Below are 140,470 nucleotides of genomic sequence, written 5' to 3'. Positions count from 1 at the left end.
CTCCTTTCTCAGGATGTTGATGCTGCCTACATGAACAAGGTTGAACTGCAAGCCAAGACAGACAGTCTGACGGATGAGATCAACTTCCTGAGAGTTCTCTACGATGCAGTAAGTTACTCCCATCTCTCTTTCTCTGTCTCTCTAGCTCTATCTGTCTCTGCCTTTCTCTCTGTCCTCCCTCTTCCAATCTGCCCCATTCACTTTCTCTCCCTGTGCACAGTGAGAGTGTGGCGTTGGTAACATCTGTAATGCTCACATCCAAAGCTGATGTTGCCTCTCTGTACTGTAGGAACTGTCTCAGATGCAAACTCACATCTCAGACACATCTGTGGTCCTCTCCATGGACAACAACCGCAGCCTGGATCTGGACAGCATCATTGCTGAGGTCAAGGCCCAATATGAAGAGATTGCTCAGAGGAGCCGTGCTGAAGCAGAGTCATGGTACCAGACGAAAGTGAGTATTTAGCGGGAGCCTGATGAAGAAAAACTGGGACAAAATGAATTCCATAAGACGCTAATTTCCTCAGAGGTTAGAGGTCTACTAAGTAGAAACTGGGATCTCGTAAGAGAAAATGACCCTTGCACTTCCTTTGTATAGTGAAGCTGTAGTCCACAGACAAAAAGTACACAAAGAAGAGGCAAAGTTGCCGTAAATGGGGTCCATAGTCCCTGAGCTTGAGCTCTTCTGGGAATATAGAACCTCATGAGGTCCCACAGAACACTTTCAGTTCCCAAGAGAACTATGTAGTCCATGCTCTCCCACAGCTTCTCCTTAGGAAAAGTCATTGCACCAAGGATAACGCAATCCACTTAGATGTGAATTAGGTTTTGCTGGTAAAAACTCAATACATCTTCTATTTTCAATTGATCTTCAGTACGAGGAGCTGCAGGTCACAGCAGGCAGACACGGGGACGACCTGCGCAACACCAAGCAGGAGATCGCTGAGATCAACCGCATGATCCAGAGGCTGAGATCTGAGATCGACCACGTCAAGAAGCAGGTAGAACAGACCAAAAGCATCACAGGATGCTTCCTTCATGTTCTGTGCTCTAGTCTCCTGCTCACTGGGAGTGAAGATCTCGGGCTTGCCGGGTGGTGGTGATGCATGCCTTTAATCCTAGCACTTGGGAGGTAGAGGAATGTGGATCTCTATTAGTTCGAGGCCCGCCTGGTCTATAAGAACTACTTCCAGGACACCTTGGGCTGTTACACAGAAAAACCTTGTCTTGAAAAAGAAACAAACAAACAAACAAAAAAAAAACGAATGAACAAACCAAGAAGATCATGGGATCACCCTCTCAAAAGAACCACAGTACAAGTTTGTTTTTCTTTCTTTCTCTGCCCAGTGTGCCAACCTTCAGACTGCCATTGCTGAAGCTGAGCAGCGTGGGGAGAATGCCCTCAAGGATGCCAGGGGCAAGTTGGAAGGGCTGGAGGATGCCCTGCAGAAGGCCAAGCAGGACATGGCCAGGCTGCTGAAGGAGTACCAGGAGCTCATGAATGTCAAGCTGGCCCTTGATGTGGAGATCGCCACCTACAGGAAGCTGCTGGAAGGAGAGGAGTGCAGGTGAGTGCTCCCCCTCCTCCATGATGCCAGGCATGAGCACAGCATGAGGGAGCATTTGCTGTGGCCACAATGGCTCCTTTCAGGGACCACTCTACCAGGGATTCTCTGTGACCTGTCCCCACACTGAGGGTTCACGAGGACTGAGGTCATGGCTCCTTAGGTCTCACCTTCTCATCTGCTCTCTTCCTATTCTAGGCTGAATGGTGAAGGCGTTGGACCCGTCAACATCTGTAAGTACACTGCTTGCCGCCTCCCCTTCCCCTGCCTTGTGCCTGACTCTCTGGACAGAGCAGGTTCACAGTGTCCGCTGTCCCCTGTGTTCTCTTCACAGCTGTGGTGCAGTCCACCATGTCCAGCGGCTATGGCAGTGCAGGTGGTGCCAGCAGCAGCTTGGGCCTGGGAGGAGGCAGCAGCTACTCCTACGGCAGCAGCCATGGCCTTGGAGGTGGCTTCAGTTCTGGCAGTGGCAGAGGCCTCAGTGGTGGCCTGAGCTCCTCTGGTGGCAGCTCTTCCACCATCAAGTACACCACCACCTCCTCCAGCAGGAAGAGCTACCGGCACTGAAGTCCCTGTCACTGAGCTTGTCTGCTTCCCAGATGCTCTCAGAGCCCCGTGCTCAGGTGCTGTCCCTGCTGCCTTCCTCCCTCTGCTCTCCGGCCTGGGCTAGGAAGCTCAGGCCTTGTTGCTCCCCTCTGACTCTTCCCTCAGGTCCCCAATACTCATCTTCTCATTGTCATGCTCTGACATCACATCACGAATCACCCACATTTGGTGCTGCAAGCTGTAGTTAGGTTTCCAGACTCTGCCTCCTGACTCTGTCTTGAGGCTGCCTGAGAAAGGGTCTCTCTGCCCCTTTCCTTCTGTAAATTGTTGTCTGGGTCCTACTACTAAACAGGAGCTTCCCTTTAGCTTCCAGTGGCCTGAGAAAACCCCAACTTCTCTGTCATGAACCTCCCTGGCAGTTACTGTGATCACACACGTCAATAGTCCTGTGATGTACGGAGTCTGTGCTCATGTGATGTTTCTCTGTTCTTTGCTTTCTTGTAATAAAGCTAAATAAAGCATGTTTATAACATAATGGCTTCTCCCACATGTATTTTTTTTTTATCACATTCTTTTCTACGTAGACACTGCAACTTTGTTAGCTAAGACACGCCAATCATTCTTATTGTTTGGGGATCTCATGTGAGCATAGAGTGTTATTTGAGAGAATCTACTCCTCATTTCCATCTCACCCATTCCTCCTCTATCCCTTCCCAGTTTCCCTCTTCATCTTCTTGGGCTGCCTCTTGCTCTCTTTGTTTTCCCCAAGGAGTTCACTCTGTGTTGCCTGGATGCAGGGTAATTAGAGTCTATGGACATGACACCTTTCAGGGGCCACATTCCTAAGAAAATTACCCTTTCTCATTGTAGTCATCAAAATCCAAAACCTCTCAGCAAGGTGGGGCTTTTCAGTGAGCTCTTCTTTGTCTGTGCTATGCTTTTCACTGGCTCCACCTGCGCGAGTTTTCTGCATGCAGTCTCAGCCACTGGGATGTGTTCTGTACAAAGGTCCTGTCTTGTCCACCAAACACTCTTTCACTGCTAATATTCACTACCCCTGGCTCCTACAATCTTCCCTTCCTGTTCTGCAAAGATCCCTGAGCCATGGCCTGTGTGGAGGTTTGATTCATCTGTCCATTTAGAGCTGAACATTTTGCGGTTTCTGATCTCTGCCTGATAATCAGTTGTGGTGTCTCTGTTAATCATCATCTAATGTAAAAAGAACTTTTTGATTCAGGTTGAAATATACACTAATAATTGGTATAAATACGTGAACATAATGGATATCTTATTACTATGTGCAATTAACAGAATATCTATATTAGTTTCTTCCCCTTGGGCCTAAGACTAAGGCACCTGGTTTGAGCCCATTTAAGCACCAGGAATGAGTTCTGACTTGTGGAATGAGCCTTAGATGCAATCAGATCGTGGATGGTTATTCCCTTAACATTAGTGCCACTATTGCCCCATTCACCAGCTCATCCTTACTGTAGCTCACAGGGCTAACAGCAGAGTAAGGCTGTTGAATACTTTCCCTTGCTATAGAGTAGAACTTTCTAGCGCTATGAAAGCTATCCAGTAGGGATAAAGTTTCTGGATCCATGCAAGTTTGATTCCCCAGCAATTTAGGATTCTGTGTGGTTACCTTCACATAGTATTACCATCAAGTTCTGAAGGATAGCCAAGAGCAGAGTATGAATCTATAATATTTCAGAGGGCACACTGACCAACAGTTTAAAAAAACAAACCAAATCTTGCACTAATACTCCTATCTGATAGCCTGTGGAGTTGGAGTGAGACATTGTCCCCTGTTATAGAGTGTACCGTTTAACTCCTTTTATATGTGCGTATGAATGTATTTCGGGAGGCTTTAACAATCGAAGACTTCTATATGGCATTTTCAAGATCTTTACTGTTGATTGTCTCTTCCCATAGGACTCCTGTTTCCTACCTCACATCCCCTGCCCCCTTAACCCTTCCTGTTCCATTACTCTTCTTTCCCAATCCACCATGTGACCTGTATTCTGTCCCTGATTTGTTTGAAATCCTTCGGTGTCTCCTCTCTGCCTTTCTTTATTCTATGCTAACTCAAATTTCAATATCTACAACCAAGGATTCATCTCTAGGAGAGGGACAGGTTGCAGCTCTCTTTCTGGGTAGGGGTTACCTCACAAAAAGTCTGCTACAAAGTCCTCAATGTCAGAATATATTATTTAGATTAAAGTAACAAAATTCTAGAAATCACTAATTATCAATATGGAACCTTATGAAAGAAATAGAGTCACCAAGACACATGCTTCAAAGGAGAAGTTTACTGCAGCTTAGAAACATCTGTGAAGAAGTGTTAGGGCTTAAAGTACTGGATTTATCCTCAAGGTATACATGAATGAAGAACATGGAGTCTTGCAAAAGAGATGACAGGATCCTGACAAGTTTGGCCAACAGGAAATCCAATCCAAGAAAAGTAGAAAACAGCCCAGGGCTCCATCCCTGGCTCCCCAGGTAGGAGCAGCCAAACTCATAAGCACAAGGGAAGCCAGGTAGCCATGGAAAAACTGACTGGCAGATTTAAACAAAGGAGAAGCCCATGGTTCTCACAAGCCTTAACCCATCAAGGGATCTGGTGTAAGAGTCACTCCTCTGCGTGCCAGGCTGGCTTTGAAGAAATCCCCTTTGCCAGCTGTACTAGCTGGTTCTGTGTGTCAACTTGACACAAGCTAGAGTCATCAGAGAAGAAAGAGCCTCAGTTGAGAAAATGCCTCCATGAGATCCAGCCATGAGGCTCATTGTTAATTATTGATTGATGGGGTGGGTCCAGTTAAGGTGCTGCCCTCCTTGGAAAATTGCATCCCACCCTTGTAAGAATGGTTGTCATCCAGCAAGGCTCCTTTGTTGAAAGCAACATCTGTACCACTTCAGAGGATAAGGAGAAGTCGAGTTGATTCCTACATGGAACCTTCACCCAAATGTTCTAGCATCTTTGGGATAGAAGGGTTCCACAAACTACCAAAAGGCAAATGCAAGCACAAAGCCAACTACAAATGCTTTGATCTACAAGATATGCTAGGGCATTGGTGTCACAAAGTTTCTGGGAGTAACCAGCCTTGTCTGATATGATTTAAGTTCCACTCCAAGACATAGAACCCAGACCCAACATTGCTTTGGTGACCAAGAACCAGACTAGACTGCCCAAGGACCTATGGTAAAACCAAATACTACTGTTATGGAAACAAACATAGTAACGACATGACTCCAATGGCATTCTGCTAAACTCATAGATCAGCGCCTTGCTCAGCCATCATCAGAGAAGCTTTTTCCTGCAGCAGATGGGAGAAGATACAGAGACCCACAGCTGGACACAAACTGAGAGACCTTGAAACACTCAGCCCTAAATGGTGTGTCTCCATCAAATGTCTCCCTTAGGGCTCAAGGAACCCTGTGGGAAAGGAGGCAAAAAGAATGTAAGAGCCTGAGGCGAGAGAGGACATCAGGAAAGCAAGGCCCTGTAACACAGCAGGAGCACAGCTCATGCGAACTCACAGAGACTGAAGCACAAGCACAGAGCCGACACGGGTCTGCACCAGGTCCTCTGCATCTGTGCTACGGCTTCCAGTTTAGTCGTTGTGTGGGATTCCTGAGTGTGAGGACAAGTAGGTCTCTGATTCTTGTGCCTGTTCTTGGGAACTGTTGTAGGAGCAAGGGGCCCCTTTGTTCGGTCCACCCGGCTAGCTTATACCCGAAATAATCACACAGAAATTGTATTAATTAAATCACTGTCTGGCCCATTATTATTAGCCTCTTATTGGCTAACTCTTACATCTTGATTAACCCATTTCTATTAAATCTGTGTATCATCACGTGATTGTGACTTACTGGCAAGATTCTAACCTACATCCATCTCATGATGTCTACCACACTACCCTTCTTCCCTGTGTTTAGTTCAGTCTACTCCACCTATCTAAGTTCTGCTCTATCAAAAGGCCAAGGCAGTTTCTTTATTAAACCGATGAAAGCAACACATAGACAGTAGGGAACATTTTCTTCTGTTTGCTTGTCTTGTCCAACTCTGATGTGTTAGTTTTTGCTTTAAAGTATTATATTTTATTTTGTTAGTTTTTAAAAAGAATAAAAACTGCAATGATTAATGGGGGAAAAATGGTTGTCAGCAAGAAAATAAACACCAGAGCCAGCATTCTCTGCCAGTACATGCCTGACCAAGTGACCTTTGCCTGTAAGGGAACAGGCCCAAGCCAGCGACCTTCACCAGAGCAGGTCTGAGCCAGAGACCTCCACAGGAGCAGATATGACAAAGAGAGGGAGCAACCTCCAAGGGAACAGGCCTGATGCTGAACCAGATCGGAGACAGTAACTTCTGAAAGAGCAGGTCCAAGACAGGGACACCTGCAGGACAAGATACAAGCCAGTGACCTTCACCAGAGCAAGCCTGAGCCACCAACTTCTGCCAAAGCAGGCCCGAGAGAGCAAGTGACCTTTGCAGGACAGGCCCAAGCTAGCAACCTCCACAGGAGCAAGTAGATGTAGCAACCCCCGAGAGAGCATGCTTCAACTAGTGACCTCTGTGGGCCTGGGCCCAGGCCAGTGACCTCTGTGGCAGCAGGACAGAGTGAGCAACTTCTGAAGGAACAGGGCTGAGCGAGCAACCTCCACAAGACCAGGCACATCCATGGGATCAGGCTCAAGTTAGTGACCTCCTGAGGAGCAGGCCTGAGCCAATGACTTCTGCTGGAGTAGGCTCCAACAAGTGACCTCCACAAGACCAGGCTCAAGCCATCAACCTCTGCCAGAGCACATATGAGCCAGTGACCTCCATTGGAGCAGGCCCTAGCCATCAACCTCTGCCAGAACAGGCATCAACCATCTACTATGTAACAAAATAGACTTCAAACTAAAATCAATCAAAAGAGTCAAAGAATGAGATTTCATATTACTCACAGGAAAAAAAATCCATCAAGAGGAAAGCTCAGTACTGAACATCTATTCCCTAAATACAAGGGTACCTTCATTTATAAAAGAAACACTACTAAAGATTAAATCACAATTAAACCCTACTTACTAATAATAGGAGACTTCAACACTGCACTCAAACCACTGGACAGGTCTGCCAGATAGAATTAACAGAAAAAAAAGGGAACTAACAGATATCATGACTCAAATGGACTAAACAGACATCTATAAAATGTTCCAGGGATGTGTGGGTAGGAAACAGGAGTATTATGGGAAGAAACAACCATCAGTAAAGATCATGAAAATGCCATAAGGAGCCTTCCATTGTTAAAGCTTTGTAAATACATCCATACACACATATAAAAAAGTTTAAACAGTACACTCTATAACAAGGGGACAATGTTTCACTCTGGCTCCACAGGCTATCAGACAGAAGTACAAGTGTAAGGTATGGCTTATTTTTTTTAAACTGTTGGTCAGTGTGCCCTCTGAAATATTATAGATTCATACTTTGCTCTTGGCTATCCTTCAGAACTTGATGGTAATACTATGTGAAGATAACCACACAGAATCCTAAAACACTGGGAAATCGAGCTTCCATGGATCCAGAAACTTTATCCCTACTGAATAGCTTTCATAGAACTAGAAAGTTCTAGTCTATGACAAGGGAAAGTATTCAACAGCCTTACCCTGCTGTTAGCCCTGTGAGCAACAGTAAGGATGAGCTGGCCAATGGGGCAATAGTGGCACTAATGTTAAGGGAATAACCATCCACGATCTGATTGCATCTAAGGCTCATTCCACAAGTCAGAACTCATTCCTGGTGCTTAAATGGACTCAAACCAGGTGCCTTAGTCTTAGCCCCCAGGAGAGGAACTAATATAGTTATTTTGTTAAATAAACACAGAAATATGCTGTTCATTAGTTTACATCTTTATACAAATTATTTGTGTATATCTCACTAATCCGAAACAAAAAAGTGTCTTTTTACATTAGATGATGATTAACAGAGACACCACAACTGATCATTGGGCAGAGATAGAAGACCATGAAATGTTCAGCTCTAAATGGACAGATGAATCACACCTCCACACAGGCCACAACTCAGAGATCATTGCACAACAGATTGTAGGAGCCAGGGGTAGTGAATATTTCCAGTGAAAGAGTGTTTGGTGGACATGACAGAACCTTTGTACACAACACATCACAGTTTCTGTGACTACATGCAGAAAACGCACAGGATAGGGAAAAGCTCGCTAATAGTGACATCTTTCTGAGAGGTTTTGGATTTTGATGACTACAATGAGAAAGGGTAATTTTCTTAGGAATGTGGCCCCTGAAAGGTGTCATGTCCATAGACTCTAATTACCCTGCATCCAGGCAACACAGAGTGAACTCCTTGGGGAAAACAAAGAGAGCAAGAGGCAGCCCAAGAAGATGAAGAGGGAAACTGGGAAGGGATAGAGGAGGAATGGGTGAGATGGAAATGAGGAGTAGATTCTCTCAAATAACACTCTATGTTCACATGAGATCCCCAAACAATAAGAATGATTGACGTGTCTTAGCTAACAAAGTTGCAGTGTCTCCGTAGAAAAGAATGTGATAAAAAAAAAAATACATGTGGGAGAAGCCATTATGTTATAAACATGCTTTATTTAGCTTTATTACAAGAAAGCAAAGAACAGAGAAACATCACATGAGCACAGACTCCGTACATCACAGGACTATTGACGTGTGTGATCACAGTAACTGCCAGGGAGGTTCATGACAGAGAAGTTGGGGTTTTCTCAGGCCACTGGAAGCTAAAGGGAAGCTCCTGTTTAGTAGTAGGACCCAGACAACGATTTACAGAAGGAAAGGGGCAGAGAGACCCTTTCTCAGGCAGCCTCAAGACAGAGTCAGGAGGCAGAGTCTGGAAACCTAACTACAGCTTGCAGCACCAAATGTGGGTGATTCGTGATGTGATGTCAGAGCATGACAATGAGAAGATGAGTATTGGGGACCTGAGGGAAGAGTCAGAGGGGAGCAACAAGGCCTGAGCTTCCTAGCCCAGGCCGGAGAGCAGAGGGAGGAAGGCAGCAGGGACAGCACCTGAGCACGGGGCTCTGAGAGCATCTGGGGAGCAGACAAGCTCAGTGACAGGGACTTCAGTGCCGGTAGCTCTTCCTGCTGGAGGAGGTGGTGGTGTACTTGATGGTGGAAGAGCTGCCACCAGAGGAGCTCAGGCCACCACTGAGGCCTCTGCCACTGCCAGAACTGAAGCCACCTCCAAGGCCATGGCTGCTGCCGTAGGAGTAGCTGCTGCCTCCTCCCAGGCCCAAGCTGCTGCTGGCACCACCTGCACTGCCATAGCCGCTGGACATGGTGGACTGCACCACAGCTGTGAAGAGAACACAGGGGACAGCGGACACTGTGAACCTGCTCTGTCCAGAGAGTCAGGCACAAGGCAGGGGAAGGGGAGGCGGCAAGCAGTGTACTTACAGATGTTGACGGGTCCAACGCCTTCACCATTCAGCCTAGAATAGGAAGAGAGCAGATGAGAAGGTGAGACCTAAGGAGCCATGACCTCAGTCCTCGTGAACCCTCAGTGTGGGGACAGGTCACAGAGAATCCCTGGTAGAGTGGTCCCTGAAAGGAGCCATTGTGGCCACAGCAAATGCTCCCTCATGCTGTGCTCATGCCTGGCATCATGGAGGAGGGGGAGCACTCACCTGCACTCCTCTCCTTCCAGCAGCTTCCTGTAGGTGGCGATCTCCACATCAAGGGCCAGCTTGACATTCATGAGCTCCTGGTACTCCTTCAGCAGCCTGGCCATGTCCTGCTTGGCCTTCTGCAGGGCATCCTCCAGCCCTTCCAACTTGCCCCTGGCATCCTTGAGGGCATTCTCCCCACGCTGCTCAGCTTCAGCAATGGCAGTCTGAAGGTTGGCACACTGGGCAGAGAAAGAAAGAAAAACAAACTTGTACTGTGGTTCTTTTGAGAGGGTGATCCCATGATCTTCTTGGTTTGTTCATTCGTTTTTTTTTTGTTTGTTTGTTTGTTTCTTTTTCAAGACAAGGTTTTTCTGTGTAACAGCCCAAGGTGTCCTGGAAGTAGTTCTTATAGACCAGGCGGGCCTCGAACTAATAGAGATCCACATTCCTCTACCTCCCAAGTGCTAGGATTAAAGGCATGCATCACCACCACCCGGCAAGCCCGAGATCTTCACTCCCAGTGAGCAGGAGACTAGAGCACAGAACATGAAGGAAGCATCCTGTGATGCTTTTGGTCTGTTCTACCTGCTTCTTGACGTGGTCGATCTCAGATCTCAGCCTCTGGATCATGCGGTTGATCTCAGCGATCTCCTGCTTGGTGTTGCGCAGGTCGTCCCCGTGTCTGCCTGCTGTGACCTGCAGCTCCTCGTACTGAAGATCAATTGAAAATAGAAGATGTATTGAGTTTTTACCAGCAAAACCTAATTCACATCTAAGTGGATTGCGTTATCCTTGGTGCAATGACTTTTCCTAAGGAGAAGCTGTGGGAGAGCATGGACTACATAGTTCTCTTGGGAACTGAAAGTGTTCTGTGAGACCGCATGAGGTCCTATATTCCCAGAAGAGCTCAAGCTCAGGGACTATGGACACCATTTATGGCAACTTTCCCTCTTCTTCTGTGTTCTTTTGATCTGTTGACTACAGTTTCACTGTATAACTCAAGTGCAAGGTCCATTTTCTCTTACGAGATCCCAGTTTCTTCTTAGTAGACCTCTAACCTCCGAGGAAATTAGAGTCTTATGGAATCATTGGGTCCCAGTTTTTCTTCATCAGGCTCCCCCTAAATACTCACTTTCATCTGGTACCACGACTCTGCTTCAGCACGGCTCCTCTGAGCAATCTCTTCATATTGAGCCTTGACCTCAGCAATGATGCTGTCCAGATCCAGGCTGCGGTTGTTGTCCATGGAGAGGACCACAGATGTGTCTGAGATGTGAGTTTGCATCTGAGACAGTTCCTACAGAACAGAGAGGCAACATCAGCTTTGGATGTGAGCATTACAGATGTTACCAACGCCACACTCTCACTGTGCACAGGGAGAAAAAGTAAATGGGGCAGATTGGAAGAGGGAGGACAGGGAGAATGACAGAGACAGATAGAGCTAGAGAGACAGAGAAAGAGAGATGGGAGTAACTTACTGCATCGTAGAGAACTCTCAGGAAGTTGATCTCATCCGTCAGACTGTCTGTCTTGGCTTGCAGTTCAACCTTGTTCATGTAGGCAGCATCAACATCCTGAGAAAGGAGTCAACAACATGGAATTGGGTTATTTCTCCTGCACAGCAATGTCTGCTCTGTCTCCCTGGCAACCATGCTCTGCAATAAACCAGACATGCAAAACCATGCCTCTCCATCAGCAGAGAATTTCCTTGGCTGAGAAACTCAGTCAGCTCACCTTCTTCAGGGTCACAAATTCATTCTCTGCTGCTGTGCGCTTGTTGATTTCGTCTTCATATCTACAAGAGGGAGAGTGCCGCACATTGTAGTCAGCAGGTAGATGGCCTCAAAGGCAGCCTGTGACCCAGCCCCCGTTTCTATAAACGCAATATAACCAAATCACACCACTGATGAATATTTTGGGTGATTGAATGTTTTATTCCTTTTTTTTCTCCCTAGGCTCCTATTGCCCTCCATGGTGTTTGACTTAGGCTGTTTGACAATACTTTCTCGTTTCACTATTTTAATTCTTGGAGTCCATGTCTAGGTTTGGGTCTTTATTACCATGAACTCGAGTTCCTTTTTTAACTCACTTGTTCTTGTAGTCCTCCACAGTCTCCTGCATGCTCCTCAGCTCTGCGTCCAGGCGGCCCCTCTCCCCAGTGATGCTGTCCAGCTGCCTCCTGAGGTTGCTGATGTACTGCTCAAACAAAGGCTCCAGATTCTGCCTCACGGTCTTGGTGCCCTGCTCCTGGAGCAGGGCCCACTTGGTGTCCAGGACCTTGTTCTGCTGCTCCAGGAAGCGCACCTGGAGGCACCAAGTGAGAGAAGTTTGAATTTCATTCTGCTCAGATCCCTTCACAAGTGTGACTCCTGTCTCATGCTGTCTGCCTCAACCCGTTCAGTAGAGTCCCTGGCCCTGGGCCTCACAGGCACAATCCAGAGCAGAGCTCCCAACACCATCCCTCTGAGGAAGGCAGGGCTCTCAGGCAGGGCACAGGCAGCCTAGCTGGAGTGTGGCGCAGTTTAGTGGGGCCATGATGGTTCCAAACTGCCCTGTAGAGACTCCTGCCTCAGTTCTGGCCTCTGTGATGTGAGGCCTGAGCTCATCTCAGTGCACTGGAATCAGACACCCTGATGGGGCAACCTATTAGGAGAGGAACTGATTGCCAGCTGCTAGTCTAACTACAAAGGAGACAAAGTCAGGACAGAGTCACCTAGAGACAATGGCAGTGATTGAGCAAAGCCTAGAGCATCTTCCCTCCACTGCTGTCTTTGGCATTCACTCCGGATTCCACTCCCGCTTATCTGCCCTGGACAGAACCATGTCTCACCTTGTCGATGAAGGAGGCAAACTTGTTGTTGAGGGTCTTGATCTGCTCGCGCTCCTCAGTCCTCACCCGCTGGATGGTGGGGTCGACTTCTAAGTTCAGAGGAGTGAGGAGGCTCTGGTTGACGGTGACCTCTTGGATGCCTCCAGGGGGGCACACGGGGAAACCAGCACCCCCATAGCCACCACCAAAACCAGCTCCACCACCGAAGCCAAAGCCACTACCAGCTCCACCACCGAAACCAAAGCCACTGCCGGCTCCTCCTCCAAAGCCGAAGCCTCCTCCAACTCGGCTGCCATAGCCTCCACCAATGCCACAGCTGCCCCCTCCGATGGAGATCCTCTTGGAGCTCCCCACACCATAGAGGCTTCTGCTGCCAAAGCCAGCTCCTCCACAAACAGCCCCAGAGCCACCGCTACCCCGGGAGCGGCACACAGACACACTGCTGAAGCCAGAGCGGTTCAGCCCAGGCAATCTGGCTGAGCCAGCACTGAAGCCACGGTGGCTGGTTTGACTTCTGATGGTGGTTTTGGTAGACATGGTTCCTGGAGTTAGAAGTCTGTGAAGTGGAGAGTACAGGGCAGAGCTGAGCGGATGAGCGTGATGGGCTCTGGGCAGCTGCTTATATATAGTGTGGATGGGCTGGGCTCGGTCCCGAAGGTGAGCTTGTATAGTGGGAAGGGCAGGGCTTTACCCGCAGTGAGGTCACACCTAAATCATTCAAAGATGTTATGAAATATCGAGCTTGCATTTTTGCCTTCCTTTAGTCAGGGAAAATATTCCAGCCTCTCGTTTTGACTTCATCTGAGTACAGTAAATCGGTTCTTCATTCATTGTGTCTCAGTTAGTCACCGACTCCATGTGTCTGCAGGTCCTGCTGAATGTGCTGACAGCCCTCCTCCCTGGCTGCTCCTGATCCTACGGGGACACCTGAAACCAACTCATGTCTTATGGCAACAGAAAGATCGTCAGTGACTTTCAGGGATTAGGATTATGAACTATAACCTGCTGTCCTTTCGAATCTATTTCAAACAGAGAAAAGTCATCCTCATTTTTGTTCCAATGTCAAAATAAAATAAAATAAGTTCACAGCCAGGCTTATGGCTTTATTATTGCTTTCTTGTTTCCCTCAATTCACCTACCATCCCTCTATTTGATAGCAGATATCAAAAAATATTATTTCTTCAGTAATTAATTCAATATTATATCCAAAGTTCGGTCTTTTGTACAATTGGAGGAAATGATCATATGTCATATATATGTCTGTTAGTATATATTATTATATTATTCAAGAATCTGTAAAGATGTCTCCTGATGAATGGCTCTTGCTCCTCCTGTTGAGGACCTGACTTTATGCCCCAGCATCCACACGGTGGGACACAACCATTCATAGCCATCCATAACTCAGGCCCAGGGTTATGCCATCTTCTGACCTCTGAGGGCACCAGACACATGTGTTGCACGTACTTACATTCAAGAAAATAGTCCTATTCAAAAATAAGACAAATATAACACAGAAATAATTGATTTTACTAATATTTTTTCTTGTATATTTTCTAGCTATTTTGCTTATTCAAATTTGTAAATATGTTTAACTCATGTTTTCTATATGTAAGGATATTAAATAGTTTAAAAGAATTCATAATTATCCCATATTTTTCCTCCTAATAACTTAAAAAGAATGTGCATTGGCATTTTGCCTGAAGGGATGTCTGTGAAGCCCTTGTGTGCCTGTTTCCCCTGGAGGTCAGAAAAGTGATTCAGGCCCCTAGAACTAGAGCTACCAGAAGGTTGTGAGCTGTGAGACACCATGTGTGAACTGGGACTTGAACCCAAGTCCCTGAACTTGATTATTTCTTGATGTTTTGTTATGTGATTTCTTCTTTTTATCATAGAGCTAAGAGATGTGCTGCTAAGACCTCTCCAACTTTTTATTTAGGTACTTAGTTCTATGAACTTGCCTCTTAGAACTGCCTTCTGAGAAATTGCCATTCCGATTTCCAAAGCGGCTATACAAGTTTGCACTCCCACCAGCAACAGAAGAGTGTTCCACTAATCCCACATCCTATCCAACAGAAGCTGTCATTAGTGCTTTTATCTTAGCAATTCTGACATATATAAATGGAGTCTCAGAGTTGTTTTGATTTGTATTTCTCTGATGGCTAAGAATACTGAGCATTTCCTTAGGTGTCTTTCAGCCATTTGAGATTCCTCTGTTGAGAGTTCTCTGTTTAGGTCTGTACTCCTTTTTTATTGGATTATTTCTTCTTTTGATGCTATGTTTCTTGGATTCTTTGTCTACTTTGGAGATTAGCCCTCTGTCCAATGTGGAGTTGGTGAAGGTCTTTTTCCATTCTGCAGTCTGTCATTTTGTCTTGTTGACCGTGTCCTTTGCTTTACTGAAGCGTCTTATTTTCAGGAGGTTCCATTTATTAATTGTTGCTCTCAGTGTCTGTGCTTGGGGTTATATTTAGGAAGTGGTCTTCTTTGCCAATGTGTTTAAGTGTCCTTCCCACTTTCTCTTCTATGAGGTTCAGTAATGTTAGTTTTATGTTGATGTCTTTGATCCGTTTGGACTTGAGTTTTGTGCATGGTGATAGATATGATCTATTTTCATTCTTCTACATGCTGACATCCAGTTATGCCAGGGCTGTTTGTCAAATATGCTTTCTTTTTCCTTTTATATTTTTTACTTCTTTGTCAAAATAAGGTGTTTGTCGCTGTGTGGATTAATATCCAGGTCTTTAATTCAGTTCAATTAGTCATCCTGTCTGTTTTTATACCAATACAAGGCTGTTCTCAGTACTGTATCTCTGCAATAGAGCTTGAAGTCAGGGATTATGACGCCTTCAGAAGTTCCTTTATTGTACAGGATAGCCTGGGTTTTGGATAGCCTGGGTTTATTGTTTTTCTGTATGAAGTTGAGTGTTGTCCTTTTGAGGTCTGTGAAGAATTTTGCTGGGATATTGATGGGAAGTGCATTGAATCTATAGATTGCTTTTGATAAGATTGCCATTGTTACTATATTAATTCTACCTACCCAAGTGCATAGGAGTTCTTTCCATTTTCTGGTGTCTCCTTCTATTTCTTTCTTCAAGAATTAACGATATTATTATACAATTCTTCCAACTGTTTGTTTAGAGTTACTCCAAGATATTTTAAGTTATTTGTGTCTATTGTGAAGAGTGATGTTTCTCTGATTTCTTTCTAAGCACATTTATTATCTGTTTAAAAGAGGGATATTGATTTTTTTTGTATGAATCTTGTATCCTGATACATTTTTTAAAGTGTTTATGAGTTGTAGAGGTTCCTTGGTAGAATTTTTGGGGTCACTTTTGTAAACTATCATATCATCAACAAATAGTGAGTTTGACTTCTTTTCTACGATTTGTATCCCCTTGTTCTCCTTTCGTAGTCTTATTGCTCTAGCTAGGACCTCAAGAACTATATTGAACAGATATGGAGAGTGGGCAACCTTGTCTTGTTCCTGATTTCAGTGGGATCCCTTTGAGTTTCTCTCTATTTTGTTTGATGTTGGCTGTTGGCTTGCTGTATATTGCCTTTATTATGTTTAGGTATGTTCCTTGTATCAGAGATCTCTCCAAGACCTTTATCATGAAGGGATATTGTATTTCATCAAAGGCTTTTTCAGCATCTAGTGAGATGATCATGTGGGTTATTTTCAGCTTGTTTATATGGTGGATTACATTGACAGATTTTTGTATGTTAAACTATCCCTGCATCTATGTAATGAAGCCTACTTGGTCATGGTGGTTGATTTTTCTATGTGTTCTTGGTTTCGGTTTGCCAGTATTTTAGCAGCAATGTTCTTAAGTGAGACTGGTCTGTAATTCTCTTTCTTAGTAGTGTCTCTGTGTGGTTTGGATATCAGGGTAATTATAGCCTCATAAAAAGAGTTTGGCCATGTTTCTTCTGTTTCTATTGTGAGGAACAATTTGAGGAGAGTTGGTATTCTTCTTTGAAAATCTTGTAGAGGGCTGGAGAGATGGCTCAGTGGTTAAGAGCATTGCCTGCTCTTCCAAAGGTCCTGAGTTCAATTCCCAGCAACCACACGGTGGCTCACAACCATCTGTAATAAGGTCTGATGCCCTCTTCTGGCCTGCAGGCATACACACAGATAGACTATTGTATACATAATAAATAATAAATAAATATTAAAAAAAAAGAAAATCTTGTAGAATTCTGAGATGAAACAACTGGTCCTGGGATTTTTTTGCTTAGGAAACTTTTGATGACTGTTTGGTGTGGTAAGTCCTTCTATATATGTGTTGCTTTTGTTGGTTAATGGATAAAGAAGCTTTTTGGGCCTATGACAGGGCAGAATAGAGCAAGGCAGGAGTTCCAAGCAGAGATAGAGGAGAAAAGAAAGTGGAGTCAGAGATAAGTCACGTAGCTGTCAAAGGAGAAATATGCCTGCCCCAGAACCTTATTGGTAAACCACAAGCTTCTTGGTAAAATACAAAATAATAGTAATGTGTTAACTTAAGATGTAAGAGCTAGTTAATAAGAATCATGAGCTAATAGGCTGAGCAGTGCTTTAATCAATAGAGTTTCTGTGTGATTATTTCGAGTCTGTATCTCCAGGAAACAAACATGCAACCTCCGTCTACAGAATGGGCTCAACATGAGGCAATTATATCCACATAAAACCTGAGAGAGCTTAAAAAGGAATTCTAGACACAAAAGAACAGAGTTTATAGTACCTGCGTTTTTTTCAGATGGGCTCTATTTGCTAGCAGTGAGCAGGAGCACAACAGCTCCTCTAAGAGATGACTTCCTAAACAGGCTAGGCTCCCGCAAAGCCAGTTCATGCAGTAGGATCGAAACCTAGTGCTATTGTCCTTGGCTTCTCATCAGCCTTCATTGTCCACCATGTTCAGAGAGTCCAGTTTTATCCCATGCTTATTCAGTCCCAGTCCAGCTGGCCTTGGTGAGCTCCCAATAGATCAGCCCCACTGTCACAGTGGGTGGGTGCACCCCTCGCGGTCCTGACTTCCTTGTTCATGTTCTCCCTCCTTCAGCTCACCTTCCTGGACCTGGATGGAGGGGGGAGGACCTTGAACTTCCCACAGGGCAGGGAATCCGTACTGCTCTTCAGACTAGAGAGGGAGGGGGAATGGAGTAGGGGGAGGGGAAGAGGAGTGGGGAAAGGGGGAGAGGAATGGGGGGAAGGGGAGTGTGGGGAGAGGGGAGAGGAGTGGGAGGAGGGGGAGGGAAATGGGAGGCAGGGAGGAGGCAGAAATTTTTTTTCAATAAATAAATAAATAAACAAATAAATAAAAGTGTTTATTAGCTGTAGGAGTTTCCCAGAAAAATTTTTAGGGCCAGTTATGTGTACTATTATATCATCTGTAAATAAAGATACTTTCACTTCTTCCTTTCCAATTAAAAAAAAAAAGAGAGAGATGACTTCCTGACTCAGCATTGGCAGTGAAGATTGTGTGGCTTCTTAGGGGAGGGCTTCCTGGCTTGTGTTAGTTGTACAAAAAGCCCTGGCTCTTTCAGGAGCACTTAAATGGAGTCTGTGAGCAGTGTGTTACAAATTTCTTAGTGATGACATAGACTGGCTATGACCCTGGAGCTGGGGCAGTATGCATAACTCTCAGAGGCAGTGAACATGCCTCTGCCATGTTGTACTGGGTGGAGCCAACAGGCAGGACCATGGAGTTGGTTCTAGCCATTCCCATGTAACATTTAAAAGAAAAAAAAACACTTCTGGTCAGAATATAATTACAGATATGCATGCAATAAAGACATATTCTGATAAAAAAAAAAGACCTCTAGATGTGTCTGTGTTAGATAAATGTATGTAGGCTTAGCAGAGAGAGAAGAAAAAGAGTGTAGATGGTTATAATATGAAAGAGTACAGATAGTCATAGATTAAATGAGTAAGATAATAAAATAAATATTAAACTTGTAGAAGAGGTAATAGAGTAAGAAAAATAAGCCATGTAAAGATGGAATATACACAGAGAGTCTGGATTATTTATATTATTGTGTTTTCTTTGAATTTTTTACAATGAAGGAGCTAAGTACAGAGAGACATTTCATTGTATGGGCTGCTAAGCTAAACTAGCGTGTATACTTTAAAGGTATCTTGACTTCAGAATTTATGTCTAAGGATATGATTGCTTTGGAAAAGAGGACCTACTTTTGTTTCCACAGAGGACGAGAACCTGTGGATTTCTCCCAGACTAATGTGGTTTGATGAACCAAGACCCCCCTAAAATGTCTCCATGAACCCCCAAAATACTTTGCCCAACAAAAAGCAAGAAGCAGTTTGGAGATAACTCAGCCCAAATTCCAAAATATTGTTAATAAATGTCTGTTTTTATTTAAAGGGGGCTATAATATAGAGATGAATACTTTGCATTGGTACGGATCTTGGTCAATTGATACAAATTTAAGGTCAATTTTGTTATATGTATATTTCTACTCTTGGTTAAGGTATTGTGTTTGTGCAGCTCATTAAAAATATAATGTATACTTTATTTATTTATTTTTTTTGAGACAGGGTTTCTCTGTAGCTTTTTGGTTCCTGTCCGGGAACTAGCTCTTGTAGTCCAGGCTGGCCTCAAACTCACAGAGATTCGCCTGCCTCTGCCTCCCGAGTGCTGGGATTAAAGGCGAGTGCCAGCACCGCCCGGCTATAATGTATACTTTAAAATACAGTTTAATAGATAGTCATCTATAGTAGTCAAGCTTGTAGTCATGTTAGTTAGGTTTTCTAGATGTACAGAGATGCATTTCAGATGGATAGGCATTTTTCAAAGCTTTTAAAGACTTTCAGAATATGGCAATTACAATGTTTTAAGAACTTAGGACTCATCATGACAATTGGACACATCTGTTCCTGGAAGCACCAATCTACTTCAAGAGAGTGATAGACATTGAAGAGGCTCTTTGTGGAGTTTGCTAGCCATTTGAGCAAAACATTGCTCTCGCCTGGACTGCTTGATGGTATGTTGTATGAACTGGACATTTAGGACCCAAAGAAAAATGACTGCTAAGCTTGCCTAAAGGTGAGACAGTCCTTCAGAGTTCCTGCTTCATGAAAGAATCTGCCAGACATTTTTCAGGACACAGAAGAAAGTGACTGACAAACTGCCAATATAGGCAGAGTTGTCTTTGAAATTTCCTGATTCATGGAAAAATCTTCCACATACTGTGGGCCTATGGGCTTAAGATGGATGCCCTAATGTTACAGAAGAACTTTGGGTGACTGACAAGGGAGCAAGATATCTCTATCAATTCTAGAGTTTTTGAAGTTACTTAGAATTCACTTCCCTGTTTAGTTAGGTAATATTATATCTTTCTGGAGTCTTTGATGCAGTTGAATAGTAGATAGTTATAATTACAGTTTTCCTTAATTGTGATAAAAGATAAAGTAGACATAAATATTATAACTGTAATTCTTACTTGTACCTGCTTTGTATATGTAATTTTACTGTGTTGAAGTTAAAACCTTCCCTTTTAATTGGACAGAAAAGGGGAAATGGTCTGTATATGTTTTGCTGTTATTGGTTAATGAATAAAGAAGCTGCTTGGGCCTATGACAGAGCAGAATAGAACAAGGCAGGAATTCCTAGCAGAGATAGAGGAGAAAAGAAGACAGAGTCAGACACCATATAGCTGTCAAAGGAGATAGAAACCCAGGAACCTTACTGGTAAACCACGACCCTCATAGTAAATATAACATAATAGGAATTGGTTAATTTAAATGTATGAGTTAGTTAATAAGAAGCCTAAGCTAACAGGCTATGCAGTGTTTTAATTAACATAATTTCTGTGTGATTATTTGTGTCTGAGCTGCCAGGAAACAAAAGAGCTTTGCCTGCCTAAAACTGTTTCTATTTCTTTAGCAGTTATAGGTCTGTTTAATTTGTTTATCTGGTCTTGATTTAATTTTGGTAGGTGATATTTATCCAGAAAATTGTCCATTTCCTTTAAGTTTTCCATTTTTGTAAAGTACAGGTTTTCAAAGTATGACTTGATAATTCTCTGTGTCTGTTGTGATGTCCCCCTTTTCATTTCTGATTTGGCTAATTTGGATATTCTGTGTGTGTGTGTGTGTGTGTGTGTGTGTTTTCTGGTTAGATTGGATAAAGGTTTGTCTATTTTGCTGATTTTCTCAAAGAACCAACTCTTTGTCTCATTGGGTTTTTTTTTTTTTGTATTGTTTTCTTTGTTTCTATTTTGTTGATTTCAGCTCTCAATTTGATTATTTCCCATCATCTAGTCCTTCTGGGTGAGTTTGCTTCTTTTTGTTCTAGAGTTTTCAAGTGTTCTGTTAAGTTACAAGTGTGGGGGATTTTTTCCAACTTCTTTATGTAAGCATTTAGTGCTATGACTTTTCCTCTTAACACTGCTTTCATTGTGTCCCATAAATTTGGGTATGTTGTGTGGTCATTTTTATTGAATTTTAGGAAGTCTTAATTTCTTCCGTATTTCTTCATTGATCCATTGATGATTCATGTGAACATTGTTTAATTTCCATGTGTTTGTGGGATTTTTGAAATTAGTATTGCTGCTAAATTCTCATTTTGAGCAATGGTGATCCGATAAGATACACGGGGTTGTTCTTTTTTTTTTTTTTTTTGTATCTGTTGATGTCATGACATCTGTTAGTCCCCTTTTTTCTGTTAATTTTCTGTCTGGCAGACCTGTCAGGGGTTTGAGTGTAGTGTTGAAGTCTCCTACTATTAATGTGTAGGGTTTAATTGTGATTTAAGCTTTAGTAGTGTTTCTTTTATATATGAAGGTACCCTTGTATTTGGGGAATAGAAGTTCAGTACTGAGATTTCCTCTTGATGGATTTTTCCTGTGAGTAATATGGAATCTCATTCTTTGTCTCTTTTGATTGATTTTAGTTTGAAGTCTATTTTGTTACATAGTAGGATAGCCATACCTGCTTAGGTCTATTTGATTAGAAAATTTTTTTCCAACCCTTTACACTGAGGCGATGTCTGTCTTTGAGGTTGAGGTGTGTTTCTTGTATGCAGCAGAAGGATGGATTGTGTTTTCATATCCAATCTGTTAGCCTGTGTCTTTTTATAAATGAGTTGGGTCCAATTATGTTAAGGCATATTAAGGACCAGTGATTGCCGTCTCCTGTTAATTTAGTTTTCATTGTTGGTGATGTTAATTTGTGCATTTTTCTCTTCTTCGAAATTTGCTGCTATGAGCCATCAATTGTCTGTGTTTTTGTTGATGTATCCAGCTTCCTTGTATTGGAGTTTTCCTTCTAGTACTTTGTGTAGGGCTGGGGTTTTGGCTAGGCATTGATTAAGTCTTGTTCTGTCATGGAATATCTTGCATTGTCCATCTATGGTGATTGAAAGTCTTGCTGGGTATAGTAGTCTGGGCTGGCATCCATAGTCTCTTACCGTCTGTATAACACTTGACCAGGACCTTCTGGTTTTCATTCTTTCAATTGAGAAGTCAGGTGTAATTCTGATAAATATGCCTTTAAATGTTACTTGGCCTTTTTCCTTGCAGTTCTTATATTCTTTCTTTATTTTGTATGCTTAGCATTTTGATTATTATGTGGAAGGGAACTTTTCTTTTTGATCCAGTCCATTTTTGTGTTCTGTAAGCTTCTTATATTTTCTTACATGGCAATTTCTCAGAAGACAGTTCTAAGAGGCAAGTTCATAGAACTAAGTGCCTAAATAAAAAATTGGAGAGATCTTAGCAGCATATCCCATAGCTCTAGGACAGAAAGAAGAAATCACACAACAAAACATCAAGAAATAATCAAGTTCAAGGCTGAAATCAATAAAATACTAACAAACAATGCAAAGAGTCAATGATATGAAGAGCTGGTTCTTTGAGAAAATGAAAATCATTCACATACTCTTATCCAAATTGACTAGGAGGCAGAGTGACTCTCTAGACTCAGAAAACTAACCATGAAAAGGCTGACAACAGACATGGAGGAAATCCAGAGAATCTAAAGACATACCAAACTCCTCTACTCTACCCATTTGGAAAATCTAAAAGAAACTGAGAATATTCTCAAGACATACTACTCACATAATTCAATTAAAATATCATGAACCATTTAAATAGACCCATAAACCCAGTAAGATAGAAGCAGTCATTAAAAGTCTCCCAATCAAACCAAAGCCCAGATGCTTACGGTTTGGGAGCAGCATTCTAACAGACTTTCAATGAGAAGTTAATGCCAATGTTCCTTAAATTACTCCCTAAAATAGAAACAGAAGAAACATTACCCAATTCATTTTCAAGGCTACAGTTACCTTGATACACAAACATCATGAAAACCCAACAAAAGAGGGGAATTAATGGCCAATTCCCTTATGAACATAGATGGAAAAATTCTCAGAAAGTGCTTGTTCGTTTAGTTGAAAAACACATCAAAGATATCGTCCATCATGGTCAGCCAGGCTTCATCATAGACATGCAGAGCTGGTTCAATACATGTAAATGGATTAATAAAATCTACCATATAAACAAACTGAAATATAAAAGTCATGTGATCACATCATTTGAGGCAGAGAAGACATTTGACCCCTTCAAAATAAAAGTCCTGGAGATTTAATGAACACAGGAAACACACCTGAACATAATAAAGGCAGTTTACATCAAGATCATAGCCAACATCGACTTAAATGCAGAGAAAACCAAAGCATTTCTACTAAGGCCAGGAACATGACAAGGGTGTCCACCCTCTCCAGATATTCAGTATAGAACCTCAGCTAGAGCAAATAGACAGCTGAAGGAGACCAATGGGGTATAGATTGGAAAGGAAGAAGTTAGAGGAGCTGCATTTGAAGATAGTATGACAGTACACATGAGTGACCATGAAAGTCCACCTGGAAACTCCTTCAGATGACGCACACTCTCAGCAGACAGCTGGATACAAGATTAACTCACAGATCATAACATTCCTAGGTACAAATGACAAACTGAGAAAAAAATCAGAAAAACAATATACCTCAAAATAGCCTCAAGTAATACAAAATACATAAAGCACTAACCCACTAAGTAAAAGGCTCGTATGCTAAGATGTTTAAAGTATTGAAGAAAACAGGATGATGGAGAGATCTCCTATGCTCATGGGACGGTACCATTGATAAAGTGAGAGAGGCCATCTACCCAAGACAATCTACAGACTCGATGCAATCCCACCAATAGCCCAACACAATTCTTCACAGATTGTGACAGGAAAACTTTCAGCTTCATATGGAACTAGGAAAAACCCAGGATAGTTAAAACAATCCTGAAAAAAAAAAAAAAACACAAGAGCTGCGGCAGGAAAGAGCACCACTGGCGGACTCGAGCAGATCTCGTTGAGATTCCTGGTTTGAGTGACACCAGTTTACAGAAGATGGGGCAGACGGTGCCTGGTAAAGGCAGTGCCAGGGGCAATCAAGGAGAAAAGCAGCAGCTGAAACACTAAGCAGGACATTAGTCTGGATTCCTTAACAAACACGTGATTAGGAGAGGGGCCACAGTGATGGCTCAGCAGTAAAGAGCGCTGTCTGCTCTTGTGGAGGACCTGGGTTCAAGTCCTGGCTCTTACATGGTGGCTCACAGCTCACAACCTTCTGGGGACTGACTCACTCTTCTGGGCTCCAGGGGAAACAGGCACACAAGGGGTTCACAGACATTCCTTCAGGCAAAACACCAATGCAAGTTCCTTTTTAAGTTACCATGAGAAGAAATATTATGGAATAATTATAAATTCTGTTAAACTATTTAAGATCTATGACATATATGAAACAAGAATTAAATGTATTTACAAATTTGAACAATCAAAATATTTAAGAATTGTACTAACATGTGTAATAGAAAGTCAATAATTTATGTTTTTATATTTATCTTATTTTATGTAAAGGACTATTTTCAGGAATGCAACTACATGTAATACATGTGAGTCTGATGCCTTCAGGTTCAGAGGACGACATGGGATTCCCTGAAACTGGAGTTATGGATGGTTGTGACACACCATGCATATTCTGGGAATATGTCATGTCCTCTGCAGGATCAACAAGTGCTAATGCACCAGTGAGCTATCATTACAGTCCCTTGAAGAAATTTTAATGTAAATATATATGTGCATATTTACTTAAGACATATAATCATTTTCTACATATGTACAAAAACATATATTTACATATAATATTGAATTAATTACCGAAGAAATCGTATATTTTTGCAATCTGCTGTCAAATATAGTGTTGATAGGTGAACTGCGGGAAACAAGAAAACCATAAGCCTTGCTGTGAGCTGTTTGTCATAGAGCTGGTGACAGAAGAGTGTGATGAATATGTGGCTGACTTTTCTCTGTTTGAAATGGGATCTAAAGGATAACAGGTTATAGTTCATAGTCCTAATCCCTGAAAGTCAGTGACAATCATTCTCTTGGCATAAATCTTGTTCTGATGGTATAAGATGATAGTTGGTCTCCAGAATCCCCGTGGGATCAGGAGCAGCCAGGGAGGAGGGCTGTCAGCACATTCAGCAAGACCTGCAGACACATGGAGTCGGTGACTAACTGAGACACAGTGAATGAAGAACCGAGTTACTGTACTCAGATGAAATCAAAACGAGAGGCTGGAATATTTTCCCTGAATAAAAGAAGCCAAAAGTGCAACCTCAGTATTTCATAACATCATTGGATAATGTAGGTGTAACCTCACTGTGTGTCAATTCCTTACCTTCCCAGTCTGCAACATGACCTTTAGGACTGATCCCAGTTCATCTATACTAAACATAAACAGCTGCCGAGAGCCTACCCCACTCCTCTGCTCAGCTCTGCCCTGTATTCTCTGCACTTCACAGACTTCTCATCTCCAGGAACCATGTCTACCAAAACCACCATCAGGAGTCAAACCAGCCACCAAGGCTTCAGTGCCAGCTCAGCCAGAGTGCCTGGGCTCAACCGCTCTGGCTCAGCAATGTGTCTCAGACCATATGTGGAGGCACTGGCTTTGGCAGCATGAGCCTCTATGGTGTGGGGAGATCCAAGTGGATCTCCATTGGAGGGGGCAGCTGTGACAGATCACCTGCTGTGCCCCTGCCTCACTCTGCCCCCATCTCCAAGGGACTGAGCACATCCTAGCAGAATGCTGTGCTCCATTTCCCTCTCCTGTGGCCTCCCCATCCCCTCCACTGAGCAGATCCTAGTAGAACTCTCTGCTCCATTTCCCCCTCCTGTGGACCCCCATCCCCTCCAGGACATCTCTGTTTCTAAGTATCAGTGCCCAATACCTAGAAACACATTTTCTTGGAATCCCAAGTGGTGTCACCTAGAAGGACCCCAGAAGAACTGCCTAAAAGGCAACACACAGCCACCATGTCCTCCTAAGGTCCAGAGAGGGTGACAGAAACCAAAGAGCAATACACCCTACCAACAAAAGTAAGACAAGATATCATTATCTAGAATTACAATCATCCCAAACCAAGATGCCTAGATGCTAGCACAAAAGCTCAATCCATAACAGCCATGACAATATGTCTCCACTAGAGCTCAGGAATCCTACCCCAGTAGGTCCTGAGAACTGAAACATAGCTGAAGCACAAGACAAATATCTTAAAATAGTTTTGTGGATATGATAGAAGTCCTTAAAGAGGACATGACTCAATCCCTTATAGAAATCTATAGAAACACAAACAAACAGGAGAAGGAGATCAATAAGACAGCTCAAGACCTAAAGGGGAAAATAGAATCAATGAAGAAAACTCAAACTGAGTAAATCTGGAAATAAAAAATTTTGGAAATCAGAAGTAACCTCAGAGGCAAGCCTCACCAACAGAATACAAAGATGGAAGAGAGAATCTCAGGCATTAAAGACATGATAGAAGAAACAGATATCTTGATAAAAGAAAATGTTAAATCTTAAAATATCCTGGTACAAAACATTCCAGAAATCTGGGACACTATGAAAAGATCAAATCTGTGAATAATTGTCATAGAGGTAGGAGAATATGCCCAGGTCAAAGGCACAGAAAATATTTTAACAGGACTGAACCAGCAACCTGGGCCAGAGCAGGCCTCAGACAATGAATTCCACAAGAGCACAAGTAGATCCATACCAGGGTCATTTGTGGAAGCAGGATAGGGCCAGGAACCTAGGCCAGAGCAGGCCTGAGGAGATGAGCTCCATGGGAGCAGGACTGAACCAGCTATCTAGGCAAGAGTGGGCCTGAGAAAGTGAACTCCAGGGGATCAGGAGCAGATCCAGACCAGGGACATTGGCAGACCAAGACTGAGCTAGCAACCTGGGCCAGAGCAGACCTGAGACAGTGAACTCCACAGAAACAGCTACAGGGGAGAAACCGCTGAGCGAGTGAGACAGAGACAGAGACCACTGTGGTCCGGATGTGAATCTGGAACCTTCACGGGAGTAGACCTAAGCCAGAACTCCTGTGGGTCTGGGCATGAGTCAAGGACCTCCAAGGAACTAGACCTGAGCCAGGACCTCTGCCAGACTGGATGTGAATCTGGGACCTTCAAGGGAGTAGACCTAAGCCAGGAGTCCTGTGGGTCTGGGCGTATGTCTAGAACCTCCCAGGAACTAGGCCTGAGCCTAGAAGGCAACAACAAAAAGCCGACAAACTCATGGAAACTGAACAGTCAACTACTGAACCACACCTGGGTCAAGGAAGAAATTAAGAAAGAAATTAAAGTCTTCCTTGAATTTAATGAAAATAAAGAGACAACATACTCAAACCTATGGGGCACGATGAAAGCTGTGCTCAGAGGAAAGTTCACAGCACTAAGTGCCCACTTAAAGAAAACGGAGAAAGCATACATTGGGGACTTAACAGCACACCTGAAAGCTCTAGAAAAAAAAGAAGCAGAAGCACCCAGGAGGAGTAGAAGACTGGAAATAATCAAACTGAGGGCGGAAATCAACAAAATAGAAACACAGAAAACAGTCCAAAGAATCAATGAAACAAAAAGTTGGTTCTTAGAGAAAATCAACAAAATTGACAAACCCCTTTCCAAACTAATTAAACGTCAGAGAGAGAACACGCAAATAAATAAGATCAGACACAGAGGAAATTCAGAGAATCATTAGATCTTACTACAAAAGCCTGTATGCCACAAAACTGGAAAATGCAAAAGAAATGGACATTTTTTTAGGTAAGTACCATATACCAAAGCTAAACCAAGAACAGGTGAACGATCTAAATAGACCGGTTAGTCGCGAAGAATTAGAAATGGTTATCAAAAATCTCCCTTCCAAAAAAAGCCCAGGACCAGATGGTTTCAATGCAGAATTCTACCAGACCTTCCAAGAAGAGCTAATACCTATACTTCTTAATGTATTTCACAATATAGAAACAGAAGAGTCATTGCCAAATTCCTTTTATGAAGCTACAGTTACCCTGATACCAAAACCACACAAAGACCCAACCAAGAAAGAGAATTACAGGCCTATCTCACTCATGAACATCGATGCAAAAATCCTCAATAAAATACTGGCAAACCGAATCCAAGAACACATCAGAAAAATTATCCATTATGATCAAGTAGGCTTCATCCCAGAGATGCAGGGCTGGTTCAACATACGCAAATCTATCAATGTAATCCCCCATATAAATAAACTGAAAGAAAAAAACCATATGATGATTTCATTAGATGCTGAAAAAGCATTCAACAAAATTCAACACCCCTTTATGATGAAGGTCTTGGAGAGATTAGGGATAAAAGGATCATACTTAAATATAATAAAAGCTATTTACAGCAAGCCGACAGCCAACATTAAATTAAACGGAGAAAAACTCAAAGCCATCCCACTAAAATCAGGAACACGACAAGGATGCCCACTCTCTCCATACCTCTTCAATATAGTGCTTGAAGTTTTAGCAATAGCGATAAGACAACATAAGGGGATCAAGGGGATTCATATTGGAAAGGAAGAAGTTAAGCTTTCATTATTTGCAGATGATATGATAGTATACATAAGCGACCCCAAAAACTCTACCAAAGAACTCCTACAGCTGATAAACACCTTTGGGAATGTGGCAGGATACAAGATCAACTCCAAAAAATCAGTTGCCTTCCTATACACAAAGGATAAGGAAGCAGAGAGGGAAATCAGAGAAGCATCACCTTTCATGATAGCCACAAATAGCATAAAATATCTTGGGGTAACTCTAACCAAGGAAGTGAAATATCTATTTGACAAGAACTTTAAGTCTTTGAAGAAAGAAATCGATGAGGACACCAGAAAATGGAAGGATCTCCCTTGCTCTTGGATTGGGAGGATCAACATAGTAAAACTGGCAATTCTACCAAAAGCAATCTATAGATTCAACGCAATCCCCATCAAAATCCCATCAAAATTCTTCACAGATATGGAAAAGACAATAATCAACTTTATATGGAAAAACAAAAAACCCAGGATAGCCAAAACAATCTTATACAATAAAGGATTGTCTGGGGGCATTACCATCCCTGACTTCAAACTCTATTACAGAGCTACAGTATTGAAAACAGCTTGGTATTGGTATAGAAACAGAGAAGTCGACCAATGGAATCGAATAGAGGACCCTAGCTTTAACCCACAAACCTATGAACACCTGATTTTTGATAAAGGAGCTAAAAGTATTCAATGGAAGAAAGAAAGCATCTTTAACAAATGGTGCCAGCAAAACTGGATGTCAGCCTGTAGAAGAATGAAAATAGATCCATATCTATCATCATGCTCAAAACTCAAGTCCAAATGGATTAAAGACCTCAATATCAGTCCGAACACACTGAACCTGATAGAAGAGAAAGTGGGAAGTACTCTACAACACATGGGCACAGGAGACCACTTCCTACGTACAACCCCAGCAGCACAGAAATTAAGGGCATCATTGAATAAATGGGACCTCCTGAGACTGAGAAGCTTCTGTAAAGCAAAGGACACTGTCACTAAGACAAAAAGGCAACCCACTGACTGGGAGAAGATCTTCACCAACCCCGCAACAGACAATGGTCTGATCTCCAAAATATATAGAGAACTCAAGAAAGTAGACCGTAAAGGGCTAATCAACCCAATTAAAAAATGGGGCACTGAGCTGAACAGAGAATTCTCAACAGAAGAAGTTCGAATGGCCAAAAGACATTTAAGGTCATGCTCAACTTCCTTAGCGATCAGGGAAATGCAAATCAAGACAACTTTAAGATACCATCTTACACCTGTCAGAATGGCTAAAATAAAAAGCCCCAATGATAGCCTTTGCTGGAGAGGTTGTGGAGAAAGGGGTACACTCATCCATTGCTGGTGGGAATGCAAACTTGTGCAATCACTTTGGAAAACAGTGTGGCGGTTTCTCAGGAATTTCGGGATCCACCTACCCCTGGACCCAGCAATACCACTCTTGGGAATATACCCAAGAAATGCCCTATCATACAACAAAAGTATATGCTCAACTATGTTCATAGCAGCATTGTTTGTAATAGCCAGAACCTGGAAACAACCTAGATGCCCTTCAATGGAAGAATGGATGAAGAAAGTATGGAATATATACATATTAGAGTACTACTCAGCAGTAAAAAACAATGACTTCCTGAATTTTGCAGGCAAATGGACGGAAATAGAAAACACTATCCTGAGTGAGGTGAGCCAGACCCAAAAAGAGGAACATGGGATGTACTCACTCATATTTGGTTTCTAGCCATGAATAGGGGACGTTGAGCCTATTATGCGTGGTCCTAGAGAAGCTAATTAAGAAGGTGAACCCAAAGAAAAACATTTAGGCGATGAAAGGAGACAGAGACAAAGACCCACATTGGAACACCGGACTGAAATCTCAAGGTCCAAATCATGAGCAGGAGACAGAGCACGAGCAAGGAACTTAGGACCGCGAGGGGTGCACCCACACACTGAGACAATGGGGATGTTCTATCAGGAAATCACCAAGGCCAGCTGGCCTGGGTCTGAAAAAGCATGGGATAAAACCGGACTTGCTGAACATAATGGACAATGAGGACTACTGAGAACTCAAGAACAATGGCAATGGGTTTTTGATCCTACTGCACACACTGGCTTTGTGGGAGCCTAGACAGTTTGGATACTCACCTTACTAGACCTGGATGGAGGTGGGTGGTCCTTGGACTTCCCACAGGGCAGGGAACCCGGATTACTCTTAGGGATGATGAGGGAGGGGGACTTGATGGGGGAGGGGGAGGGAAATGGGAGGTGGTGGCAGGGAGAAGGCAGAAATCTTTAATAAATAAATAAACAATAAAAAGAAAAAAAAGAAGTTCAACTCAAAAGCACAGAAAATATATTTAACAAAATTATAGAAGAAAACTTTCCCAACCTAAAGAAAGATATGTCTGTGAAGATACAAGAAGCTTACAGGACACCAAATAGACTGGATCAAAAAAAAAAAAAGTCCCCTCACCACATAATAGTCAAAACATTAATCACACAGAGAAAAGAAAGAATATTAAGAGCTGCAAAGGAAAAAAGCCAAGTAACATATAAAGGCAGACATATCAGAATTTCACCTGACTTTTCATTGGAGACAATAAAAGCCAGAAGGTCGAGGTCAAGCATTATGCAGACATTAAGAGACCACAGATGCCAGCACAGAATACTATACTCAGTAAAACTTTCAGTCACCACAGAAGGACAGAACAAGATATTCATGGAATCACGACAAAACCAGATTTAATCAATACCTAGCCACAAACCCAGCCCTACACAGAATACTAGAAGGAAAACTCCAACCCAAGGAAGTTGACTACCTCAACAAAAACACAGACAATTGATGGTCTCATAGCAGCAAATCCCAAAGAATAAAAAATGCACAAATTAACAGCACCAACAATGAAAACTAAATTAACAGGAGATAGCAATCACTGGTCATTAATATCCCTTAATATATATAAATGGACTCAACTCACCTATAAAAAGGCACAGGCTAACAGATTGGATATGAAAACAGAATCCATCCTGCTTCTGCATACAAGAAACACACCTCAACCTCAAAGACAGACATCATCTCAGAGTAAAGGGTTGGGGAAAATATTCCAATCAAATGGACCTAAGAAACAAGCTGGTGTAGCTCTCCTAATATCTAAAAAATAGACTTCAAACTAAAATGAATCAAAAGAGACAAAGAATGAGATTTCATATTAGTTACAGGAAAAATCCAGCAAGAGAAAATCTCAATACTGAACATCTATGCCCCAAATATAAGGGCACCTTCATATGTAAAAGATATACTTCTCTAAAGCTTAAATCATATATTAAACCCCATACACTAATAGTGGGAGACTTCAACAGTATACTCTCACCACTGGACAGGTCAGTTAGACAAAAATAAACAGAGAAATAAGGGAAATAACAGATGTTATAACTCAAATGGACTTAACAGACATCTATAGAATATTCCATTCAAACATAAAAGAATATACCTTCTTCTCAGCACCTCATGGAACCGTCTCAAAAATTGACCACATACTCAGTAACAGAAACAAACCTCACCAAAGACAAAAACATTGGAATAACCCCATGTATCTTATCAGATCACCATGGTTTAAAACTAGAAGTCAACAGCAATACTAATTCCAGAAAGCCCACAAAGACATGGAAATTACACAGTGTCCACCTAAATCATCAATAGGTCAAGGAAGCAATAAAGGGAGAAATTAAAGACTTTCTAAAATTCAAGGAAAATGACCACACAACATACCCAAATTTATGGGACACAATGAAAGCAGTGTTAAGAGGAAAGTTCATAGAACAAAATGCCTACATAAAGAAGCTGGAAAAAAATCTCACACTAGTGAATTAACTGAACATTTGAAAACTTTAGAACAAAGAGAAGCAAACTCATCCAAGAGAACAAGAAGGCAGAAAATAATCAAATTGAGAGCTGAAATCAGCAAAAAGAAACAAAGAAAACAATACAAAGAATCAATGAGACAAAGAGCTGCTTCTTTGAGAAAATCAACAAAATAGACAAACCTTTATCCAAACTAACCAAAAGGCAGAGAAAGAAAATCCAAATTAGCAAAATGAGAAATGAAAAGGGGGACATAACAACAGACACAGAGGAAATCCAGAGAATCATCAGGTCATATTTTGAAAACCTGTGCTTCACAAAATTGGGAAACTTAAAGGAAATGGACAACTTTCTGGATAAATATCACTTACCAAAATTAATTCAAGACCAGAAAAGCAAATTAAATAGATCTATAACTGCTGAAGAAATAGAAACAGTCATTAAAAGTCTCCCAACCAAGAAAAACTTAGGACCAGATGGTTTCAGCTCAGAATTCTACAAGATTTTCAAAGAAGAACTAATACCAGTACTCCTCAAATTATTCCACACAATAGAAACAGAAGAAACATTGCCAAACTCTTTTTATAAGGCTACAATTACCTGATACCCAAACCACAGAAAGACATTACTAAGAAAGAGAATTACAGATCAATCTCACTCATGAACATTGATGCAAAAATACTAAATAAAATATGGCGAATCAAATTCAAGAACACATTAAAAACATCATCCGCCATGATTAGGTCAGCTTCATCCCAGAGACATAGGGATGGTTCAACATACAAAAATCTGTCAACATAATCCACCAAATAAGCAAACTGAAAAACAAAAACCACTTGATTATCTCATTAAATGCTGAAAAAGCTTTTGACACAATACAACATCCCTTCATGATAAAGGTCTTGGAGAGAGCTCTGATACAAGGAACATACCTAAACATAATAAAGGCAATATACAGCAAGCCAACAGCCAACATCAAACTAAATGAAGAGAAATTCCCAGCAATTCTACTGAAATTGGGAACAAGACCAGGTTGTCCACTTTCTCGATATTTGTTCAATATAGTTCTTGAGGTCCTAGCTAAAGATATGACTACAAAAGGAGATCAAGGGGATACAAATCGAAAAAGAAGAAGTCAAACTCACTATTTGTTGATGATATGATAATTTACATAAGTGACCCCAAAAATTCTACCAAGGAACTTCTACAACTCATTAACATTTTCAGTAATGTAGGAGGATACAAGATTAACTCAAAAAAAAAAAAATCAGTAGCCCTCCTGTACACAGATGATAAATGAGCTGAAAAAGGAATCAGAGAAACATAACCTTTCACAATAGCAACAAATAGCATAAAATATCTCAGAGTAACTCTAACCAAACAAGTGAAAAACTTGTATGACAAGAACTTCAAATCTTTAAGAAGACACCAGAAAGTGAAAAGATCTCACATGCTCTTGGGTAGGTAGAATTAACATAGTAACAATGGCAATCTTATCAAAACCCAATCTACAAATTCAATGCAATGCCCATAAAAATCCCAGCAAAATTCTTCATAGATCTCGAAAGAACAATAATCAACTTCATATGAAAAAGAAAAAAACCCAGGATAGCCCTAACAATCCTGTACAATAAAACAACTTCTGGAGGCATCAAAATCCCTGACTTCAAACTCTACTACAGGGCTACAGTACTGAAAAAAAGCCTGGTATTGGCATAAAAACAGACAGGAGGACCAATGAAACCGAATCAAAGACCTGGATATTAATCCACATACCTTCGAACACCTGATTTTTGCCAAAGAAGCAAAAAATATAAAATGAAAAAGAAAGAATATCTGACAAACCATCTTGGCATAACTGGATGTCAGCATATAGAAGAATGAAAATAGATTCATATCTATCACCATGCATAAAACTCAAGTCTAAATGGATCAAAGACCTCAACGTAAAGCCAGCCACACTGAACCTCATAGAAGAGAAAATGGGAAATACACTTGAATGCATTAGCACAGGAGACCACTTCCTAAATATAACCCCAGCATCACAGACACTCAGAGAAACAATTAATAAATAAATTGAACCTCCTGAAACTGAAAAGCTTCTGTAAAGCAAAGGACAACAACAAGACAAAACGACAGCCTACAGAATGGGAAAAGATCTCCACTAACCCCACATCAGACAGAGGTCTGAGTTTCATAATATACAAAGAACTCAAGAAATTGGTCATCAAAAGAACAAATAATCCAATAAAAAAAAATGGAGTACAGACCTAAACAGAGAACTCTCAACAGAGGAATCTAAAATGGCTGAAAGACACTTAAGGAAATGTTCAACGTCCTTAGTCATCATAGAAATGCAAATCAAAACAATTCTGAAATTCCATCTTCCACCTGAAAGAATGGCCAAGATCAAAAACACTGATAACAAATTATGTTGGAGAGGTTGTGTGGTAAAGGGAACACTTCTGCATTGCTGGTGGGAATGCAAGCTGGTACAACCCCTTTGGATGTCAGTGTGGCGATTTCTCAGAAAATTAGGAAACAACCTTCCTTAAAACCCAGTAATACCACTTTTGGGTATATAGCCAAAGGATACTCAATTGTGCCACAAGGACATGTGCTCAACTATGTTCATAGCAGCTTTGTTTGTCATAGACAGAACCTGGAAACAACCTAAATGCCCCTTGACCAAAGAATGAATAAGGAAAATGTGGTACATTTACACAATGGAGTACTACACAGCAGAAAAAATAATGACATCTTGAATTTTGCAGGAAAATGGATGGAGCTAGAAAACATCATTTTGAGTGAGATAACACAGACACAGGAAGACAATTATCACATGTACTCAGTCATAAGTGGTTTTTAAACATAAAACAAAGACAACCAGCCCACAAATCATAATCCCAGAGAACCTAGACAACAATGAGGACCCTAAGAGAGACTTACATAGATCTACTCTACATTGGTAATAGAAAAAGACAAGATCTCCTGAGTAAATTGGGAGCATGGGGACCTTGGGAGAGGGTTGAAGTGGAGGGAAGAGGCAGGGAGGAAAGAAGAGAAAAATGTAGAGCTCAATAAAAATCAGTTAAAAAAAGAAAAAAGAAAAAAAGAAAGAAAATATTTCAACAAATTCATAGAAAGAAATTTATCTAATCTGAAGAAGAAGATGTCTTCTGCAAGAAGTATACAGAACACCAAATAGAGTGGATCAGAAACTATTCTTCACAGATAATAATCAAAACACTAAACGTACAGAACAAAGAAAGAATATTAAAAGCTGCAAGGAAAAGTAACATATAAAGGCAGATCTATCATAGTTACACCTGCCTTTTCAAAGGAGACTCTAAAGCCATTAGGGCCTGGAAAGAGGTTCTATACCTCTAAGAGACCACAGGTGTCAGCACAGACTATTATATCCAGTAAATCACAACAGATGGACAAAGCAGGATACTTCATGATGAAACCAAATTAAAGCAATATCTATATACAAATCCAGCCCTACAGAAGGCACTAGAAGGCACACTCCAATCTAAAGAAGTTAAGTATATCCCAGAAAACACAAGGAATAAATAATCTCAGACCAGCAAACTGAAAGAGGGGAAACATACACACTCACACATACACAAACATACACATGCACACACACACACATTCTACAACTAACACACACAGATAAATAACATGAATAAAAAACTACTGTTTATTGATAACTCTGAACATCAATGGTTTCAATTCCCCAATATAAAGACACAGAATGAGTGTAAAAACAGGCTGTATCCAGCCCGCCTTTAATCCCAGCACTCGGGAGGCAGAGGCAGGCGAATCTCTGTGAGTTCGAGGCCAGCCTGGTCTACAAGAGCTAGTTCCAGGACAGGAACCAAAAGCTACGGAAAAACCCTGTCTCGAAAATCAAAAACAAACAAACAAACAAAAAAAACAAAAAAACAGGCTGTATCCTTCTGGCGCATCTAATAAACCTACTTTAACATCAAGGACAGGCTCCAAAAGTCACAACGATATCCTGTTTCAAAAAAACAATTAAAAAATAGTAATAATAATAATAAGGGTATTGGAAAACTCTATCATTTCTGTTTTATATTTACCTTATTCATGAATAGAACTATTTTCATTAATGTAAGTGTATGTAACACGTGTGTATCTGGTGCCCTCAGAAGTCAGAAGAAGACATGGGATTCCCTGGAACTGAAGTTATGGATAGCTGTGGCCAACCATGGGGATGTAGGGATCTAAACTCTGGGGCTCTGTAAGAGCAACAAGTGTTCTTCACAAGTCAGCCATCTTTACAGTCCCTTGAACAATTTTTAATGTAAATATATATGTATGGATATTAAGACATACAGTCATTTTCTACATACATACAAAACAGCCTGTCTTTAGAGTAATGATGAATTACTTATGAAGAAATCCTATGTTTCCTGAGATCTACCTTCAGATATCATAGAGATTGCTCAGAGGAGTCGTGCTGAAGCCGAGTCTTCGTACCAGACGAAAGTGAGTATTTAGGTGGAGCCTGATGAAGAAAAACTGGACCCACAATGAATTCCATAAGTCTCGGACATCATTGGAGGTTAGATATCTACTAGGAAGGAACTGGGCTCCTGTAATAGCAGATGGGCCTTGACTTGCATTAAAGAATGAAGTTGTAGTCCGAGGATCAAAGGAACCCGGATGTAGAAGGAAAGTTGTCGTACTGGGAATACAGGTCCTCATGAGATCGCAGAACACTTAGTCCCAAGAGATCGATGTAGCCCACATCCTCCTAGACCTTCTCCTGAGGAAAAGTTACTACGGCAATTATAGTGCAGGCCAGTTAGAAGTGAATTTGCCTTTGAATGTAAATCTTAATATAAATGTTCTCCCTTCAGTTGACCCTCAGCACAAGGAGCTGCAGGTCACAGCAGATAGACAAGAGGCTGATCTGCACAGCACCAAGCTGGTCCCAGTCGCATGATTCCGAGGCTGAAATCTGAGATCAACCACGTCAAAAGCTGGTATGAAAGACAGAAAAGTCAGAGGTTGTCGTCCATTATTTTCTGTCCTCTAGACTCTTGCTCACTAGGAGAAAAGATCTTCTGTTCACCCTCTCGAGAGAACCACCATGCAAGTTTGTTTTTCTTTCTTTCTCTGCCCAGTGTGCCAACCTTCAGACTGCCATTGCTGAAGCTGAGCAGCGTGGCGAGATGGCCCTCAAGGATGCCAGGGGCAAGCTGGAAGGGCTGGAGGACGCCCTGCAGAAGGCCAAGCAGGACATGGCCAGGCTGCTGAAGGAGTACCAGGAGCTCATGAATGTCAAGCTGGCCCTTGATGTGGAGATCGCCACCTACAGGAAGCTGCTGGAAGGAGAGGAGTGCAGGTGAGTGCTCCCCCTCCTCCATGATGCCAGGCATGAGCACAGCATGAGGGAGCATTTGCTGTGGTCACAATGGCTCCTTTCAGGGACCACTCTACCAGGGATTCTCTGTGACCTGTCCCCACACTGAGGGTTCACGGGGACTGAGGTCATGGCTCCCTAGGTCTCACCTTCTCATCTGCTCTCTTCCTATTCTAGGCTGAATGGTGAAGGCGTTGGACCCGTCAACATCTGTAAGTACACTGCTTGCCGCCTCCCCTTCCCCTGCCTTGTGCCTGACTCTCTGGACAGAGCAGGCTCACAGTGTCCGCTGTCCCCTGTGTCCTCTTCACAGCTGTGGTGCAGTCCACCATGTCCAGCGGCTATGGCAGTGCAGGTGGTGCCAGCAGCAGCTTGGGCCTGGGAGGAGGCAGCAGCTACTCCTACGGCAGCAGCCATGGCCTTGGAGGTGGCTTCAGTTCTGGCAGTGGCAGAGGCCTCAGTGGTGGCCTGAGCTCCTCTGGTGGCAGCTCTTCCACCATCAAGTACACCACCACCTCCTCCAGCAGGAAGAGCTACCGGCACTGAAGTCCCTGTCACTGAGCTTGTCTGCTCCCCAGGCGCTCTGGCAGAGCCCTGTGTGTGCTCAGGTGCTGTCCCTGCTGCCTTCCTCCTCTGCTCTCCGGCTACGGCTGAGAGCTGTGCCATCGTTGCTTCCCTACACACGTTTCCAAGCCCTTTTCTTCTTCAGGATGCCAACCTCTGACTTCACATCGTGATCCACTGAATCTTGTCACTCGCTGTGTCACTGAACCAGCAGATGTACGCTTCTGAACTCTACCTTCAAACTACGTAAGACAACAGAATGATTTATGCCCCTTTCATGTTGGCAATCACTTCCTGGGTTCTGATTTTTGTGAATCTCCATGGCAGAAGCTGGTGATTAACCCGGTGATGTACAGAATCTAACCATGTGATTTTTTTCTCAGCTCTTTGGTTTCTTGTAACTCCTAAATAAAGCAGATTTAGAAAATGCTGTATGACACTAAAGTTTCTTCTGCTTTTTCAAGTGATACAGTTTCTTTTAATGAAAATGGAAACCCTAAGGTTTTCATTCTCTGCCTCTGTGGAAGGTCTGGAAACCTGCATTAAGGCATCCTGACGCTCAGCCTCCTTTCCCTGCGTGTTCCCTCTCCCTCCACATCCAGCAGAGCTGGAGGAGTTTGACCTGCCATATTTGATGTAGTTCTCATATGTTATCCGTACCATATTAATTATGGGACTTTTGCAGATACCAAAATCACACGTGCTTTTGGATTCTTGTGTAAAATGTCACGGTGCTTGCATACAGTCTTTCCACGTCTTCCAGAAGCTGGGCTTCGTCCCTGGACTTCATCTAATACCTCAGTGTGTGGTGGCTTGAGATGGACGGGCAGATGAGATCTGCACCTCTTCATAGGTTTTATATAAAAAACATCCCTTCCACTGGTGCTTGATTTTACACATGTGAACCTGTATGTATGGACTGCTCGAACTAGGCAAACAATATGGCCTTGTTTCCTGTGTCTATGTGTCTCTCTGCACCTAACCTCACTCAAAATATCTGCTGGAGAAATGGATCCCCGCCTAATTAAAGCAAAAGCTGTGTGTGTGTGTGTGTGTGTGTGTGTGTGTGTGTGTGTGTGTGTGAAGGAGAGAGACTGTGCACATGTATGTATGAATGCGTCTGAGTGTGTGTGTCTGTGTGTATGTGTGTGTGTGTGTTTCCTCACCCAGAATCAAACCCTTTCTTTCCTGGAGTGATTATCTCTGCTGTGTCTGAGAGATCCATTTTATCTGTACGTAGCACTCAAGATTTTTTCCTTCCTTTTAACCCTTTAGCTGTCAGAGAAACCAAAGTAATCTAGACCTCTAAACTACAATATTTTGATCCATTTTATTTGATTATTTTATGTAAAGTAATTCTGAATCCTGGCATATAGCTATCCTCATGTGTACACTCCTAATCATCCCCCTACCCAAATGTCACCTCCCCTTTTAACATGAGCGCCGCCCCACTTTCTTCCCCAGTATCAGGCATGCCGTGGCTGATACAATCCCACACACCCCACATGTGATTCTATGTTCAAAAGGAACAATGGAAAGGATAATAACTCACAACGTGCATGTATAGATGTACATCTTATTGCATATGTGAACCTAGATAGAGTTAAAATCTTTTTATTTATTTATTTATTTATTTTATTCTTTTTTAATTAAAATTTCCACCTTCTCCCCGTTTCCCATTTCCCTCCCCTCCTCCCAAATATTGCCTCCTCCCCCCAGTCCCCTCCCCCTATCCCCACTCCTCTTCTCCTCCCCCCACACCATTCCCCCTCCCTCTCGATACTGAAGAGCAGTCCAAATTCTCTGCCCTGCGGGAAGACAAAGGTCTTCTATCTATGTCCAGGAAGGTGAGCCTCTAAACAGGCTAAGCACCCACAAAGCCAGTTCATGTATTAGGATCGAAACCTAGTGCCATTGTCCTTGGCTTAAAATCTTAATATACTTTAAAATCTATGGTATCATAAAGTAAAATTTTGAGTCTATATGTCAATGCATTTGACAAGTTTGGCGAAATGTAACCAGACCACAAAAGCTGCAAAATAGTAAGACACGGAGAAATGGTCAGGGTAGCCATGCACCAACTACGAGCAGTCAAACCTAGGAGATGTGTTCGTTGCCTAAATATGCCAACATGAACAGATGAAACGGCACCAGCCACAACCTCTAGGAAACAGACACACAAGGAGTCTGTTTAAGCCCATATTGTTCTAACAATGCGAGTAGATAGAGTTACTTGAAAAAAGGAAAACCATAATTAATACCTCTTATAAGCATTACACAAAAGGGGTCAACACAAGTGGACTAAATAGAGAGCTGTGGCATATACAAAAGATTCTACATCATGAGTAACCAGGGTCCATTCCAATGAGTAAGACGAGTTCAACATTCAAAATCAATCACTAGAATAGAGTATCTTAAAATGCCAAATAAGAAGCCATATCAGCAATGCAGAAGAGGTACAGACCACACAGCCCAACACCCTTACAAGTTAAAGTAAATAAAAAGTTTCACTGCACACAGAGTAGAGGGCAAGTTCCTGAACTTGAAGAAAATGCAACAAAAGTCTCAACTTCTCCATGGAGTACTTGGCCATAAGTGGGGCACACATGTCATCACCTCCTCTCCCTCCAAGTCTCAGAGAGCATCGCAGAAGAGGGGAAAGAAAGACTCATGGGGAGGAGTAGAACAAAATGGTGTCCTCTAGACATGACAGGACACTACCCGTGTGGACTTACAGCGGCTGTGGTTAGCTGCTACCTGCCTGAGAGCGAGCCAGTCAGCATTCAAGCATGGATGAGAGGGTGTGTCCGGCGCTCCCATCGGGAGCCGAGGAACTATTGACAATTGTGCTGGGGCTCGAACTCAAGCCCTCGTGCCTGTGACTGAGCCATTCTCCAGAAGCCTCCTTTCAGTGATTTAAAAGTCTGAGGTGCGGAGCCCGGCGGTGGTGGCGCACACCTTTAATCCCAGCACTCGGGAGGCAGAGGCAGGCGGATCTCTGTGAGTTCGAGGCCAGCCTGGTCTAGAAGAGCTAGTTCCAGGACAGGAACCAAAAGCTATGGAGAAACCCTGTCTCAAAAAAAAAAAAAAAAAAAAAGTCTGAGGTGGAGAGAGTCGGTTTTCTTTAAGGATGTGCCCTGACAGGTCAACCATGTTCCAGTGGGGGCCTGACACCCGTGTGTATATGGGAAACACAAATTACACTTTGTGGGTGAGAGAAGGGGAGAGAAAGAGACACTGTGCAGTGGGGGAGGAGGAGTCAAGGGTAAATGTGATCAAAACACATTATAGACAGGTATGAAATCCCCAATGAATTCAGTTAAACATGATTTTTCAGAGTCTCTTTCTCAACCTGGAGCTCACCAAGCTGGATGTCTAATGCATGTTCTGTAGCGCGAGGCTTGTATGCAAACGCTGAACGTCAAACTCAAGCCCTCAAGACTGTAACAAGCTCTTTAATGATTGAACCATCACCCCCAGAACCTTCTCCCCACAATGATTTGTAAGTTTGAGACAACGCACAAGGGAATGCACCATGAGATAAAATAATCCAACTGTATTCCACATCTCACTGAAGCGGGAAGGAGAGCGTGACGGACCCTGGAATGAGTGAGACTACAGGAAAGGTTCTCTGTGAGCACTGCATGGCCCTATGGGGACACGGCTTGAGAATTCTGAACACACTGTACACGTGTTTGAGTCAGTAACTAACAGAGAAACCGTTTATCTACCCCATCAGAGGGAAGGTGTGCTAGGAGGAGAGAGGGCTCAATGCTTTATTAAATATTTGGTGGGAGTAATTTTGGAGGCTGACAAGTAACAATATCTATACCTACCAAGCTGGAGACCCAGAACAGCCAGTATTTACTTTAATCAGATAAAACAATGCCCCGTCAATGGTAGTCAGGCAAAGGGAATGCCCTCTGACTCAGCCTCTTTGTTCTGGTAGTTCCTTCAATTAATTTGATCAGACCTATTCTCATTATTGAGGGCAGTTTGCTTCACTCTACCATTGCAGAGTTAATCTCAAAGAAATACATTTGTGGTCACACCCAGATATCTGGGTACCTAAGTTGGCACAGAGAATTAATCATTATAATGTGGATTGTGAAACAGGACATTTAAGCAAATGGGTGACACCACTCTGCGCTACATTTCTCAAGATTCTCTGTAGGTGAGCACAGGAGAGGTCGGAAGGACCATGACACTAATGATGTGGAGTTGCTCAGCACATGCAAGGCCCTGTCCTAATTCTCCAGCACTACAAAAACAAATGAACACCATATGTACAAATGAATGTCATATGTACAAATGAACACCGTATGTACAAACGAATACCATATGTACAAGTGAACACCATATATATAAATGAATGGCTTATTTATAAATGGATGGCATATATAAATGAATGCCATATATATAAATGAATTATATATATGTATATATTTTTATATATAGTTCCCTTTCAGTTACCTGACAGGGTCTAGAGACTGTGATTAGCATCATTGAATGTATCTAGTGTCTAGATCTTTATTCTTAGTGCTATGGCCTAATATCATTATGAGCCTCATGTGTCAATGTGAAGGGACCACAGAGTGCCCAGATACTTGATTGAATATTATTCTGGGTATTTCCATGAGGATGTTTACGATGAGGTTTACATTTGGAGAGGAGGCTGAGCAAAGCCCATTGCCCCCACACTGTTAGTGGCCTTCATTCATTCCATCAGCAGAAGACTGGAGTAGAGTGAGCAGAGGGGTTGACCCTGCTCTGAGTAAGAGGGAGCTTTCCTATCAAGGCCTTTAAACTGGATTCTGGGTCTTCCTGGCTAAGCAGAGGCATCTGACCTCCAGACTTTCTTAGCTTCATAATTAGGCAAGACAGTTAGGTACAGTGAAAGTCTTCATGCACGACTGTTCCACTGGTCCTGTGTTTCTGAAGATCCCTGACTGATACAACCAGGAGAAAAAGCCCCTCAGAGAAATGGCTGGTTGGGGGAAGGCTCTAAGTGCATCTGGCCATGACAGGAAGTAAGGAAGAAATAAAACCTGTCAGCCCTAAAACCCGCTCACGGTGACCAGAGGCCCCAGTGACTAAATTAGAATGATTTAAGCCATTTGTCAGATAAATAACTATCTCAGATTATGACCCAAAGTACAAAGGAAGTGCTCATGAGCCCACATAATAACACACAAAACAGATAAAGAAAGAAATCGGACACAAGATCGGGAACTTTTACATAAAGGCATTGCAGACAGTTTGTGCAAGTATTCCCCGCTCAGCTAGGCAGAGTGCAGCGCCTCCCAGGTGTAGGCTGGGATGAAGAACTTCTTGCCAAAGGTGCGGTGTGGGAAGGAGGTGAAGGGGCATTTTACAGCGAGACATTGGGGAGCTGCCTTAGCCAGGTGACTCAGCGCTCCATCCACAGGGACGTGACCTATTGACACTATCACATTATCAGAGGAAGCCTCAGCTCTGGGTCTCCTCCAAGAATCTCCGAACCCCTGCTGAAACCACCATTTCAAAGAACAATTCAAATATTCTATAGAACACAGGGCCACTGCTCCCCAAAACTATTAAGGCCATCAAAGCATCAAAAACCTGACAAGCTGTCTCTGGAAAGAAGAGACAAGGGACAGATGATGGAATCGTGCTAGAGTACCCTGCATCCAGCAAAGGCCAAACACTAAGGACATGAAGTAAGGACTCCTTGAGAGCATATTTATATTTGCTCATAACTGTAATGAATGAGATGTCAATGTGAAGTCTATTGATGCAAAGGGAGCTGGGTTTGACTACATAGCATCCCTCTGTGCTGGCTTCATGGCTTTCTGTAACTATAACCGATTCCAAATTAAGGTTTTAAAAAGACAAAACAGCTCAGATGATACCTCAGAGTGGCTTCTGCATTTTTAACCAGCACTAACTTTATAAGCAGACTTACAAAACGACCATACAAGAAAGGGAGGCATGCTGAAGGGAGAGAAGAGAGCAGGGGAGGAGGGACGAACGGACAGATAGACGGAAAGGGGAGAAGGAGAGGGTGCACATGAAAATATCAATTATCTCAAGTTGGCATAAGCCCAACCCACTTGTAAGATTTTAAAATTTGTGTTCCTTCAAAATTAGTTTTTGTGACAAGGTCTCGCTATATAGCCTATTAGCTTAGAACTCACTCTGTAGACCAGGTTTACCTCTAATTCCCAGAGCTTCTACTTCCTGAGCACTGGCGGGTATTAAAGGTGTGTGCCACCGTGCCTGGCTCTTCTTAAATTTTTAATGTAAAATATATATTAAAAAGGTGTAAGAGGCCAGGGTTGGTGGCTCATGTGTATAATCCCAGCACGTAAGAGGCTAAGGCAGGGAAATTGCCACAAGTTCAAGGTCAGTTTCATCTACAGAATGGGGACCTGTCTTTTTTTTTTTTAATGTTTTTAAGTAGAGAAGGATATTAGAAATGGTTTCCAGGCCATGCTTTAATTGTAGACCATCTGAGATGAAACTGGTTACCCTTTCTGCTGCCCAGGAGAAAGGACTCTGGGATCAGTCTCTGACTTTAAGGCCCATTGAGAGGAAGCATTGTACCCCATCCCTCCACCCAATGAGGACTGCAGGAGAAGAAAAAGTCCTTTGCCAATGGCACAGACATGTGAGGTCCCATAGGGTGCTTGGTGGCGAGGCTGGTTGGTATTCCTTTGCCCTCCAAAGGAGGCTAGCCAATCCTCTTCTCTAGCATTCAGACCAGAAGCGACAATGAAGGAGTTTCAGTGACACGCTGAAGCCTAAGGACTTTGTGCTAAAGGACGTACTGCAGTCCACTTGACCGTAGTCTCCTGAGACCCGGCACAGAGGCTGTGGACCCCAGCCACAGTGTCTAAACCCAAGGGTGCCACTGCATGCGGGCCCAGACCAGAGGTGGAGCGCGGAGCAACAGGGTCAGAGAAGGGAATAGTTACTGAGAGCAGGCTGTTCCTGGGCCCAGGAGACTACCCTGGAGATTCCTTGGGATATAACTCAGCCTTGCAGCTGGCCTTGAGAAGAGCTGGCATGGAGCTGGAGAGATGGTGCAGCTGGTCGGAATACTTACTGCTCCTTCAGGGGACCCAAGTTTGAATCCTAACACCTTAATATATTGGGCAGCTCACAACTGTCTGTAGCTCCAGCTCCAGGGAATCTGAAACCTCTGGCCTTCTAAGGCACACACACACATGCACACACACACACATGCACACACACACATGCACACACACATGCACACACACATGCACACACACATGCACGCACACATGCACACACACACATGCACGCACACACACATGCACGCACACACAGACGTAGACACTTTTTAGAAGAAAGAGGAGGAAGAAGAAGAAGGAAGCAAGGAGAGAGTTGGAGTCAGGAAGTGGGACGAAGGCTGTAGCATCTGTCTCCAGATGTGGCCCCTGCAGAGGCAGTCATTGGTCATCCCCTTCTCATCCTCATAGCTCTCAGCTTCTCACCTCCACATCTGCAGCCTCTTTGGCAACAGGGTTCAGCTTAAGCCTAAGCCACGCCTGCCGGTGCTTCTCTAGCAGTTTGCTCATTAGTCGTCCTGGGAAAGCACACGGCCTATTCCTGGAGGAGGGTATTGGCGGGTGCCAGGAAGCAGCCTTGCCCCTGCGCCTCTGTGCACATTGTGGGTGCTTCCAGTCGGACTCACTGTGAAGCTGATGGAGGTTTCAACTGTTCTCGGGGAAAGCTGTCGAGCTGCTGAGACCCCAAACCTGGATGGGGCTCTGCTGGCATCAGAAAGCCAGGCTAAGAAAACCAGGACTTAAATTGTTCCTGATGGTCATCATGTTTTGCCCAAGAAAGTTTTACATGACCCTGATTCTAAATACACATAAAACACATAACACAAGTCAAACATTTGATACCAAGTCTTATAGAAATCTATTTACTCACATGTCCCTCTCACTCTCTTCAACGGGAGTCCCAGAGCTTGGCCTGGTGCTTGGTTGTCGATCGCTGCATCTGCTTCCAGTAGGTATGGGATGAGGGCTCTATGCTGACAGTTAGGATGTTCACCCGTCTGGTTACAGGGGAAGGCCGAAACAATTCTGTGGCATACACATTTTTTTTACCATTTATTAAAGACAAACCAAATTGGTGTACTGAGACAAATGCACTCGTTTACTTGGACATGAACGAAATTGTGACTGGTTTATTTATATATAAAATGGCAGAAGGGTGTATAGGGACTTCATGAAATTGTTAGAGATTCTGTCCTAATCTCAAACCAAATATAATTGAATTTTCTTAACAGAATTTAAGCCAGTAACTCAAACACCAACTTTTAAAATCAGATATTTACAATATAATCCAAAGATATACTAATTTGATACTCCAATGTTGAAGGATGGTGGTCGGAAAGGGCTCAAGTCTCTCATTTTCTTAAGAGCAGAAAACTTTGTAGTCATGGTAAAACACTGACATCTATAACAAACAGTAGTCTGGAATCTGAGGTTGCTTCAGGCAGGCCTATTGGTGCTATATGGTGGCATTCCTGATAAAAATGCACGAGCTGTGCATGTGTGTGTGTGTGTGTCCAGAGTCAAGACTGCACTGAAGCCACATGATTCAACACTGAGTACTGCCAGAAATGCCCAGGATTCTTAATGCCTTTGAATTTTGAGTTAATTTTCAGTCAGTACATACCGACCCTTTCACTGTTGCCAAATATCTCATAATTCCCAAATGCAGTTACATGACCACAAATAGGTCATGGTTTAGAGAGTTGTGATCTAGAGGGTGGAATTCCTCTAGAGGATCAGAATGGCACAGAGAAGAGTTTGAATGGCAGCTCCCTCAGCCTCAGTATGTGCCAGCTTTGCAGTATGGAAGCCAGACCCACTGAGAACCTGGCACACAGATGTGTCCCTGCCTCTGCTCTATACAGGACCACTGTCTCTCCTCCAGGAGAACAAGGATCCAGACATCAGATGGACCCTCTGCTGGTGCAGAACAGCAAGCTGGCGCGGCTGTACCAGCACTCCCCTGCTGCAGGAGAAGGACAGGAAAGCAGTCAAAACTGCATCAGCACTCCCCTGCTGCAGGAGCAGAACAGTAAGCTGTCGAGGCTGCATTAGCAGTTCCCTGCTGCAGGAACAGGACAGGAAGCTGTCAAGGGTGCAGTCACACTCCCCAAAAGACACAAAGGACAGATTGACTTGCATCTGAGGACCTTGCAGGATGTGGTAGGAGACTACAGAAAGGAGTGAGCCAAAGAAAAGAATGGCCACATCTCAAACCTCACCTCAGAATGACTGGGACCTGGGTTGAGAAATGGGCACTAATTCTTGGCAAATAAATCACAAATTGTTACCAAAAGGCAAAACAAACAAACAAAAAGCAGAAGACCAGAAGGAGTTATGGGGGTTCTAAGAGAGTTTTGGGTTGTTTTTTAGTGAACTAGTCAGTAATGATTTCACACTTTTGTGAAAGAAGTGACAAGGACTGTATACATACATACATACATACATATATAGTGTATATATGTTTGTGTATATATAATTATATAATTTATGGAAAGTGTCATCTGCTTATCTACTTGCTGGTTCAATCTGCTGCGCCCTTCTTTTTGTAAATATGAAGATGGAATGATGATGTCACTCAGAGGGAACCAAGCTGAGCTGAGTCCTGATATCAGACCAGGGTGCACAGTGAGCCAAGAGCTACTGAGGAATCCCAGACCCATCCCCTGAGCTGCAGAAGAATTCTGACATCATTGGGAGTTAGAAATGCTCTGAAAAGAAGCCTGGGTCCTCTCGCAGCAAATTGCCCTGCACTTGGGAGAGAGACTCTCCCCTAAGCAGCCAAGAACCCAGAGGCAGGAAGAAAAGTGCAACAGATAAGAACATAGACACAATTGCTTAACTCTCTCTCTCTCTCTCTCTCTCTCTCTCTCTCTCTCTCTCTCTCCCCAGCACATTTTTTCATTTACTGAAAATAGATTTTTTTCACACATAATATGTTCTGATTACAGTTTCCCCTCCCTCAACTCCAACTGCCCCCTCCTCCACTCGCCTGTCTTCCCTTTCTGTCACTGATTGGAAAACAAACAGGGTTCTATGATATTATAATAAAATATAACAAGATAAAAGACAAACTATCACATAGGAGTTGGACAAGACACATAACAGAAGGAAAAGAGTCCAAGTGAAGCCTCAAAATCAGAAACCCACTCATTCACACACACAGAAAAGACAGAGAAACACTGGAAGCTGTAATAAACACACCGAGGACCAGGGCCGACTTTAATCATCTCTCAACACTGACTTTCCGGATACAGTACAGACACGTTCTAAGAGAGTTACCCAATCTGTTATCTCCTAATTAAGAATATTAAGAATCCAAAACACCAAATTGCCTAAGTCTTGAGGAGGAACCATAGGTTAGTGTATACTAGATTCAGAAGTGAAAACATCCACAGGTAAAATCCACATATTGTCTCTCTTGTGGACCACAGCATGAACCTCTGCCGTCACAGAAAACAGACACAGGGAGGACCTGTACACCATCAGGAAAGGGAGTTCTGAGAACACACATGACACAGGAGATGAGATCTGAGATCAAACAGGTCAAGAAGCAACATGTTGGGGCAATATGGACGGAAATACCGCTTGTCCTAAGCATGTATCTACAACTGACTCAGAAATACTTGCTGGCAGGGAAGAAGCACTGGGGAGGAGAGGCCATGCGATCCCCACACTTAGGGAAGAGAGATCCAACAGAATCAATGGACCCATCACCCAACAGAGCCAACTCCAGCTGCTCAGAGCTGTTTGATCGTAAGGCTGAACTTCATGACAGGAGAACCAGGGACTGCGGTTTCACACGGTAACAGACTGGAAAAGAAGAACTAAGCCAGAACCGATGGAGATTCCAGGGGAAATGGGATCAAAGCAGGAGTAGAGAAATAAAGAACACAAGGTTGTGAGGGTGTCTGCAAGGGAAGAAGGCACGGGCCTGGCAGTCTTCTGAGTGCCCTTCGCTCTCAATACGGGCATGTTAAGGTATAGGAAAGTGCAGAACCCACGAGTGATCATCAGAAACAGTCCTTGGGGACTAGGGAGACAGCACAGCGGACAGCGAATGTGTCGCGTAAGAGTGAGGACTTGAATTTAAACCCCAGAATTCATGGGAAGCTGGGCACAGCGGCACACATTTGTAATCTCAGTGCTACTGTGCCCAGATTCCCGCGAGTTCTAGGGAAGAAGGAACTGGAAGGTCTGGAGGACGCCCTGCAGAAGGCCAAGCAGGACATGGCCAGGCTGCTGAAGGAGTACCAGGAGCTCATGAATGTCAAGCTGGCCCTTGATGTGGAGATCGCCACCTACAGGAAGCTGCTGGAAGGAGAGGAGTGCAGGTGAGTGCTCCCCCTCCTCCATGATGCCAGGCATGAGCACAGCATGAGGGAGCATTTACTGTGGTCACAATGGCTCCTTTCAGGGACCACTCTACCAGGGATTCTCTGTGACCTGTCCCCACACTGAGGGTTCACGGGGACTGAGGTCATGGCTCCCTAGGTCTCACCTTTCTCCCCCTGTCACTGTCTCTCATGCCCCTTTTCTAGAAATGCACACACAGGCATGGGATGGGGATGGGGATATCTTACCAATCCAGCCAAGCTGTCAACGAAGACCAATAATCACACTGCACACCTTCCTTCACTGGTAACCCAGCCTTGGTGAAATACCAGCACTGGATTCTCCTGGGCTTTTTTTGTACATTACACACACACGTGCATGCACACACTCGCACACATGCACGAGCACACAAGCACGTATGCACACGCACAGAGAGACACACCCCTTTCTATGTGTCCTAACCTTGCAGGAAGAAAATGACAGCACTAGCTGATGGCCCGTTCTGGTAGCCGTGAGTTGTTTTAAAATATGTTGTATTTACTCTGCTTATAGGTAGGTTGTTCGAAGGGAAAACAGGCCAAAGGCAAATAGGTCACAATATGAATGGTGGTGAGTTCTCGGGAGTGGAAGACGAGACGCCTGCGACTTTGCTTCTTGTGCTCTGCTGCTCTGAGAGGTGAAGAGCCTCCCCCCCTCCCCCCCCCCCCCCGTCCCGATGGAGTACCACTTCTGTGGTCTGCCAAAATCACTGCTGTTTCTCCTTGGTTCCGTTGAGCGCTCTGATCTCACCGTCGGTAGCGGTAGCGCCAGAGCTGTACGTGCATCGCCAGCCTCCGTGTTCACTTACAGCACTTCCAGGCTGTTTGCCGCCGACGCTGTTGTTCATCCCTAGGTTTAGCATCGCTTCTGTGTTGTGAGATACAGCTGTTTTCACGTCCAAGGCAGTCCATAGGGAAAAGTACTGATTTCCGTGCCTTGGTCTTGTGCTCAATTCCGCTAAATGAGAGTGAAAAACCAAGCTTTAAAACAGCACATAGGAAGTTCAGGATGTTGGGGTTGGCTGCTGCCGAATCTATGCTGGAATTCACCCCACAGGGAGGCTTGGTCTCACCACTCTGTTACCTCCCGCTCTGACCATGGACAGGACCTGCCTTTTCCCTCCAGCCTTCTACACCTTGCTTGCCCTCTGGGGGAGATACAGCTGTCCCAGAATACTAAGAGAGGAATTAGGGATCAGGTTCCTCACCTGAGACACCATGCTGGATGATGATGTCAACTGGTGACAAATACACCTACACTGAGGGCAAAGGCTAAGCAATGCTTACTCTATAGCTTGGTAATTCCAGCCTGTGCTGGGGGAAAATGAATGGGAGCTTTTCTCAGGCTTTCTGTACTACCACTCTCTCCCTCTTCAGCTCTGGGCTCTAGCCAAGCTTTATTTTCTATCCATCATTTTCCAAGAGTCCTTTTGTGCCTCTGAAACCATGTTCCCCTGCTCTGAGGCTTCTTTATTCTTTGGAGATGAGGAGTAGAACATGTCTGTCATCGGCTTCTGCTGCCAAATTATTTTGCTTCTAAAAATCTTTAAAACCTCATTATTTGCTTTTCTGTACCTTTGGATGTTTAGTGGTCCAGAGGTCACTTATAGACATAGATATGGCTGTCTGTGGCACGGCAAAATTCTGGACATTGAAGAACAGCCTAAACTAAGATCGGCACATTAAATGTTGACTTTAGTTGACTTTTGTACCTATCTTTGAAAAATTCTAACCTATGAAATCCAGAATGATGGACATACACACACACAGGCACGCGCGCGCGCACACACACACCATCGCCACTGCTGCCACCACACTGCAGAGACCGAGAGCAAGAGGCAAGGGGGCAGAAAAGGGTGTAAGTGTGTGCAGTTGTCAGGCTCAACTTCAGAGAGGCAAAATGAGTACTTGCGTCTTTAAGGGGATATACCGAAAATACCACTTTCACAATGTCATCTGGACAGAGAACATAGGTGTTTATCTTGTAGAAATGAGAAGTGGGACAAACAAAAAATAAAACAAACAGCGAAAGCCCACTCCCATCCATTGCAGAGTCGCATTTCCTTAGTCATTCCAGAAATCTCTGCAACCTCTCGAAGAGTCTCTCCCCAGTTAGTGCTAGAACACAGAAGCCCATTGAAAGTTCAGTGAATCCTTCCTTAAAGGAGTCCCTGATTGGTTGCCATAGCAACAGCAAAGCAACACACGGGGGGGGGGGGCTGTCACAAGTACCTTCCCCCTTCTTCACACCTGCTATTTCCCAACCCATTCGTCATTTTTCATGAGTCTTTGAGCTCACTCGAGGTTGCTCAACTCTTGCTTAATAAGGTGGTGCTGGGTGAGTGAGAGGCACTCTCGGCTGTGTCCTTTAAGGGACATCTGTCTCTTGTTAGTCTGGTGGGAGCACAGCCCAGTAGGCAAGGGCAGGAATCCCACAGAGAGCACGAGAGCCTTGCCCACAGACCACCTGCCATTTCTCCTTTTTCCATGAAGGAAAGAGCCCAGTGTCCAAGAGGCTCAGATGCAGAGTGCTCTGCTCAGGGATGTTTCCCCACCGAGTCCAGCGCATGTCTGCTTCACACCCCGGAGCTGCATGCCAGTCACTTACCCCGATTGCATATCAAGAAAGCTGACTAACTGAAAGGGCCTTCAGTCAAGCTCCTCTTCAAAGACACTAATTCCGCTGCCGTGCTGAGTCACAGACTAACCTATCCCTCTGCATCTGGGCTTTTGAGTTCGCACCCTCTAAAGGCAGAACAGAGAGAGGTTCCCCTTCTCCAGGTGCCTTCAGTCGATCATTACCAGCATAGCGGCTCCCAGTGTTCCAACACCATTGCTCTCATTGTCTTCATGATCAGTGTTGCTGATTTGGTGCCAGCAGCTCACCTGGGTATCGTGCCATCTGAAGGGGAGAGCAATTCCTAGCACAATTCTGAGAGTTTCATGAGACAAACCTTTCTGGAGAACAAAGCACAGCCCCATACCCAGAGGCGCTCAGGTGGGCAATACCCACAAAGGTATGACACAGAAGGGAGGGTAGGTAAACATTCAACAAATGAACACAGTCCCATCCTCAGCGTCTTAGGTGGGTTAACTATGTGGTTCTGTCTTATTTAATCCCAGCTAGCTGAACTCTACCCCCCAAAACCTTTCTCCTATTCTCAGACTCTTCTTCGTGCCTTTCTCCTGTGTTTCCCAAAATGTGACATACGGAGCCACCAGAAAGAGCAAGGTTCATTTGGAGTCCTCAAGGCCTGTTCATAAACAGACCAGTCTACTCACTGTCTAAATATTACATTTTCTATTTATGTTATAACGCCATTGCATGAGACTATTGTTTTCTATATATCCCTTTCGTCTTCCCCATAGCCCAGAAAGCCACAAGAGAATAGGAACTACAGAGAACAAGCACTTCCGGGCACATGGGCTAACAACACAGAAGCAGGGCGCTGTGCTGAGGAAAGAAGACAACAGTCCTGGGACTCTCTTCACTCATAAATCAAGCTTCCAAGGATAGAGTGCTCTCCGAGGGATTTCTGAGCTCCCCGCACATCCTGGCCTGCCCCTATACGACACCCTTGCACTATGATCCCTGAGGTGACCGTGCCTCCCTGTTGCTTCCCAGTACCCAGTACCCAAAGGCCTCCATTATTTCTTAAAAGAATAAATAAAATAAGAATGCAGTTTATTGGAAGGGTCAAGATCTGGAGTGTCTCCAAGGTAACTGGGATCAGAGAGGACTAGAAAGCAAGGGGCAATCAGTTTCCAGGACCTCCAAGTTCCTGAGTACCAAGACGGAAGCTGCAAGGTCATGGGGATGAGGTGACTGCTTCAGAGCTCCCTCCCCAGCTGTGACACACACACCAGGCTCAGCAGCCACCTCCACACCAGCTGCAAGCCAATGAAGTTGTGTCAACAGCGTCCCTCAGTACGTCAGTATCGCCCAGCCCACCCAGACTGTGCCCACAGGCTGTGTCTCCATGCCAGTGCACAACACACCAGGTTTCTAGGGAATGTACTCTTTGCTTATTCAGAGGACTTCCAGGTTCCCACCTCCGGGGAAGAGCCAGAGCAGCATTTCTCCTACCTTCCTCCCTTACCAGGTCCTTCCCACAGTCTCTCAATGGGAGCCAGAAGACTAAGTGGATGAAACAGCCCCATCCTGGGAACACAAAGCATCCACTGAAGTGGTTGGAGGTGAATGGCCAAGATACATTTTAAATCCTGACTTGTCAAAAATCCCCTGGTGAAATTCTGGCATCTCATCTGCACCCTACCCCCAGGAAGGGATCTAACTGTGTTTTACAGACAACAGACTTTGTCCCTCTGTGATCTACAGGGTAAGGGAGGCTTAGGCATATGTGGGATAGCAGACAGAAAAAAATAAGTAGCATAGCTACTGAGAGGCTGGGCGTTGTCACTGGATGGTTGGTTACAGGTTTGTCTCCTCCGGAGCCCCAAGATTCCCAATCTGCACAGCTTCTCCCCCCAAGATTCCCCATCTGCACAGCTTTCCAGGCTCAAATCTTCCGCTCCTTTGTTTCATTCCTCTCCACAGCTGTGCCCTGTCACCAGCGTATCCCCGTGTAGACCGTTGTTCAGTAAGTGTTAAGGTGTGTGTCTAAATGTGTGTGTCACACAGGTCACTTCTCTGGGTGTGTCTGATATGCTTGTTCATGGAGGAAGGAACATCTTGCTTCTTAGATGGAGAGAGTGTACCATTTTGCTGCTAAAACTTCCTGGGAGAATTGTGAGGACTCTGCACTGCCCATCACATAAGTCTGTGGGAAGGAGTGGACAGTGAGTGAAGCTACACACAGGCATCCGGCAGAGCTCATGAGAGAACAATGACCATGGCTGACCTGAGGCAGGCTGCCGTTTAGGGGCAGGCTGGTGCTGCCTTGTAGTACACCAACTATGGAGGAAGTGTGGCCACCCTCCTGCGTAGTCAAGTGAGAAAAAGTTTCAAGTCTAGATGTACTGTCTTGGTGAAATCACATTCTCCCAGTTCAGCCCCGCAGAGCATGCCAGGGGTGGAGGGGTTCTGTCTGCTTTACTTCAAACTGCCTACCACAACTATAACAGTGAGCAGTTAGCACAGGATAGGTGCTGCTGGGCGGTTAGCCCAGGATAGGTGCTGCTGAGCTGAAGAGACTCAAGGCAATGGGGTAGGTGGCTATGGCCTGGGTCCTCTGATGTCCCAGGAATGGCCTGCTCTGGGGAGGAAGTCTCCTCTGTTCAATGGCATTCTACCCATATTCCTCCTTGGCCCTGGCCTGATTGAAAGCCAAAACTTTTAGGTACAACGCCTAGCTTCTCACCCCTGACAGGCCTGTCTCCTTGTCTTCCTATCCTCCTCCCAAGTTCATTCCTAGTTGCCAGTCCACTGCCTGTCGAGGGAACGACACTCTGCCAAGGACCTCAAGTTCCACCAAGCAATCAGCCTAAGCTCAAGGGGCAGGCATGAGAGAAATCGCAGGGTCCAGCTGTCTCAGCTCTGGATCCCAGAACACAGAGTGTCCTTAGGGTCACCACTCCTCCAGAGCACAAGAAAGGTCCCAGAGAAGCCCAGGTGGTCAGGGAACAGAAAGGAGCCTCTAGGTCTCCTGTCAGGTGATGCCATTCTCTCTGAGATCTGAGGAGATACATCTGGGGAGGAAGCACCCACCCTCCAGAGACACACGGCCACCTAGACCACTAAAGCTCAACATAAGGAAGAGCAAACATTCCATGGGACAGGTGGGAGAGTCAGAGCTGGGCCTGGCTTACCGGAAGGCTTCTTAGACAGTTGAGGGCCTGGGAGACAGTGCCGTCCGTAGAGTATCTGTCATATAAGCATGAAGACCTGGACTTCATCCCCAGAGACCACATAAAAGAGACCAATAAGGAGGCTCGCACTCATAATTCCATCGCAGTATGTCAGGAAAGGTGGACCTGGAGTTTGCCAGCCAGCAAGCCTCACCTAATCGCCTAATCACCTGATCAGTGAGCTCCAGGCCCTACTGAGAGACCCTGTCTGGAAAAATAAGGTGGCTGACTCCTGAGGAACAGCATCCAAGGCTGGCCTGTGAGCTCCACAGGCACATATGCACACACACAGGCACTTGTACACACACTTGTGAGTGTATATGTTACCACACATACACACACCAATAAATAAATAAATAAACTAATTACCAAAAGAAACCTCATGCTTGGACTATCCGGCATCCGAATGAGGACTGCTGAGAAGTCAAGAACAATGGCACTGGGTTTTGATCCCACTGCACCTTCTGGCTTTGTGGGAGCCTAGGCAGTTTGGATGCTCACCTTACTAGACCTGGATGGAGGTGGGTGGTCCTTGGACTTCCCACAGGGCAGGGAACCCTGATTGCTCTTAGGGCTGACGAGGGAGGGGGACTTAAATGAGGGAGGGGGAGGGAAATGGGAGGCGGTGGCCGGGAGGAGGCAGAAATCTTTAATAAAGAAATAAATTAATTAATTAAAAAAAAGAAACCTCCTCGTTAGAAAACAAAGAAGGAAAGTTTTAAGAGTAGGTAGGTGCTTCGGGGAAAACGTTAAAACAAACTACTGTTGCCCTTTTCTTCTATTACAATGGCCAACTTTTGGTATTCCATTGTTACTAAGATCTATTTCCAGAATAAAATGTGCTCTCCATTCAAAGAAAAGAGTGGGTAGGAGAGGAGTGTAGATATTGTATGTAGGAATGAAGTTTTCAAAGAGTCAATAAAAATACTATTTTAACGAAGAGTCAGTGTGTTTTGAGATTTTAAAGAGGGCAAGCTTAGCACTCACAAGATCTCCAATTCACACATACCCAAAATGAATACAAAGAAAGAGGCTAATGACCTGTGTGTCCGCAAGGCCGGCTCTCCTAGGCACTTGCCATCTATTCAAGTGAAGAGGTGGTTGTGGATGGGAAACAAGAAGGCAACAGTGAAAGAAAACGGGGTGCCATGAGGAGGACGAGTGGCCAGGAAGGTGCTAAAGTCCAGTTGCCATGGGCAGCTCAAGGAAAAGCGCCAGGGCATCTGCTCGCATTCCCTCCCATGGACTAGCACCATGCTGTGCTCCTGAGCCCTGCCCAGTCAGCCTTTGTTCCACAGAAGGCTCTGACTTTACTCTAAGTGCTTAGGAAACAAACACGTCCCTTCCTCTGGGAGACAGATTATCGCACAAAGAGGAGCAAAGAACACAAGGTGTTTACTACTTCTACGGGCAAAGGCAAGCATGCACCAACCTAACTAGGACCTAGGTACACTGGCAACCAAGTAAAGAACTGAGCTCTGCTCGGCCCGTGTCAACAAAAGCTGTGATTCACGGGCTCCCGTGGAAACAAGGAGTCTCAACCCCAACAAGAGAGGCCCAGCCCTTCCTCAGAGTCCCAGGTAAAAGATGGCTCCCAGGATGGAGACCGGCCCTCTGAGTGCCAAGCTGCCATTCCAGGCAGGTGAGAACATCAGCCAGGCACTGTGGGCCTCCCAAAGGTGCCTGTATGGCACCTGGATCCATTTCCCACCTACCAGGTGGTATCAGCCTGTCTCTAGATTAGCTTTTCTGAATCTTGTTTCCTTATCCACATATGGGGTCTGAACACCTTGCTATTGTTTCCTATTCACCCACCCTTCCAAACCACAGCAAGAAGCAATCAGACAGCAAGATCAAAGAGGACCTGACCATCCGCCAAACAGCTCACAGTAGACACAGGGAGAGGGAGAGGGGCGGGTGGGGGCAGGGAGGAAGAGGTCAAGGCACACTGGAAACCCGTCAATCCGTGCTCTAATGAAGAATGTAAGACACAGTAAAGAAGAAAATGAGGAGCCAAGAGCAGGGCTCTGTGACAGAGTTCTGTCTGCGCAAGCCTGATGACCTGACCCGAGGTCCACCCGGATCTGTAGCAGAAGGAGAGAATCAACTCGTAAAAATCGTCTTCTGACCTCCACATGTATGCTGTGTCATGTGTGGGTGCCAACAGTCTCTCTCCTCTCTCCCTCCCTCTCCCTCTCCCTCTCCCTCTCCCTCTCCCTCTCCCTCTCCCTCTCTCTCTCTCTCTCTCTCTCTCTCTCTCTCTCTCTCTCTCTCACACACACACACACAAACTAATAATAGTAACAACAATAATAATAATTTTCAATTTGTAAGACAAGATGAACAAGAGTGGGGTTTCTCCAGTGTGTGTAGCTTTGGGGATACAGGTCGTCAGGAAGGCATACCCTGGGAGACTTCTGGAAGAAGACAGCCTCAAAGATAGCTTGATTGTGTGTTGCCTTGTTCAGTTACCCAGCATGCTTCAGTTTTATCTCCCCAGCAGGACTGTGAACTTATCAAGAAAGTGTGCTGTGTTACTTCTGGATCCTCACAGGCATGTGGCCAACGTTCATGAGTGCCGGTACCCTCTGCAGGAGACACAGTGGACATGCGCTCACACTAGAGGCACTGTGAACGGGTTTTCATACGTGAAGACTCTCCATATACTCCATTTTGCAGACATGCCCTGAAGTTCAGAAAGTTTTATGATGAGCCCAAGGTGCCATGGCTGGGCACTGGAGGATCTAGGATTCAAACCCAAGTCTTCCTGCTCCCTCTCCGTCCACAGAAGACAGAATTGTAAATGGCCTTGAAAGTCAAATATTGGCATAAACAGGACATACACACAAGTGCACACCAACATACATGATCCAGGAATTGCATATGATGTCCAGCAAACAGATGGTTTTGAGCAAAATTAAAGGGTGGCCAACGCTGGGTGGAAGGCTGTGGAAGATGAACGCCCACCTGAAAGAGCATTGGGGAAGGCAGCCGGCAGCTGCTGAGGAAATGCCCAGACAGAGACGCATACGGAGAATAGGAAACACTGTTGCAGTGGCTGTGTTGACACAAGATGTTTGGACTGAAGGGAGTTGGTCCCAGGCCTAAGAAAGCGGTTCAGAAATGAGGCAGTGTTTTTGCGTCCATTAGGAGATGCATGATTAGGACATGACTGAAGCAATTAAGTCGCTTCTCACCGGTCTGCTGATCAAGTTACAACTAGAAAGAAGTTTCCACGTGGGGGAGGGGAGGCAGCAAACCAACCGGTGCTTTTTTTTTTTTAATGCCATTTCCTGCAGGGGTACTCAGGGTGAGCTCAGGGTTGGCAGATGCCTAGGGGATGCCATCAGCATGGCCCCCTTCATTAATCAAGCCCCGCCCTTTGTGGGGGCCTATAAAAACCCAAGGGCTTGCACTTCCTTAGCTGCCTGGCTTCTCCATCCCCTTCAAGAATCTACCTCGAGAGCTCCTGCCACCTGCCTGCTTCACCCGCCATGTCTCGGCTGTCCACCATCAGCTTCCACTCCAGTGGCAGCCGCAGGGGCTTCAGCACAGCCTCTGCCACCACCCCAACTGCTGGCCGCTCCCGCTTCAGCTCTGTCTCTGTGGCCCGCTCTTCAGGAAACAGTGGGGGACTGGGCAGGATCAGTGGTGCTGGTGCTGGCTTTGGAAGCCGCAGCCTCTACAACCTTGGGGGGACCAAGCGGGTCTCCATTGGTGGGTGTGCTGGTAGTGGCTTCCGGAGTGGCTTTGGTGGCAGGGCTAGCAGTGGGTTTGGGCTCAGCAGTGGCTTTGGTTATGGTAACGGCATTGGAGGGGGCTTCGGTGGCCCTGGCTTCCCTGTCTGTCCCTCTGGAGGCATTCAAGAAGTCACCGTCAACCAGAGCCTCCTGACTCCCCTCAACCTGCAAATCGACCCCACGATCCAGCGGGTGCGGAAAGAGGAGCGGGAGCAGATCAAGACCCTCAACAACAAGTTTGCCTCCTTCATTGACAAGGTAGGGCCCGTGGCCACCCCTCACATTCCCAATGCAGTAGTGGCTAGATGGGAAAGCTCAGCTCCGGAGACAGCGGCAATGCAGGTTCCCCGGGAGAACATTCACCATCCAGTACCAGCCCTGGGCCATGGACAGAGACATTTTCATGACAGGCCAGCTGGCCCACAGGACCTTGTAGAGATGCCCCACCCCACCTGGTCCTCTCTGGAAGTTCTCTTCCAGAAAGAGGGTTTTCACTGTGCCAGCTATCCTGACCCAGAGAAGTGGCATAGGGAGACTCAACCCAGACTCCATGACTCCCACCATAGAGGTTATGTTCTCCCCCATGGCAGTCCATTGAAATCTTAGAGTCCTTGGGGTGCCTCCATGGACTTTCTCATTTGGAAGTGGAATTGTCAATTGTGTAACTGCCGGCTGAGCATGGGGTAAAAGGGGCCTCCACTGTTAGCAAGAGCGCGCGGTTCTGCCTCCCTAGCTTCTCATGTGAGGCTCATTCTCTCTGCTCCCCTGTAGGTGCGCTTTCTGGAACAGCAGAACAAGGTGCTGGAGACCAAGTGGAACCTGCTGCAGGAGCAGGGCTCCAGGACTGTCAGGCAGAACCTGGAGCCCTTCTTCGACGCCTACCTCAATGACCTCCGCCGGCAGCTGGATGGCGTCACTGCTGAAAGAGGCAGGCTGGATGCTGAGCTGAGGAGCATGCAGGAGGTCGTAGAAGACTTCAAAGTCAGGTGAATGGGAGATGGGCTCCCGACTCCACACAACCATCCCCGGGGCTGCTTCTCTGAGGTCCAGAGAAGTGCAAAGGAGTGAATGCCACATGAGCTAGGAGGCTTGGGTGTGCAACCCAGAGTGCAGACGGCAAAGATGGTACACGCAGGATAGTAAGGGACCTCTGTCTCTGTCTCGCTGCTAAAAACACAAAGGGCCGTTCTTATCTGTCTACATGCCCAAAATGAGCACCAGCATCATCTGACAAAACAAACACGGTCGCTCATTCTGGGCAGCAGTGTTGCTGCACCTGCAGCCTGCTGCTTATCTCTATTGGATATGAGCCTGGGGGCTGAGATGGCTCCCAAACGGAAGGAGCGCGGATGAAGGAAGCTAGCAAGGCAGAAAGAGGGGTTCTGATCTTCCTAGTGGAGGTGAACACAGTTTTTTGTCTGGGCTACAGTGCAAAACATAATCCTAGCAAGTCCGTTAGCTAGCTTGATCACAACACCCAGTGAAAATATTTCAGAATGTCCCTGAAAGACTGTCGTGAACAAATAGTTTTCTTTGCAGGTCCGGTGGGCGCTACTGAGGCAGCATATATTCTTGGTGATTAGGACTATGTGTCCACAAAGAAACGGAATTGCCTAAGCTCATGATTCTATTCTCATAAGTCTATGCTCACCTACTAATCTTATAAAGGCTTCTTTTAACTGGTCTACCTTTTATAGAGGAAGAAGTAGGGGTTAATGAATCATCCACAGTCATGTGCAGGGCACCGAAGAGCTGGAGAGGAAGGGAGGTCTTTAAGTCTTGCCAAGGCAGCAGAAGTTAAACCTTGCTCAATCTCACACCCCCTTGCCCTCACCTCATCCTTGCAGGTATGAAGATGAAATTAACAAGCGCGCCGCTGCTGAGAATGAGTTTGTGGGCCTGAAGAAGGTGAGTAGGGACGTCTCTTAAATGAGGCTGAGGTCTGAGCCTGTCCTCCCGGCACTCAGGAGGCAGAAACAGCAGAGCTGTGTCTGAAGCCAGCCTAGGCTACATGGCGATACCATGGCTCAAAGACAGAGGGCTGGACATCCAGATCAGGGTCAGGGCTTACCCAACATTCCCCTTGGTCAAGATCCAGCACTGAGCGGTGAAGAGAAGGAACTTCTAGGAGGAGAGGAGGGTAGAGAATACAAAAAGAGATTGAGATTTAGCGTTAAATCTTGGGTATGAGAGAGTCTAGTCCTGGGCTCACCCAAGAAATATCACATCAGTGAGATTATGTGATGAGCGCAAACCTCCCAGAATACACCCCTGTATTGAAAGCCCCCACTACTTCTGCTAAGGTCTCTGTTAGCCCAGGAAGCTTAAGCCCCAGTCTCAGTGAACTTCTATCCCAACCCCTGAAATCCAGGCTCAATTCTGCTCAGCTTCTTTTGACTTGTTGTTTGGATCTGGGGTCATTTCAGGATGTGGATGGAGCCTACATGAACAAGGTGGAGCTGGAGGCTAAGGTTGACTCTCTGACCGACCAGATCAACTTCTACCGGATGATCTATGAGGCAGTAAGCGTCTGCAAGTGTTTCTGTGTACCAGAGCCTAGAAAGGAAATGAAGCTGCAGGTGTCATCCCCTAGTGAGTCCAGTCACAATGGTGCCAGAGAGGAATGCTGGGAACTCTGGCACCTGAAACAGTTTCAACTCTGAGGCCTCTCTCCCAACAAACAGCAGGACAGCCCGAGCTAGGAGGGATGCTTGTTCCCAGGTTCCAGGCTCTGCACCTGCTCCCTCCCCTCTGCTGTAGCTCAACTCACTGGCCAGAAGGCTTCTAGGGCTCTGAAGACACCTCATTTGGATCTCTGCCATGCGGAAGGCAGATACCTGGGTCTATGGAGAGACGGGAAAGAAGTGATCAAATCACTGTGAGAGGTGTGGTGGCAGGATCACCTGACCTGCAGAATGTCTCTGTGAAGCCCACTGAATGCATAAGTGGAAAGCATTATTGGGCATCTTGAGAGGCAATGTAGAGAGAATGGTTCCACCACACTGGTCAGTTGTCTAGAAACTTCCAGGGCCAGGACTGGATGCCAGAGAAGGGATTCCTAGCCTAAGTAGTTAGTCACCTCAAGATCCCTTCCTCTTGCCCGTGGTGACACTGAGTTGGTGCCCTGCAGGAGCTGTCTCAGATGCAGAACCAGGTGAGCGATACCTCTGTGGTTCTCTCTATGGACAATAACCGGAGCCTGGACCTGGACAGCATTATCGCCGAAGTGAAGGCCCATTACGAGGACATTGCCAACCGCAGCCGGGCAGAGGCTGAGTCCTGGTACCAGACCAAGGTGAGGTGATAACGCTCGGGTGAGTGTTCTGAGGCTGTACCTCATTGCCTCTCTCACTTCTTCACTGCGCAAATGCAGCCCTGGTACTAAGAAAACCTAGCTTAAAATACTTACAGACCTCTAACTGCATCCTAAGTGTGTGTGCCGAGTTGATGTTGAGTGCTCAGAAGGATGTGCATGGTCCCCACATTTCTCTCGATAGAGTAGCTTGGATGAGATTCCAAAATGACCAAGAATTATGCATAACAGTCCTAAAGGGCCCATGAATTCTTCCTATAAGCTCTGAGGTCCTCCACTCTGCCAATGGGGCTTTAAATATAAATATAGAAGGTGCAATCAGAGAAGCCCAAAGTCGAGAAGGCCAGAAAGTGGGTGGGCACCACGGAAGGGAAAGAGCATCACCAGAGCACTTCCAGCAAGGTCTGGCTCTTTAGTCCAGCAGCCAAGCAGGAAGGATAAGCGACAGTGATAAGCGATGGTGAAAGAACAAGAGGGATTTTAAGGCTGAATGAGAGGCTAGAAGGCAAGGACAGGAATATGAGCGGGAGACTCGTATTTGCAAGAGGGAGGCTGGAATGACCTTAGAGAGCCCCAGCTGAAGGCCTGGGTGAACAGCTTTGTCCTAAACAGTGTAGCAGACCCCGAGGCTTCCCCTCGCCAAACCCAGGTCCCTCACAGGCGCATCTGCTTGCCACTCTGACGCCCTTCCCACCCTGTCCTGCCCTGAGCACTGCACTAGGCCCTTCTGGTAGGTAGTGAAGCAGGCAAGTTGTCTGATGCCAGGGTCCATGGTGCAGCTCCTTGGCAGTAAGCAGAAGATAGGGAGCACTTAACCCCAGCTGGAAGTGAAATTGGAGACTTCTCCCTGTTGGCTGTTGCTCCTTCCAGTCCTGAGTATCTGGCAGCAGCGGAAGCTGAGCCGTTCAGCACTTTCCAGACAGAATGGATCTTAACTCAGACAGGCACTGGTCTGGAGTGAGCAGGAGGAGGCAGGGTAAAGCGACCTCTCCTAAACGAGCACATCCCAGACACATCTAACACGAGCACCAAGACCAGGGTTTCTCTGGGTCTGCACTGGGCCTCCTGTAGCCTCTGCACCGTGTAGTCTCCTGCCTTTCCTCCCTGTTCCCCACACTGCTGTCTGCAAGGTTACCTAAGCATGGGCACAGCCGATCCTGATACAAGCCAGACCAAGACCCCCCATGCCACAGGGACAGTCAGCAAACTTGCCATCATTCACCCTGCCACAGGGTAATCTCCTGAGTCCCTTTTCCAGTCTAGAATATTCTCTCTCTAAACTGTCTGCATAGGCCCCTCTTCTCATCCTGCAGATGACAGCGTCTCCCCTTCAGACGCTTGCCTTCCGCCCTCCCACCCCACTACACACACCTTCAAACCTAAGTCGGACTCCTTTGGGGCACTCTGAAGGACCCTGCTCATTTACTACTGGCTACTTATCTTTTGGATACAAATTGAGCAACAGTATAGGCGCCTGGAAACCGGGGTCAGCTTGTGTTTGTATACCACTCCCAGACTCTGCCGCCTCCAGGGAGTAGAGGGGCTCGAGAAAAACCATCTGGAAAGATGAATGAGGGAAAGGGGCGAGTGGCCTGCTGGGCACACAGGCGTTTGACTAGACTGCCTGTGTCTGCTCTTACCAGTATGAGGAGCTGCAGTTGACAGCTGGCCGGCATGGCGATGACCTGAGAAACACCAAGCAAGAGATCGCAGAGATGAACCGGATGATCCAGAGGCTGAGATCTGAGATCGATGGCGTCAAGAAGCAGGTACAATTCAGTCAGTGCGAGAGTTCCCATTTCTTCTGTGTTATCCCACCACCTCCAAAGACTCCTCTCATGGATCACGGCACCTCCGGGCTCTGTCCACGGACTCACGACACCTCCTTTCTTTTCAGTGCGCTAGTCTGCAAACTGCTATCTCTGACGCTGAGCAGCGTGGAGAGCTAGCCCTCAAGGATGCTCGGGTCAAGCTGGTGGACCTTGAAGATGCCCTGCAGAAGGCCAAACAGGACATGGCCAGGCTGCTGCGCGAGTACCAGGAGCTCATGAATGTCAAGCTGGCCCTGGATGTGGAGATCGCCACCTACAGGAAGCTGCTGGAGGGCGAGGAGTGCAGGTCTGTTCTTAGAGCAAACAGAGCTTACCCCACAGCCTGAGCTATGGCAGTGAGGGTGCAATCTCTTTTCAGGCTGCTAAGCCACCCCAGGTGCCCTGCACCCATAGAAATGCAAGGCCTGAGCAGGTCTAAGTAATCCCTTTCTGTTAAAGGAAAAGACATATAATTTAAAAATAGTCATTTAAAGATTTATTTATTTATTTATTTGTTGTGTGGGTATTTTGCCTGCTTGTGTACTGAGAGCACGCCTGGTACCAGATCTCCCTGGAGCTGGAGTTACAAATGATTGTGGGCTACCATGTAGGTCATGGTAACCTGGGCCCTCCGTAAGAACAAGAGCTCTTAACCACAGGTCGTCTTGCTACACCCCTAAAAAAGTTTTACTTTAATTAAAAAAATAAAAACCTTGCTCGCCTTCAGTTTAGTGGTCAAAGGGATGGGCTTTGGAGGCAGATGTACCCTGTTTCAAACCTTGTGACCATGAGCAAGTAGCCTCTCTGATCTTCAGTTTCTCACTGTAAAACGGATGTAATAACACCTACCTAATAGGGCTGTTGGGAGACGCAAATGGCACAGTGAGCATGACAGACTCTCTGAGCGAATTTAGGAACAAATGCCGATTGCTGAGACAGTACTAGCCTGATTGTGACGACTGTGGATGCCTCTCTGCACCTGTGATAGCATGACAAGACTCCTTACTGAGAGGAAAATCTGGTTAAAGGGGCCATCCTTCTTGATGGACTAATCTGATTAGTTTTCACTTACTCGGGGTGGTGGGGAAGGAGGGGATGGGTGGGCGTAGTTTAACACCAAGCCACGCCTCTGAGGTTCCGGGCTCCACACCACCACACCTGGGGCCCCTTTACTATTTTTAGTACTTCGTGTGTTTTTAGAGTTTTAACTGGCATGACTTCTGCAATAATAAAAATAAAGGGGTTTTCGGTCCACTTAAAACAATCACAAAATTTGTATTGAAAACACCTGTCAGATGAGAGCCGGGGCAGTATGTATGTAACCTTTCCTCCTCTCCTCCCAACCAGGCTGAGCGGAGAGGGAGTTTCCCCAGTGAACATCTGTGAGTACACACCTGTGGCTTGGCGCTCATGTGGTCAGGAGAAGGGGCCGATACAAGGCAGCTGTGAGAGCCCTCGGGCAGAGTTCACTTTGAGACAGTAGGAGGGCTCAAGTTGAAGACAAAATCATCGTGGATTAGGGGAGTTTGTGCTATTTACTTATTTACTGTAGTATTGGAGCTGGACCTGGGGCCTTGGTGTATTCTGACCATGTTCACATATCCCCACCCTGTCTTTGGGTCCTGGATACTAACCCCACCTCACACCTGCCAACTCCCCACCAGGCACATCCTTGTGTTTTGAGTCTGTCATTGAGTTTAATCTGAGTCACCTGTGTGAGCCTGGGACCGCACTAGAGGGATTTTTTGTTTTCTGAGACAGATTTCATGGAACCCAAACTGGCCTCAAATTCCTGATCCTCCTGCCTCTAGCTCCCAAGGTAGATGAGAGTCTTTGGGCTCACGTTTCTTCCCTCTGGAGGGAGAGTGTGAACCACTGCCCAAGTGGGTTGGATCCTAAAATTGTCCTACAGGAAGCTCAAAAGCCTAGCCACATCTCCCACCTCCCAGAATTCCATGGGGCTACCAGTCTAGTTTGAAGAGCTCAGAGATGAGCACCTGACGTGGACAGTTTTGCCTGGGTCCTTTGGAGAGAATCCTTTACACTAGTGCCAAACCAGGACAGTGAGGCAGTCCTGCCTCCTCTAAGAAGTCTGGAGAGCCAGCTGCTGATCTCCAGCTCTACAGAGCATTGCTGCAGGAAAGGCCTGGGCTTTACAGGACAGCCACCATCTGTGTTTAGAGTGCCACACCAGGGAACACTAAGGGAGGGACATGCATATTCCTATGAGCTTCCAGAAGGAAGAAGATGCCAGAGTCAAATCCAAAGACAGCAACAGTGGTGGTTGAGCAGAGGGGCGAGGGGAGCGCCTTCCTGGAGATGCCTAAAGAGAAGCGCTGTACATCAGAGAGAGCCTGGAGAAAGAAGACAGCTCAGACCAGCAGAGATGGAGGTCTAAGGCAGCATCTCACAGAGCAAGCAGGGGATGTCTGTGAGACCACCCATCTCAGCCACAGACACTCCATAGCACAGGCTCTGACGTTGGGTGCCTTCTCTCCTGCCTGCAATTCTAATTCTGTCCCCTCTTCTCCACAGCTGTGGTCACTTCAACAGTTTCCAGTGGCTATGGTGCTGGCAGCAATTTTGGAGGTGGAAGCCTGGGTCTTGGTGGGAACAGTGGCTACTCCTTCACCACCAGCGGTGGGCACAGCCTGGGCACGGGCACAGGTCTGGGAGGCTCTGGTTTCACCACCAGTAGCAGCCGGGGCCCGGTGGGCAGTGGCTCCAGCGTCAAGTTCATTTCCACCACATCATGCAGCAGGAAAAGTTACAAGCACTAAGGCCTGGGGTCTCCTTTGCCGCTACCGCGAAGCCTCCTCGCACTCCTAACTGGATGCCTGGACCCTTCTCCCATATCCTCTTCACAGAGACCCCCTGTGCTGCCAGGGATCCTGGCCTCCTGGCTAAACCCAGTCCCTAGCCTATGGCAAGCTCCCTACAGTCCCTAGGCTGCTCCTGGTACTTCTTTGTGCCAGACACACAAAACAAAAGCCCATTCTCTTCCAAAGTTCACAGTCAGTGGATCTGCAAGTGCCCTTTCAGCGTCACCTGTCCCTTTCCTCCAGCCGAGCGATGGGGGTCTGTGTTGGCCACCTCAACACCAGACTGTCTTGTCCTTCTCTGGCTGCTTGTAACTGCCAGCCAGAGCCGGTGCTCCTCTGTCTCCTCCTGGAATGCCTATTAAATGCATGTGTCACGTGTTCATCTCAGCCCTCTGTGTGCATTGGTGATGAGCCCAGGGCAGTTCTCATCCAGGGTTCCACACAAGCAGTACTCAGGACACAACAGCTTTCTAAGGAGCTGAGGGGGGAGTATGGGGATGACAGCAGCCAACAACCTTCCTCTCACTTTCCTCTGGGAGGCTTGTTTGGGAAGTCCCAACCCCTGGGCAGAAGCCTTGCCCAGTCTCCTCCTCAGTATGTCATCGGGGCGAGGCCAGCCCCTCCCCACATCAGCCTGTGTTCTTCGGACAGCACTGACGTAGGATGGGTGGTCAAGGCAGTGGCTGGCAAAGGAGCCGATTGTTCCCCGACAGCTTCAAACTCGCAGCCGTGAGCAGCGAAATGACAGGGCAGGAGAGGAGTTAGAAGTCAGCCCCGAGGCCAGACCAATGAGCCTGTAATCGCAGACAGCAGGAAGACGCCCAGGATGCGGCTGCATATTCCTGAGGTTACAGTCTCCTGGTCCGCTCCTCTCAAGACTATGGGGGAATGATGGGACTGATCCTGAGTGGGGCTCAAGTTTGTTTAGACATGGTGGGTTCGACCCTTAGGATTCACTGCAGAACTGATAGAAGCTGTCAACCAGAGCTGTGGAAACCATTTGTGCTAGGGAAGTTCAATGACACAGGAGTCAGGAGAGAGGAATGTGAAATGAGAGCCCACCATCTAGAATGATTAAGAGGGTAAAGGTTTCAGATAGAGAGAAAAGACTCTGAGACAATTGTTAAATTCTCTAAGACCAAGGAAGACAACAGCTGAGGGCAGGGATTGGGGTGACCTCTGACTGCTCTTTAGGAAGGACAAGACACCCCATTTTCCCTAGCTTTGAGAAGTTCAGGGATTCTGGGCACGTAGCCCAGCCAGCATGGGTTCTAGTCTTGTCCCAGCATTCCCTAGCTGTGTGGCTTTTGTGCCAAAGACTGCAGGTAGGAACCAAGGGCAAGAACAGCCATGTTGAAAAGTGGAAGGAGCTCATGACACTGCCCAAGACTGTTGGCAGTGACTTACCTTCCATTTTCTCAAAGTTACAAAAATACAATGTAATAACATTTGTGGTAGGCCTGCCACAAAGCGGTGCCGACTCAACAATGGTGGGGTGAGCAGTTTGGGGTCCAGAGTCTGGGAGCTGGGCATGGAAGAGAAAGCTGCAGGTGGAAGAAGTGGGGGAATGAGGGGTGTCTGGCAGGCGGGGAGCTCTGAGGCCAGGCTTGCCTCAGGCTGGACTCCCCAGGCCCGCTCCTGCCCAGGGAAGGGAGTTCCCCATGGTGATTAGCGGGCAGGAAGATGGACTGTGGCCAGACATGCCATTGTGGTGAACACAACAGAGGGGTCTTTGATCTGCTATGGCCAAGCCCAGTTCTTGAAAGGGATAAAACTCAAGGTGAGTCCAGGCGAGCCAGAATCTAAAGACTCTTCGCTCCTGCCTTTGCTGCCCTTTGACACCAACTTCCACCATGACCCAGCGTTCCTCTGTGACCATCAAATCTGGGGGCACACGGAACTTCAGTGCCTCCTCAGCCAGCATGCTGCCTGGCTGCCGGCCCGGTTTCAGCTCTGTCTCCATGTCCCAGGGCGGGAAGAGTTTTGGAGGCAGCTTTGGGGGTGGTTTTGGGACAAGAAGCCTACACAGTTTTGGGGGTAACAAGAGAATCTCCATCAGTGGGGGCTACCGCTCCAGCCAGGCCAGCTTTGGAGGTGCTGCCTGTGGGTTAGGTGTCAGCGGCATAGGGTACAGAGTTGGGGGAGCCTATGGTGGGTATGGATTTGGAGGTGGGATGGCCCCTGGAGCTGGAGGCATCCATGAAGTGACTGTCAACCAGAGTCTTCTTACCCCCCTGCACCTGGAAATCGACCCATCTCTCCAGCGGGTTCGAAAGGAGGAGAAGGAGCAGATCAAGACCCTCAACAACAAGTTCGCCTCCTTCATAGACAAGGTGAGGGGCAAGCGGGGGCTCCACCACTGAAGCGACTGTCATCTGAACTCCTCGCTGTCTGGGTTTTCCTGAGGTCACCTGGGGCTTCCCAGGACCCATGCACCCGGAGCCTAGGCAGTCTGCTGATAGGGAATGAGCAGAAAGTACCTTCTCCATCAGCCTGAGAGCTCTCAGACCCACAACGAGGGCATTGCCACTCTGACAGTCAGCCATCACGGGCTCAGCTAGACGGTTTGGAGGGAAGGTGGTAAAAGAACAAACCAAGGCTAAGTGCGTGGAAGCGTGTTGGGTCCCTTTCCTTCTCCCACGTAACTAACTCTAGTGTCCTCCCAAGGCAGAGGTGTTTCCCTGGTGACACACCTTGGTGATAGCGAATGTCTAGGAAGAGGAGTAGACAGTGAAGGGCACTGAGATGACACGTGTGACTTCAGCCTGAGTCCCAACAGTCCTAGAGGTCCCCAACTCTGGGAGAGAGCCTCTCAGGGCACGACGCACCCTCTCATGCCTCAGCTGGGAAAGAGCGTAGTCACAGCCCTGGTCCACTCAGGCTGTATGGCAGGGAGGAAGGAGAATGTGAAGGACAGAGACGTCTAGCTCAGGCCCTGCTTTGGACTCCACTGAGGGGAGAGTTTCCTCTCCTCTCCAGCCCCCGTGTAGTGGAACAGATGGACTCTCAGGTTCCTTTGTGGCCTTGTTGCATTATGAATGCCTCGTTGTGGGAAGCAGATGGTTGGGTGGAGAGACCCAAGGAGGACGCTGCTCAGGCTTCCTAAAAGCCCTAAAGCTTTGCCACTTGTCATCCCACCTGGCCTGGGTTATCTCAGCAGGGGTGTGACTTCCGGGAGCCTGCTGAGAAGGTGAGATAGGTCCTGGGCTTTTCTTTGTTCTGGTTTGTCTAGAGGGGGTGTGGGAATAGTGGGTGGACCTGGGAAGGACTGGGGACCAGGGCATGCTCTCTTCCACAGTGGGAGACAGGGAAAGAAAGACACACTTGTTAAAGACCTCTAAAGTCAAGGAGGTATTGTTCTTCTATTTTTGGAGACTAAGTGGCCTTCCAGTTTCCTCCCAGGGGAAGGACTTCAGGTAGAAGGAAATCAGGATCAGATGGAGCTGAGTCTAGAAACCCAAACAACAGCTCAAGACTGCAAGGGACCCAACCAGCAGGCTCAAGGGAGGGAATTGCTCAAGAGCTGGTGAGAGGCATGGCTAGGACTGTGCCCAGGTTCCCTTAGAGTAGCTCCGGGGTGGCCCACACTAACATTTGTAAAGGGCACAGGCAGTGGAGTCCAAGTTCCAGATTTTGAGAAATCTTCCCAGAAGGGAAAAGGAATGATAGACTTACAGCCTCCCACAGCCTCCCACAGCCCCCCACAGCCTCCCACAGCCCCCACAGGCCCCCACAGCCTCCCACAGCCCCCCACAGCCTCCCACAGCCTCCCACAGCCCCCACAGGCCCCCACAGCCTCCCACAGCCTCCCACAGCCACCCACAGCCTCCCACAGCCACCCACAGCCTCCCACAGCCACCCACAGCCTCCCACAGCCCCCACAGGCCCCCACAGCCTCCCACAGCCTCCCACAGCCTCCCACAGCCACCCACAGCCACCCACAGCCTCCCACAGCCCCCCACAGGCCCCTACAGCCTCCCACAGCCTCCCACAGCCACCCACAGCCACCCACAGCCACCCACAGTCTCCCACAGCCCCCACAGCCTCCCACAGCCTCCCACAGCCACCCACAGCCACCCACAGCCTCCCACAGCCCCCCACAGCCTCCCACAGCCTCCCACAGCCTCCCAAAGGCCCCCACAGCCTCCCACAGCCTCCCACACTTGTAATAGGACTCAGTTTGGGCTCAGGCAGTCATAAAGTTCTTTTCCTAAGTTCCTGTCAACACAGTTAGTGCATCAGATGTTCCTGTCAACAAGGTTGGTGTATCAGATGACCTCCAGCTCCCCTGGACCTAGTACTTGCCCCCCAAGCCAATACTGACGTGGGTCTCTGCATCCAGGCCCCTTGCAGCTCAGGGGGAGCAATGGAAGCCACGACCTACACTAGTGGGGATATCCCACATCGCAGACCATGTGAGAGGCGGAAGCAAGGAAGCCCTCACAATCTCTGACCTTTGCGGGACAGGTGCGGTTCCTGGAACAACAGAACAAAGTTCTAGAGACCAAATGGAGCCTGCTGCAGGACCACAAAACCACCAGGACCAACTTGGAGCCCATGTTTGAAGCCTACATCGCTAACCTGAGGCGCCAGCTGGAGTGTCTGGGAGGAGAGCGGGGCAGGCTGGAGACAGAGCTGAAGAGCATGCAGGATGTGGTGGAGGACTTCAAGAACAAGTGAGTGAGCGCTCAGTCTAGCAGCTCCAGTGCCCTGCCCTGGGGCTCCGGGCGGGGGGGTGGTCAGGCAAAAGGAGAAGGGTGCACTGTTCTCCAAAACTGCCCATCTGACGGGAATGGGACACACATTTGGGGCATGAGATGGAATCAAATTGATACAGAAGTTTAAAAAAAAAATGAGCAGAGGTTTTGGTCCAGAATGTTCGGGTCTGAGGAAAGAAGGACATGAGGTTACCATATGAGTCCAAAGACTTGTCCAAATGTAACAGCCTTTAACTTCTGCTGATAGGAAACACAAGTGCTGAGATGGCCGTATACTTACTCTAGAGTTAAGAATTATAGTCAGACTCCATCTTCCCGTTTATTCAACTAAGTGTTCATTTATAGGGTTTGTGTTTCCACCCAGTCCTGTACAGGAGACTGGAGAAATAGAGAAGAGAGAGATTCTCCCAGGAATACACGTGGCTCCCCAATCATAGTGAATAATTCCATGAATCCCAGCTGGCTTCTGCAGGGAGCATGGGGTATCCCGATGCTGAGGCAGCCTGGGTGGGAATGGAAGGGAAGCCCCCTTCTCAGAGGATGCTGGGCAGGGAGTACTATAGCGTGCCATGGGTGCCAGAGCCAGTGCAGCCAAGTTGAAGAACGAGACAGCCGGGGCTGGGGAGGGAGGGGGTCTTACAGTCTGAAGATTCCACCTGTCAGGATACGATTCAGTGTGACTGAGACATCGAGGGATGTGGCAGCAGCCTAGGGTGGCAGGAGTCAGGCTAAAGAGGAGGAGGGGCGGGGGAGGGGCACATCACAGGACCGGGCATGGTTCTACTCTGGCACTTTCAGCCTGAGTTTTCTTTCGGCAGAAGCGGGGCTATTTGACTTGGGGTTCAGAGGCACATATGTATGAGGGAGCACACCACGGCGGGATGCTTTCCACGTGTGCCCTCCCGCCATAACCTTGAGCAGAAGGAAACGCAGGGTGTGCTCGAGGACTTCTCCCACCTCACTCCCAAGCCCTTCTCCCAACACCCACTCTTCTCCTCCTTTCTCAGGTACGAAGAGGAAATCCACAAACGCACAACGGCAGAGAATGAGTTTGTAGTACTCAAAAAAGTAAGCGGCAAAGGCGTTTTCACTGACTGCAGGTTCCTGGGGGAGGCAGAGCTTCCACTGAATCCTCGGTCTTCTTGGAGACATATTTGACCTTAAACACGAGGCCACTGAGGTCCTGGGGTGTTCAGTTTGTTGTACAGAGGTGATTAGAAGCAGGTCAGGATCCAGAACTCCCAACTCCAAGCTGTATAAGTCACTGCACCAGCCTCTCTCTGTGCACAGTGCAGTATAGGGTAAGGAGAAGCCAACTGGGCCTGCTCCTAAGCTCAGAATCCAGAATCCAGAGCCAGTCTTTGGGCAGGACTGTAGGAGGATCAGGCATTGGAAGTCTAGAGGTCTGGCTGTCTGGCTTTGAGACTGGCAGAGGGAAGGGAAAACACTAAGGATTAAACTGAAGGAAAAATGGAGTAGCAACAAGGAGAAGAAGGGAAAGGGGCGGAATGGGCAGAGGCATGAGGATGGGGGCCCATGCAGTCTTTGGGGAGAGTGCTGAAGAGCTCATAGGAAATGGGAGCCCCGTGACCCAGAATAGGGCATGCTTGCCCTTGCGCGTGGCACTACCTGAGGAGCAGCAGACCGGCGCTCCTGAAGGTCATACTATGTGGGCCTCCCCAGCCCTCTGGATCCACTCAACAGCATACGCAATCACATGGATTCCCAGGGAGCTGAAGCTGCTCCACTAGCTCCAGAGATAATCTCTAGAGGCTGCTAGTCGACCCAGGGAGGGCAGGACTCGGAATGACCTCATGTTCCGTGCACAGGATGTGGATGCTGCCTACATGAACAAGGTGGAGCTAGAGGCCAAGGTGGATGCCCTGATGGACGAGATCAACTTCCTGAGAGCTTTCTATGAGGCGGTGAGAGACGCTGGAACCCTATCCGGAGGGTTGGAGGCCGGGACCACCCTCACCCCACTACCCTACCCCACCCCGGCACACAACTGCCGTCTCCTTACTGACCTCCTTCCTATCCCCTCCTCATCCCACCGGTGGATTGTGATTCACGGGGCAGATCCTACTCTTTGAGGGGGAAAATGAGGTTCTTGGGAGTAGCAAAAAGTTTCCAAAAAACTCAACCTCGGCTAATTAAAATAATTAGAACATGTTAGAATAATGTGTTCTGTTGGGCAGACAGCATATCTGTCTGTCACCAAATTCAGGGGATTCCTGCAGAACTGAGTCCTATGGCTCACTCCCTAGCCCAGCCCAGCCCCACTGCTCTTCTTCCTGGAGCACCGAAAGTGATACAGCAGCAATCATGGAGCCTGCAGGTGCTTCCTCTCCAGGTGTGGCGACTGCCTGGAGCTCCAGGGTACTCTTCTGTGGGTTGTAGGGGCAGCACCACAGACTTAATCAAGACCCTCAGGTTTTGGCCTTTTTTGGAGCCCTTTCTGCTATTTCTAGCTAATCTTCATGCCCATCCTATGAGCATAGCCAGGACAGTAGGGAACAGGATGCACTCAGCAGTGCCTGGTCCCTTCTGACTCAAGCTTCTTGCCCAAGGCAACAACAGTCTATTGGGTATGAAGGACTGGGCCTCTTCAAAGAGTAAGCGATCACACTCTGACACTCCCTTAACAACGGGAGTGGCTTCTGGAGAATTCTAGCTGGAGTTACCTGCGCAGCACTCGGGTACACGTGTGCCAATGCTGAAGAGCAGCTGTAGACTCGGTGGTCTCCTAAATATTTAGAGCTGAGAGAGGAGCTGCACTCCACAGTGCAAGACCCTCCATGCCAGAACCTGTTCCAAGGGGTTGCCAACCCCAAAGCACGCGTATGCACTCATATACACATCTGCACACATGTGCACACACGCATGTGCATACATGAATGCCCTGTCTTATCTCTCCTCACAGGAACTGGCTCAGCTTCAGGCTCAGATCTCTGAGACCTCTGTGGTGCTGTCCATGGACAACAACCGCAGCCTGGACCTAAACAGCATCATTGCCGAAGTCAAGGCCCAGTATGAGGACATTGCCAACCGCAGTCGGGCAGAGGCTGAGTCCTGGTACCAGACCAAGGTGAGGCGCCAAGATGCAACCAATTAAACAGGCACAGAGATTGAAAGCTTTATGAGCAAATAAGATAGGAGTCTATCCTCTCCAGTGTCCCTGCCTAGTGGGGTCCAAAGTGTCTGAGTTCCATTGACAGCTTCATGTGTTCTGAACATTACCCAGGGTCAACACCATCAGGAGCAAGGGGAATAAATAGTCAGTCAGAGTTTCTTAGGCTCTGTATCAGAGAAATGAGTGTGGTCAGTTGCAATAACCATGCCAATCAGAGGGGGCGGTGTCAAGATGAAGGTCTAGTGCCTTCTAGATGAAGCCAGAGGATGCAAAAGAGAGAGCTGGTTGGGGCCAAGGCTCTGAGGACAGAGACTTGGTACGGACAACAGAATGACATTTCCCAATTTGGAATAGACACTCTGTTCTGGGAGTCAGGGAGACAGTACGCTCTGGTAGCATGACAAATGTGTGGAAGGAGGATCTCTATCAGAAAGTGTGTGTGTGTGTGTGTGTGTGTGAGAGAGAGAGAGAGAGAGAGAGAGAGAGAGAGAGAGAGAGAGGCTGATCTGAGAGAGTCAGATGCATGGAGTGAAGGGATAGGAAGAGAGAGGCCAGGAGCAGGAAAAGGGGAAACAGCATGGCCACAGCTGTCCAGCTGCTGCTACAGTGTGTGGATAAGGAGAGCAAGTTCGGAGCAAAAACTGATGCCACTGAGCAGACTCAATGGGCACAGTAAGACAACACAGGACCTTCTGAGCAGTGCCCTGAAGGTCTGGAGGGCCCAGGGGAGTTCCAGCCCTGACCCTCTGAGCAGTGCCCTGAAGGCCTGGAGGCCCTGGGGAGCTCTGGCCCTGACCCTCTGAGCAGTGCCCTGAAGGCCTGGAGGCCCTGGGGAACTCCAGCCCTGACCCTCTGAGCAGTGCCCTGAAGGCCTGGAGGCCCTGGGGAGCTCCAGCCCTCTCTCTTTGGGCCTGACTGTCCCTCACCTGAAAACTCTTCTCCAGTATGAGGAGCTGCAGCGGTCTGCCGGCCAGCATGGGGACGACCTCCGTACTACTAAGATGGAGATCTCTGAGCTGAATAGGGCCATGCAGAGGCTGCGTTCTGAGATTGACAACCTGAAGAAGCAGGTAGGACTGATATCGCAAAGACAATCCCATCCAAATTCCTGCATCCAGGAAGACTTGGGTCTGTGCTGTCCTAGTCAGGATTTCTATTGCTGTGATGAAACACCATGACAAAGCACCTTAGGGAAAGGGGTTTATTCAGCTTCTGCTTCCACATCATTAGGAAAGGAAGTCAAGACAGGAACTCAGGGTAGGAACCTGGAGGGAGGAACTGAGGCAAAGGCCACAGGGGAGCTGCTTACAGGCTTGCTCCACATCTCTTTCTCGGCCTGCTTTTTTGTAGAACCCAGGACCACCATTCACAATAGGCCGAGCCCTCCCCCCATCAATCACTAACTAAGAAAATGTTCTACAGCCAGATCTTACAGAGACATTCTCTCAACTGAGGTTCCCCCATTTCAGATAATTCTAGCTTGTGTTAAGTTGACATAAAACTATACAGCGCTTAGGGCTTGCCTCAGCTGGTGCAGAGAGAAGTCTGTCAGAGAAGGAGTGGAGAAGCACTGGCCTGAGACAGGCCCTTTCCCCTGGAGCACAACAAGGTCAAGCTGGTCTTGCTTTATATCCTTACCTACAACCCAGAGGAAGACCTCAGAAAGCCATTTTCTCATCCAGAGAACTCTGCACCATCCATGGGGACTGAGAACAATCTTACACCCAGACCCAGTGCTCTGACTTCCAGAGCACTGACACACTTCAGGGAACTTAACCTCCGTGAGCAGTGTCACAGGCTGCTTTTTCTCCCGTGGGCAGTGTGCCACTCTCCAGGCTTCCATCGCTGATGCCGAGCAACGTGGGGAGCTGGCACTCAAAGATGCCAAGCACAAGCTGGCAGAGCTGGAGGAGGCCCTGCAGCAGGCCAAGCAGGACATGGCGCGGCAGCTACGCGAGTACCAGGAGCTCATGAATGTCAAGCTTGCCCTGGACATCGAGATCGCCACCTACCGCAAGCTGCTGGAGGGCGAGGAGTGCAGGTGAGCTCCCACCACGGCCCAAACAGATGCTACCAGAACAGGATAGTATGCTACAGAGGCCACGTGGACCACTGACCGCCCTGCCCCTGCATAGAAGGGTCAAGGTCAGACACAGGTGGCATTCACTGTTCCTTCACAGGTTCCCTCCTACAGCTGCTTCTGGGCCTGGGCTACGGGCAAGGCTGTGAGACAAAGGCGACCACAAACTCCTAAGCAGGGGCATTGTGACTTGAGCCTTATAACACACGCAGTGCCCTTGGTGTCAGCCTTAGGAATGTCCCACACTTAAACCTCTCCATTCTACCTCATTGGCACAGGGTCTCACTTCCAGTTTTTATCTCTATTTCCCTCTGGGGTTCCCCTCCTGTATTTTTGCTAGATTCTAGAGCTCATGAGCTGGATGCCAGCCTTGTTAAATACAGGGCGGGCTCACAGCATGTGCTCAGCATTGATGGCTTCACGTGCAAGGGACTGGGAGCTCTCTAAGTCCTCAGCAATGACACACCCTCTCTTCCCACCTGCCACAGGCTCACTGGAGAAGGCGTTGGAGCCGTGAACATCTGTGAGTAAATGTCTTGGAGAGACAGAAGAGTGGCTGGGGAGGAGAGGCGGCATTGGGGCCCTAACATCGCTGAGATTTGGAAATGAACAACTGAGGCAAACATGTCATTAGCCCCTCTTCTTTTTTTTTTGCTTCTTTCCCTATTGGTGTTAAGAGTGCTTCACATTCTTTGTCCCTGGGAAAGGAGTCTGTGCACTATTTCTCATTCTGGGAAATTGTCCTCAAATGCTGCTGGGGACCCTTTACCCCTTGGTGGTTGTAATGTGGTCGCATGCCTAGCCTAGCCCTAGAGGATCCTGAATAGGACAGAACTACCCATGCGGTCAGGGTCCCCAGTTCTCAGCTACTCTGGCAAAAGCATGGAGCAGATTAAAGACCTAAACGTAGGATTGAAGCAAATTGTCTGAGAAAGTAAAGCAGACATCTCAACTTTGCCTGGACATCCAGGAGGAGACCAGAAGGGGTGGTCTCTTGTCTTCGGCAGACGTGACAGTCCTGAGTCATGGTCATGGGGATGAGAGCCCCTGGGCCTTAGCCAGGTCAGAAAAGCCAGGGCCTGTGGTCATTAGAGAAAACATCAGGAAAAGTCTCACAGGAAGAGCAGACTCCCAGAGGGAGGACGGGCCACAGCTTCAAGTGTCTGACAGGCTGGGAACACTGTCCCCTCATGGGCCTGAGTTCACTGCTGCCAAGGTATTGGAGACGACACTACCAGCTCCAGACATGAAGCTGAAGAGATTCCAATACTTGACAGGGAGACTCATCTAGGTGGCCTTTGGAGCCGTCCTGATAAAGTCCAAAATCCCCTTCCCAAATTTGAGGCCTTGTCTCCCATCTAGTGTGAGAGCCGTAACAAAGAAAGGGGCAAGGCATCCTAGGAGCCTACGACCTGTCCTCAGGCAGGAGTGACCTTGAGTGTGCTGCTTGGTGCTTTGCACCTCCATCTGCTCATCTCTGCACTGGAGGTCACGGCCATGGTGGCATCTCTTTGAGGGACCAGTACCATCACAACTGTGGGAGCTTCAAAAGTCACAGAATCCCTGGTGGAGCTCACCTTGCCTCCTGCAGCCTCCGGAGATAGCTCACCTGAGCTTTCTTGGATCAGAGAGGCAGCCTGGAGATGAGCGTGGGAGGGATGACTGACAGCTGACAATCTGACAATGTATCCTGTGGCTTCTTTTTTTTCAGCTGTGGTCTCTTCCTCCGGGGGCACAGGCTACAGCGGAGGTGGCGGCCTCTGCATGAGTGGCGGCAGTTACAGTAGAGGTGGCTACAGTAGCAGTGGCCACTGCTATGGTGGCGGTGGGAATGGCGGTTTTAGCTCCACCAGCGGTCGCAGTGTGAGTGGCAGCAGCTCAAGCATGCGGATCGTCTCCAAGACATCATCCAGCAAGACGAGTTACAGGAGCTAATGTGTTACCTGCCTTGCCACTGGCCCCAGCCCCCAGCTCCCAGCTAAGGCCTGATGCTTAGTTATGCTCACCATCCCCAGCGAGAGACACTGACACCAAGTGGCCTGTGAGTTTTAGGTCACCTTGTCCATCTTCTGCCTCCAAGTAGGCCTTCCAGGGATACCCCACCCATTGTTCATCTCAAAGTCCTCTTTTACCCACACTGACCCAACTGCTCTAGGTCAGGCCTTTGCCCCTAAGCAGTAGGGGTTGCAGAAGTCCTCCTCTGGTTGCAAGAAGTCCTCCTCAACCTGCTTGAGCTCTACAATCCCAAGGGGTTTTTCTTACTCAGTCCTCCATGAGAATTTGACCTTGGGGGCTCAGAGTCACCTTTCATTGTGTGCTTCCCAGCCTCTGAGGTGACTCTGAGTTGGGAGGATGTCCACCCCTCGTCCTGGCTTTCTAAGCACTCAGGGCAGAGCCAGACAGGAAGCTGGAGGAGAAAGGCGGATCTTTGCAGCTTTCTCTTGCTCCGGGGCACAGGGACACAGGTAGCAGAGGAGAAGTGTGGGACATAGGAAAGGAGCTGCGTGGAAGGTTTGGGAGCTGATCTTCACAGTGGCGTCATCTGAAGAATTGTGGGCCCTCAAATATCTGTTATGAGTTCAAGACCAAAATATTTCCCAAAGGCAATTAGGCTATCCGCTGCTGCACTGTATGTAAAGGAAGCTAACAGCTCTGGAGGAGCAGCCGCAACTCCTGAGCTGCTCACTGCTCTTCTGCGTGTCTTTTTCCTACTTCAATAAAACGCCTTTGAGCACCCTTCAGTGTACTTCTTCAGTGTACTGCACCTTACACCAAACAGCAACTCTGGGAACCGGTGATTCCCACACTACAACTATGAACCATCCTACGCTCTGCTCCTGAGCCCCGGAGTTCCAGGAGCTGAGCATGGTTACTGACACAGTGCGAGACCTGTGGCTTTGTGGCATCCACACAGCTCCAGCAAGCCCTGTCCTCATGGCTCAGCCCACTACCCATGCCCAGATCAGTTTGGCCTCTCGGTACCATCATCCCTCACACCATTTCCTGGGCCTTCCAGCAGGAAAAGTCCCCACCCGTGTCCGAACACCCCATCCCACGCTACCACTTGCCTTCTGACTGTCACCTGACCTCTAGTTACACCCCTCACTCTCAGACCCAAAGCTAAGAGGGCAGCTTGAAACAGCCCAATTAGATATGAATTCCTAAGGCCTGAGACAGTTTTACATTTCAGTCTGCTGATCTACAGGAGGCAAGAACACACAGCATGCTGGGTCAGGGCTCTGAAGCCAGGCTTCGTCCTCTGGAGCCAAGACCACGGGAAGGATAGAGAGAATGGGGTCCCATCCCAGACAGAGTGTGGGTCTAGAGGAAGGCACTGACACAACCCTCTGACAGTCTTCAGAGCATCTGGCCTGCCCCCACCTCAGGGAAGTCCCCTTCTCTCTCCTTTCCCAGAGGCTGAGCCACTGCATACGACATCCATAAGTGCCTGGTTGGCCCCTTTCATCAACTCCATAAACAAGGAAGAAGGACAAATAGAATTTTATGGGACTACCACCCCCCAGCTTTGACCACTGGGGCTCCTTCTTGCTCGTTGCTACCCTAATTATGCAATGTGTACCTAATAGCTGCCAATATCCCAAGCTCATAAACCTGATTTAGTAGTGATTAGGGGTTTGAACCAGTCCGGTCTCACAGCCCCCATCAGATAAAAGGGGAAAAGCTGAGCCACCGTTTGGCCAGTCCTGCCCCGTTCTCCTCTCCAGAGATCCGTCTCTGCCTCTCAAGCCATGTCATGCCGAAATTTCCAGTTGAGCTCCAGATGTGGCAACCGAAGTTTCAGCTCGTGCTCAGCCATCATGCCCCGGATGGTCACCCACTATGAAGTGAGCAAGGGTCCCTGCCGGCCTGGGGGTGCTGGGGGCCTCCGAGCCCTGGGCTGCCTTGGATCTCGGAGCCTATGCAATGTGGGTCTTGGGAGGCCACGTGTGGCCTCCAGATGCGGCATGCAGGGCTTTGGGTACCGAGCGGGAGCTGCCTGCGGACCTCCCATGTGCATCACCCCTGTCACCGTCAACGAGAGCCTGCTGGTCCCCCTGGAGCTGGAGATAGACCCCACGGTGCAGAGAGTGAAGAGGGATGAGAAGGAGCAGATCAAATGCCTCAATAACCGATTCGCATCCTTCATCAACAAGGTAGGGGCAGCAGGTTGGGGTGAGGCAAGCTGCTGCAGAGCGCATCCCAGAGACTGGCTGTTTGTCCATGGGTCTTTAGGCATTCCAATACTGCTTGTCATTGGAAATTCCTGCTTCTCAGTCCAGACCAGATTCACACTTGCAGCGTTCCTCCCGCCTCTATCTCCCAAGTACGTGGGATTACCTGCGTACATAACTACCTCCAATCTAAGCTGCCCCACCCCTCCGCTGGGGTGAAGCAAAAGTGAAGCAAAGCTCAGGCCACAAGTACCCAAGTCCTGCACTTGACGGCCCCAAACCAAAGCTTTGAAAAGCTACAAGGCAGAGTGACATGCTAAGAAGAATGTCACCTTGAGGAGTACTAAGCTGGCCTGTCTTCCCCTAGGCCACCTGGGTTTGCCCCCACACCCTAGGGAGTCAGGATGAACTCCAAGGGCTAGGCTGTTGTTCCTGGAGACCTCAAGGATTAGGGCAAACAAGCCTGAATCAAAGTCAGAAGCCCTAGGTCTACCCCACCCCCAAGAAAACATAGGCCAGGGATGGACCAAAGGGTAAAGTCAGTTGCTGCCAAGCCTGACACCCTGAGCTAGATTCCCAGAAGCAATATGTTGGAAGGAGAGAACTGACTGCCACAAATTGTCCAATGACTTCCGCGTGTATGCCGTGACATGTATATGCTCTCAAGTATCTACATGCATGGACGCGTGTGCGCGCGTGCACACATACACACACACACATGTAAATGAATAAAAGGATGAAAGGAACTGGTCCACTAACCCTGTTTTACTCTTTTTTGTTTTGATTTGGTTTTGGAGACAGGGTTTGTCTGTACCTGTTCTGGAACTTGCTCTGTAGATCAAGCCGGCCTCAAATGCACAGAGATCTTGTCTCTTCCTCCCCAGTGCTGGAATTAAAGGCGTGTGCCACCACCGCCTGGCCCTCTGTTTTTCTCTTAAAGCCTGTTAAGTTCTGGTTATAAACATGTCACAGAGGGAAGCCCCACCTGGGAGCCTCTGCAAGGTTACCAGCCTCTTGCTGATGTGACCACTGGTCCAGGGTAGAGCAGCAGCCCTTCCACAGCTACCTTAAGAGCCCTGATATGGGAAACTCCATACCAGAACTGCAGACCATGCCCTGTTTGCCCATGACTGCCCAGGGACCAGAGCAACTCACTCAGGGCTTCCTATCTTAATTCCAACCCACAAAGCTGGAAGAGGTGGCCCACAGCTGCCCACATTACTGGAACTCAGGCTTCCTTCAGATGCAGCCACATAAAGTGAAGCCGCAGAGACAGAAAAAGTCAGCAGTGCTAGGTCACAACCCTTGACCTGTGCCGAGGGACCTTGGACTCAGGCATTCGTGTGGGTGTGTTTACAGCAAGGAGAGGCTCACAGAGGAGGAGGTATAGTCCAGGTCATGCAGCTGCCAAATGGCCAGCGAGAGCTGCATGTGGGCTGCGCAGGCCTGTGAGACAGCACTCTTTCCACACCATCATGGACCACCAAGGGGAAGGCGAGAGTCCCCTAAGGTCCCTAAGATAAAGGAGACAGAAAGTCAGCTCCCTTAGGTGTCAGTCTCTGCAGAGTCCCGGTGATTACAGAGCATGGTCTCCAGGTCTTTTCCTCATGGTGACACCCATTCTTGGGGCAGGTGCGCTTCCTGGAGCAGAAGAACAAGCTGCTGGAGACCAAGTGGAACTTTATGCAGCAGCAGAGGAGCTGCCAAAGCAACATGGAACCACTGTTTGAGGGCTACATCTGTGCCCTGAGACGACAGCTGGACTGTGTGTCCGGGGACCATGGGAGACTGGAGACTGAGCTCTGCAGCCTCCAGGATGCGCTGGAGGGTTACAAGAAAAAGTAAGTGGTCGCTGCCTCCCCCTAGAAAGGGACTAGAGCAAGCTGCAGAAACAGCTCAGACTTCAGTTTCCCCATCTGCAAAACAGGAAGCTCGGCAACAGAACAATTAAGTAGCACAGAGCAGCCGGATTATTACCCACAGCGGAGCCCCTGTGTGTGTCTGTGCTCCATCTTTCTTCCCTCCCTCCGCCCAGCTTAAACGGGGATCGCCTGCCACTTATGGAACTTAGGTCTCTGCAGCTGCATTTCTTTCGACATTCTGTTCGCCAATCCCCTGCAGACTGAGAACTAGCCATCCCTGGGGCCCTTTCCTCCAGGATTTTGTGGCTTCTCTTCCCTTCATTTGACAGACCTCTTCTCAGGATTTCCCCGACTCCCACCCAGCCATCAAAGCTCATGTTTTCTCTCTCCTGACTTCTGACTTCCCTGTCCTCCCTAGAGAACTGTGGGTTTCTGTTGGCTGTCCCATCCCATCCACTCTCCACAGGACAGACTCTGAGCCTCCCTCTCAGTGTGTAGTACGTGGCTGGTGTTAAGGAATAGGCTGGCAGGCAAGGAAAACACCAGCTGGTAGGAGGACCAAAGAACTTCTCCCCTGGAAGGTTATGGGTGGGTCTGCCCAGAGCCTCATGGGAATGTATGGGGCTTGGAATAGGAGGAAGTGTTCCCACTGAGGAGAAATGGTACAAGAAATCTAGACAAGGGATTTGCCAATGGGGTGGAGCCGGGACTGTTAAGTGTGAACCATGGGCCTTCCTGGTGACAGGAACTGTGCTGGGAAGTGATGCCAACCCCTACCTCACAGCACTGGCAACCTTTACACTCAGTTTGCATGGGTACCATGAAGACTATCGGAAGAGAGAAGGAATGGGGGCAGGGGCGTAGGAAGCATCTGGAGGAGGTACCATTAGACCATGACCTTGATGGATAAGTTTTCTTTCAGTAGGCTCCTTCTTCTAAAAGAGACCTAAAGCCTGGTACCAGCACTCAGGAGACTAAGGCAGGAGGATCGTGAGTTCTAGGCCAGCCTGAGTTTAAGGGTTACAGAGTAACACTGTCTCAAAAAAAATCTTTTAATTAATTAAAATAGAAGCCAGAGTGACTATAAAAACTGAAGAGAAGGAGGAGCAGGTGACAGACAGGTGGTTGTGGGAGTGGGCAGAAACCGGGCATAGAGGGGCAAAGCCTTTTTGAGAAGTACATGACCAGGCAAGCTTAGGCTGGTTTGCAGCTCAAAATGAGATTTTGGGGTTTTAAATATGAGGTCCTTCTGGCACCCCAACCTCAACGGCAAACTTATACAACACTTGTCCTAGCCAGTGCTTTGTCATGAGATACCACTGGTGTCACCAACTCACAAGGGCCCTTTGAGGCAGGCCTGGGTTACCCTGTTCTACTGGGGATACCCACGTGAACAATCAGGCCCACAGAAGTCATCATCCGCCCAGTTTGACTATGTCTAGTGAGACTGCGTGAGGATTCGAACTTGGGCAGTAGCTCCAGAGCTCCTTGTGGAAGCTGGGCAGAGCTCCACTGGACCAAAGAGAGATGGGCGTCAGGAACACAGGGACATCTCCACGTACTGACACTGTTCATCAGTCACTAGCCACTGAACCCCAGCTTCCTTTCCCTCTGCCTTGGGTACAGTGTGTGGGCCGAGGAGCCCCCAGGGAATGAAGGGTGCACCTAAGCTGTTTCTGTGCTCTGGTAAGTAGGTAATTGCTACCTCTATCACTGGGCTTCAGGTGGGGGCCAGACTTACCCTGCAGGCAAGGAAGAGGCACAGGGTCAGCTGGGAATCTCCCTGGAATAACAGCTACCTCGGAGCAGCTTGAGGAAGATGATGTGCCAGTGGTGTGACCTTTCTCCCGTTCCAAAGGAAATGATTAGATAAGGGGAATTATTCCACAGCAAGAGAGTGAGGGAGCCTTGAGGACCCCAGGGGGTCAGCCATCACAGATGCAGGCGGCAGTGGGAAAGGTAGACTGACAGGTGACTATGGGGTGCTCCGGTGACAAGTGTCTGTCTCCAGAGAGACACAGGCACAGCCAGAGCCCTCACCCCCTCAGAGGCCTTACCAAAGCAATGCCCCCCTCTTATAGGTACGAAGAGGAACTGTCGCTGCGCCCCTGTGCTGAGAATGAGTTTGTCACCTTGAAGAAGGTGAGGTGGTGCTTAGGGGAGCAAAGGTCCTGGATACCAGCCCTAGATGGTGTCCACCATGCCCCGAGCCCTCCACCACAAATAAGTTCCTCCCCTTGGTCTCTCGTGCTGACCCTGCTGACCGCGGGAAGGGAGAGAGCCTGACACCCCAATCAGCTCCACCTGCATAGAAATAGGGACTGACCTGGTCACCACACATCCTCCCCCAGTTCACATGGGTCAAAACTGGGGAACGTCAGGGCATCCGCCTGCACAAGCAACCGCCTGCCCACGTGGCTAATGCCAAGTAAAAAGACAAACACTGATTCAAACCCAGGCAGAGAGCCAACTGCCCAGCTCCTCCACTGGGAACTCAGCATCCAGACCCCTCTGCAGTGGAGCTCCGGGGAGCCCTTGGCCCTGCTCCTGCCACACCCACCCCCATGCAGCCCTGCCCAGCATAGCAACAGGGATTGATCAGGTTTCCACACATCCTCCCTGGGGGTCAGGCCCAGGCCTTTCCTCCTACCCTTGGCCCCATCTTCCTTTGCCTCCACCTGGGTCAGAGAAGAGCCCTGGGCCCAAAGCTACCCCTGTCATAAACTTGCCTAGGGGCCGCTTGGCTGGTGTTGGGCATGACTGTGCACACACTGACCCAGGTCACGGCTCTTCCACTGTGTTACAGGATGTGGACACGGCCTTCCTGGTAAAGGCTGACCTGGAAACCAACTTGGAGGCTCTCGAACACGAGATTGAGTTCCTGAAAGCCCTGTTTGAGGAGGTACTGTCTGTCACTCGGTCTTCTGGCCAGTTCCAGAGGGACCCAGTAGGTGTGAGTGCCAAGGCAAGTTCTAAAGGGACATCTCACGAACTCAGGGACTGAGACTCCTCAAAGTCATATTATCTATATCGGTGGTTGTCAGTTTGCCCCTGGAGAAATTCTGGGTTGCCACAGGGACAAAGAACAAGGAGCAGACAGGGAACTGTGGGCCAGGAAGAAAAGTTATAAGTCTCAGGAGACCCAAGCAGGCTCCTGTCATAGCTGGACCCGCAGTGTTCATTCCGGCCTGGCCTCCTCAGGAGATCAGCTTGCTGCAGTCCCAGATCTCTGAGACCTCAGTCATCGTGAAGATGGACAACAGCCGAGACCTGGACGTGGACGGCATCATAGCTGAGATCAAGGCCCAGTACGATGACATCGCCAGTCGCAGCAAAGCAGAGGCAGAGGCTTGGTACCAATGCCGGGTGAGGCTGGGTGCAGAGGGGGCAGGGCTGGGGAGAGGCATCAGAGCAGAGGAGGAGGCCAAAGCAGGGAACGGGGAGAAACAGAAGAGAGGGTCCCAGTGCTCTGTGCCCCAAGAATAACTAAAGATTTAACAAGTCTGGGCCACTCCACAGCACCAAGGAACCCCATAGACACAAGCTCTGTTTCTGCCAGGTCAGGTGTTTGCAGAGCAGAGGGACCCCACAGACAGGCCAGCCCTGTCACTAGGGTGCCAGGTCCTCAACTCTGTCTGTATGTAGACTCTAGAGTGGCCCTCTTAGCAGCATGCAATCAGTATAATTGGTGTTGATGGCAGAGAAGGTCCCGAGCTTCGAGCTTCGCAGTGTAGGCGGAGGCCGCTGGCCTGGGTGTTACTGGTGGTACAGAAATGGTGATTAAGAGTGTCCCAGACTCAGTAATTAGGGGCTCCTGGGCAGCTGGATTTACAGTCCTGTCATCTCGTCCTCAATGCTCATCTGTAATACAGCCCATCTCAGCAACTGCACAGAGTGCTTCTCATGGGCCGAGCACAGAGCTGCAGATACAGCAGGGACTGGGGTGGTGGCCCTCAGGCCTGCCTTCCTATCGTTTTCCTTCTTAGAGGCAGGGTCAAGGGCCAGCAATAAACAGGACAGAGCACCAGAGTGTCTGTCAGGTGGTGACACACAACATAGCCATGAGTGGGTAGGGAGGATGACACACAGGGGGTCTGTGGAATGTAGCTTTAAATACCATAGTGGGGGAAGAGGTGACACCAGGCTGTCCCTGTCTGAAGGAATCTAAGGTCCTGTTGGGAAAGACTGGACCAGCAACAGCCAGCCCCGTGGGAACACTCAGTAGTTTCCAAGGACAAACAGCTGTCGAAAGGGGCAGGAGATGGCATCTGGAAAAGCAGGAGCGTGGATATCTGACCTGTTCTCAGAGGACACGTGATGCCCAGAAGCAGAAGGCAGGAGAAGGGCAGATAACTTAAAAGAATTTGTTTTACCTTAAATCTGATTTCTGGTTTTTGTTGTTGTTGTTGTTATTGTGGTTCATTTGCTTGCTTGTTTGTTGTTAGCCAAAGCAAGACACAACATTTTATTTTGACTGTTCAACTCTAGGTTGAACATACAATCCTTTCAACGTCCAGAGGGACATGGAAAATGGAAATAGCCTTCAGGAAACCTCAGGCTCTGGGGCAGAGGAAAAGGGACCAGATACAAAAGAAGGGATCTGGGAGCTTAAGGGACAGAGACTTGGGGCAGCATGACTTTGGAATAAGAAGTGGCCCCAACACTGGTGAGAGAATCAGAAAAGGAATGGAAAGCAAGATGGGTATGGGATACCTGTGGGCATGGAGTAGAAGCTGGGGATAGTGAGGAAGGGACCAAGAGACGCCACAGCGAGGGCCTGGGGTCTCACCTCTCTGTCCCAGCAGTATGAGGAGCTGAGACTGACAGCTGGGAACCACTGTGACAACCTGCGCAACCGCAAGAACGAGATCCTAGAGATGAACAAGCTGATCCAGCGGCTGCAGCAGGACATTGAAACAGTCAAAGGCCAGGTGACCCGAACCCTGAGGCTGGGAGAAGCCTCTAGAGGCCCCCTTGCCTGCTGGGCTCTGCAGGGCGGGACAAACATTGCTTATGGGCAGGGCTGAAGAGAGACAAACCCAAGTCACCTTGTTTCACAGGAGGTGAGCCCTTCTCAACAACTGCCTACCCACAGCCCGGGCAGACCACAGAGTCGGCTGGCCTGCTGTCAGCAGTAGCGTGGAAATAGATTTCAAACCCAGGCTCTAGCCCTGGGATCCTAACCTCCAACATGACTAAGGTGTTCATAAAATTAGAGCTACTCAGTTCTCCTAGGCTAGTGAAAAACAGCCAGGCACTAAAATCTCTAGCCACAACCCCACCCCTACACACCCCTAGCTGCAAGAAATCCCAGATCTCCCCAGAGGGAGAGCCTTTTTCCCAGGACGGGCCAGGTTTACAATCCTAGGGCCTGCAGTTGTAGCCCATCTAAGGCCAGTGACACCTTCCTGTGCCCTCTCCCCAGCGCTGCAAACTTGAGGGAGCCATTGCCCAGGCAGAGCAGCAGGGAGAGGCCGCCCTCAGTGATGCCAAGTGCAAGCTGGCAGGGTTGGAGGAGGCCCTACAGAAGGCCAAGCAGGACATGGCCTGCCTGCTCAAGGAGTACCAGGAGGTGATGAACTCCAAGCTGGGCCTGGACATCGAGATCGCCACCTACAGGCGCCTGCTGGAGGGCGAGGAGCACAGGTGAGCTGAGGGGAGGGAAGGAGGGGCATCAGGGTGGTTGTTATCCTGCCTCCCCAGGGTGGTTGCTGCTGTTGCCATCCCACAATCTAGGAAAACAAAGCAGGGACGGCCATTGCACCTCCTCAACACGGTGGGGGACAAACGAAGCGGAGCATTCTCTTTGAGGCAATGCCTGACTTCTTTCCTTTGTTCTCTAGGCTGTGTGAAGGTGTTGGGCCCGTGAACATATGTAAGTAACTGAGTCATACAACCTGGATTCTGGGTCTCCGTATTTGATTAAGTGAGGTAGAAGCCCATCACTTCCACCCTGCCCTCTGGAGCCTCTCACATCCCCACAGGAAGAGCTTGCTTGTCATGTATCCTGGGCAAGTGGAGAAAAACCCAGCCCAGGTCACCACCTCCATGAGAGGACGCTTTGCTGAAGGGTTAGCCTCAGGGTCAGCGAGAGAGGCACAAGGAGCCAGGAGAGTCTGAGAGGGGAATCAGGCGTTAGGCCTGGCTCCAACAGACTCCAGGGAAAGAAGTGTGAATGGATGGGGGACTTCAAGCCCTGAATGTGATCCGATCTGGAGACAGGGAAGTCAGCTGCTGAAATGGCTGTCCTTGGAGGAGATAGCAAGGCTGGGATGATTGAAGTTCTGACTGGATAGTCCAGGGTGGACCCTGAGCATGCCTTCCTGTCCCCACAGCGGTCAGCAGCTCCAAGGGTGCCGTTCTCTATGAGCCATGTGTGGTGGGCACACCCATGCTGAGGACTGAATACAGCACAGGGACCATGGGTGTCCTCAGGAGCAATGGCGGCTGCAGCGTGGTGGGCACCGGCGAACTCTACATCCCCTGTGAACCCCAAGGGATCATGGGCTGCGGAAGTGGGCGGAACTCCAGCACGAAGATGGGGGCAGGTAGCAACTCATGCGGTCGTTAGTGTTAGCACTGCCTCGGTCTGTAAACCCTGGACATCACACATCCACAGGGCTGAAGACTAGAATCTCCCAAATCCTCCCCTCCCACACCAACTTCACATTGCCCTGGAATAGTTCTGGGAGCTGAACCACGCTCACCTCCACTCTAATCTTCAAAGCTACATTTCAGATATCTGGGTGCAGACCCCAAGCTGGACCCAGCACTTGTGGGGAGCAGTGAGAGGCTGCACAGCCCCCTCCCATCACCTGAAGTTGCAATGGTCAAGAGAACGACAATAGTCTAACCACTTCTCCCCCAGGTGAGATGGCTCCTTGGGCACATCACAGCTTATTCTGTAGAAGGCTCCCGGCTACTTTCCTCACACAGGCAGCCCTACCCTGCCCACCCCTACCCAAACCTTCCTATCTTCCTTCTCTCCAGCTCTCAAAGAACTAAAAAAATTTAACTTACAGCACCCACCTGAACCATGCACTATTATAAAAGAAAATCAAAAGGAGATTCCCCAAATCCTATTCTGAATTCCAAAACCAAGGTCCAGAATTAGAGTTCCTGGGCCACTGGACACCGCTGGTGTCTTCCCAGTGCTGAGGCTCAAGAATGACCTTTGGGTAGTATGTTGGACTCAAACTGAAAAATATGTGTAGCTCTCATTGGCAGTTGATGGCGAGACATGCTCAGAACAAGGCTGACAGCATGTGCATAGACGCTGCTCAGACAGTGAAGAGCTAATCTTGGCTAAGGACCCAAGCCCCAGCCCTGTCCACCTCTGTACATAGCCACTGCTTCGGGCCCCCTCTCATTTAGTAGCTCTAGTTTTGGACCTTGAGTCAATAGGAATCTGGTTCACCCATACGGTGCCATGTAGCTGCCCCAGTCATTTGGTGACTTGTTCAGGGTCTGAGAGAGAGAAGGTGCCAGACTGGCCTACAAAGCCTGCCCACCTGGAGTTCAATCTTTGAGGACTCTCTGAGCTGACTGTTCCCAATAAACTGCCTCTGTTCACACACTAGGAATCAAAATGTCTCCTGCTTGGTATGGGTTATGATACGGCTGAGGGGACTCACGAGCAGCCTTCAAGAATTGCAGTTTAGGAACGAAACAAATGTATTACACTCGTAGGAAAACCCTGCATACAAGATATGCAAGTGCCCTGCGGAATAAATATGACACCATGCAATTCATACCGAAAACCTGTACCTCACACACTTGCAAGACCCTCTCCATGTTACAAGACCCCGTATACAAGATACGATACGGAAGTGCCCTGCAGAATAAATATGACACCATGTAATTCATACCGAAAACCTGTACATCACACAAGACCCTCTCCATGTTACGAGCAACACACGCAATGCACATAGGCCCCCCCCATTTCATAGATCCACAACACAATCTAGGGGAGACCCTCAGGGGCCCATCGTGTCAAGCTTAGCATCTCCCAAGCCCTTTCCATTATCTTGGCAGCTCCCACCTGGGGAAAGCTTTGGGAATGAGTGACAGCTGCCCTGGGGGAGGATCAGGACTCTTCCTCACTTCTCCTCCTTTAGAGAAGCTCAGGACCTGGAAACCAGCCTGGATGACTGGATGCTAGCAGTTCCATGCTCCATGAGTCCCTAGTACTCTTCCCTGCTGCCCGTGCTGATCCGAGTTCACCCCCTCCTCAGGAGCTTTCTGTCCCTGTGTCATTCTTGCCTCCTTCCCACACCCACACACCCTGTCCTGTGTAGAGCTGTAAGCTAGAAGACCATGTTACTGGGGTGATGAAGAGGCCCTGTTAGCCCCTAAGAACTCTGGGCCAAACTATAGAGCCCTAAATAATGTCAAGCTAGCGACTATGCTGCAAGTCAGTCCACTCCTAGGTGCACACCCAAGAAAAGCAAATGCCTGTATCTACACAAAACACGCACACACAATTGTTGCAATGTTCATAATAACCAACATTTGGAAACAACTCAAACATCCACAAACAGACAGGCAAAATGCAGTGACCCAGCCAGCCGGTGTAATACGACTTTATCCTTGAAAAGGAATATGGTGCTAAAGCATGCTGCAACATGGGAAAATCTTGAAGCATTCAATGCAATAGAGAAATCCACAGAGATAAAAGGCGGAGGGAAGTTGCTAAGCGCAGCTGGCCAGAGAGGACGCTGGGAACCAGGGAAGTAGCTAAAGGTTCTTTCTGGTGTGATGAAAGTGTTCCGTATCAGTGAGGACAGCTGCAAACGCCTGTGACTAGACAGAAACTCTGCCAAATCCCCTTAAACAACCATGGCGCTGTGCACACGGCACTGCGTATTGAACGCTGGTGCAATCGAGGGCAGTTTCATGAGCACAGTCCTGGAGCACTGAATACAGCTGGGGTGGCTGAGCTAGGATGGTGGGGGGCATGGAACTAAGGGTCTCACTTTAGTCAACAGGACCCAAAGCTCTTTGGGGGAGGAGCAGGTGGCAGGCAACCCGGAGCCTCAGAGCCCTGCAGGATTGTGAGGGGAGAGAACCCTGGTGGGAGACTCAGGAGGTGGGTCTGGGGCTTGTCCTTCACATACTGAGAGAGAGCCTCCATCTGTGCCCCTGACCCTGTGCCTGCTGAGCTCCCTGCTGGCTACTAAGCCAGGACTCTGGGAAAAGGGCTGGCCTGGAGTCAGCCACAGCCCCTTTGAGACTCCAGTTCTAGGTCAATGGGGTTCCTAAGAGTGTTTGCTGGAGAAGGGGCTCCCCAGCAACACAACCCACTGTGCACATCTGACTCAGACCTGCCTGCGGAGAAGGAGCTCCCCAGCAAGCACAACCCGCTGTGCACACCTGACTCACTCAGCCTGGTCGCGTCTCAGAGACTCAGCACATCTCCGGATTTCAGCAATCAGGCACTTCCTGTTGTCTTACAGTAAACCCACTCTCCCTTCTACTGTGGAGGTGACTCAGAGCAGGCATAAAGTGCCCCCTGGTGGTGCCCTGGTAGTTCTCATTCTACTCGGGAACACCTCCCATCTGTGCAGCACTCCTGGGTGCTGGGAAACAAGAGGGATCGCCAGTCCTGCTGAGTGGCAGGAATCCTAGTTCCTCATTAAGGGTCCCAGTAAAGGCGGACCCGTGAGGAGAATGGGAGATACCCTTGTGTCTGTCTTCCTGAGTGTCGCATAAGCCTGTGTTCCTCTCCCTGTCCTGCTCCATGAGCTTGTTCCCAGAATCCTCTGCTCCTACCCCAATGGCCCTTCCTCATGCCATCATTTCTGTGGCCCCAGGCTCTCTCACTGCTGCCTCTCTTCAGCTAGGGTTACCGAGAATACAGAAGGAAGCCCAGCAGCTTGGGTTGAGACAATGGCTTCAGAAATGGCAATATGACCCTGGAGGCTGTGTCAGGAGGATCGCAGAGTCAGGGTTCATATGGAGTACAGGTCGTTCTAGGCCAGCCTGGGTACCAGAATGGAATGGGGAGTGGGAACAGAGCACAGTGATAGAGTACTTGCCTAACATATGCAAGGCCCTGTGTTCAGTCTTCAGTACGGAATGGGGGAGGGAGAGGGAGAGAAGAGAAGGGTGGGGAGGGGAGACAAAGAGAGGGGGAGAAAAATAGGGGGGAAGTAAAGTGAAAGGATGAGGAAGGGAAAGAAAGGGAGGAAAGAGAATGGGAAGGGAAGAGGAGAAGAGAAGAGAGGAAAGGGGAAGAAAGGGGAGAGAAGGGGAGGGGAAAGGAGAGTAGGGGAGAGGAGAAAAAGAGGGGAAGAGAGGGGAAAGGAGGGGAGGGGAAGAGAGGGGAGGGGAAGTGAGGGGAGAAGAGAGGAGAGGAGAGGAGAGGAGAGGAGAGGAGAGGAGAGGAGAGGAGTCTGAGAGGGCATAGACAAGAAGGTGCTGGACAATGGGCTTCCACCTCCAACCCACCCAGCCACTTTCGGGGGTGGGGGGAGGGGGCACGACTCCGGAGCTGGCTTTCCGGGCCGGAACAGGTCTCAACATGAGAATCTCCCGGCCAGAACCTGATGCTAGCACAAACTCATGCCCAGGCAAAGAGGAAGCACTTTGAAGAAGGTGGAGTTGAGCAAAGCCTCCTCGGCATCTGGGCTTTCCCCTCCTGCCCTTCCCACACACACCCACAGACCCAGCCAGGCCTACCCAGGGTTCCTGGACCTCGCCTGGCTAGCTAGGAGGGGATTCCCCTCTCCTCCCATGCCATAGATAGTATCATGATGACCCAGCAATCAAAGCTCGGTCACACTGCTAAGCAGAGGCAGGTCTCTGGGATTACACCCAGGCTTCCTGACAAAAGAAACTGTCGTAGCAGCAAAACCTCCAGGCCAGAGAGAGCTGTCAGGGCGACTTCTCCTCCTGCCTCCACCCACCACCCCAGAGAACACCACTCGGGACTGTGTTATGCATCATGTGGCAAAATGATGTCTCAGAACTCTAAAGTGCTGATGGTGACAGGGTTGTGCTTGACTGGTCCCAGTCACTCACTCCCACCTTTCCCACTCAGGAACCCCAGGAATGCCTAATGGAGTGATGAGCATCTTGCCATGGGAATGTGGGGTACAGTACAGAAGCTGGGTTGGGGGCTCATCAGAAGTAGAGGGAGGATTGGGTCCAGAGGAAACTGGACTCGGGCAGGCTAACCGGGCCGCTGAAGGTCACAGGCACACCACGTACCACGGTGATATTTGACTGCTACACTATTTAGAATGGCTAGGGTGTGTTAGTGTTGAGGCAGGGGTTTTTCATTGGTAATGTCCTTGTTTCTAAGCCCTCTGTGCACAACACTGCTATTACCGTACCTACCTGTTCAGAGCACCCTGTGCACGGCCACACTGCTGCGAGTGGGGAGAGTGGGGTTAGCCAGTCCACTCGATTCCACCAGCTGACTTAAGCCTTCCTTCCTCTCTCCTTCCCGCCACCTGTCCAGCTCCAGTAGGGTTCCCTTGTCCCCTTCCCATTCTCCTGTGACTCTGCTAGTCTTCGAGACATGTGGATCCCTTTCCTCCAAGCAGGTGGACACAAACTCCAAGAATCAAAGCTGGAGAAAGACTGACTCCATCCTGTTAGCTCCCTCATTTCTGTACCCCCACCGTCTCCAGGGCCATATCTTCCCACGCTGATGCCGGAGGCTCCTCTGCCTGAAAAAACCACAGAGCCAAATGCCCAAATGCCCCTCTATCCTTTCTCTGTCTGCTTTGTCTTTCTACGTTTAACTCTTGAGATGGATTCATTCATTCAACAAAACCCAGCAGCATGTCTACCCATGCCCCCCCAGCATCCAGTGCGGAAACACATGGTAGTGTTGCTTCCTAGAGCTAGCTCTCCTGAAAGGGCATACAGCAGACAGATGATGGCAGCCAAGCTGATGCAGAGAGTACCTCAGGTGGTAAATTCTTAGGAAGGAGGAAGCAGGGGAGGAGGGGAGGGGACTCCAACAGCGGGTTTGAAAGTGGCCTGAAAGAGCTGATGGAGCTCTGAGAGGACAGACAGACAGCCCCAGGGTAAAAGAGCACACGAAAGCTCAAATGTGGTAGCTCACGCTTTTAGTCCCAGAACTCTGGAGGAGGCCGAGGCAGGCAGATCTCCAGGTTCAAGGCCAGCCTGGTCTACGAAGTGAGTTCCAGGATGGCCAGAGATACACAGAGAAACCCTGTCTTGAAAACGAACAAACAGAAACAGGAAGGGATAAATGTCTGCAGCAGGGAAGTCCCTCCTGAGCGGTGGGAAAGCAGGGGGGGCTGGGCAAAAAGCAATGAGGCAGCGGGTTCAAAAGTGTTGGCAAGGGGACCTCAGAGTCCCTCCAGAGAGGCACTGGCTCTGAAGGCCCTCAGCAAAACTATGGCATGGTTAAGTAGGTCTTTAAAGGACTTCCAGACTATGGTGTTAAGAATGGTCTGAAGGAACAGGGTCAAAAGCCAGAGACATCCCAGGAATGTGAGTCAGGAGACCTACTGAGGAGCAAACAATGGACCCCAGCTGGTACAGCCCCGTGGGCTGTAAGCACATGGGGTACAGGTCTGCTGACGGTAGGTGTGGATGGAGGATGAAACAGGATGATTCCAAGCTTATCGCATGAGCTTTGTAGACAGTGATACTGGAGAATAAGAAATATAAAGCAGAAAGAACTAGGGGAAGCTTGAGGTGCCTGTTCGCTATCTGAGTGGAGCTATTGATTAATATATATGCTGGGGGTCTGGGAGGATGGCCAAGTGGTTCTTCCAGAGGACTCACGCTCCATTCCCAGCTCCTATACTGAGCTCACAGCCCACTCTAACTCCAGCTCCAAGCTATCCAGCATCCTCTTCTGGACTTCATGGGCACCTGAACTCTCATGCACATATCTTCCACGCACACAGGCACATACTAAAAATAAATCTTCAAGAGGACACAGCATGTGGGGCAGTGTGAGGTGCAGGCATGTGTTGGTGCTCACTGACAGGCAGAGTATTTAAAGCCCTGAGTCTGTGTGATGTCACCAAGGGGTGATCACGGGCGAAGAGGAGAAACAGTCAGAGGCTGACCCAGGGACACTGAGTATGTAAAGCTTGGACATGTGACTGGCTAAGAAGACTCAAAAGGAGTTGGAGAATACAGTGTCTGGAATGGAGAGAAGGCCGTGTTTGGAAGGTAAATGGGAGTGAAGGAGACCGTGGAGGCCACAATAGAAGCTGCTGGTGAGCCTTAGTAGAAGTATTCTTTTGTTCTTTATTTATTTTCCTTCTCCTCCTTTAGACTAACAGCTGACAGAAAAATACTGATATGACTTGGTGCATACACACACATATATACACATATACATACATACATATATATACTATATATACATATACATAGATAGACAGACAGACAGACAGACAGACAGATAGATAGATATCCCAATCATTCAAGCACATGTTTCCCCCAAGCATAAAGCAAGGCCAGGCACTGTAATGTAAAAAGCGAGCTGGAGCTTGGAGTCCTGAATATCTGTGATACTACCAGCTGTGGTCAACCCCACTGGCTTATCCAGGTCCTTTCTGCTTTGTTTCTGTAACCCAACCAAAAAATTATGAATGATTCAAGGAACCTGTGAGGATAGGTCTGTAACTCAGCTCCAGGATATGCCTGGGGCTTAAAGGTGGGGGCTTCAAGCCACGTGGATAACTCTACAATGCTGCCTGGGACAGAACAGAGACTGAAGAAGAAATGTCCTTTGAGAGTCTTAAATCAGGAATGTGTCCACACCGGCACCAGTAAGGTCTGTTCTAAAACAGCCAGACCATGAAGGAGAACCCTGCCAGGGCCTTCTGAGCACTGAGTCTCTCCGCACAGGCGCAGGAGCTCTCTTCTCTCTGTAGGATCTCCTCCTTGAGCTGTGCATACCGATACCGTGTCTGCTATGCACACCCCTCCTGCCTTGGGAGAATTCGCACTGGATACCCACATTCCTCCAGAACCTCTGCCTGGAACTGTTGACATTCTGACTCTCTGTTGGTTAGCCACACTTGGGCGGGGGGCCTTTGTATTTACGAGCAAGGCAAATTAATATCCCCATAATGGCAATTGTGGTGGACTTACAGGGAAAATGAGACTATAATGTTTATGTGTTTATATGTTTTTAATATTTATAGGTTACCTGCTCCAGCCCGCATCCTGATGAGGCTAGGTGTGCCTGAATTAGTTCACTGTGAAGGACGTTATAGACAAGAGTTTCTGCTAACTACCCAAGCTCATAAATGCTTTTAAATGGCTTTTTTTGTTTTTATGAGGCCAATCCTCATGTCCACACACACATAAAAGGGGTGAGAGGGATCCACTAGCCTCACAGAGACTCTCAGCTCCAGCTCACCCCACTGCATATCGCTCCTCAGCTGTCACCCACTAAGCCGCCATGTCTTGCCGCTCCTACCGAGTCAGCTCTGGTCATCGGGTGGGCAGTTTCAGTTCTTGCTCAGCAATGGCCCCTCCGAATCTGAACCGCTTCCGGACTAGCTCTGTCTCCTGCAGGAGCGGGTCCGGCTTCCGTAGTTTCGGTGGCTTTGGTAGTCGGAGTGCCATCCACTTTGGATCGTCCTCACCTCGGATCACAGTTGGGTGCTCTCGTCCTATCCGCTGTGGAGTTGCCTTTGGAGTCGGCTCCGGTGATGGGAGTGGAGTTGGTCTGGGCTTCAGGGCCAGCAGTGGTGTTGGCCTGGGGTTTGGAGCTAGCAGTGGCCTTGGCTATGGTTTCGGAGGCCCTGGCTTTGGCTACAGAATTGGAGGAATTGGAGGCCCATCGGCCCCCTCTATCACGGCTGTGACTGTTAACCAGAGCCTGCTGACTCCCCTCAATCTGGAGATCGACCCCAACGCCCAGAGGGTGAAGAGAGATGAGAAGGAACAGATCAAAACCCTCAACAACAAGTTTGCCTCCTTCATTGACAAGGTACCTTGCTGGATGACCCTTGGGATAGGCACTGAGAGTTAAGGGTGCCAGGGTACTCTTCCCCTTCAAAAGAGCTGGCCCGGGTCTGAGCCATTGCTTTGTACCTAAGGCATCTGCCAAAGGCATTGAGGGATTGGTGGCTTTAGATTGTTCTTCACTGAGAATAGACAAACCAGAGGAACTGCTGCATGGTGAGACAGACTAAGACGCTGGCCACAGATTCTGGAGAAAAGGAAGATGGTCCAGCCAAACATACGGGGATATGAGCAAACCAAGCCCTATTTCTTGGTTACTTGGAAATGTCTCCTATAAAGGTGGAGGCTTCACTCAGGTGTTCAATTGGCTCCTGCATGAAATATTTCATCCTTTAAGATCACGGTGTTCTGAAGGGAGTTTTTATAGTTCCTGGGGCATATGGTCTCATCCATTTAGCCTCAGGAGAGTGGGAATGGACTGGAGTGATCTTCATGTAAAAGACAAAGAATTCATACACCCAATATAGGCTACCACAATCTGGTTGAGATTGAGGAAAATACAGATGGCCATCAATAGCTGATATACAGAAATAATGATGTGAATTTTACAAAAGCAGAGACCCAGTTGACTGTGTGTGCATGGAGAGGAGGCTTGGTCAGATACCAGTTGACTGTGTTTGCATGGAGAGGAGGCTTGGTCAGATACCCAGTTGACTGTGTTTGCATGGAGATGAGGCTTGGTCTCTGGAAGCAGGAATGAACCTCTGTGAGCTCATTTTGCCTTGGAGCAAAGGAGCTCAGCAATAGAATATTGGAGATGCTGGTCAAGGTGTACGGTCCCAGGTAGCCACTTTCTATAGCACAATGACCCCCGATGCAGTCGCTGCTCTGTGTACTCTGCTGGGGTTGGCCAATATCTGCTCTCAGATACAGGCAAGCCCAGCCGACGCTCATCCTTTGAGCTTCCTCGTGACTGCCTGACACTTTGCTTAGGTGTGGAGGGGAGAAGTGATACTGAAATGTCTTTGTAGCAAAGCAGAGCCGGGTGTGAGGAGAGGATCATAGACCTGCCCTCCTGGCTTCTGATGAGTTAGAGGCACAACAAAAGCCAGAGCCCTGATAATACGTGACCGAGTCTTCACTGGCCTACACAGGTGCACTATCAAGCCTTTTAATGTGTTGCCTTTGCTTCTTGGATGTAGGTGAGGTTCCTGGAGCAACAGAATAAACTCCTAGAGACAAAATGGAGCTTCCTCCAAGACCAGAAATGTGCCCAGAGCAACCTGGAACCTCTCTTCGATAACTATATCACCAGCCTGAGGAGGCAGCTGGATGTACTAGTCAGTGACCAGGCTCGGCTGCAGGCTGAGAGGAACCACATGCAGGACATCCTTGAGGGTTTCAAGAAGAAGTGAGTATACCTGGGCTGCCCACACCTGGGCACTGTATTTCCAGAAGCAGAAGCCCAGTGCAGATGAGATAGGATTATTATTGGCTAGAAAACCAAGCTCCGGGATGCAAGGAGGACAGTGGTGAGAGAAGTGAGACAAGGGGTCCTCTGTACAGAGGAAACGGATTTGGAACGGTGCGGGGTGGGAGGAGTTCTTAGCACTGCCTGTAGGGATGACTAAATCGACTCTGAAAAGGGGGTCTTTTGCTTTTAAAGAAGCCCCCACACTCAGCACTGTGTCAGGGCCTACCTTCTCTGCGCTCAGCTGCAATGCCTGAGTTGTTTCTCACAGAGAAGTATAGGAAGGTCCAGATTTTTAGACCCTAAATCCAAGTTGAGAAAGTAAAGGATTTGGAGGACCACTAGCTTAGAGAAAGTTCTAAAGAGAGGACTGACAGATGCTACACTGTGAGCAGCAACGGAGAATCATGTTCCTCAATAAACCAGGACCGTGTTGAGGGATTAGTGAGGGCTTGGGAGCAATGTGAGTGAAGGCTTACCCTCCCCTCCATGCTCCCAGGTATGAAGAGGAGGTGGGATGCCGAGCCAACGCTGAGAACGAGTTTGTAGCTCTGAAGAAGGTAAGGCCCAGCAAAGAGTCCAAGGGAAGTTCTGTATGGAGTCACGTGTTCTCCAGAATCCCAACCCCAGCCCCAGCAACTTCTCAGACAGTCCTGCAGTGGATGAAATTGTTCATCCAAACAACATTTGATCCAAAGATCAAATCCAGTTCCCTTCAAAGTTTTGATTGGACCACAGATTATTGAGTTTGGGTTCTGTGAGTTTGAAAAAGATGGACTCTTAAGTTTCTTGAATTACCAAGGCTTTCTTGGTAATTTAAAAAAAAATCTGTTTATTTGGTGTGCACAGGAAGGGCACGTGTACTCCATGGTACATGTGTGAACAGCTTGGGAGAGTTGATTCTCTCCTTCTACCATGTGGGACCCAAGGATTGAACTCAGGTCTTCAGGCTCCATGGCAAGCTCTCACCTCCTGAGTCATCTCTACGGCCCCTTTCTTTGCTTTTAAGTGGGTTTCCACATGGCTATAGGGGAAGAGGGACCCTCACAGTAGGAACGGATGGCTCCTCCTGCCCAGCTCCAGACCTCTAGGTGGGAAGGGTGAATAACAGAGGCAGTGATCTCATCCTTCCTTTTTATGCAGGATGTAGACACAGCTTTCCTGAATAAATCGAACCTGGAAGCCAATGCGGATGCCCTGGCCCAGGAAGTTGAATTCCTGAAGGCTCTGTACCTGGAGGTGAGACTGTCTTCTCTAGGCACTCAAGGATGAGACTGCTCAGGCTGCACGCCCTGGAGGCTGAGTCAGGCCTTTGGGTTTCTAGGTGCTGGTTTCCTACATCTAGTTCCACTCCTATGGAGACTTGTGTGCTTTCTGTCACCTTGTCTGGGGGATGAGGAAGGTCAGGGACTTCACAAGGCATCTCCACAGCCATGTTAGGCCTGACAATGACCTCCTGTCATCTGTGATCCAGATCTTCATTGGCCAAGCTGAAGGATGGGTTTTGGAAAGTCTGGCAAAATGAGTTGCCAGAAGGAAAGACATGAATCTGATTTAACTAGCCAAACCAATGCCATTTGTTTCCACGCAGCCTGTGTAGGCTGAAGAGGAATCAGCCAGAGCTGCAGGGGAAGGTCTCAGCAGGATGGAGACTCTGGTTCTCTGAAGATTCTGGATCTAAGAATCTAGGTTCCACTGTGTTTTAAAATGTTGCTCCCTCTCAATGGACCCTGACCAGCCCAGCCACCATGTGGGTAGATAACGTGAATTTAGTCAGCCGTCACTGGTCACCTGAGGTACCCCTGGTTTTGATAGTCACCTACGCCAGAGCGAGCACCCTAAAGTATGCTCTAAGCATATGACAAGGGTTCTAAAATCAGTTGCTTCTCGAGCACGCCTTTTTTCTGAGTCTCAGGCTGGATGGGGGTAGGTCTTGCGATGTCATAAAGCAAGAAACAAAGCTCCCTGTTTCTGATTCACAGGGGACACTGTGACAGAGTCCCAGCTGCTAATGGATCACTGAGTCCCTCTGTCTTGCTGATTCTCCAATACAGGAAATCCGGCTGTTGCAGTCACACATCTCAGAGACATCTGTCATTGTGAAGATGGACAACAGTCGGGACCTGAATCTGGACGGGATCATAGCTGAAGTCAAGGCCCAGTATGAGGAGGTGGCAAGGCGCAGCCGTGCTGATGTTGAGGCCTGGTACCAGACCAAGGTACCAGACCAAGGCAACAGGAGACAGGGGGAGGGGGCAGGTGCCCTGGGGTGATGACTTTAGTCTGAGGTCTTCAATCCAGACTTCATGTGGTCTAAACACTACATTCTGCTCCTAGTATGAGGAGATGCGGGTGACAGCTGGCCAACACTGTGACAATCTACGAAACACACGGGATGAGATCAATGAGCTGACCCGGCTGATCCAGAGGCTGAAAGCAGAGATTGAACATTCCAAGGCTCAGGTGAGAAAGAAAAGCAAAGAAAGCTACAGAGGGAGGAAAGTCTGGGTCCTTGGCTTTGAGAAGTTCCAAGTCTGGTAGATAAAGGACCCATCAAGACCTAGACACAAAACCAGAGGGCTGTCTAGAAAAACTTCCAAGAAAAGAGAAACATGGACCAGAAGAAAGGCCTGAGTAGAGGAGGTAGAAAGAACAGAAGACTGGAATCCTTAGGTCTGTCTCAAGGCAGCAGAAACACAATGCGGATGGAGAGCGGGTAACAGCAATACTCCACCCCTTGCTGACCACAGTCACCATCCCTGGAAAAGCAGCCACCTAGAGCTCCAACCCAGGCCTGGCTCTAGGTTTCACCCCTATCAGTAAGGGCAGCATTGCCAAGCCCACTGGGGGCACTCTGCATCCCTAGCAAAGCCCACATGCACATGCAGACTCCCTTCCCTGCAGTGTACCAAGCTGGAGGCCGCCGTGGCCGAGGCAGAGCAGCAGGGCGAAGCAGCCCTCAATGACGCCAAATGCAAGCTGGCAGATCTGGAGGGCGCCCTGCAGCAGGCCAAGCAGGACATGGCGCGGCAGCTACGCGAGTACCAGGAGCTCATGAACGCCAAGCTGGGCCTGGACATCGAGATCGCCACCTACAGGCAGCTGCTGGAGGGCGAGGAGATCCGGTGAGAGCAGGAAGGAGTGAAGTCAGACTTCCAGAAAGGTTATCAAAATAGAGGGAGGGAGCCAGGTGAAGAAACCTGGAATGAGCAGTCTCTAGAGAGAACAATACATTTTCCAAAAATGTTAGCCGATTGCCTCTGACACAGGATCCGAAGGGGCTGTGCTTACAATGCGTTTACAAGCGAGCTGCACCAGGCCATAGGCATTTTGCCTGGTTGATTAATTGGTTAAAATATAATAATAAGTCGCCAAATAGTTTAGTTCAACAACTTATAGGCAATCTCTAGAAACATGATATGTTCCAAAATTGCGCTAAGAGTTGCTGGTGAGACTCACCTGTCCCTGTCTACCCAAACAAGAAGCGCCTCTGACAGAAAGCATGTGAATTCATTCATTTCTTTCTCTCTCCAGAATCTGTGAAGGTGTTGGACCAGTAAACATATGTAAGTATTTAGCCTTTTCTCAGACCGTTTCTTAAGGAAGCTCCTGAGATAGCTTGTTTGGCCAAGACAGTCAGGGGGGCAGACCATGGGGTCCCTGTCCTCTGCAGAGGCTCTGGAGCAAAGAATAAAAGTGGTTTATGGGCCTTCGAAGTGGGGGAAGGTTCCTGGAAAGAGCTCTGTTTGCAGCCATCACAGAGACTTAAACAGAATGGGAAGGCTTTGTCAAAGAAGAAACTCACATTTGGATTACAGGACGGGGCAATGATAAATGGAAGTCGTCCCCCTCCCCCAGCCCCCTTCTTGAGAAGGGCAGTACTTGGAAGGACACCCGTGGGGGTGGGGCAGGCAGAACACATCAGTTTTACTCTCAGAGAAGAGCCCTGATTTGCTAGGAATCAAGAGGGTAGCAATGCTCTTCTGCAGAAGGTCAAACCCAGAGGTCACAGGGATGGCAAGGACTGGTGCAAAAGCAGAGAAGAGAATATCAAGCTTACACTCAGGGCTGCTTTAAGCAAGGCTTGGCTGGATTCCAGTCCTGAGGTATGGGCTGTGTCCAGTGGAGCCCAGCAGGGCTGCAGAGCAGAGTCATCAGTGGGGCAGAGATGGCTGGCCAGGACAAGGTGCTGACAGCATTTCTTGTCTGTTCGATACACGGAAACAAGCAAGAGTTGCAATATAACCAAAGAGAAGTGACCCTGTGGTTCTACGAAGGCCACTGTTCCCTGGGTGACACATCTCACTTGGCCTCTCAAATCCTCCTGACATGGGACACAGATAAATAGTAATTTGTAGACATTAATGGCAGTCGATCTGTGGGCAGAGGCAAATGCCCAGGGTTCGAGAAGCATCCTCCCCCTTTCATCTGTATGTAGTCTTAGTCTCTGAGCCACTAGACAAGCGACTGGTGAGTCCTGGATTGCGCCATTTCCCTTCCTTCTCCACAGCTGTGAGCAGCTCTCGAGGAGGTGTGCTGTGTGGCCCCGAGTCCTTGGTCTCTGGATCCAGCTTCTCCCGCAACAGTGGGGTCACCTTCTCCAGCAGCAGTAGTGTCCATACCACTGGAGGGGTTCTGACTTCCTCAAGCCTGAGGGCTGGTGGAGACCTGCTGATCTCTGGGACCAGAGGAGGCTCAGTGCTGGTGGGCGATGCCTGTGCCCCCAGCATCCCCTGCCCACTACCCACTGAGGGTGGCTTCAGCAGCTGCAGTGGTGGCCGTGGCAACCGCAGCTCTAGTGTCCACTTCTCATCCACCACTAGCTCTCGCAGGACCAGGTACTAAGATAACCACAGCCTGGAGAAGAACCAACCGAGCCATCCTTGCTTCTGTCCCCTGAGGTGCATAGACTCTGGTCCTGAGGGATCCCCAGCTGCTCTTCCTGCCAGTACACAGCCCTACCCATGTCCTCTTGAAGGACTTTTTATTGTGTAAACACACACCCACAGCCCCAGTGGCACTAGCTTCTCCTGAACTCCCAGTGTCTTTTCTTCGGATCACCTTCAGGCTTCAGTCACAGTAAATGTATTTTCAGCACTATTCCAGGAAGCGGTACACGCAGGAGAAAGGGAACATCCAGAGAAGCATGAACACAGAGCCCTGGGGCCTACAGGTGTCCTTAGCCACTTCTTGTTCCCTCGTCCCCCCTTCCTTGCCAGAAGAGGCTTCTCTTTTCCTTCCCTGGCCCCAAAGGACACAGTCCTTGGAGACCACAGGGATCCCTAAGTGTCCACGGTGGTTCTCCTCCCAGTGGCTCATCTGCGCCGGCTGTCTCATGGCTGCCGATTGTGAGTCTGCCGAGTAGGTGGAATGCATAAGGAGAGGGGGCTTCTCAGCTCTGGGTGTCTTGTCCTGTGGTGATATGAGGCCCAATTCTGCCCTGTTGCTGCAGCAGGGTTTTCCTGCAAACCCCAGAAGGGGTGGCTGGGGGTGGGTGGGTGCCTATTTGTACTACTCTCTGTGTTCCTGGGTTTTCAATAAACTTGCCAAGCTGACTTCATGAGGATTCTGCCTGTTCATCCAGATCACACCGAGGAGGTGACCTACGGGAACCCACTAGTTCACTCTAAGGAGAGTGTGGCCACAGAAAGGGCTGGTGTCCTGGACCCATGGAAAGAAAGGGTCTAAGGCTCCCAGGGAGGGTCTCACAGTTCTGGAAGGCAGAGATGACGAGGATTCGAGGTTCTGAAAACAAGTGCCAGTCCATCCACTCTTCTGTGGGTCAGCATGACCTCTTCCTGACCATGAGGACTCCTCCCCTTTTCTGCAGCTCCCAGCCCACCACCAAGCCCTCTGAGATCACCGCAGTGGTAGCCTCTTCTCTCTGTCCTCACTCGCGTCTCCATCCAACTTACTCAGCACAAGGCTACTAGAGAAGTCTTTCTTACACAGAAAACTTGTCATCGCCCCATTGTTTCAAGCCTTCAGTGGCTTCCTATTGCCTTCCGGAAGCTCCTTACTTAACATGACATTCTGGTTCCGCAGAATCTATCCACATACCCCCACTCCCAGCCCTTCTCTCAACTGCACCCACTTCCAACCTGCCGTGACACCTGCCGTGATGCCTGATAATAGAATGTTGGCCTTGCTCTCAATGAGCTTCCGGTCTAGTCTTCAGAGAAGGGTAGATACGTAACTGGGCCTTGGGAGGTTGAAAGCTGCGCTGAGACCAAAACGGACACAACAGCGCATAGAGGAGAGGACCAGTGCAGACATGGGCAGTGTAGTTTCCTAAAGGATGTGGTACCCAGCAGAGATGCAAAGGATGGTGAATGAACCATCTAAATGGGACAAAGGGTGCCAAGAGAGGCCACAGTATATGCAAAAGCCTAGAGACTGTAGACAGTGTGGCAGGTAGGGGGGCCTGCCCGGAGCCAGGTAGAATGTTACTAGAGGTCAAGATACAGCAGCAAGTGGAGGGCAGGAGTCCACGAGCAGGGACCCAGGCAGCACCTGGCAAGGCGGTCAGGGCCCAGGCAGCAGCCACACTCAGTACCGTCCTTCTTCTTAGGCAGGCATACACCTGGTTTCTTCACATATCCTGTCTTCCCTGACCCAGCCAGCAGCCTGGACACCTGCCTGTCACCCTGCTCAGACAAGCTTACCAGTCCCGTGCCCTCTGCTCCAAGTCCCCATGAATATCCGCCTCATCTCTACTGAGTCACAGTCCTCAGCTGTGGCAGCATGGACGCTGCCCCCTTAAGGCCTTGGTGTCTCTCTCAGCCAGACCAACAACCACCCACCATCAGTGACCAATTCATTACCTCAGTTCCAAATTGACCTCGAACTAGCTTCTCTTCAAAACTTTATGTTGGCCCTTTTCATTTGCCTGACATGACATTATGCTTTGTGATGGGCATGTCATGAACACTACTGGACCGCAGGAATGTGGCACGTCCCTTGCCTTTGCTCTCTCAAAGGCTCTTGTCCAGTTTCTCCAGGGCCGGGTTCCTGCAGGGGAGGCACAGGATCTACAGCATCAGGCAATGTGGCACCAGTGGCCGGCGGCACTGTTCAGCTGGCTGTGCCCAAAGCTTCGCAGACATCTTTAGCTTCTCTCTCTCTCCCAGTCCCATAGTCACTCCATCAGAAAATCTTAGCTTAGTGCTCAGCCGTCACCACTTCCCTGCATGGTACTGACACTCAAACTGCTCTCTCCTCCCGGGGCAACTGCAGTCAACTTCTAACTGGTCCTTACTTCTGCCTTCCTTCAGTCTGTGCGCCAAGAGCCGCCAGAGGGATCCTACGGAAAGGAAGCCTGAGGACAGAAAGGCTGAGGACAGAACTGGGGCAAAGTGTGTTCTTTGAACAAGAAAGGCCTGACGTCCAATCCTCGATGCTTAGGAGATTTTAAAAAGAGAATAAAATAAAATATAGCACTCTAGCTGAATTCAAAGGTAGCCATTTGAGTATTCTGAAAAGTAAACAAAAAGAGGCCGATTGTGGCCGAAGGCAAGGCTTCAGAAAGTGGCCAAGTGTTTATTTTATTCCCCTACACACACACACACACACACACACACGGCCTTGCTTGAGCTGAGGGTGGAACAAGAAAGCATCAGCTTGGACAGCTGAGATCCCCATGAAAATCCCACCTTTCCACATGAAGGGAAAAGAAGGGAGACCTTGTGTATTGGAAAATACAGAAGCAAAGTCCACACTCTGTTCTCTTTTATGGCTGTGCTTGAGGGGTGGGCCCTGCCAGGCTTGGCAGGACTTTGTAGCAAGATTGTGGTTTTAAAGCCTGAGAGGTTTGGTGGCTCTGGCATGAGGAACCAGGAAAAGAGGTTCTGGAGAAGGGCTGGTGGGGTCAAGTTGAACAACTGGAAAAGGAAATGAGTGTGTGTGTCTACCACATCCTAGGCTTGCCTTGTGTCAGAGCCAAGAGTCAGCTAAGGCACCCAAAGGGAGACGCAAGGACTGAGAAATCAAACGAGACAGGGCAGAGTCGGGAGTTTTGCCAGTCAATGCCAAACAGCATCGAGTTACTTCAGAGCCTTCTTATACACAGCAAAAACCAGAACAGAAAGCGCAGTGTGTTAACCACTTCAAGCACTGTCCTTGAGACCAGGAGCAGGCAGGCTCGCGACCTACCACGTGCCTCCTGCAAGCAACAAGCAGTTCCATTTACTATCTGAACATGCCTTCGGCTGGCATTCAACAGCCTGCGGCTTAGCTAGATAATGTGTTCTTTCCCATGGGCTTCACCAGAACATTCTCCCAGCTCTTACAGAGACCGGAACAAGCAAGCTTGAACTCAAATGACTTCTAAGTCAGAATGGGCTCCAGATAGAAACTGCATCACTTGTAGGCTCCCACAGCCTTGAGAGTTACTGGCATGGAAAACCCAAAGCAACATTCCAAGAGCTTGGAGATTTGCGGTTAGACTACCGACTCCACCCACATTTCTAGCAAATCCCCCAAGTGACATGGCCTGCTGTGGGAGCTCCTTCCGCCCCCTCAGCCAATAGTCTTTAAGATACGGTGCTGTGGGCTCGCTTTCGCTCCCTCAGCCAATAGCCTTTGTCCGCTCTCTACAACAGCCTCAGCGCATCCAGCATAGGAATGAAAAGAGGAGAGGCTTTGTCACCACCACCCTTCCTGGGTAAGCTGGAGCAGGCAGCCTGAAACTGACGGGGGTGGGTCCCTCAATAAAACCAAATTTGAACATAAGGATTGTTTCGGGACCCTGAGTGGATAAATCACCGTGTGTGTGTGTGTGTGTGTGTGTGTGTGTGTGTGTGTGTGTGTGTAAAATAAAGTTATTTTGATGTTCAAGAAGTCAAGAAAACTTGAGCAATTCTCATGGGGAGGGAGAGTCAACAGACCCCCGTCACTGTTGATACAGCTGTAGGGATTAGTACACAGAGACTAAGGAGCACTGCTGTCACCACGCTCTGTACGGTAGGGAGAGAGAGAGACACATCTGAAGTGAATAAAAGAGGAAATTAGGTCTTGGAGTTCAGGCTTGCAATCTCAGCACTCAGAAGGCTGAGGCAAGGAAATTGCAAATTCAATACAAGGCCTCCCTGGGTTAGAGTGAGTTCAAGGACAGCCCGAGCAACTTACAACTCACAATAGAAAGCTTAGAAGTGCCTGGGCTAGAGATCAGGGAAGAGTGTTTGCCCGGCATGTTCAAATGTTTGCTAGATTCAATCCTCAATGAAGTAAGAAGGGGAGGGGAGGGAAGGGAGGGGAGGGAGAGATAGAGAAAGTCAGAGAAAAACAGAGGGCATTCTCAGAACAGATAACAGATGCTAAGAGACAAAACGGTGGCATTTACAACTGAAAGTAGGGTGCCTGGAAAGTAAAAACAGTGATGAACTTCACAGCAAAAAGAGAGGCTGGAGGAAGGAGCCAGTGCTCTGGAAACAGAGTAATTGTCATTATCTACTAGCGAGAACAAAGAGAAAAGAACTGGAAAATATTAAACAGAAAAAGGTGGCACATTGCACATGGGGATAATAATCCAAACCACTGGCTTTCTCATCAGAAGCGCAGACGACGGTGGAGCAGCACATTCCGAGTGCTCAGGACTGAGTAGGAAAAGAGCGTCAAGTGCTCCTTCGTTTGGCTGTTTCTGTGTGTGGTGCTGAGCTGGAAGCCAGACTCTCCTATGTGCTAGGCAAGCCTCTGCCGCAGAGCTGCACCCGGCCCTGCAAATATGGGACCCCATGGCCAGCGAGCACATCCTTCCATGGCAAATACGGGACCCCGTGGCCAGCAAGAACATCCTTCCATAGCAAAGGCAGGAAGGAAAAGACAGACATGTCCTGTGAGAACTGAGATCCGCTCGAACCCAGGCTTGAGCTCTTCAAAATGAAGGGAGAGTGACAGGGAGTGTCTGACTGAATGCAGGAGACTGTCTTCTTCCCTTACAGTCTTCAAAGTGTGCACAACTACTGAAAACAGATGTGCCTCCTCAGATGAGGTGACCGTGGGCCCAGAAGTGTTGTCCATGTTAGCAGTAATAACAAGGAGGTGGGAATGGAAGGGACAAAAGCCTAGTGATATCCAGGATCGCCTGTGTGTGCCTACAACTGTAGCATTTAGGGGGCTGAGGAAGTTAAGTCTGAGGCTAGACCAAGCTGTATAGACACTTCCAGACCAACCTAGGCTACATACAAGACGTGTGTGTGTGTGTGTGTGTGTGTGTGTGTGTGTGTGTGTTTTAGCTCTAAGTTGGTTGGGAAATATTTTATTATATTCATTACAGTACTAGATAAGTTTGGATAATTTTTTGAATTTTTATTTATTAATGGTGTGTGTGCACAGTGGGCTGGACCTGTGGAGGTCAGAGGACAGTCTTGTGGAGTCTATTCTCTCCCTGTACCTCTACATGGACTCGAGTTCTGGGGATCAGACTCAGGTCACCAGGCCTGTACAGCAAGCCGCTGGGCCATCTCACCACCCTCTAAGGGAATATTTTTAAATATTCGAGGAATAGTTAATGGAATATTAATAGAAGCTAATATCAGAAAGACCAAAAAGAAAACAAATAATAGCCATAGGCTTCAACAGACCCACGCCAATAACTGGTTGGATACACAGGGTCCAATTGCAGTGCCAGCGGCACAAACTCCCCTCTGTGCTTCCGACTGACAGAGGCAAACCAAGGTCCAAGAGGTTAAACTCCACACAGGGACATGTGCTTGCCTGTCCCTAAACCTTAATGATCCACTTGTCTCGTGGGTAAAATGGACACCTATTTTCAGCCTCAAAATGTCTGTGGAGATCACACTCGTGCCCCAGTATACCTGAAGCACTTAGCTAGCCTGTCGTCTGGCATACCGTAGATGCTGCACAAGAAACCCTTGAGTAGCTGGGCGATGGTGGCACACGCCTTTAATCCCAGCACTCGGAAGTCAGAGGCAGGCAGATCTCTGTGAGTTCAAGACCAGCCTGGTCTACAAGAGCTAATTCCAGGACAGGCTCCAAAGCCACAGAGAAACCCTGTCTCGAAAAACCAAAAAAAAAAAGAAAGAAAAAGAAAAGAAACCCTTGAATTGTTTTGATAGTGAATGTGTCTGCATTATTATGATTAGTGAGGGACAGCAGATCCACCACTGCGATCTCATCCTAGGTAGGCACAGGCATCCGTGCACAGCTTCCAGTTCCTAAAGGGCTGGCATCCTGGACATCTCAAGATACCATCAGGCTTTCTCTTCTCAGCCCCAAACTTCTGGCAGACCAACTGATGGTGTTTGCTGCCCTCTGCTGGCCACCAGCTTCAGAGAGCTTGCTGGAGCATCCAAGCTGATGACTGGAAACTTCAGCATCTTTCAAAACTCTTTTTTCCTCCTCCCAAATTGTATGTAGAGCCCGAACCTTATATTACTCAATAAAACTTTCTATAAGAATCCTATCTCATGCTCACCAACTCACGTGGCCGTATTTATGAAGTCCTGTGTCCTTGGCTGTCTTTGTTCTCATGGGTGGCCACACCGCCTTGGGCCAAGAAAGACACACAAGTGGGAGTTTCCAAGTCCTGCAGTTCTCAAACTTGGAGTGGTCCTCTGGACTTGGGGTCTGGTGTTGCACACAGGTAGCATTTTCATCCACCTTCAAACATTTGAGGTAGTTATTCACTTGTACACAACTACAGTCAGCCAACACATAAGCACCAACTAAATTCTCAGAGCGCTTGCAAGTGCTAGGGACCTACCAGTGACAGACAAGATGTCTGTCCCCATTGGACTTCTTTGGGGGCGTGGAAGAAACACGTGATGGTGGACACACAGAATGCGTGGGTTATACAGTGCACTGGAAGGGTTTAAGTGCTAAACGATTTTTTTAAGTAGCTAAGGGTTGGGCAGATGGCTCAGTGAGCAAATTGTGGATATAAGGACCTAAGTTTGGATCTTCAACACCCATATAAAAACCAGGGTGTGGTCATGAATATCTCTAACCCTAACACCATGGGCAGAAACAGGTAAATCTTCGGAGCACACTGGCCTTCCCAAAACAGAGAGCAGAGAGCTCTGGGTTGAGAGAAGAGATCCTGTCTCGGGAACTAAGAAGAAGAACATCTGAGGAAGACAACTGAAACTGACCTCTGGCCTCTGCAAGCTCACACATGGGACACACACACATGCACATGCACACACACAGACAAAGAGAGAGAGAGAGAGAGAGAGAGAGAGAGAGAGAGAGAGAGAGCAATCAGAGCAATGTAGCCAGAAGGAGGCAGATCTAGGATAGAATGGGAGGTTACCATTTTTAAAAGAAGAATCAGAAAGTTTTTTTGCACAAAAACCCCACATGAAGCAATGGAGGAAGCCTTTTGAATAAGATGAGGACACTGAGCAGAAAGGACAGCCGTGCGGAAGCCCTGAGACAGGAGTTGCCTGGCATGTTGAAGGACCAGTGTAGATCCAAGAGCAGAGGAAAGAGATGTGTGAAGAGGCAAATGGACAGGCAGAAAAGGCCTTTTCACCTGCACACAAAACGGAGCCAACAGACATTAGAGCAGGTAAGTGAAATGATCCAGCCTAATACAGGTAGGTCTCTGGGAACTGGGGGTCCGGGAGCAGCAGCAGGGAGACCAGCAGCGCAGCTTGTCTGTTCTCTAGCTAAATACAGCAGTAAATGCATGACTGCTTTCTGGGTCCATGGTCAGCCGAACACAGCAGAGGAAACTTCACCTATGCTGAGTGTGTTAGACTTGTCCTTGTACTGTTCCCTATACACCACAGTGTGACAATTCAGACAGCGCTGACATTGTATCAGACACCGACACCACAGTGTGACAATTCAGACAGCACTGACATTGTATCAGACATCAAGGTTACCCAAAAATGACTTAAAGTGTTCAAATGATTGCTGTCTCTAAGCAAATTCAACACCTTTGTGCAGAAGAGACTTGAAGTCTTTGGATTTTGACATCCTTGGGGTTCCTGAACCAATCTCCCATGGACACCCAGGAATGACTTCATGGCATTATATAGCTGTCTTCTTCCTAAGATTTGGGATATGTTTCTACTTCTAAAAAGAGAATGAAGCTTCAGAACCACTAATTTAGCCCAGTTCCGAGACTAGAGGTTCTGCTGCTGGAGCAGGAAAGCCGCTGTTGGGAGGACTCAGGAACTGGGGAGCTGGAACAGGAAAGGCACTGTTGGCAGAACTCTAGGAGTAGGGAGACAGCCTGAGAGGACAGCTTGGGAGAGAATGGGGTTTCTAGAGAGAAAACCATGAGGAAGGAGTGGGGACAGGGCAGAGAGAGCTTAACCAGCTGGTGCAGGACTGGCCTGTGCTATCCCAGGCAGAGATAGTTGCTCCTCCAGCTGCTCCCTATTTCCCCCGTGCTGGGTCTCTGAGACATGCCCAGATCTGTGAACTGAAGAGTCGGGAGGCCAAGAAGCCCCTTAAAGAGCTGCGCCAACCATGAGCATTTGGCACAGATTTGGTGACCAGCAAAGTTTTTAAAAAACCATTCCTGGGGTGAGCCAGATGTACCCCGGTCTCCATACCATACTTGGGATGAAAAAGCATCCAGGCAGATACACATATAGAACTGGTGGGGTCAATAGATGCCTCTAGGGCCACTCAGAGCAGGACCAGTGAAGTATCAGTGCCCTCCTGCCTTCTGATAAATCCAAGAAGCCTTCCTGCAAGCAGAGGATTCCAAGTCCAGAGGATAAAGAAAAGGGAGGCATGGGGGCTGGAGAGATGGCTCAGTGGTTAAGAGCATTGCCTGCTCTTCCAAAGGTCCTGAGTTCAATTCCCAGCAACCACATGGTGGCTCACAACCATCTGTAAAGAGGTCTGGCGCCCTCTTCTGGCCTTCAGGCATACACACAGACAGAATATTGTATACATAATAAATAAATATTTAAAAAAAAAAACAAAAAAGAAAAAAAAAAGAAAAGGGAGGCATGAGCGTGGGGAAGATCAGACGGGCCCAGAGCACCCAGCGTGGAACAGGTGAAGATGACAAGGCAAAGCCAGGAAGGATGAGTGACTGGACCGCCAAATAACACCATGTGTGCTCTGTAGACTCCAGGGTAGTCAGGACGCGTCTCAGAAGCTAGGGACTCCAGGGTAGTCAGGGGTGTTTTCCATTCAGTCAGGCTTCCTAGAAACGGCCACTGAGAAGCCTTTCTAATTAGGAACTAGTCATGGACTCTTGAGTGGAAGTGCTAACACTGGGTGGGGTCTTAAAAGATGTTAGGCCAGGAGGTAACCGGACCAAATGGCATGAATGACAGCACCGGAAATAAGAGGCTATAGAAGGACATGATCTGAGTGACCGGGGACACCCACAGAGGCATTTTATGAGGCTCAGAGGGAGAGAAATCACTGCTTCTCCCCAATGAGTAGTTCACAACAGCTTCCCGAAAGAGGCCGCTGTTCCGGGACATTCCAGGCAAAGGTATAACTACATAGAAGGCTTGGAAGCAGAGACAAGGGTGCCTCTAGTGACAACAACACTGAGGTTGGTAGTGACTAAGGGGCGAACTACGAGACCTGTCCCCACCTGTCCTCAAAGCTCCTGACCTGGAACAGCCAGGGACCTGGGTGTCCCCAGCAGGGTGTCGGGGTGATAGGCAGAGACCAGTGTGAGGCTGTGGGTCACCTCTTTCTCTTACGCCACAGATGTCTCTCCACAACAGCTGCCTGTCCTGTCAGTCTGTGCCACCTCCGAGCAGCACTGAGGTTTGGCCTACCCGTCTCCTTTGTCTTCTACCCAGGCAGTCCAACCAGAGCTTTAGGGGGGCCGCTTCCCTGAGCAGCCTGCCAGCGGGGATCAGTGCTGCATTGGCTTCACCCTGAGGCAGAGACAGCCATCCTTCCCCTGTGCCTCAAGACACCCGCACAACTTGTACCTATGTTCTGCCCCTGCCTGTCCAGGCCCAGGCGTTGTGTCCTGAAACAGTGGCCAACCAGGCCTTCCGTAGCCCTAATGCCCAGGCCTGTTCTGGGTGATGGCAGGGAACACGCATACAGATTTCCATGTGTTGGTGAGGAGAAAGCCTAGGCCTGAACTATGTCCCTCAGGACAAAGACTGCTTGCAGCTTCAAGGACAGCAGGAGGCGAACCTGATTCAAGCAGCAGAGTAGAGGAGGGCAGAGGCCCCCAGGGTCAAAGTGGGCTTTCCCAGCACCCTCCTGCCCGTTCTCAGCTGCCTCTCGGGCATCCCTTTGCCTTCAACACAAGTTCCAAGTCTACACAAAAGAGAGCCAATGAGGTTACTGTCCAAGCCCTGGAATATCCCCTGGACCCCTGGCAGCAGGGCCTCATATAGGGCTAGAAGCTGGGAATCATCCTCTGTGCTCCCCCAAACGGCTTCTCCCTCCACCCCCAGGCTCCACCCCAAGTTTTTATAAGAGTGAAATCAGGCCGAGGAAACATTAAGCACAGCCTTGAAAGGGTAAAGAAGTTGTGAGGTGCAGAGGAGGCGAGAGCTAAGGGTGGGGCTGGAAGAGGCCCACACAGTGGGGGGAAGGGGGGATGTTCCCTGCGGGAGGCGGCTGCTCCCTTCCCACAGACCTGCATGATGTCCCAGTCTCGCGAGTTTGTCACCTGCCTCCACCAAAAGGAGGGTTAGAATAGAATCAAATCCTGGAAGGGAACAGAAACTTCAGGGAGACGAACACAAACTTCCAAAGACACGGTTAGAGAGGGTCGAGCTGAACTCGGTCCTGCAGCTTTGATTCAGCTACTCCAGTGGCTAATCCCTGTTGCTTTCCCTGGAGGTGCCAGTGTGGGAATGTCCTTTGGGGCCCTCTGGTGAGCACCTGGGCTTCCCCACCAGCTGCCCAGAGTCTCTCCACCTCCCCTGATGGTTCGAAGAGGGGTATAGGGTACATACCCGTCTGCCTAATGCCAGGTGAAGACCGAGGTCGGCAGGCCATGGACATGAGAGCTCGCAGGGCAGAGAACAAAGCATGGTTAGATGAGAATATTTGGTCTCTAGGCAAGCTCGCCAGCTCTCCTTCTCTAAGGTCTGAATTCCTCAGGTGTCTTCAGAGCCCCCCTGGGGGCAGAGACCATATCCTTGGTGTCTGTGCTCCATAAACATTTGCAGAATGGCATCATTATCCTAATAAGTGGCCCAGGGACACACAGGTAACAGGGATGTTAGAAAGCCATGGTTCCCAAAGGCCCCAGGAGACAAAAATCCAGGCCCTCTGACAAGAGTGAACCACCACTCCACTCCCATCGTCGTACCTTCAGTGCAGGCTCTAAACAGACCTCGAGAGGTGGTAATGCGGGAACAGGTTCCCCGCTCTGGCTGGCGGTCTCGGAAGGGGCAGACACTAACAAGACATGTTTCTTCTTAGGGAGCAAATAGAAAAGGCTCAGAAGCAAGCGAATACCCAAATCGAGGTTCCCTCAAGGTTGGGCACACCTTCCTGTTTGGGCCACATGGAAGAAAGTGACCGAAGGAGTCTCCCCGTTACCCACAAGTGGTCATTATGTGGCCACTGAAACTCCAGTGGTTTGTTGTTCAGCTGGGTGAGAAAGAAAGGCTCTGGACCAAGGTTCTCTGGGCCGGAATCCAGACGGTTCCAAGCACTGTCTTCTCCAACCCTTTGTTCCTAAGAACACATGGTCAAAATGACCCCTCTGGTCCTGAACCACCTTCAGGCAAGCTGTCTGGTCATTGGAAGCTACTCCAGGGGCAGTGATGGACATGAGAATATGCCTGCATGAAGCCAGGGGACACAGCGGAGCCTTCCTGTGCCTCAGTCTACCTGGGACTCCGGTGATTCTGTGCCCCCCACTGCTACCCATGCCGCCCCCAGATTGCTAATGGGGTTCAAATCCGTCCCCGGGTGTGGGTTGAGGCCATCTCAGGGATACCGTGTGAAAATGAATTAGTTAATGTATGTAAAGAGCTTTGAAGATGAAAAGTGCAGCGTGGTGTCCCTAATAACATCTTCAGTCTTTTACGGAGCCCACGTCGCCTCTGAGCTCACCTTTAAAATGAGTCTTTGGGGAGTTGCTGGCAACCTCCCCAAGCCCATAAACAACATAAAATGCCTTTTCACTGCTTTTACGCAGCCAACCCCAGCTCTCCCCAGCAATAAAAGGACCGCAGAGGATCAGAGAGATCCAAAGGACTCCAAGCCTCACACTCTGCAGCCTACACCAAACCCCACAGCCACTTAGACGCCATCTAACTCACGCCATGTCCTGTCGCTCCTACAGGATCAGCTCAGGATGTGGAGTTACCCGAAACTTCAGCTCCTGCTCAGCTGTGGCCCCCAAAACTGGCAACCGCTGCTGCATCAGTGCTGCTCCGTTCCGAGGAGTGTCCTGCTACAGGGGACTGACCGGCTTCAGCAGCCGAAGTCTCTGTAACCCCAGCCCCTGTGGGCCCCGCATGGCTGTGGGAGGCTTCCGCTCAGGGTCCTGTGGACGCAGCTTTGGATACCGCTCAGGGGGTGTTTGTGGGCCCAGTCCACCCTGCATCACCACCGTCTCTGTCAATGAGAGCCTGCTCACACCCCTCAACCTGGAGATCGACCCCAATGCTCAGTGCGTGAAGCATGAGGAGAAGGAACAGATCAAGTGCCTCAACAGCAAGTTCGCGGCCTTCATCGACAAGGTGAGTGTGGTCTGTGATGGCCCAGAGAGGACCTCAGGCCTGACTTCCCTTTGGGAGAGTCCAGTCTCTTGGGAAGACAAATTGGCTGCCAGGTCAGGGACAGGAGAGTGGAAGAAATGCAGACCCACGGAAGGGGATGGATGCATGGCCTTCATTTGGTACTTGGAAAGTTCATTATGTAGTCTAGAAATCAAGGCTATGGTTTAATGTGTGTGTGTGTGCATGTACATGTGTGTATATCTGAGGACAATATGAGAAGGCAAGGGTGTCACTACAAGCCTGGTTGAGGGCAAGAAGAGTGGAAGACAATACAATCAGAAGGCATGGTGGCCTGTGCCTAGGCAGCATGGGCAGTGCAGGGAGACTGCTCAGGCCACACTGTCTCCTCGTGGGCTGCCTGTGACACTTGACAGTGTGACACCCCAGGCAGGATACACCCTGAATAGCAGGACTAGCCTCATGGGTTTATGTGAAGATTTGAGAGCTCAATTACGGAAAGGACAAGCCAATAGCAAGCATTCAATAAATGTCAATGGTTACTCTCTCTTTTTCAAAGACAATAGTGGAGGAGGAAGTGTGACAGCTAAACAGGGGGGTGGGGAAGGGGATGGGGGAGGCTGGAAGAGAGACAGGGTGGATGCCTGCCTGCAAGGACACCCACCAATACTGGCAAAGTATCAAAGTTGAGCAGCTGCCTCCAAGGGGCAGTAGAGAGAGAGTCTAAAATTCCTGATGCTTTTCTTTAGTGATCTTAATAAATCCTCCAAATCACCCCACGGGGAGGTCTTAATATCCACATTGTAATGACAAATGGAGCTGAGGATGCTTAGGGCACTGCTCGGACATACTGTGGGCCAATGAAGGCAATAGATGGGGGCTCGAGACAGCACTCCTCCAGTGAGTGTGAACTGGTCCTTACGACCCCGGGAGTCTGCCTCCCTGTCCGTGATGTGGAGGAAACAACTTCTGCATCCCCCCCCCCCACAGAATCATGACAAATGAGTAAACTTCATAGACAAATGATACAGACACAGACACAAATATCTAGAAATACAGATACAAAAACAGAGAGAGACAGGCAAAGACATAAAAACAGATACAGAAAAGACAGAAACAGATGAAGACATGGACATAGGAAAAGATAAAGGTCTTAGACACAGACATAAAGAGTCATAGGGGTGTCAGGTGTGTATGTAGTGAATGTGTGTGATGTGGTGTAACGTGTGTGGTGTGTGGCAATGTGTGTGTGTAAGTGGTGTGGTATGTGTGTGCTTATGCATGGAATGGTGTATTGTGTGTGGTGTGTGTATATATATATGTGGTGTATTGTGTGGTACGGGGTGTGCAGACATGTGTGGAAGGTGTTCCAGACACAGGCCTGGGTACCACAGAGTGAATGTCGGAGATGTGTTTGTTGGAAAAATGGCTGAACAACCACTAGTAATTAGAGTCGCTTTATTGACTGGCTATCCTTGCTGCATGTCGGGGTCTGTTCCAAACAATACATGTGTGAACTGGCTCAGGCTTCACAGCTGTAGCACTACTGTTCCGAACAATACACATGTGTGAACTGGCTCAGGCTTCACAGCTGCAGCACTACTGTTCTGCACAACACATGTGTGAACTGACTCAGGCTTCACAGCTGTAGCACTACTGCCATGGAGTGAGAACACCAAGGGGCTCAGCAGCTTGCCCGCCTCAGTCTCAGAACCAGAGCTGGAGCCTGACCTGGCTTTGAGCCAAGTTCGGAGGCATGCACCAGCATGAAAGGGCAGAGAGTTCTAGCAAAGCACACCACACACATAGCACACACACACATAATACATACACATGCACATACATACACATACATACACATACCAATCATACATACCACATACATATATACACATACCACACCACAACAAACACACAGCATACTAATCACACGCATACAACACACTCCACACCACACACACACCCTGCATGCACCACACACCATACACATCACATGCACACATACACCATAACACACACCACATGCACACAGACCACATGCACACACACTCAAATACACACACATACACACTCCCTAAACTCCCCCTAAGTCTCTTTCCTTCCCTGAATGGCAGGTGCGCTTCCTGGAGCAGCAGAACAAGCTGCTGGAGACCAAGTGGCAGTTCTACCAGAACCAGCGCTGCTGCGAGAGCAACCTAGAGCCCCTGTTCGGAGGCTACATCGAGGCACTGAGGCGGGAGGCTGAGTGTGTGGAGGCTGACGGCGGGCGGCTGGCTGCTGAGCTCAACCATGTGCAGGAGGCCATGGAGGGCTACAAGAAGAAGTGAGTGTGCACACCCACAGGACTCGGAGAGCGGTGGGTGGGAAGTCTCTGCTGTGGCTTCTCAGGGTCCCATAGGACTTCCTGGGCTTTGGAGGGTGTGTGCAGCAGAACCCAGTCCTGAGAGAGAACTGGCTCCCAGGAAGCGAGGGTCGGAATCCACATGGGGTCCCAATGCTGTCTCCTCCATTCCTTGCCTGCCTTCCTGCTCTGGGTCATGGGCTGTGGGCTCCCCCACACCAGCACAGTGCTCTTGGAATCTAGGGTGTCAGAATGACTAGACTCGGTGTGGAATGTGTGTTCTCAGGAACCCACCTCAGAGGCATAGGACTGGGGAATGCAGCCAACCTGAGCAAGGCCTTGCCAAGAGCAAGGCACAAACACAACACACAAAGACTCATTCACACCACAAAAGGTTAAATCCCTTTCACGATCCTGGAAGAACTTGGCTAGGAGCTGAGGCAGGATTCGAGGCGTGGACCCTGAGTTCTGTTTTTTCCCCACATCTAGGTATGAAGAGGAGGTAGCTCTGAGGGCTACCGCAGAAAATGAGTTTGTGGTTCTGAAGAAGGTGAGGGTCCACTTGCTGGGCAGGGAGGGAGGGGAGTCACCTCTCCTCCAGGCAGTCATCGTGTTGGCCAGACTACCTCGCCTTGGACCCTTCCACACATCCTTCCCTCCTCTCTGTCCCCTCTCAGGATGTGGACTGTGCCTACTTACGTAAATCAGACCTGGAAGCCAACGTGGAGGCCTTGGTGGAGGAGTCCAGCTTCCTGAAGCGCCTCTATGAAGAGGTAGAGACACTCACTCACGTGCCAGCAAGGATGGAAAAAAGAGGACACAGAAGTGGGGGTGGGGTTCAGGGTCCTAGGTCTGCGAGTGGTCAATCATATACCACATGCTTAAATTTATCATGCCCACACATGTGAAAAGGCCCCACTATACTGGGTGTAGAGTGCTGGCTGCGCATAGCTACGGTGCATCTGTATTCACGTGTGCATTATATGTGCTCATCTTCTGGGTCTGTGGGTATCTCTGCATGTTGGAGTGTGCTTCCATGCTAGATGACAGAGGAATATGAAGGTCTACGGGGATTCCACGTATGAAGGTTCACTCTGGACTAGTTACTATTTGGCATTCAGACCTTTGCCTGGGACTTCCAGTCAGGCCTTTCCCACACTTCCCCCATTTTTAGACGCTGACCCCAGGGTAAGGTTTAGGGCTTCCAGCCTTGCTGTTTAACATTTGTGCCTATGTGTGAATGAAGGGGGTGGGGGGGCGGAATCATGGAGCTTCCTCATCAGAGCTCCACCAGTGAATAAACACTGTCCCCGTGGATGGGACACCAGGCCCAAAAGAGGCATCAAGCATAATGTTCCTCCTGTTGACTCTGTAGGAGATCCGTGTTCTGCAAGCCCACATCTCAGACACGTCAGTTATTGTGAAGATGGACAACAGCCGGGACCTGAACATGGACTGTGTTGTTGCTGAGATCAAGGCTCAGTATGATGACGTTGCCAGCCGCAGCCGGGCAGAGGCCGAGTCCTGGTACCGCACCAAGGTGAGTGCCTCCTAGTCATGGTTGTGGGAGCCATGCAAGGTGTCTGTTAGAAAAGGTTGCTTTTCCCTTAGTACTGGTAAAAGAAAAGCTGACTGATCTCGGGGACAGGTAGCTGGCCAGGGCTGCTATGTGTAAATACTGCACATGCTGAGCGCTGTACCTGCTGGACACTCATTGGCTGAGCACAGTACTTGCTGAACACTCATTGGCTGACTACAGGACCTAATGCAAACTCATTGGCTGAGCACAGGACCTGCTGTACACTCATTGGCTGAGCACTGTACCTGCTGCACTCTCATTGGCTGAGGGGGAGGTTGTCCTACTTCCTTCTTAAACATCTGATCCCCACCCTCAACTTCCAGTGTGAGGAGATGAAGGCCACGGTGATCCGGCATGGGGAGACCCTGCGCCGCACCAGAGAGGAGATGAACGAGCTGAACCGCATCATCCAGAGGCTGACAGCCGAGATTGAGAACGCCAAGAGCCAGGTAGGTCATAAGGCAGACTCAGATAGGTAATAAGCACAGGAAGGCAACAGGTGACATCACGGGGTGCTTTGCTCACTAGAATGAAATGACCTGTCTCTAATTAAGATTGAGAGGAAGCAGGAACCCAGAGGGAAGGCAGGATTCCTTCATATCATACAGCCGACATACTCAGATGAGCAGAATCTCTGAGTTTCAAGAGATGTAACCCATCCTCAGCCACTGCACATGAGCAGAGATTCAGAAAAGCCCAGCCACCTCCTCCTTGGGTTGCCAGACCTATTAACTACCTGCCTTGGATCATCACTAGGGTGCTCACTTCCCTTGATCTAAACACTAGGGACAGCCCCACTGTGCCCCCCACCCCATCTTGTTCGAACAAGATGTCTCCTCTCTACCCCACAGCGTGCCAAGCTGGAGACAGCCGTGGCCGAGGCAGAGCAGCAGGGAGAGGCCGCCCTCACTGATGCCCGCTGCAAACTGGCTGAGCTGGAGGCTGCCCTACAGAAGGCCAAGCAGGACATGGCCTGCCTGCTCAAGGAGTACCAGGAGGTGATGAACTCCAAGCTGGGCCTGGACATCGAGATCGCCACCTACAGGCGACTGCTGGAGGGGGAGGAACACAGGTGAGCTGAGAAAAACCATGTGGGGGTTCATTTGAGGACCAAACTGTCCTGAAAAAACAAGCTGGCTAGGGCCTGTCAATCCTTGCATGGAAGGGGCAGAGACCCTGGGCCTCCTGGCTAACGGTCTTGGGCACAAGTGTGACATATAGCTCTGACCACACGACTCAAGGCCAGGCTTCAGTAATAATGGTTAGCGATCACATATCCTATGATCTGTGTCAAGCACCCATTTATAATCCTCCATCCTGTCAAGTAGGTACCATTTTTCCTATCCAAAAACAGAGAAGGGATGGCTCAATCTCAGCTCTTTTCCCATGGCCACAAAGTTACTAAGCTGCAGAGCTGGGACCCAACACTAGGTCCTGGGCTTCTGAAGCCCATTCGGAGTTTCCCTGGAGTTGGACTCATGTACAATAAGGATGCTGTGCCCTGTATACCCGTAGCTCTGCCTCATGCTTACTGTGAGCACTTATTGGCATTCAGCAGGCTCAGGCACTGATGGCAGGCGGTGTGTGGAAGTCACGATTCCACTCGCTACTGCTCTAAACCGGGAGGGCTGGTCTCCATGGATGGGGACACTTTAAAGACAGAAAATGAACATTCCAAGAAGATTTGGGGAGCCCTTCCTGCCTCTCAGGAGATAGCTCCAACCTAGAACAAAAGCTGGCCTTGTCTGTCCCCAAGGACCCAGATCACTGCTTAGAACTAATGGTGCTTTCCTTTCTCCTTAGGCTATGCGAGGGTGTGGGCTCCGTGAATGTCTGTAAGTATCTGCTGGAAAGGCCCCCTAGAAAAATGACTCTGGGGTTGGGCGAAGCTGCAGCATGGGCCTACCCCATAGAACCTCCAACATTCCCAACATTCATAGTCTTTCCTCTTCCCCAGGCTCCTCCTTAAGGACTACTGGTCAGGAAGGGGGGCGGAAGGTGGGGAAGTAAGGGTTGCAGGGGTGGGGAAATAGGGCTGGGGTAGCTTCAAAAACAGTTAAGCACCCATTAACTGGTGGCCAATAGACACTGCAGTCCAGGGAAATGGGTCCAGATGTGCCATGAGGTTGAAAGAATAGGACATGTCATGTTAGCCACTGATCCCTTGAGGAGGACACAGGCCCTGCATGTGAAGCCCTCAGGCACCTGTGGTGGGTGGATGACACCAGCAAGTCCCTTATCCTTCCCTCTTCCTCTTCCCACAGGTGTCAGCAGCTCCCGTGGTGGAGTCGCATGTGGGGGCCTCACATATGGCACAACCCCAGGGCGCCAGATTGGCTCTGGCCCCTCTGCCACTGGGGGCAGCATCACAGTGATGGCCCCTGACTCCTGCACTCCTTGCCAGGCAAGATCCTCCAGCTTCAGCTGTGGGAGCAGTCGCTCAGTGCGCTTTGCTTAGCGCCAGGACCTGCAAATGGGATGTCTGTCTGCCCCAGAGTGGAATGATGTGTGAATGGAAAATGTGTGCTTGCTTCCAGAATAATCTAGATGTTCCTATGGGAGGAAAGAGTCAGGGCCGCTCTCCTCCACCTTCTCCTTTTAGGGAGGTGTTTCTTGGTTTTCCTCGGGCTTCACTTTAGAAGATATTTTCAACCCTCTATTTAATTCCAACCTGTCTTCAAACACTTATAATTGATTTGTATCATTCACCAAGCCCTCTGGGACACTACCTGTCACCCAGCGTGGCTAAACAATAAAACTTGGCCTTCGTGGGTCAAGGCACAGTCCTAACCACCCAGGCTTTCCTCCAAAAACTATAGCACCAGAGGGAACCCTGCCCAAGAAGCTCCCATTTCTGGCCCCAGGTACATGGCCCCAGAGGCAGCAAGCACCTGCCTATCATTGGTTGTGTTTGGTCACCTCCCTGACTGACTGCCTTCCTTGGGGCAATATGCTCTCTCCATATTCTTTGGGTTGTCTCCCAGAAAACAGTCTGCTCTCTGGGGATTCCTGCTACCTACAGCCCCTAGCTAGGGAGCTTTGGTCTTGCTATTCCTGACGCCTTTACACATTTCAAAGACTCCATATTTGCTCTAGGCCTCCCCTGCCTGTGCAGAAGGGAACTGGCCACGGGAGGGCTGGTGGGATGGGGACTCTGAGGCCACTTTCCGGTTCTGTCTGTGGGTGCCTTGCCTTCTGGAGTGCCCCATTTGTGTTTCAATAAAGGCTGCTGCGATGCAAGGGTGTGTGGTGTTTTGTGCCAGTGTCGCCACTCCCTGCTGGTTTGCTTGCACCAGCCAACCAGTCCTAAGCCAGCCCCACACTGGTGACTATTGCTTTGGAAAAGCCGGTATCATATGTCACAGGGTAACCTTCTCCACTCATCCCTGGGACTGCTCCTAGTTCATTCCCACATGCTGATCTACTTGTCCTCCTCTGTTCCTGCTGTACTGGAGCACAGTTCCAGTTCCCCCTGGAGCATCCTCCCCACTAAAATAACCCCTCCTGCTGTCTTAGTCGGGCTTACTATTGCTGTATGTAACACCATGATCAAACCAACTTGGGGAAGAAAGGGCTTGCCTGGCTTATACTTCCATATTACTGTCCATCGCTGAAGGAAGTCAGGACAGGAACTCACACTGGGCAGAAACCTGGAGGCAGGAGCTAATGCAGGAAAGATGCTTGCTCCTCCCAGCTTACTCAGCTTACTTACCTGGACCACTATGGACCACGCTTCTCCCATCAATCACTAATTAAGAAAATGCCTACAGACTTGCCCAAAGCCCAACCAACCTTATGGAGGTATTTTCTCACTTGAGGGCCCTCCTCTCTGGTGAGTCTGGCTTCTGTTAAGCTGACAGAAAACTAACTAGCACACCTGTCTTTCAGCCCCACCATTCCCATGCTCAGCAGCCAGAGCTCCATACAAATTCACTGCCACCTCCTACCACTGGGCTCAGATCGCTCCCAGCACAGGCATGTGCTTCTTCCCGCACCAGCTGCTAATTCCTGAGCAGCTTCCCTCCCAGCGCAGGTCCCCAGACCTCCACTCCACAAGGAGACAACTCTGCCCTCTCTTGAGGCTCCAGGACCACCTCGCTGCCATCCAAAGCAGACAGACACAGGGGCCAGTCCTGTGCCCTTCGTCACTCGTACCTGTACTCAGTGATCTCTGCTTACCAGTTGCCACCACCTAGAGCTCTGAAGATATCTAGTTCTGCCTCCACGCCTTCAGGCCTTGTCCAAAGGCCAAGCAAGAAACGTCTTGGGGACAGAAAGTGTCTCCTGCTCTGAGCCTTCACTAGGCTCCAGGACAGAGCTCAGGGCATGCCAGGCCTGTGATGTGTAGAGTGATCTCAAGAAGATGAGAAAGTAGGAACCACTGACACTCAGCCCTCTCAGACTCCATCCCTGCATTAGAACACACTCGCTGTCGCCGTCATGGGGCAGGTCTGTCCCCCAGCCCCTCTGCTGCCCTACTCTTCTCCACCCCCATCCCCCAGCCTCCATCATTGGTAGAAGGTAAGACCTGAGTCGCTCTGCTGATTCCTAACTTCAAGCTGAAAGGATTATGAGCCAGCTGGAGAACGCGAGCTGTTCCATTGAGGTTTGCCAGGTGACCCCAAACAGGCTCCTGCAAGCCCCTTGCCGTCCCCTCCTTCATCCCAACTCTCTGGGCCTTGACCACATCCATGGTCACTACATCACTTAAGTCAGATTATTCATCTACCCGGAAGTCAGACAATGGCAATGGGGCTGCAGGACTGCCAGGTCTTGGTGACATCTTAAGCCAGAAGTAGCCTCTGTGTTTGGGGCCCTGCAGGGCTTCTGAGATGGAAGGGCTGCCTTTTCAGACCTGCCATATCCAGTGCTCCTGGGATGCTGAAGTGAGTCCAGGCTGGAGAAAATTTCTTGGCCTCAACAAGGACATGGACCAAAGCAACCAGAGATAGGTAATCTTAGACCTGAACTGTGAGACCACGCACTGACTAGTGAAAAGGTCAGACTCTGCAGGACACAACTAAGCTTTTTAATGCTTCCGTGTTTGTGTGCACAGAACGGTCAACTGATTCAGCTAAAAAAGGGTGATAATGAGGATGTTGTCCTCTCCCTCTAATACCCTGGGGCCAGCAGTAAGCACACAGCATCAACTCTCAGGACCACAGGACTCGGGGCTCTTGTAGCCTTCTTCTAACAAGAGCTGTATACCCTGAGCAAGGCAACAGGAAGCACCCAAGTTTATTTATAGACTTTTTATTAGAAAACTAGTGCATGATGTGTGCAGTGCATGTATATGTATGTGTATGTTGTGGTGTGTATATGTGTGTGTAATGTATGTAATGTATGCATGTGTATGTATATGTGTGTAATGTGTAATATGTATATATGTGTGTAGTGTAGTATGTGTATCTATATGTGTGCAGTGTGTGTAGTATGTGTATATGTGTGTATAGTGTGTATGTGTGTGTGTGGTGTATGCGTGTATATGTACAGGGACTGTGGTTAGTCCTTTCCTTGCACACTCTCCACCTCATCTATGAGTCAGGGCCTCTCTCTGAACCTGGCACTCACTGATTGGCTAGCCTGCACTGGGGTTACAGCTGCCCCTGGCCATGACCCACCTTTTATGTGAGTCCCTGTGCTTGCCCAGCAGGTCCTTTACCCACTCAGCTCCCCAGGAAGAAATACTGAAAGGAGTGCAGGTCTCTGAGACCGATAGATTAAGGAAAAGCCAGAAAACGAGCGACCTAAGTGACAAGGAGGGTCTGCCTGCTTTTCCTGTGAGGCACAGAATGAGCTAGCAGCTTCATCAGAGAACTCAGATCTCTGCAGGTAACGGTTTCAATAGTGTGTGTTCTCCCCAAACACAGTTCCCAACGAAAGCGTGGGTTGCAGATCTTCTGAAGTAACCCTTCAGCTTGACCTGAGCTGTCTTTTCCCCCTCTGAAGCTGTAGACCGCCTTGACGGGTTACTCTGTCTAGGGTTTGTAACCCGCCTGGCTGGTCAGTTATTCCAGGGTCACGGAGAGGCACCACCTGAAAGACATAGGCTGATAAGGAGGAAGGAGGCTGGGCATATTTGTCGAAGCCTCCGTTTATTAGAGTCATGGTTACAGCTTATATAGCCCCTGGATGAGGAGCTTGGGGGGCTGGGACACGGGATCTTGCCACGTGGTCCATGCCGGTCACATAGTCCAAGAGGTTACGATCGATCAGGTCACGATTCCTTGGTCAGGAAGTCACAAGTTGACACACCTGGTTGTCTAGATAGTTTGGAATGTGAGGCAGGTTCCGTTAACAGATAGCTCTCTATTAACAGTTAATTTGGGTGTGGGATAGGCTTTGTCAATGAAACTATTCTCAATACAATTGGGAAGTAAAGCTCTCTGCAAAACTCCTCATGGCAGTGCTTCTTGTAAATTTTGGGGGGGACACGGCTCCTGCCATGAAGCCACTAGCCCTCCTTCACCAAGACTCAGTCTCCTCTGCTTTGATCGTTCTCATGAACACCCCCAGGATGGTTCCTTCTCCCCCTGAGTCCTTCACTGTGCCCTGGGGAGTCACTGGGGTCCAGGAAATACAACTTCGTCTTATTGCTCCTCAGGCAAACAGTGAGAAACACAAACTCTCCGCACTGCTCAGGAACTGTAAGGTGAGACCCACCTTAGACAACCACCTGGGAACTGCAGCCCATCTGTGCCATGGCTTCCCTGCTGCTCGCTGTGTGTGGGCACTGCAAGGAGACCCTGTAAAGAGTCAGTTCACTGAGCACCATGGCAACTAGGGCATCAGTACCAAGTTCTGCTTCCTTCCTTGTGGGACCTGACTGGAAGGACCCACAGTGAGAAAGGATCATTCATACTGCCTCGTGCTAATTTACTGTCTCCTCCCCCTGCAAATCCCTGCTCATTTCTCCTTGTTCACAAGCCAAGGAAACTCCAGTGAGCCCCATTATCCCTTTAGTGCTAACGGCAAAGATGGTGAAAGTGGAGAAGCCAGGGAACAGAGGGGCAGGGGCAGCACAGAGGTACACGTATTCAACATGAATGTCATCCCAAAGCCCAAACTGGCGAATGTGTCCTCTGCTCCACCACTGTCACTGATGCCCTTGCTACTACCACCACAATCACCACTGCCTCTGCCACCATGACCATGACCACCATCACCATAGCTGCACACCACTGTCTCCACCAGCACCATGGTCACTGTCACCAGGACTATGGCTACTAGCACCATCACTAACCCACCACCACCATCAACACTGTGGCTGCCACCATCAACACAACCATCATCATTATCACCATTGTCACTACCACCATTACCATGGCTACTGACACCATCAACACATACACAACTGTCACCATGGCCATTATGGTGGTTTGAATGGGAATGACCCTCATGGCTCATATATTGGAATTGGAATGTTTGGCTCCAGTTGGTGGAATGTTTAGGAAGGATTAGGAGGAGAGGCCCTTTTAGAAGACATGTGCCACTGAGGGTGGCTTTGAGCTTTTAGATGATCACACCAAGCCTGTCTCTCTCTGTCCCTCTCCCTTCCTCCCTCTCTCCCTATATCCCCTTTTTTTCTCCCCCCTTCTCCCCCTTCTCTGCTGTTTGTGGATCAGGCGTAAGCTCTCAGTTATGGCTCCAACACCACGACTGTCTGCCTGCCATGGCCCCCAATTAAACACTTTTTTTGATACGTTGCCTTGGCTATGGTATCTCTTCATAGCAATAGGAATGTAACTAAGACAATCACTATTACCACCATTGTTACCACTGCCTCATCACCATCACCACCATCTCTACTACACCATCAAAATGGCAACCAACATTATCACCTCCATCTCTTCTACCCATCATTATGACTACCACCACCATCATAATCACATCACCAGGACCACCATCACCATAACTGCCACCAGCCACCACCATCACCATAACTACCACCAACCACCACCATCACCATAACTACCACCAACCACCACCATCACCATAACTGCCATCAACCACCACCATCACCATAACTATCACCAATCACCACCATCACCATAACTACCTCCAGTCACCAGCATCACCATAACTACCGCCAGTCACCACCATCACCATAACTACCACCAGGCATCACCATCACCATAACTGCCACCAGGCACCACTATTACCATAACTACCGCCAGTCACCACCATCACCATAACTATCACTAGCCACCACCATCACCATAACTACCACCAGTCACCACCATCACCATAACTGCCACCAGGCACCACCATCACCATAACTACCACCAGGCACCACCATCAGTACTGCTGCCATCACCACTCCTGCCAGCACATAGCCACTACTGCCATGACCATCACTATCCTATCACAAAGGAAAAGCACCCTCCCCGTGGGCACCAGCTCAGGGGCAGCCAGTTTTCTGAGCCCCTTTCCCAAAGTCTCTCTGCCCCTCTCTTGTTATCTCGTCAGGCTCTTCTTCTCCCTGCCTGGCTGGGGTAATTTCTTCACAAGTAAATGTAACTCCTTAAGGATCTTAAGCCGGAAATATTAAACATCAAGGAAGAGAGAAAAGCAGCTAAACTTCAACAAACTCCAGTCAGACTTGCTCTGCTCTTTGGTAAGAAGCTCTAAAGGGTCACGAGGGAGGGGGATGTTTAATGACCGTCTCTCCCTTCCCCCTCCCGTAACCCGCTGCCATCCGCCCAGGAGAATCCATTCGGTTCCTGCCAGCAGAACGCTCCTGGAAAGTCAATCATCTGGCTGTCTTTTCGTCCTTTTGAGTCCCATCCTCCTTATGAGTGTGTTCGCGTGAATGAATTGATGGGCATTTCTCCCGTTTTGTCTGTGGGTCTGTCTTGTCTATCGGTTTGTCTTGGCAGACACAGTCTGAACCTTCAGAGGGAAATTGTGAACTTCCCTTCCCTTCAGTGGCCTGACCGCTGTCCAAGGCGTCAGAACTCCATCAGAAGAACAGGGAGAATTGCCCAAAGGCTTTGCTATGACTTAAGAACAGACGTATAATTTAAGAAAATACCTCTTTGTTGGGGATATCTTTTTCGGGTCTTTTTTTTTGTAAGTATCAAATAGCACACAAGAAGCAGAACTCTCCATCAAAAACTCTTGTCTCTATTTCACCCACGCAGCCAGAGGGGACTCCGAGCAGGCCTCGCATGTGTGGCTTCCCGGGACTGTATTCTGGTTAGGGTGTTTTAGTCAGTTTGACGGAAGCTTAGAGTCATCTGGGAAGAGGGACCCTGAGTTGAGAGAGTGCTTCTATCCTAGGGGTGTGTAGGCAAGGCTGTGGGGCATTTTCTTAATTGCTCACCAAGGTGGTGCCGCACCTTGGGAGGCATTCCCGGGTTGTATTAAAAGCAAGAATATGAGTCCATATGGACCAAGCAAGTAGCTGGAGTTCGTCCATGGCTTCTGCTTCAGTTCCTACTTCCAGGTTCCTGCCTTGAGTTCCTGCCCTGATCTCCCTTCATGATAAACAATGATTGTAAGGTGCTTTGGGTCAGTCTTCTATTACAGAACTAGAACCCAAATGAGGATAGGCTGTCAGCTCAGGAAAAGGTGACTTCTGTCTAAGTCATTGGCCAAAAGACTCCAACAGACGTCTGAGATTTAAACCTGGGTCCCCACACAGGCAGTCTGAACTGCTTACCCTAAGAGTCACTCAGAGTTCCTGGGGAGTGGAGGCTATGATACAGATGCTCAGGGAGGCCCCACACCACCTTCTATTTCTTAACCGAAATGTCAACAACTAGTTGAACAGGACAGGTAGGACCCTGTCCGGGAGCATCAGACAAGCCGGAATGGTGAGCCCAAACTATTAGGGAATGCCAGGGGAAGTTAATTAACGCTGGAATTCTCTATACCTGACCCTGCACACCAAGTCAGCTGTGTGTTTTAGTACAGCCTGACTCTGCACCCCGAGCCAGCTGTGAGCTTTAGTACAGCCTGACCCTGCACCCCGAGTCAGCTGTGTGCTTTAGTGATCCTGACCCTGCACCCCGAGCCAGCTGTGTGCTTTAGTGATCCTGACTCTGCACCCTGAGCCAGCTGTGTGCTTGAGTACAGTCACTTCTTAGGGTCTTGGCTTCCATTTCTGTAAAATGGGACACTAACATTGCTTTTCAGAGAAATAAATGAAACGTACGCATGTCGTGTCAGAAGCTGCGTGGGAGCTTGATTTAACACGGGCTTTCATTTTCTCCCTGCCCTGCTGCATGTTCCAGGCTGAGCTCTGAGCCTGCAGCAGAAGCTAAAAGACTAATTAATCGGATGCTCCGAGAATCAAAAAGAAAGTCTCCTCTACAGCCAGGACTGCCCAGCTCCTCTCTCTCCTCTGCACCAAGCAACAGCCTGCCCACTGCTGCAGAGGCATCCCAGGATCTTGTTTAAAAGCAGGTTCCTAAAATGACTCCTTGAACTACAGATTCACCCCCATGGACCCAGTGATCTGAGTGTGAGATAAATGCCCTACAGGGACCACACCGGAGGAACAAAAGCAAACAGTGCTCCGGCTGGAGAGGAAAGCAGTGAAGGAGGCGAGCTGAGCCTTGGGTTACCAGGGGAAAGCCTCTTACCACTGACTTAATACAGTGTGAAGAAGGAAAGGAGTCACATGGCCATCACAAATGCAGCCCCGCCCCAACCACACATCAGTCTTGCTGGTTCTCCGCAGCCAGACTTTGCATCCTGATGTCTGGATAACTGGGGTTTCCAGTCTGGATACTGTGTCTCCGGGCGTGGAGTCCTGTCTCAGGTAAAGCAAATGGTTTCCCTTCAGCTCCACTGCATCTCTCCCTCCTCAGAGCAACATCTATGGCCCCTCTCATCCAAGGGAACAGCCCAAAGATGCTCCCACAGTTCTGTAGGCCCCTCTACATAGCTCCCACCCAACCCAGGGCTCAGTTGCAAACAGTGGATAATACCTTCAATAAAAAAGGAAACTAGAGAGCTACTTCTAGGCCCTGAAAGGGAAATTACTAAACTGCCATTTGGGCTGTGAGAGAAACGGTGATCCTTCCTGCCCACTCCAGCCTCTTCCCAGACACAAGAGTCCAGAACCCCAGGCCTGTCTATGCAAATCACACCAGTCTCATCCTGGAGCAAGCCTCCACTGCAGAGGAGAAGCACTGGGCACCACTGCTCATGACCGTGTCCTCTGGATCACAAAAGGTGGGGAAGCCAGGTCCCCACAGACCATGCCATTCCCCTTGGAGAGAGACATGAGATCAGAAGTCGTGTAACCCAGGATCATGAACTCTATTGTTACTCTGAGGGCCTGGAGCACGGTCCTTTAAAACCTCAGCACACTGCAGCCTGTGGCTGCTCCCTCCTTAGGGAAGCATGCACAGCAATTTGGACATTTCATTCTGCTTGAACCAACGCTGAGAGGTGTTCATGCAAAGGATTAGAAAAAGCTGTGGGGAAGTGCTGCAGGAACCATCTAGAAATGTAGCTGAGGGGGCAGCTGGGTCAGAGGACACCTACGTAGGGGCTTCATGAAGAGTGGGATCCTGAAGTCCAGGAGTTCCCAGCCACCTGCAGACCCTGACATACCTAAGTGTATCATTTCTCCATATGATCCACACACGGAACATCTATGAGGAATGGAAAGCTCAAGCTATTTTGCAGAACTAATTGTGTGGGGAGGCACTCAGATCTTGAAACATTTATTAACTTAAACTTCATGGATAGGTTAGACGGATCTGTATACAGGGCAAATATTTGGGACCATTGTCTATCATTTCTCAGACTTCATGTCTGTTGTCCCTCACCCAGTACTCCATTAAAGGAGGCTCAGTTCCCAGTTAGATGTGACTTAATAGACTATGGACACCCATGGGAGCCACATGCCCACACACCCAACTTACAGATGTTGAGAGAGCCCATGCCTTTACACAACCTAAGGGAGAGGAAAGATGAACGGTCAGAGCTGACACCCTCTGGTTTTGCAAGCTGTTCATGTCATTTAGCATAGCCTCCCACCCCCTCAGGATCTCAGTTTCCCTCTCTGTAAAATGAGTAAACAGTGACATCATTCCACTTTGAATTCCTCTACTTGGAGTGTTCCAGCCACCCAGACACTATTCTACACACCCAGACACTATTCTATCCACCCAGATACTATTCTGTCCACCCAGACACTATTCTACACACCCAGACACTGTTGTATCCACCCAGACACTATTCTATCAATCCAGACACTATTCTACAGACCCAGACACTATTCTGTCCACCCAGACACTATTCTATACACCCAGACACTGTTGTATCCACCCAGACACTATTCTATCAATCCAGACACTATTCTAGAGACCCAGACACTATTCTGTCCACCCAGATACTATTCTACACACAGAGACACTATTCTACACACAGAGACACTATTCTACACACAGAGACACTATTCTACACACAGAGACACTATTTTATCTCTGAATAAGGACCTAAAAGGATACCCCCACTCACACCCAGAGCCCCTGTCCTCACTGGCTTTCCTTGCCCTCCAGCAGTTTCCAGTAAGTGGCAATCTCCATGTCCAGCACATTTTGGAGTTCTTGATTTCCTGGTAGTCCTTGAGCAAGTAGGCTATATCCTGCTTGGCCTTCTGCAGCTTGTGGTGCTGCAGACAGAGGGGGGAAGGAATTTGAAAAGGTACAGCCAACGGGGATTTTTGGTAGGTTGTCAAAGACCTTGATCACACTACTCCCTACCATTTAAAATGGTCACTCTTAGCAGTGTGGTGGTGCACAGCTTTAATCCCACTACTTGGGAGGTAGCGTGCTGGGGTTACAGGTGAGTGTCACCATGTCTAGACCTTTCTTCCTACATATTTGTACCACTTTATTATAAAATTCATTTGATTTCACATGTGAACCAGAAGAGGGAAAGAAGGTCACACTGGAATAGCCCTGATAATAATTAGTGACATTACCGTATGTCTGTATGACAAAGTTCATTACCGTATGTCTATATGCCAATGCCTGTTACCGTAGTCTGTATGCCAATGCGCATTACCGTAGTCTGTACACCAATGCTCATTACCATAGTCTGCACACCAATGCTCATTACCATATGTCTGTATGCCAATACGCATTACTGTAGTCTGTATGCCAATGAGTATTACCGTAGTCTGTATGCCAATGATTTACAAGGCACTTTCACAGACGCTGTGTTATTTACCTTCAGTTTTACTTGACGGGCTTGTCAGAACAAGCACTGCTGTCTCCACTATGCACGTGAAGAAACTGAGGCTCAGAGAGGCCATGGCCTGTCTAGGTTTCCCCCGGAGAAGGGCCAGGCACAGACTACAGGAGCTGCTGTGCAGGGTGGATGTCAACTGTGACCAACAGAGTCAGCATACCGCAGGAAGAGCCCGAATGTCCGCAGTCACTTCTCAGCCAAGTACCTCAGAGAGCACAAATAGGTGAGAGACAGAGGAACCCAAACAGATGCCTCTCCTGCCTGAGGCCAAATTCTACAGCGCCACTCTATGGTTATAGATAGAGGGGCCGGTAAGCTTCTAAGACCACGGGCTCTCGCTTTCTCTCACCTGATAGAAACAAAATAGAGATCACAAGCAGTTTTTCCCAGCTTTCTTTACCCCACCCTCTTTTATAGCATTGACTGACAGCACACTTAGAAAATCACTAAGAAGCTAAGATTCAAACAATTCCCGTGTGGGATGATGGGAGGAACCATGTCCACAAGAAAGACAACGTGAACTGTAACTACTGACAGAAAGCCCAGCAGCCACCTGAGACCTCAAGCATGGGGAGCAAAATGGCTTATGCTACTACACACTGGACTCTCGGGAACATGGCCAACATTGGCTCCATCCCCAGTGCCTGTGACTTCATTCTCACGACACCGTCTTCAGCACAAGCTCATCAGCTCTTCTTCATACTGGGGAGAGAGCACAGGGAAGGTTGGCCCGCTACAGCCTGAGCCACAAACCTCCCTGGTCTTTCTAACTCAGTCTCTGTGTGCCTGTGCCAGTGTTTGTCATCTGGACCTAAAGGAAGACATCAGAAAGGGAGAACCCCAGCTGAGGCATTGCCTCCATCAGATTGTCCTGTGGACATGTCTGTGGGGGTGTTTCCTTGATTGTTAATTGATGGGGGAAGCCCACTCCGGGCAGTGCTACCCCGGGGTGCTTGGTCCTGAGTCCAATGGATCCTGGAAACAAACAAATAAAGGACTTTTCTCCATGGTTTCTGCTTCATGCTCCCTCCTTGTCTCCCCTTGATGATGGACTGTAACCTATAAGCTAAAATAAACCCACTCCCCTGACCCCTTGCTTTTGATCATACAGTTTATCACAGCAACAGAAAGAAAAGAGGCTCGAGGAAAGGGTGAAGAAAAAAAAAAACATCAGTAGCTCCAGACTGGCCAGAGCTACACAGAGCTACATTGCACCACACATTCTGGCCATGCCCAAGAGAAAGGCTGAGGGTGCTAATGGAGATAAAACCAAGGTGAAGTGATGCAGAGAGCCCTAAACTCCGCTAAACCTGCTCCTCCAAAGCCAGAGCCTAAAAGGCCCAGAAAAGATGGGAGAGAAGGTTCCCAAAGACAAGAAGGGGGAAGCTGGTTCTGGCGCAGGTAGGAATAACCCTGCAGAAACAGAGATGCCAAGACAGACCAGGTATAGGCAGCTGAAGGAGCAGGAGACACCAAGGGAAGTGTGTGTGTGTGTGTGTGTGTGTGTGTGTGTGTGTTTGTGTGTGTGTTATAACACCATACTTCTGGTTAGTGTACATTTGGAATACTATTTCTATAGTTTTACAAGATGCAGAACTCCTATGCTTTAAAATATGTGGCTAGCACACAGAATGCGTTCTTTTTTGTAGGAGGAAGGAACATGTGTCACTAACAAAATGTCTCTCAGGTTGGATTGGTCTGAGGAAAATTCCTTTCCCTGACAGTATTGAAATTCTCCTGCGGTGTCTGGAGTGAGAAATGTCCCTCACAGGCTCCAGTATTTGAACACTGGGTTCCAGTTCAGGTGGTACAGCCTAGCTGGAGGAAGGGAGTCATGTGGGTGGATTTAGAGGTCGGATGGTCTCACCCTACTTCCAGTTCCTTCTCTCCACTTCACACTTGCAGTTGAGGACACGAGGTGTGCACTTCCCGCTCTGGCCAACATGCCTACACTTGCTGCCAGGCTCCCCTGCCAAGATTGATGCGGGATTCCTTTCTGTACGCTGTGAATATGTTTATTTATTATTTACTTATTAACCGTTGGTTAATAAAGAAGCTGCTTTGGCCTATGGCAGGGCAGAATATAGGTAGACAGGAAAACTAAACTAAATTCAGGGAGAAATCCAAGCAGAGATAGAGGGAAGAAGGCAGCATCTGAGAGATGCCATGTAACTGCCAAAGGAGAAAGACACCAGAACCTCACCTGTAGGCCACAGCCTCGTGGTGATACACACATTAATAGAAATGGGTTGATTCAAGATCTTAGAGCTAGTAATATGCCTGAGCCATTGTGTTGTAATTAATACAGTTTTGTGTGATTATTAGGGTCTGAGTGGCCGGGAAACCAAAAAGCAGTCTTCACTTTACACGGGATGGACTCTTACCCTCTGGAGCCAAAGCCAAAATAAATTCTCTCTTCCATGAGTCTTTTTGGGGCAAGATGTTTTATCACATAAATGAAAACGTAATTAATATAACTCCTCTCGGCTTCCATGAGGTATTTTCGAAGATTGACACATATGGTCACCTTGACACAAAATATCTTGTGGGGTAAAAAATTCTAATTTCATGTTTACATCCTCCTCACCTTCTGCCATCAACAAAGACTTAACTCCTTTAAATCCAGACATGTTGAGACCTGAGCCTCTAGAATTGGTTTTGTTTGCATGTTAGGGTTCATCAGAAAAGCAGCTATTCCTTTTCTGAAAGGCTGTGGGCCTTCTGATGGATCATTCCTCCATGTTCATTTTACTTCCTGGAGGTCACGGTGGGCTTGGGAACAGTTGAAAGGCTATGGACTTTGTGACCCATCATTCCTCCATGTTCATTTCACTCCCTGGAGGTCACGGTGGGCTTGGGGACAGTTGAAAGGCTGTGGACCTTCCAACCGATCAGGATCAGTTAACTAAATGTGAAGTTGCTGAATGAGAAGTGTCGCCTGCGCTCAGCCTCCAAGAAAGACTTCACCAGCTTCTACAGTGGCTACTGATCTTGATAAAGCATACAAGAGCAGAGGTTGCAAGTTCTTGAGTACTAGTAATAATTGTCTGACCGTGTCCGTGAAGTATGGAGGTTTCAATAAATGTGTTATTATTTTTTATGTGGGGGTGTTGTTCGGGAGGGGGAGACACGAGACGTGCGGGGTTGGGAAAGGAGAGACGAGACACGCGGGGTCCCACGTGGGTAAACTTTAATGGGGGAGGGTAACATACAAGGAGCGGGAGTGAAGAGACGAAAGGGAAAGAGGAGGGGAGAGCGAGAGAGAAGAGAGAGGGAGAGAGGGTTGGAACGCCCATTTTTAAAGGGCTCTGGGCATTTTGGGGTTTGTAGTCCACTTGGAGACTGTATTTTTTGCGCATGCGTGGCCTTGTCTCCAAAGGAACAACATTCCACCCTTTTGGTTTTATTAAAAAAAAATTGAGGGGGGGGGTTGAGGGTCTTAACGGGTAGGGAATAGAGGCGTAGCCCGGTATCTCATAACTGCTTCCTGCTGACTTTGGGCGTCGAGGGGTCCGGGGAGCGTCCTATTGTCCTGATGATGTCATATCGATGTTTTGTCCGCTGGCATCAAGTGGCTGATTGAAGAAATCGCATCTGTCTGGAGATTGTATCTGTCTGGCTCTTGAGTAGCTGGGTCACCGTTAGGATGCTGGAAAACAAAAGTTGCATTAGTAGAAAGAAAAAAAGTTAGAGGGGAGATTTGGGGTGGAGGGGGTGGGCTTCAGGAGGCCAGGGGTTAAGAATAAGAATAAAAAAGGTAAATGATACTTATTCCGTTAATTGAATGATACTTATTCCGTTCTGCTTGTGTCTGCTTTGTCCAGGTGGGTCCGGCTGGTGTCTTGGAGCTTAAAGAAAATGTCTCAAAAGAAATAGATTTTAATCATATATTCCTTAACATTTTAGGAGTCACTGCTGCAGTCAGTGACAAACCTGTTATGTCAGGAACTTGGTTAAGCATTTGCTTATCACCTGAACCTCTTGGCTCTGTGTTTGATAATGATTCCTGTAGAGACAACTGGATGGTTATTTAGGAATTTAGAAAAGGGAGGGTGTATTAGCACAGGAGGAAAAAATGAAAAATGAGACCATTGTTTTCCTTAGGCTGGAGTAGAGGGGGTTGGACCTGTTGTCCTTTGGAACTTGAGGGAACATGGTCCCGTCTGAGTTACCGTGTAAGGAGGATTGTTCTGAGCTGTAGGGATGAACGGTTTCAGATGTGACAGGTGAATCCAGTGAGGAATTCCCTCGAGCTTGGCAGCTGTGGGAGTTAGAAGAATTACCCTGAGAGGACCCTGCCATTTAGGGGAAAGGGGTGAGGGACGTTGACCTGGAGGTGAGAATAAAACCTTATCTCCTATTTTAACCGGCGGTGGACATGTGTTAGCACATGGTTGAGGTAGTGAGTGATCCGTGAAGTCCCACAGAGTGAACGTAGGTGGAAAAGGAGGGGAGTGAGCAGGTGATCAGGAAGGGGAGAGGTTCCCGATGGGAGGCCAGGGGTTAAAACTGGCCGCCCATACATGAGTTCAAAGGGTGAAATGAAAAGAGGGCCCTTTGGGAGAGCCCAAAGCCTGAGAAGGGCCAGAGGCAGAAGCCTTACCCAGTCGAGGTGAAGTTCTTGTGACATCTTAACGAGGGCATCCTTTAAAGAGCGGTTAGTCCATTCTACCTTACCTGAAGACTGGGGGTGGTATGGTATATGAAAATTCCAGGGGATTCCAAGTGCCCTAGACAGATTCTGAGAAATCTGGGAAGTAAACTCTGGGCCGTTATCTGACTGAAGAGAAGTTGGGAGCCCGAACCGCGGAACAATTTCTCGGAGGAGGATATCAGAAACTGTCTGGGCTCTCTTGTTAGAGGTGGGGAAAGCTTCAACCCACCCAGACATTGTATCCACCAACACCAGGAGATATTTAATTTTTTTAACTGTGGGCATATGAGTAAAATCCAGCTGCCAGTCAGTTCCCGGAAGGGAGCCCCTGGCTTGGTGAGTAGGGAAAGGAAAGCTACGATATTTGGTCCTGGGATCTGACTTTTGGCAGATCTCACAGGAGGCAGTGGTAGCCTTTAGGAACCTGATGTCCTCAGGTGTTGGTTTAATATATATTTTTACAAAATTAAGTAAAGCTCTTTCATTGGGATGAAATAGCTGGTGCAGGTAGGACAGGATCTGTTGGGTGTCAGGAGGTGTCTGCGAGGCCATGGGCTGTGCTGTTAGTACTCCCTGAGGTAGCTGAGGCAGGCCTGGGCTCTGGAGTGCTGCTGTCTTAGCGGCTCTGTCAGCTCGATTGTTTCCCTTGGAGACAATAGAGCTGTCAGACTGATGAGACCGGCAGTGAATAATTCCTATAGCTTTAGGGAGATGGGAAGCTTTTAGTAAGTCCATGATATACTCTGAGTTGGTAATAGAGCCTCCCTTCGTTGTGAGAAGCCCGCGCTCCTTCCAGATGGCCGCATGAGACAGCAGGATATGAAACGCATATTTAGAATCTGTGTAAACATTTAAAGATTGCCCCTCAGCCAACTGAAAGGCACGGGTAAGAGCTATCAGCTCAGCCTGCTGGTTAGTAGTATGAGCAGGGAGTGCCTTTGCCTCAACTATCTCCGTGTCTGATACTATGGCATAACCTGCTCTGCGAGTCCCATCACATAGAAAGGAGCTGCCATCCGTGTACCAGGTATGAGTAGCCTGGGACAGACTGCCCTCCTGAATATGTGAGGGGTGAGGCAGTAGGTCTTCCAGGACCTCGACGCAGGAGTGAGATGGGGAATCATTTACATTAGGTTGAGGTAGAAGATTTGAAACATTAAGGGGTGGGCAGCATTGAAATGTGAGACTGGCATCTTCCACCAGTGCCACCTGAAGGGAAAGAACTCGAGAAGGGGGTAGGGTCTGTAGACCTTTGTAAGTTAAGACAGGTTATGATGAGAGAAGACTGTAGTGGGTGCTCCGAAGGTTAGTTTTTTTTTGACTCACGAATAAGAAGTTCAGCGGCCGCCAAGGCACGTATGCAGGATGCCCAGCCCTGAGTGGTGAGGTCCATTTTTTTTTGACAGGTAAGCTACAGGTGCGAAGGAGGGTCCCAGT

General features: G+C 48.4%; 8 protein-coding genes and 1 pseudogene across 10 annotated transcripts in view; 8 read left to right on the top strand and 1 right to left on the bottom strand.

The window, feature by feature from the left end:
• Positions 1-2,132, top strand: part of LOC130888489 (keratin, type II cytoskeletal 6A-like) — a 3,914-nt gene extending 1,782 nt beyond the window's left edge. For both annotated transcript variants that reach the window (XM_057791443.1, XM_057791442.1), the window contains 6 exons: positions 13-108; positions 290-454; positions 876-1,001; positions 1,348-1,568; positions 1,764-1,798; positions 1,900-2,132. In XM_057791443.1, the coding sequence (XP_057647426.1) occupies positions 13-108; positions 290-454; positions 876-1,001; positions 1,348-1,568; positions 1,764-1,798; positions 1,900-2,132 (876 nt within the window). The remainder of the gene's footprint in view (positions 1-12; positions 109-289; positions 455-875; positions 1,002-1,347; positions 1,569-1,763; positions 1,799-1,899) is intronic.
• A 7,091-nt stretch (positions 2,133-9,223) lies between these two features.
• LOC130888487 (keratin, type II cytoskeletal 6A-like) lies at positions 9,224-13,136 on the bottom strand. 2 transcript variants are annotated; one of them, XM_057791441.1, is made up of 10 exons: positions 12,911-13,136; positions 12,600-12,874; positions 11,859-12,073; positions 11,504-11,564; positions 11,248-11,343; positions 10,902-11,066; positions 10,355-10,480; positions 9,788-10,008; positions 9,558-9,592; positions 9,224-9,456 (listed from the first exon to the last, which is right to left on the bottom strand). In XM_057791441.1, the coding sequence occupies exons 1-10, from the start codon at positions 13,134-13,136 to the stop codon at positions 9,224-9,226; spliced, it is 1,653 nt and encodes a 550-aa protein (XP_057647424.1). The 2 variants fall into 2 exon arrangements, with proteins under 2 accessions (XP_057647424.1, XP_057647423.1); XM_057791440.1 differs by having other exon boundaries at positions 12,600-13,136.
• Positions 13,137-37,355: 24,219 nt separating this feature from the next.
• On the top strand, positions 37,356-38,325 carry LOC130888444 (keratin, type II cytoskeletal 6A-like). The gene is made up of 4 exons (XM_057791328.1): positions 37,356-37,396; positions 37,537-37,761; positions 37,957-37,991; positions 38,093-38,325. Exons 1-4 carry the CDS (start codon positions 37,356-37,358, stop codon positions 38,323-38,325), a joined length of 534 nt encoding a protein of 177 aa, XP_057647311.1.
• Positions 38,326-59,091: 20,766 nt separating this feature from the next.
• LOC130888490 (keratin, type II cytoskeletal 75) lies at positions 59,092-67,241 on the top strand. The gene is made up of 9 exons (XM_057791444.1): positions 59,092-59,595; positions 60,109-60,323; positions 61,185-61,245; positions 61,764-61,859; positions 62,468-62,632; positions 64,294-64,419; positions 64,548-64,768; positions 65,809-65,843; positions 66,997-67,241. Exons 1-9 carry the CDS (start codon positions 59,092-59,094, stop codon positions 67,239-67,241), a joined length of 1,668 nt encoding a protein of 555 aa, XP_057647427.1.
• Positions 67,242-69,136: 1,895 nt separating this feature from the next.
• LOC130888383 (keratin, type II cytoskeletal cochleal-like) lies at positions 69,137-79,149 on the top strand. Its single transcript, XM_057791290.1, has 9 exons — positions 69,137-69,616; positions 71,751-71,959; positions 73,009-73,069; positions 73,831-73,926; positions 74,925-75,089; positions 76,079-76,204; positions 76,955-77,175; positions 77,703-77,737; positions 78,926-79,149. The coding sequence occupies exons 1-9, from the start codon at positions 69,137-69,139 to the stop codon at positions 79,147-79,149; spliced, it is 1,617 nt and encodes a 538-aa protein (XP_057647273.1).
• A 1,814-nt stretch (positions 79,150-80,963) lies between these two features.
• Positions 80,964-89,819, top strand: Krt82 (keratin 82). The gene is made up of 9 exons (XM_057791446.1): positions 80,964-81,368; positions 83,019-83,227; positions 85,330-85,390; positions 86,055-86,150; positions 86,450-86,614; positions 88,054-88,179; positions 88,674-88,894; positions 89,092-89,123; positions 89,584-89,819. The coding sequence occupies exons 1-9, from the start codon at positions 80,964-80,966 to the stop codon at positions 89,817-89,819; spliced, it is 1,551 nt and encodes a 516-aa protein (XP_057647429.1).
• Positions 89,820-97,655: 7,836 nt separating this feature from the next.
• Krt84 (keratin 84) lies at positions 97,656-104,480 on the top strand. Its single transcript, XM_057791403.1, has 9 exons — positions 97,656-98,189; positions 99,367-99,575; positions 100,135-100,195; positions 100,779-100,874; positions 101,690-101,854; positions 101,973-102,098; positions 102,540-102,760; positions 103,170-103,201; positions 104,146-104,480. The coding sequence occupies exons 1-9, from the start codon at positions 97,656-97,658 to the stop codon at positions 104,478-104,480; spliced, it is 1,779 nt and encodes a 592-aa protein (XP_057647386.1).
• A 12,347-nt stretch (positions 104,481-116,827) lies between these two features.
• Positions 116,828-123,622, top strand: LOC130888529 (keratin, type II cuticular Hb5). The gene is made up of 9 exons (XM_057791553.1): positions 116,828-117,247; positions 119,359-119,567; positions 120,075-120,135; positions 120,263-120,358; positions 120,961-121,125; positions 121,488-121,613; positions 122,016-122,236; positions 122,968-122,999; positions 123,429-123,622. Exons 1-9 carry the CDS (start codon positions 116,828-116,830, stop codon positions 123,620-123,622), a joined length of 1,524 nt encoding a protein of 507 aa, XP_057647536.1.
• An 11,986-nt stretch (positions 123,623-135,608) lies between these two features.
• LOC130888442 (non-histone chromosomal protein HMG-17-like) lies at positions 135,609-137,368 on the top strand (annotated as a pseudogene).
• Positions 137,369-140,470: the final 3,102 nt, after the last annotated feature.

This window comes from Chionomys nivalis, chromosome 17, assembly GCF_950005125.1.
Source record: "Chionomys nivalis chromosome 17, mChiNiv1.1, whole genome shotgun sequence".
Classification (NCBI taxonomy): Eukaryota; Metazoa; Chordata; class Mammalia; order Rodentia; family Cricetidae; genus Chionomys; species Chionomys nivalis.
This window is presented reverse-complemented; position numbering and strand designations above follow the sequence as displayed.

Bases quoted from the DNA above. Each gene is read 5' to 3' on its own strand.
- LOC130888487 (XM_057791440.1), bottom strand. From the start codon at position 13,136: ATGTCTACCAAAACCACCATCAGAAGTCAAACCAGCCACCGTGGCTTC. The intron at 11,067-11,247 runs GTAAGTTACTCC...TCTGTTCTGTAG, and splicing joins TGAGAGTTCTCTACGATGCA to GAACTGTCTCAGATGCAAAC. The intron at 9,593-9,787 runs GTGAGTGCTCCC...TTCCTATTCTAG, and splicing joins CTGGAAGGAGAGGAGTGCAG to GCTGAATGGTGAAGGCGTTG.
- LOC130888444 (XM_057791328.1), top strand. From the start codon at position 37,356: ATGATTCCGAGGCTGAAATCTGAGATCAACCACGTCAAAAG. The intron at 37,762-37,956 runs GTGAGTGCTCCC...TTCCTATTCTAG, and splicing joins CTGGAAGGAGAGGAGTGCAG to GCTGAATGGTGAAGGCGTTG. The intron at 37,992-38,092 runs GTAAGTACACTG...TCCTCTTCACAG, and splicing joins CGTTGGACCCGTCAACATCT to CTGTGGTGCAGTCCACCATG.
- LOC130888490 (XM_057791444.1), top strand. From the start codon at position 59,092: ATGTCTCGGCTGTCCACCATCAGCTTCCACTCCAGTGGCAGCCGCAGG. The intron at 59,596-60,108 runs GTAGGGCCCGTG...GCTCCCCTGTAG, and splicing joins TTGCCTCCTTCATTGACAAG to GTGCGCTTTCTGGAACAGCA. The intron at 61,860-62,467 runs GTAAGCGTCTGC...GGTGCCCTGCAG, and splicing joins ACCGGATGATCTATGAGGCA to GAGCTGTCTCAGATGCAGAA.
- LOC130888383 (XM_057791290.1), top strand. From the start codon at position 69,137: ATGACCCAGCGTTCCTCTGTGACCATCAAATCTGGGGGCACACGGAAC. The intron at 76,205-76,954 runs GTAGGACTGATA...TCCCGTGGGCAG, and splicing joins TTGACAACCTGAAGAAGCAG to TGTGCCACTCTCCAGGCTTC. The intron at 77,738-78,925 runs GTGAGTAAATGT...CTTTTTTTTCAG, and splicing joins CGTTGGAGCCGTGAACATCT to CTGTGGTCTCTTCCTCCGGG.
- Krt82 (XM_057791446.1), top strand. From the start codon at position 80,964: ATGTCATGCCGAAATTTCCAGTTGAGCTCCAGATGTGGCAACCGAAGT. The intron at 85,391-86,054 runs GTGAGGTGGTGC...ACTGTGTTACAG, and splicing joins AGTTTGTCACCTTGAAGAAG to GATGTGGACACGGCCTTCCT. The intron at 86,615-88,053 runs GTGAGGCTGGGT...CTGTCCCAGCAG, and splicing joins AGGCTTGGTACCAATGCCGG to TATGAGGAGCTGAGACTGAC.
- Krt84 (XM_057791403.1), top strand. From the start codon at position 97,656: ATGTCTTGCCGCTCCTACCGAGTCAGCTCTGGTCATCGGGTGGGCAGT. The intron at 100,196-100,778 runs GTAAGGCCCAGC...CTTTTTATGCAG, and splicing joins AGTTTGTAGCTCTGAAGAAG to GATGTAGACACAGCTTTCCT. The intron at 102,099-102,539 runs GTGAGAAAGAAA...CCTTCCCTGCAG, and splicing joins TTGAACATTCCAAGGCTCAG to TGTACCAAGCTGGAGGCCGC.
- LOC130888529 (XM_057791553.1), top strand. From the start codon at position 116,828: ATGTCCTGTCGCTCCTACAGGATCAGCTCAGGATGTGGAGTTACCCGA. The intron at 119,568-120,074 runs GTGAGTGTGCAC...CCCCACATCTAG, and splicing joins ATGGAGGGCTACAAGAAGAA to GTATGAAGAGGAGGTAGCTC. The intron at 120,136-120,262 runs GTGAGGGTCCAC...GTCCCCTCTCAG, and splicing joins AGTTTGTGGTTCTGAAGAAG to GATGTGGACTGTGCCTACTT.